The sequence below is a fragment of the Xiphophorus hellerii genome, chromosome 7 (assembly GCF_003331165.1).
Source record: "Xiphophorus hellerii strain 12219 chromosome 7, Xiphophorus_hellerii-4.1, whole genome shotgun sequence".
NCBI classification, from domain to species: domain Eukaryota; kingdom Metazoa; phylum Chordata; class Actinopteri; order Cyprinodontiformes; family Poeciliidae; genus Xiphophorus; species Xiphophorus hellerii.
Genome location: NC_045678.1, coordinates 3,815,951 through 3,960,129, shown reverse-complemented (window position 1 = coordinate 3,960,129; position 144,179 = coordinate 3,815,951). Strand labels below are relative to the sequence as shown.

At 40.2% G+C, this 144,179-nt stretch overlaps 4 protein-coding genes and 1 long non-coding RNA gene across 11 annotated transcripts; 3 read left to right on the top strand and 2 right to left on the bottom strand.

The window, feature by feature from the left end:
• Positions 1-49,023: 49,023 nt before the first annotated feature.
• On the top strand, positions 49,024-75,188 carry ccdc80 (coiled-coil domain containing 80). Of its 2 annotated transcripts, XM_032567757.1 has the most exons (11): positions 49,024-49,169; positions 49,257-50,398; positions 51,255-51,452; positions 52,628-53,073; positions 56,004-56,336; positions 60,009-60,165; positions 63,999-64,135; positions 65,087-65,238; positions 67,284-67,387; positions 71,015-71,098; positions 74,367-75,188. In XM_032567757.1, exons 2-11 carry the CDS (start codon positions 49,708-49,710, stop codon positions 74,687-74,689), a joined length of 2,625 nt encoding a protein of 874 aa, XP_032423648.1. In that variant the 5' UTR covers positions 49,024-49,169; positions 49,257-49,707; the 3' UTR covers positions 74,690-75,188. The 2 variants fall into 2 exon arrangements, with proteins under 2 accessions (XP_032423648.1, XP_032423647.1); XM_032567756.1 differs by having other exon boundaries at positions 49,024-50,398.
• A 662-nt stretch (positions 75,189-75,850) lies between these two features.
• slc35a5 (solute carrier family 35 member A5) lies at positions 75,851-88,546 on the bottom strand. 4 transcript variants are annotated; one of them, XM_032567758.1, is made up of 10 exons: positions 88,447-88,546; positions 85,716-85,894; positions 85,453-85,551; positions 83,494-83,627; positions 82,384-82,451; positions 80,816-81,004; positions 79,866-80,066; positions 79,649-79,776; positions 78,784-79,052; positions 75,851-77,503 (listed from the first exon to the last, which is right to left on the bottom strand). In XM_032567758.1, exons 2-10 carry the CDS (start codon positions 85,840-85,842, stop codon positions 77,435-77,437), a joined length of 1,284 nt encoding a protein of 427 aa, XP_032423649.1. In that variant the 5' UTR covers positions 85,843-85,894; positions 88,447-88,546; the 3' UTR covers positions 75,851-77,434. The 4 variants fall into 4 exon arrangements, with proteins under 4 accessions (XP_032423649.1, XP_032423650.1, XP_032423652.1 ...); XM_032567759.1 differs by lacking the exon at positions 88,447-88,546 and adding an exon at positions 86,755-86,897; XM_032567761.1 differs by lacking the exons at positions 75,851-77,503; positions 78,784-79,052; positions 79,649-79,776; positions 88,447-88,546 and adding an exon at positions 86,755-86,882 and having other exon boundaries at positions 80,017-80,233.
• f5 (coagulation factor V) lies at positions 88,352-108,100 on the top strand. The gene is made up of 25 exons (XM_032567755.1): positions 88,352-88,627; positions 90,267-90,349; positions 91,535-91,657; positions 93,496-93,708; positions 93,797-93,958; positions 95,137-95,358; positions 95,442-95,607; positions 96,523-96,703; positions 96,883-96,979; positions 97,072-97,277; positions 98,148-98,295; positions 98,498-98,710; positions 98,809-101,038; positions 101,145-101,313; positions 102,408-102,644; positions 103,067-103,283; positions 103,423-103,602; positions 103,685-103,801; positions 104,667-104,738; positions 104,818-104,903; positions 105,353-105,508; positions 105,595-105,739; positions 106,721-106,872; positions 107,149-107,331; positions 107,445-108,100. Exons 1-25 carry the CDS (start codon positions 88,467-88,469, stop codon positions 107,589-107,591), a joined length of 6,066 nt encoding a protein of 2,021 aa, XP_032423646.1. The 5' UTR covers positions 88,352-88,466; the 3' UTR covers positions 107,592-108,100.
• Positions 91,390-110,006, bottom strand: LOC116723129 (uncharacterized). The gene is made up of 2 exons (XR_004339917.1): positions 109,896-110,006; positions 91,390-91,913 (listed from the first exon to the last, which is right to left on the bottom strand). It is a non-coding gene; the product is annotated as an uncharacterized LOC116723129 (long non-coding RNA).
• A 117-nt stretch (positions 110,007-110,123) lies between these two features.
• Positions 110,124-118,308, top strand: rgcc (regulator of cell cycle). Of its 3 annotated transcripts, none has more exons than XM_032567765.1 (5): positions 110,124-110,455; positions 110,593-110,766; positions 114,602-114,709; positions 115,896-115,958; positions 117,733-118,308. In XM_032567765.1, the coding sequence occupies exons 1-5, from the start codon at positions 110,428-110,430 to the stop codon at positions 117,738-117,740; spliced, it is 381 nt and encodes a 126-aa protein (XP_032423656.1). In that variant the 5' UTR covers positions 110,124-110,427; the 3' UTR covers positions 117,741-118,308. The 3 variants fall into 3 exon arrangements, with proteins under 3 accessions (XP_032423656.1, XP_032423653.1, XP_032423654.1); XM_032567762.1 differs by having other exon boundaries at positions 115,893-115,958; XM_032567763.1 differs by lacking the exon at positions 117,733-118,308 and having other exon boundaries at positions 115,896-115,969.
• The last annotated feature ends 25,871 nt before the right edge of the window (positions 118,309-144,179 follow it).

Here is a 144,179-nt window from a genome sequence, read left to right as displayed (position 1 = left end):
TATATATATATATGTATATATATATATATATATTTATGTATATATATACTGTGTATATATATATATATATATATATATATATATACACTGCTCAAAAAAATAAAGGGAACACTTAAACAGGTGTTTAACACTTAAAGTGTTCCCTTTATTTTTTTGAGCAGTATATATATACAGTACAGACCAAAAGTTTGGACACAACTGTGTGTACAAACTTTTGGTCTGTACTGTATATATAAATGTGAGACAAATCAAGAAACAGAGTCTTGCGTTACCCTGTGCAGACAGATGAGAAGTCAATGATGTGTTGTGTAATAAGGGAAGCAGATTTCTGCCTCATTTATCCTGCCAGAACTCCCAGGATCTCCCGGCTTCTCTCAACGGCCACGGTTAATGGATCCGATCTGCACAGCACCTCACAAGCTCTGACATCATCTAACACCAGCACAACCATTTAACGCTGGATGTATTTTCTGCCAAGGCAGTCGACCCTTAACTGATGAAACACCAAATCCATTTAAAAGCTGAGCAATGATGTTTAAGGCTGTGACATGGCTGCCTGCTATTCTAACGCCATTATGTGTTTTTACATGGTCTCAGGTGCCAGCAGCTGAACAAATGTCACATTTTCTTCCGGAGGAAGAACCCCGACTTCCTTCTAATGTCAGGTTGTGTAGTTTATTAAGATCAAAACAGTTTTCTTCACATGTTAAAATCATTACTCTAATTATAACATTAAGTATAATCTTTTGTAATTACAAAAGAAGTCTTTAAATATATTAAAGGAGCAGTAATATGTATTTTCCAGGCACATGGTGGCATTTTATAGCACACTCAAATAATTATGTTACCTTCAGTTGTTATAAAGATGTTGTGAACATCAAAGAAATTTAATTTAGTAATTTAACGCCTTAAAATTGGGCTTCTGTCTCTTTAAGAAGCTCCTGCTCTTTCTGAAACTCCGTCTTTAGGAAGTCATCGCAACAGCGCTTCACTTCTGAGCTAGACCCCGTGTTCCACCGCCGCTTCATCTCAACTTCGGTTCAATCAATCAATCAATCAATCAATCAATCAATCAATCAATCAATCAATCAATCAATCAATCAATCAATCAATCAATCCAAGACTTAATTACGATCCCTTCAAAGATAGAGGAAGTTTTCAACATTTCATAAATAAGTCTGACAGATTCTGTCAAGCAAAAGAGCATTGACTCCCAGCAACACCTCACTTCTTAGAAATCTGTTAATCCACACAGAAGTGTGAAGATGTATTTCAAAATCTGGTAAAAACTATTTTATAACCACATTCTTGGGAAAGGTTTCTGTAGTGGAAACCTGCTTTAAATGTTTTTTTGGGGGCGTGGGGAGGGTTTGATGATGGGAAGTTTTATATTTACAATAATGCAAATTATCTTCTGGTGAAATTAGCGTCTTGTCCAAAGAAAACCTGAGAGAAAAGATGATAAATTGAATTATTGACTTACCAGAGGGTTTCAACTATTCCATGTCAAGAAATAGATATCAGTGTAAAATTACAGCTCAGACTCTTAGGAGTAGAAACAGATCAAACTTTCTGCTTGTGGCAGAGAAATCGGTGACGCAAGAATGTTTTTATACTTAGGACTGTGCAAAGGTCAGTCATTAATACTGTGGTTATTACACTGAAGTTCAGTAAAACTGACTCTTTTAAATGCATAGTTTCTCTTACAACCCTTCTGTAGGTGTGGCTTGAAGAAGTAATGACCAGAAGTGGGCTCATTGTAAAACCTTCCCTTTATCAATATTTTGCTAATGTCAAAAAAAACAAAATTTTGCAATTGTGGTGTTTCGATTAAATAAGAAACTCACTTAAAATCACACATGAATATGTTTGTTCACAAGCTCGGTCTTTAAAAAAACGTTATCCTCCTACCACTTCCCGTTGTCTTCTTCGTCGTTTCCACCAGTAGTAACATCTGATTGTTGATCGTGTGACTCGTGATGTGGTTTCGCAAAACACACGGCCGAAAAAACTGCTCATCCTAGAGCAAAAGAATTGCCATTTCCCCTTAACCAAATTTAATTTCGCAATTTCAATTATATGGTCAACAGAAATGCAGCTAGAGTGGGGAAAAAAATATGTAAAACAACATGAAGATCAGCACGCCTCCCGACCCCATTAGGGACAAGGGTGTACAGAAAATGGATGGATGGATGGATGGAACATGAAGGTCCAGATAAAAAATTTTTTTTAAAATCCAACGGCAGAAAACTGAAACCTCAGAGACGATGTGGACTCTGCCATGCCGAAGAAACAGAAAAACGTCTCGGGAAACTCAAGGTCGTCAGCACAGAGCAGCCTTGTGACTGCGTAGGTGTCGGGGCCAAACACCGTTCTGCTGCTTTGCAGGGAAAAGGTTTATTATCGGCAAAGATGATGCGCATCATCAGGACCTTTATCCTAACAGTGTTTTAACCTGAGAGTTAATTTTACCTGCCTTTTTGAAATGCCCACACATAATGATGCACACAGAGAGGGAGAAGGTCTGCTTTGGTGCTCCGAGCAGAACAGATTTCATTTAGTACACGGGAAAAAAATGTCTTGTTATAAATGAAATAATCTACCAATGGAACTTGCAGTTTTTTCATCAATATTTAGGAATGTTTGACTCTAAAGAAGCTCCTATGCCGTCATGTGAAGCGACTTGTAAGTTAGTTTTGTCTCATTTCAAGTGCACCAAGATAGTTTCACTAGAAATTAGACCAAAAATACTTTGTCAGAGTTTGAGTTTTTGCAGCATGGACTCAATTAAACCTGGCTTTCCCCACATAGACACTTGACCTTGCTGAAGTAACTTTTTACATTTTATTGCCTTACAAACATTTGTCTGTATTTTATTTGGATTTCCGATGAACACAAAGTCACACTTATTGGCAGGTGGATGCCAGTGTTTTCATTTTTCTTCCAATCTGCAAAATGTTAAGTGCATTTGAATTTTTGCGAAAATAAAAACTAGTAAATGTGAAAGTGCAGTACACTACTGTCTGATTCACAATTTTCAACTGGATTTCAAACCATGTTAGTTGCTCCATTAAATGAGCTAAAAAATAAAATAAAATCAAACTGAATGAACTGTATGGAAATGCAGTGAATTCAATTAAATGAATTTGAATTTTACTGGATTTTTTTTGTGTCACTGGATATTAATTAGAGTCAAATTTTACGGGCTTTTAAATTCATTTTTTAAATATTCTTCAAACCCTCTCCTTCAATTTTCTTTTTTTGTATTTAAAAAAAAAAATACAAGTGAAGTAGGACTGAATTTAATTTATGTAGCCAAAGCTGAATCAGAAGTGCAAAGAACAGTCTGATCAGAAAATCTAATCTTTATAGAGATTTCTCACATGAAGCTCACGCGTTGCAACCAGAAGACAACGCAAAATGTGAAATAATAATGTGACCATTTTTATTAACCAGTATTTCATATCTGGAAAAGTCCTGGAATAGGAACAAAGTGATCACACGATTTGAGCGAAGAAAGTAACTTCCAACTTGAGAAGCTGAAGAGTGGATTGATAGCGTGAAGCGAGCTGAACGCGGGCACGGCCTGGACTCCTCTGAGCGCCACTTTAATTACACAATTAACTAGGACATTTTTCATGAGAGCAACACAGTGCATCCTTCCAAGAAAAAGTGGTTTTTACCTCACTGCTTAATGCACACTTAATTACACCAACACAACAAGGTCTTGGAGCTGTTAATGACTTTTTATTTTTTTTGTGAGGCTTTAGTCTGTGATTTTGGACAGTTTAAACAGCAAAAACCTGAACAGTCAGGTTTTTTGGCAAATTAGCTTGACTGCAAAAAGTAAACAGTAACCTTCAGCAGGAGCACAGATAAGTACAGATAATGTAAAATATAGGATAGAATGATATAATTAATTACCAGAAGTAGCAGTCAAGCAGCGAGTAGTAGGGTTAAAGACTGCTCTGAATCTTAGTTCCTTATACAGCACAATTATATTGTGATATAATTACTGAAGCAGCTCAGCATTATAAAAATGAATTTGAAGTGAAAAAATTTAAACTGATGTCAAAATATTAGTAATAGTTTCTGTTACCTCAGACTTCTTCCTGTCAACAAAGTGTAGCAAACACCCGGTGAAAAGCATAACCTCGCTCCTGCTACAATAAAATACAGTGGAGAGGGTGAGAAGTGACCAAAAAGTAAACAAAACTTTGTCGCCATATTTATTTACCTTTCACACCCTCTAGCAACTTTTTATCAAAACACCAACAAGTTACAAATCTAGCGAGTCTCTTTCTGTGTTGCTGGGGTCTTTTATGGCGAGCCAGCAGTGAGGGCTGCCGCAAGCCCCTCGGATGACTGCGTCTGGCCATGCGTCAACCCCATACCTTCGCCGATAGTCAGAGCAGAGAAGATCCATTCTACTCCGTGTCCACATTGCATGTAAATCACACATTTACTAAGCTGAGTAATGTTCAGTATTTGCCGTGGACACGCTCTACTTGCTATTCCAACTCCGCGTGTCTCCGAGAAAACCTCTTATACGCGAACGCATTTATGTGGCGAAGTTGTACCAAGCACTGTTCGACCAAAGGTGCTTGATAAGTAAAATAACACAGAGTTAAACAAATTTACACAAAAATGTGAAAACGCACGCAGACATATAGAGATAGAACTCTAAATAACCTATTCAGACAGTTTTAAAAACGTTGATTTGAGGGTTAGTTGCACCTCTGGCCAATAGACGTTATTTCAGTTGGGTGAAAATAGACGGTTATATTTTAACTTTTTACCCTGCAAGCTTTTTATCCTGTGTGCGATCCGGCAGGGTTGCACTGACCCCACGTGAGGTTTTACAAGTTTTTTTCCTGTGTGACAGTCTGACGGGACACCTACACCTCCCCTTCCTCCCCGCTGTCCGACCATGACATCTGCTGTGGGAGGGTTCATTAAATGAAAGCAATTTATTCCAGTGGTCGGAGTAATTCGATACCCTTATTCCACTGTCGTGTATCTGCATTGGATTTCCGTGGCATAGAAAGATACACAGTCTTATGTAAATCGTGCTGCAGCATCTCCAGCTAAGCAGCACTGCATCACAGTGACAGAATCCCTTGGATATGAGTCGCCAAACCAAAGTTCAGAAGTCCCGGGTGTTCATTCTGCATGACCGGGTCAGTGGCTGAGTGGTGTCAAAGAAGCGGATGTTCCTATCAGTGGTGTCACTTAGTATATGTGTGGTTCATGAGTCAGCCAGACGAGGATGAGCCTGGACTTGAGGTTGAGCGATTGCACGACGGTGTGGGTCTTGTTCGGTTGTTTGGCACTTTAGGGGATGGTATGTGTGGTATTCGCGTGGGCGAGCAGTTAGTTCAGAGGGTATGTCCCATTCTTTTCCCATCTGTCAGGAGTGGTAAGTGTGAATGTGGGCCTGTGCAAGTATTTGCATAGTGTGGATTCCTGGTGTGCATGCTGCATGTGGGAGCAGAGAGAAAGCACCTGGCTGAGGGGTGAGTCAGAGACCCAGGTAATCGCTCTGACATTTAATTCTAATGGAGTACTTGGAAGATAATGGTACCAAACCAGCATAAGCAAGATATGCATGTACTCACACAAACACACACACATAGCCCTCCCCAACACTTACCACTGTAAAAAGCTGTGCTTAAGATCCTGACTCATACACATTAAGGCAAAAAAAAAAAAATTGCGGAGGTGGGAAAAGTGTATTGAAGCCCCAGACAAGATGACAGTCAAAAGGACGCGCGTAGCCAACCGGTGCAGGCGCTAACAGAAGGTAGACAGCGAACGCGAAGGAGAGAGGGATGGAGAGGGTAAAGAGGTGTCTAATGCACAGAGGAGCTGATTGGCTTCCTTGAAGACATGGTGAAAGTTAGAAAGAAATGGAAAGTGAGTCTGTAGTTCCTGCAGCGGAGAAGCACGCTCGAAAACTCTGAAAAGTGAAGTATTTCACTTCGGAGGAAGAGAGGTGAATATTCAATTGCGAGTAATATCGAGGTTCAAGAGTTGAGTGGGCAGTTTCGCGTTTCCAGTAGGTCTTTGATTGCTGCTTATTAGAAAAGCTGAAGGGTAAGATGCAGTAAATTAAACAGGGTTTTTTTTTTTGCTCTCTCTCTCTCTCTGTTGCCAATTTGTACATTTGAATGTACAAGAAAAATGACAGTCATGCAAACGTTGTGCTTGCGAGCTGATTAAGGTCACATCTGATGTCACTGTGTTTCCCCTCAGTGAAAGCATTGATGTCTGTTGTGGTTTTGTCGTTGAGTTGCTGTGGTTTCCCTTTATTTCTATCAAAGCTGAGCCGCGTAGAGTGTTTGTGTGAGAAAGGCTGATCGAGAGAGAGATAGCGAGAATGAATGTCGTTTTCTGACTAAATGCCGGCTTCCCCCCGCCGGTCACTAACGGTCTGACGCTGGCGTCGCCCTTCATAAGCAACGGAGAAACTCCATCTTGAATCGCGTTTTTTTGTTTCTCTTGCCCACACAAACCGAGTAGTGACAGAAGTACAAAAGCCCTCATTCATTTAACCTCTGTCAGAGTTTTTGATGGTTCTGACACAATGCAAGAAAAAAAAAACAACAACACAACAAAAAAAAACGTCAATGTGGTTTAGGGAAATTCTGCTTTTGAATTTCTGGCTTTTGTTCTGTCTCCCCACCGCCAACACCCCCAAACAACAGTCACTATCTGCTGATTGTCAGCTTATGCACAGACTACAATGACTTTATGAGTGACTGTGATTGAGTCTCGGCAGAGCCTGCGGCGGGGAAACGCGAAGAGGAAGAAAAAAAAAATGCATATTTGATAAAGAAATCAACAGCGGGCTGCCAGTGCGGCACAAGAGCCCTTGAAAATTTCGCTCGTTGCTCCGGTAACCGCAAGGACGGATTCAGGTGAGCGTGACACAAAAGCGAGAGCGCACACAAACTCTTCATGATTTTCTCCCCTTTTTTTTTCCTGCGTGTTTCGGCACAGCTGTAGAAATTTGTCCCTCCGAGAGGTTCTGATCCTCGGACCCGGCTGGTTCTACGTTTCTCACCCACATTTGTTTCGTTTGTCCATTCACTCCGTTTGTTTCTTTTTATTTGCTCAACAGGTCTTCACCTCATCTAATGTGGACTTTCCACTGCGAAAACTTTTATTAACAAGCATTCTATGGCGGCGCAGCATTAGTGGCCTCGTGTTTTCTTTATCCGACGCTCCTTCCCCACCTCTGAACACGTCCCCGTATCTCTGTTAACTGTAATGCTTTTCATCGGATTCAAAAGCTCCTTTTTTTATTATTATTATTATTATTATTATTATTATTTCACCACGCCCTCGCCTTTGTGCTGCTATTTGGTTATGAATCCCACGGCTGAAAAAAAAAGCATCTCAAAAACTGTCATCTTTCAAGCGTGGATTTTTTGTTTTATATATATATATATATAAACAATGCTTCAATTTTACTTTCAGAAGAATATTTTTTTATCCCCTCTTTTTTGCCACAGCTCTCGTTGGAGTGGTGGAGGTGAAACCCATTATAAGATGTGTCGGCAGAAAGAATGAGTGAGTGGGTGAGGGGGGGTAGAGCGGCTCCATGAGGCTGTCATGCATTCTTTTAGCCTTATTCACTGAGCGTAGGCAGCTAATTTATGTTTGCATTTACCAGGTTTACCTCAGGGGGAAATGTTTTATTATATGCTGTCTTTGAAATCGATGACTAATTGTGCTGTGCTTTTTTTTTTTTTTTTTCCCTAAGTGTCCATCTTTCTCCCAGAGCTCGGTTTCCTCTAAATCCCTGCCTTGCCTCTTCTTCTCCCCACCTCGTGTTTCCACGTAGACTTAGATCTGAGGATGACTTTGTTTTGAAAAAACAGGAAGAGGAGGAAGTCGTTTTCTGCAGATAAAATATAGAAAGATGCTAAAGTAGCACCATAAAGGCCCTCGGCTTCAACTCAGGTTAGAACAAAATTAGAAAGTTGAAGTGTCATACGTTAATTTCAGATGTTTTAACAACAACTTTTTTTCTGGCCATTCTAGGTCACTGAGTGCCAGAACTCGAGCACCGTCAACAAAACAAAACCAAAAAAAACTCGAAATCAGTTCAGTCAAGATTCTCGCTACTATATTATCAACACTTTAATATCAGATTCCCTCTTGAAATTTTATTTTATTTTTGTATTGTAGTTTCTCAAATCTACCTCGAAACATTTTCTTTTGATCTGAAATGAACATTTTTGCCTCTTCTTTAATGAAAAATATGTACACTCATCATGCTAATGTGGCATTAAAGAATTCTGTAGATACCTGTAAACTTTGATAAAAGATAATTCAAAGGAAAAACTACTAAAATAACTACAGGTCAGAAGTTGGATGGCATATGATACTTGAACAAAAAGTATCAGTATCAATATCGGATATTGGCGATATTTTTTTTTTTTTTTTTTGATGACGGAAATGACAGAAAATATTTCTTTAAAAAAATGGCTTTTATTTAAACCATCCCTCCTGCGAGTTGTGCAACAGGTCACAATCGGGCTATGAAAATATTTGTTCAACTAGGAGAATATAGTTATAATATTAGCAGAATAAAGATGCATTGACTGTTGTCATCTATTGTTGCTGCAATGCAGAACAGACGAGACACACGCCGAGCTTTTGTTAGCATTCAACATGAAGTTTCATTCTCCTTCTGGGTGCCCTTAAGCCTGTGCACCAATGCAACAGGCGCCCCCTAGTGGTTGGATGTGGAACAGAGCTAAACATCTGGAATAACTCCATGTGAAAGAAAACGATGCTATTTGAGAAGTACTGGATTAATGTACTGTTTTCTGACCTAACTGCTTTAACATGCCCCAACGTTCTCCCTGAGATGTTTCTAATGTTCTGTAATTAAGAAATTTTAAATGTCTTCAAAATTATTTACAAATGAAAACTTGAGTGTTGCATTCATTTGTATTCTCTGTCCTTTACTTTGTTACCCATAAAAGATATATACATATAAGCTGGATTTATACTGAAGTTAAACTGCGCACAATTAGCAACTATCTAGTTATAGGGGGACTTCCATAATGGAACTGGTTGCATTTACTTTATGGGTAACAAAGTAAAGGACAGAGAATACAAATGAATGCAACGCTCAAGTTTTTATTTGTAAATAATTTTGAAGACATTTGTCGTTTCTTTTTCGTTTCACAACTGTGCAGGTCTTTGTGTCGGTTAATCGCACAAAATCCCAATAAAACACGTCAAGGTTTGTTGTAACGTGAAAGAGGTTCAAAGTACTCCAGGTTGCAACTGGCCAAAAAAACAAACACGAGTGTAGGACAGCGATGCAGGCATGGGTTGACAAGAAAAGAACAGATTAAGATAAATGGAGTGCGAGTCTAACTGAAAGGAAATCAGACAGCTTAAAAAAAAAAAACCCTGAGAGAAAGAAAAAAAAAAGTACATTCTCGGGAAATGAGTCACTTCTAAGTGAAAGCTTTGTAATTTAAGCCACACATGGCGAAGGAGAAAGTGAGCTGGAAGGATAGATGGAAAGATAGAACGGTAAAAACAGACAGGCGTAGACATTATCCATCACACAAAAAATCACTGGTTTTAACCACAGCGCAGTAGGTGGATTCAATTAGGCTGGTGGGCCGACTGTACCAGAAGTGGCAACACCTATCAAGGTAGATTTCGACATACAGTAATTATACACCAACAGAAAGTGCAGGTGAAATCTTATGTTGGCCTTCTTATACCGTAACCATATATAAGCTATACTTGCTCACTTCGCCCCAGTCTTTAATTCTCTGTTTGGAGCTGATGCGTGTCAAGGCTTCCTATAGTCTGTCTGATTCATGACAACGATCTGAACAATCCTGGAATAAACAATGAGAGACGTAACCTAGAAAGAACTATCTGGCTTAGCTGCAGCGTGGTTTACTTTAAGGGGATTTTATCTGTTCACAGGTCATCAACGCCTGCCAACACTGGGAACTCACCATACAGGATTCATTTAATCACCAAGTCTTTATGTGGTAAGCTTGAAATGTGAATATGCACGTTTTCAAAAAGTGTTAAAGAAAATATTTTATTGTCTCAAACCAAACATCTCAGTTGTCCAGGTTTTTATACTCAGAACAGTTTTTTTTTTTAAACCATTTTGTTTTAAACATTAAATTTAGAAATGTCAACTATAAACTGCCTGTTCTTCAGTGGAAGGATAATTAATCGTTACACTAAGTACATGCTACATTGGTTTTCTCCATATTTCCACAGGGGTGTTTTATAAAGCTAAATTTGGCGCTAAGCCCAGCAGTTAGACAGTCCTATTAGCCCGTCTTTTCACTCGCGATTGCGACTAAAATGCCAACCACAGTAGAAGACCATCGACCCGACTCTTCTTCATCGTTCATTTCTGATGGAACTTGTGCGATGAGGCCATAGTCGCTCGTCATTGTCCGTCGTCCGACGAAATTCGTGCCTGTGAAATTTCAAGCTCAGCATAAGAAAGTTGAAAAAAGTTGACGTTATGTTGGTGTCTTATGGACAGCAGACTCTGATGAGGTCCATCGCTGTTGTTGGCGGCTCCCTGTGTGTCGCGCCCATAATGCACCGCAAGAGAGGCATTTAGGTCAAAATTGGTAATCCAATTCACCTGAATCGCTAAATATATAGATATATTAGTCCTGAAGGATATGGCTGAAAAACATACCACAATATAAAGGTTTCATGTCACCCGATATTGGTAATTGTTGATTAGTTTTTCGTTTTAAATGTCCGAAATACTGTCAAACTGGTGGTGTGACTTGTCTTGTTTCATCCAGTTTTCAGAATAGTTTTTAATTTTAAGCAGTTATGAGACAAAGTGGCGAAACTTTAAACTGCTGCTGCACAAGTCATTCAAGAAGTTGTTGCTAGGTAACCAAAGATTGAGTTATTTCTGAATATTCTAATCAGATGTATTATTTATTGATACTGATCAAGTGTCTATTTCTTTATTAATGTATTGTCCTGACCTCCAAATTATATATGCAATTTTGTTATTCTTTCTTATAAATTCTCTGTGTTTTGGTCTTTCTCAACAAGAACATGCTACGTGTAGCATGTTGAGTCAATTCAGAGGGGGAGCGGGCGACGGCTTCAGGGATGCAGGAGACAACAGCATCAGCTTTAGCCTGCATTGTGTTCACACTGCAGTTCCAGAAGCTCCACCTGGTTATGTGCAGGGGCTCTCCACAAGCAGAGTTATTTTTTTGTGCTTCAAAAAGTGTGAACTTACTGTGCAGCATGCTCATTTTGTCACTTAGGAACTCTGTGGCGGTGACATGGTTTGTCATTACGTGGCAACACAAAAAGTGCAACTAGTGTCCTTGTTGCATCTGCCTCTCCATAATGTACAGCCTATGCACCCTTACCCCCTGTTGCACTGTATTATAGGATATGGAGTTTGATTGGTATGAGCGCTATATAAGAGACTGATGTTTTGCCTATTGGCATTCTGGATCACTGGTCTTTGAGTTGCATTAAAGTTAGGACCAAGTTTGTATGTGCATGTATGATTGGACAGAAATGGAAAGAAATGTCTTAATATATTAAAGTGTTAAGTGCCTTGAGATTACAGCTGTTGTAATTTGGTGCTAAATAAATTCCAGTGAATTGAATGTAAGTTGTTGCTTAACTGTTTTTGTCAGGGAATGTAAACAGGAAGAAATTTGAAATCCGATGCAGCACAGCGGCGTTTCGTCTGGCAACACCGTCAGAATTAAAGGTCCTTTCATTTTCTATGCAGTATTTAACTATTTACTTACATTGTACATCTTATTCACACAGCGGCTGTGTTTCAAAAATAAACTTGCTTGATGGAAACACTGACTTTGAAAAAACTGTGTTTTTGATTAAAAAAGTTAGGCCAGAGGAGGATCTGCACCTCCAAGGCGGGGCTAAGTCCACCCAGGTGTTTTGCACAGCTGAATGGTTGCTACGGGAGATTAAGGTATTAAGGTACTCCATGTATGTTTTTGATGAGGGAATAAAATTATAACATGATGTAAAGCTAAAAAAAGAGGCCATTTTACATAATACTATCCCTTCAAATATCAGTGATTCTTATTTCATTTGAACTAAATCTCGCCTACTAGACAAGCAGCACTGATCCAGATCCATCAGAATGGGTTATTTTCCGATACTCCTTTACTGACCTTAAGACATTTAACTGGAAACATCTGCATATCTTGCGTCCTCGTATCACACTTGTATAAAAACAAAAAGTCCAGCAGCTTTCAGTAGCTGCGTCCTTTGAATCATCTCTCTTTCCTTTCTGTTATTTCCCTCAATAATAAAAGAAAATCAAATTCATCACTTGTTTGTGCTGAATCTTATTAACCACGAGGCACTGTCTGTTATTTTTTACTTTTTTTTTTTTCTCGTTGTTGCTTTGAACGCAGCAACACCAACACTTGAGCATGAAAGGTCTGATAAGTACCATTTGGCCGAACATGTCGAATCTGTTCAGTCCACATGGCCAACTGTACGTGAGTCATGTTGTGTTTATCGTGACCAACCGGGAGTCCTGCCTCTTCTCTGGCCACCAGCTACCGTTTCATTTACTGATCCTCTGCCCCCCGTTCCTCTCACGTTGCTTTTTGTTGCAGCTCTTCGGCTTCACAACTTGTGGTGGTAGGGGGGGGGTTTCAGAAAAAGACGCCCAGCAGAACTACACTGCAGTTCTTCTTTGTTCGCTTTAAAAGGGACAAAAACAGAGACACATGTTGTGAGTCAGCTCAGTGTGTCACGATGATCCATCGGGGAGAATGGCGTCCTGTGTCGAAGCGTGATGTTGTTCCCACGAGGACCGTGTTTTCTTTCCACCGAAACGGCCTTGGTGAACTGCTACAAGAAAGTACTTTTATCGTTACAATTTAATTCATTCTATCAATGTCTTTGGTCCTGTGTGTGACTCAACTAAAAATATGTGAGAGATGTTCAGGTGGGATTTTTTTGATCAAATGAAGAAAAGGAAAATATAGGTCAGTCAAGAGACAGGTGGATTCTTTCAAAGAACAGCTGGCGGTAAAAGTCATGTGATGTTCACGAACAACCCAATCCAATACAGTGATGTATTATAAAAACAAAGCAAACGTTTTGAGCGAAGGAACGTTAGTAAAGCTAGTCCTGGGTTGAATGATGTCTTGATTTTTTTTTTTTCCCCTCCAGGGGGTCTTTTGTCCCTTATATGAAAGTAAGCTGACAGGAAAGGGAGAAGGAGAGGGGGAAGACATGCGGCAAATGTCTTCCGCATGTCTTCGGAAGACATGCCTTGAGTCCTTGGCCGCGTCGAGGACTCAAGGCCTCCAAACGTGGGTCGCGGTAACCCCTACGCCACCACAGCACGCCCTCTTTTGGGGATTTTTGATGAATTAAAAAATTGTTGTAATTATTAGAGACGCTAAATGAGATAAAAAGGAGGATTCTCTTCCCAGGCCCCAAATGGAGTCAACGCTCTGACAGCGGAAGGATTCTAAACAGGTTTGGAGAACGAGAGGGAAACCCCGTCCCTGTGCCAGAGAGATTCAGGTATTCAGGCGGATAAAGTTTTCCCTGCCAAGGTATGCGAGTCTCCCGCTCCTGCTGGAATCCGTCCTGTCACAGTCATTGTTACTCAACTCTGCGGAAGTCATTCCAAGTCTGTGACAGAGCAGAAGTGAGAGCTGCTGGCTCGAGTCCAAAACAAGGGCATGCCCGGCTGGTGCTGTGGCTTCAACGTCGTCCCCCCAGCCAGCCGGCCGGCCGGCGGCTTTCATCTGCCTCCAGTCAAACTATATCAAAGGACAGGTAGGTGATAAGGCAGTGCATGGTTCTCCACCCACCCAGTCTTATCGGCGTGGCCTACATCGCGCAACATTCGGGTCATGTACTGAGCAGACCTGCCCTCGCGTGGCGTTTAAAGCCCTGCCTGCCACAGAGAGGAGTGGGCCGATTAAAGTCAGGGTGCGGCTCAAAACGGTTTCCCTTTATGGAATAAAGTCGACATGAAATGTCCAACAAAGGCAATTTGTTCAACTTAAATGTGAAATGTGATATCCTAAAAAAGAGAAGGCAAATGCACTAAGACGCCAAGTCCTTACCAAGTATTATTAATCTAATTTCTAGCGCCAGAGTGAAATAGCCAGCCAATGGATCACATGTATGTTTTCATCAGTATTAAGGAATTATTGACTCTAAACAAGCTCAAACCTTTTGTCTTATTTTACGTGAACTATGATATTTGCACTAGAAACTAGACCAAAAGTACTTGTTAAGAGTTTGTGTTAAGCTACTTACAAGTAACCTTTCAGTAAGATACAGAAGTTTGCTTTAAGTCTGCATTTTTCACACAAGTGAAAAAACCTTACCAACGTTACAGGTTTCATCAATATTGAGGGATTTTTTTTTTACTCTAAACAAGCTCCTATCTCTTGCTGAAAAGTTACTTGTAAGTTAGTTTTGTCTTACTTCAAGCCTACTAAGATATTTGCACTAGAATTTAGACCAAGCATATTAGGTAAGATTTTGTTTATGCCGTGGTAACAACAGAGAGCCATTCTTTGTAATGAATAATTCAACAATATCACGTCATAAACCCGCTGACATGACGTGAGGATGGCCCGTTTTCATTTGCTGTGCGGCACCGCGTCGCTGATAAGGATCTAGACATCAAATGTTTTCCCCCCGGGCGTCTCTTAGCAACACATGTGCCAGGAACAGCAGGCTGAAGGTTCGACTCACATCAAAGAGAACTTTCACAAGCCGTGTGGCGTCACTGGGTGGCCCACCGGTCACACGCAGGTGGTATTGACCTAAACTACATAACCTCCAGAGTGCTGGAAGTCAGAATAACAGAGCGAACCTGCAACGCTTGGTTCCATGGCAGGAGCTGAAGATGAGGCTGAATCCCATTTCTCCACTTGCTCCTTATTCTTGGACCTCAAGAAGAATGAGACGAGTCCTAGTTCTTGCCACAATGTGGGAGAATAAGAGCTAAGAGACACGACTCTCTCACCTTTAAACTGAGACATCACACTGCAAAAACACTAAACCTTACCAAGTATCTTTGGTATAGCCTTTAGTGCAAATATTTTAGTAGACTTAAAATATAGCAAAACTAACTTACAAGTAGCTTTTCAACAAGATACAGGATCATGTGTTAAGTCACTAATTTTTTATGCTGATAAAAGAAAATACTGGTTCCACTGGCGGATTTCTTCATTTATAACTAGTAAATTTTCATCAATATCAAGGAATTATTGACTTAAAATAAGCTGCATATACTGTATATATACAGTACAGACCAAAAGTTTGGACACACTTTCTCATTGAATTCAATGAGAAAGTGTGTCCAAACTTTTGGTCTGTACTGTATATATATATATATATATATATATACTGTATATATATACCAACTTGGCTTCGATATCATCAGTATTTTTGGATCGATACGCCTGTGTTCTGTTTAGCAGGTGTGATTAAAGGTGACCAGTGGCACAAATCTAAAAAAGAAACCTTCAGAAGACAAACATTACACCCGGACATACAGTATTAAGTCATGCTTGTTTACATATTTGAAATAAGTGAGAACTGATGACAGCTCTGCTTCTTGAAGGAGCGTCCCATTTGTCAGTGGGATATTTTAACCCCAACCTGAATTAAGCACCAAAGCAAAAGAGGGTAACCATGGGAACCGGGGACATAGCCAAACGTTTTACTGAACTCTACAGCTGCATAACAACATGTCATTTCCTTGGCTAGATTAATAATGACTGATAAACCACAGAGGGGCAGGGGAATGGACTGGACTGTCTGTAATATTTCAAAGTACTGCAGAAAGACAAAACCTTGTGATTTTTTTATTTTTACATCTATAAACCCACATCCTTTCACGGCAGGACCTTGACAACACAAGTGTCTTGAAAGGCCTTTTCAGAGGCGCAAGGTCTCTCTGCTGAGGTTTTGTGCGGCGGAGAAAAGCAGCGCTTCGGCTTCCTGCGCCAACAGAAGTCATATCTCTAAATGAAAGGGCCTTTTGCAACAAGGCTGCAATCATGTTTCTCTGAAAAGACAGTCTGCCCTTTGGCCTCACATATCTGCTACAGGCTAGCAAAGGAAGGAAAAGAAGGAAGGAGGGAGGGAACCTTTCATCTCCTTTTTTCTTCCCCTCACCTTCTCTTCCTAACATGGAACCTCTAAATCTCTGCTTTCCTTCTCCTTTCAGCATTGTGTCACCATCTGTCAGTTCATCCTTCTATCCATCTTTCGGTATTTGGGCAGGAATTAGCAGCTGACGCCAGAGCATTGTTTCCCACGCCGAACACTTAGGGGTTAACGGAGCGGCGTAGGAGTAGTTTCGATCCGTCAGGTAGGTCAGGTTTCTCCTAACTCCGCTGCATACCTGGGTGAAACTGCATGCATTTGCATGCCTGCCGATGAGACGGATGAAAGTGCGTATGTGTGTGTGTGTGGTGAAATAAAGTATTTGTTGATGTCCTCAGATGGCCAATCGGTTCTCTGAATTTTACATCTGCCAGTCAATTTGCTTGCATGTTCATGCAGGGGAAGATGGCTGCAGACTAAAGGAACAAAAAAGGAAACATCCAGACAAAGACGTTGGATACTTTTGTTTTAATGTATGGGATACAGGCTGGGTTGCGTCCTAGGTGCACGAAGGAGCATTATCGTAGAACCTCGATTCTGTCGGTGTTTGCATCCCAGATGGTGTTTGGGCGGTTTCGCTCATTCTGAACAGCATTTATAACCAATGAAAACTGGTGAGTAGGTTTTTATGGCCACTTCTTGTGAATTGTGTCGTCTCAGTTGCACACGGAAACGCCGCGATTATCGACAAAGTCTTTCACGTTTGCAATGGAAACACATCTTCATCCATGCAATAGACCTTCTTCAGTCTATCCAGGCTTCGTCAAAGCAGCTGTAACAGACTGCGACAGGAGAGCTTTCCTGACCATCTATTTACAACTATTTAAAGAAACAGAACGATTCAGACTCCCTTCTCACACCCTACGGAATATTCATTTTATTCTGATAAGAGTTTCATTTTTTTAATATATGTTAATTAAAAGTCAACCCAAACAAAATAAAATCATGATCTCTGCTAATTCACTGTGAAAGGAATGCTGCGCCTTGTATGGAAACGCACCTCGTCTCTCCTGTCGGCTTCCTAAAGAACTTTAAAAATGATCCAGAAGAAGCTGAACGTCTTTATAATTCACACTGCCTGTCTTTCTACAGATATACTCGATGAACTGACCGGGGGGAGGGAAAAAAAAACAGAATAAATGTGTCATATGAAAGGGTGAGAGAAAGAGAGAGAGAGAGAGAGAGAGAGAAACAGGATTGATATTTCAATTTCTAACACGCACTTATATGGCGAGCGTTCATCTGCCACTGAGTCATGTTATGTTTATGTTTTCAAATCCTGAGAGGAAATGTAAGAGACAGTACGCTCTAAACGGCAGCATGCATGATAAAGCGTCCTCCCGCTCTGCTGCCGTTTTTTTTTTTTTTAACACGAGTTTGAGTGCGAACAGTCAGCGAGAGGGCATCTTTGTCTTTGTCTCGCACAATCGCACAAACACTTAGAAACAGGCAGACCTGGAGGTGGTAGCACACATGGTTGTGAGAATCATTTTCTTAGAGGTAAGTTTTCTCCCTTTTTTTAATCTCTGGGGGGTTTTTTCTACTGAAATAAATGTACATTCAGTAGCCTGCGAGAGTACTTTTTAGCCCATGGAATTGCTTTGTGGCAATGCAGCCACACACTTCCGTGGATTTTATTTGGGTTTTATGAGAAAGTAGTGCAGAATAATGAAGGGCAGGAAAAAGGATGTGTGAAAAAGGTTTCGACAGTTTTTTTTTGTTTTTTTTTTTACAAATAAAAATCTGAACATTGCAGTCCATTCAGTTCCTTTTCATAAAAAAACTTCTCAGAATGAACACCATCAGGAAGCAAGCTTAGGCTAGAAACTAATATCCAATATCTGAACAGTTTAAGTATAAAATAGAGGTAGACTTATGTGTTTTCTAGGTAAATAATGCCATTTTATAGCATAATCAATAACAATGTTACCTTCAGTTGATATAAAAATACTATATACAGTACAGACCAAAAGTTTGGACACACCTTCTCATTGAATTCAATGAGAAAGTGTGTCCAAACTTTTGGTCTGTACTGTATATCAAATAGACTAAAAAGAAATTTGACTTTCTGACTTAATGCTTTGAAATTGGGCCTCTGTCTCTTTAAGAAGCTCCTGCTTTTTCTGAAACTCTGCCTTCAGGAAGTCATCCCAACATGGCTCCTCTATTATCCCTTTAACAACATTTTTACCAGCGTTTCACTGAAAAGTAGCTCCTGTAATGAGCTTGGCAGATCCGCAGTTCCAATCAGGTTTTTGCTAATTCCGGCTGGCTAGTCTGAAGGAACAGAGTAGGGGATTGCTGCTCTGTGAGGCTGAAGCTTGGAAACTGCAGCTTTCAGAGGAGGAGCTAAGTCTTTGAAGGTGGAGCTAGGTCCAACCAGGCATTTTGCACGGCGGGATGGTTGCCATGGGAGATTAAAAATATTTCTCGAACTTGAATGAAATAATCAAAGCAACACTCCAGGGATGTTTTTGATTAGGGAACAGCATCGTAACATGACTTGCATCCCATGATACTGTCCCTTTAAAGGTTCAGGAACCCTTTGCACGTGTTTGGAGTTAATTAGGCGATTACGCCGTGACACCATGATACGGGCGACGGCCCGTATCATAATATTCTACATTTCAGAGACACTGAATTTGAGTTTTCATTCATCTACAAGCCATAATCATCAAAACTGCAAGAAACAAAGGAATATTGGAATATGTCACGCTATATGTTTTATGATTCCATACAACATATGAGTTTCACTTTCTGACATGACTGGGAAGAAATCCAGAACGTTTACGCAATATTCTAAGACTTTATTTAAGACGTCGTAGTAAAGGAGTCTTGAGGCTCCTGCTTGAGGCGAGCTGAATCCAGCCAAACCTCGCTACTATAAGCTAAATGACATACTAACGCAGACGTTTTAAACATATGCACACAGTCACACACGCACCTTGTTTAATCCCTTTCATGGCGGGTGGCTGTGCAGGCGGATGCTGTTTAAACAGAGCGGGGCCCTTGATGTGGGGGCCTCTAGGGGCCAGGGTCTATGTGTGTGTGTGTGTGCCTCTCTGAGTTTTCTGGCCATGGGAACAATGGTCCTTTAGAATGCGAGGTTACTGGTGCGCTGACCCCTGGCAAATAAGAGCCATGTTCTGGCATTCCAGGCCTGATTGGCACTTTGAGCCTGCAGGGAGCTCAAAGGAGACACAGGAAATGTGACCAGTGTAATTGGTTATATATTAGCGGCACATTCCCCCCCTCCTCTACCCACCCCATGTTTAAATGATGGAAAATTCTTCAGTGACACTTAGGTAGATGGGGCCGGGATTCCACCAGTCAGAGAGGCTGAGGGGGGAGAAGGGGGTGAGGGAAGGGGAGCGAGGAGACGGAGGCATGGATGAACGAAGGCCGGCGAGGATTTGTTCCCGTCTGCTTCAGAGAAGTGGGAGACTTTCGAAAATGAAAGTGACGGATAAAAAAAAAGAAAAAAAAAAGACTTTAGCTTGGGTAAGGTGGGAGGCGGGGCAGGGGTTGGGGGTTTCAAGGAGTCATCTCCTGGAGCCTTGTGTATTTACCCCCGGTGGTGGCGGTGAGTGGGGCTGCTGGGGTCACGATACGCTCGGCACTCTCCCTCTGAAGCGTGCCGGCGGGGGCAAATCAGTAGCTTGACCTTTGACCTGGGGGGAGGGGGGCTCAGCTGTAGTTCATGAAGGCTTCATTTCACTCCGACGCTTGTGGGCTTGAGCGCGTTCAAATCCAGAGTAATCGAGTGATCTAATGATTATTCTGGCGATTGATCAAAAATTTGATAAAATATTGGTAAATCCTGCCATAACACCTTTACTAATATAGGAAATCAATGATAAACAAAATTTTTATATCTGTGTAGCTTCCATAACATTTACTTTTCTGTAGCTCAGAAGATTAACCCGTAACAATAATAGCTCATTTTTAAGTGAACCCAGACAAAAATTAAACAAATGTGAACTTATGATCAATTTAGTAAAAGCAGGCTCTCAAAGACACTTAGAAAAATGTGTGTAGTCCAGGTTTTAAATTTAAGGAAATTTATTTCTCAGTTTGTCCACAAAGCTACAAACCATTTCGCCGGCGTTCGCCATGAATCACCGAACCACAAAAGGCAGACACTCCATATTCCAGGCAGTGGATGTGAAGATCCCTATTGGTCCCTCAAGTAATGATGAAAACCCGTACATTTTCATCAATCTAAATGTCCCCGGATACAACGTGAAAAGTGTCAGGAAAATAGGACGTTTGGTGCCGAAACCAGTTATCAGTCGTCAACAACTCACTTGTCTAAGTGAGAGCACTCGAATCATTCGCTGAATCGTTACCACGACGGCGTATTAGGGCAATTATAGATTTAAAAAAAGGAGGAAATTTAAAAAAAAACCTCTAATTTTGAGATTAACCTCAGAAGTCTTCTAGAAAAATGTTGTTAATTTCTTGAGTAATTTTTTACTTTTGAAACTCTAAAATTTCCCTGGTTCCAAAGGTGAACATTTTCCCCTTTTGGAAATGTCCTAAGTTTGTTATTTGTTTTTCTAGACAATTTCAGAGATTAAACTCAACATTTTGGAGTGTTTTTCTAGCAAATTTTCCACCTCTCAAGCTCATCAGTTCCTAAGTTCTTTCCAGGACATTTCAGAATTTTTGGCAGAAATTAACTCCCCCACCCTTTTTTTGTCTATCTACAATGGCCCTAAAACGCCGCGGTACGTTACAGCCTCAGTTTGAGCACGATACATATCTGTCCAAATAACACATGTTGGTGTGTAGAAGTCATTTGACAGCCCATCAGTGATTCAGGCACAGAGCCGCGTCAGAGGAAGGAGCTTTTATCCCCGCCTTGCAGTTGCTTTCGGGGAATAAAGAGATGGGTGATAATTTATTCACTGCCCACCCACTCAAATAAATAAAAATGTTTTCCTGTAAATACCATTAGCCCAATAGAAACGGACCCTATAGCTCGCCGGGGGACTCTGGATGAGCGAACACAGGCACTGGAACACACACACCTCGGTGTGCGCCTTTTGGCGAAATGCAAAACACACAGATCTCGTTGTAAAATAACAAGAGGTTGTCAGTTTCTGTCTGTCAGGCCTTAAAGTCCTCTGGGAACCATGAGAATCTTGTCAAAATGGACCACCCACTCCCGTCGGTACACAGATGAAGTTCACACGAAGCTGACGACAGCGGCGAAACGCTTGAAAGAGGAGAGCGTGACCCCCGCTCTGCTTTATATTTACTCGTTTGTCGGGGTTCTAGAAGACGCCACAGCCTACACAGCACCCTGCACAGGTATTCACACACCTTACAGTTTCTCCCGTTTTGTCTCATTGCAGCCACAAACCTCAGTGTACACGTTTGAGATATTTGGGCATGATCAAATCTGGGTCTCAGCAGGTTTTGTACCCTCAAATATGAAAGGCGTTTTGGGGTTTGTGTTCACCCCCCCTTTACCCGGATCTTTCCAAATAATATCCAGCACAATCAATTGGCCTTTTTTGATTTTCAGTATAAATTTAGTTGTTCTGTGGATGTACAATTAGTTTGGTAATCAGTTATTCTGACAATTAATTGAAAAAGGAAACTGGTACATTCTGCTGAATGTTCATTTAGCCCGTCAAGCTTATTTTATATAATTTTAGAAATATATTTTAAAAAATTCAACAAAAATAAATATGTTGGACTGAAAAATTAATACTTGGACATCAGAAGGTGCTTTTTTTTCCCCTTCTTTTGTTTTTACAGGATTTGAACCAGGTGAAGCTAAAGCTGCCTCTCGAGTTCCAGACTGAACAGATTTACAGAAAAATTATTATGTTTTACCTTAAATGTAAAATGTTTATATTTTTTCTAGTGTTGACTTAATTACTCCTCAGTGTTGTTCTTTCAACAAATCTCTTTTTTTAGGCTGTGTGCTCCAGCTAATGACTAATCAATTACTAAATTAGTTGACGATTATTTCAACAATATATTCATTATGATTAATCGTTTCAGCCAAAAATAATTTGTCGTTTTTTGATTCAATGAGATTAATGTAAAAGTGAATATTAAAGCTTTCGTGCATATTTGGTTTACAACTAACAATGAACCCACCGTCCCCATGATAGAACACAGTGGTGGCGTATCATGCTGTGGGTTGCTTTTATTCTTGAGAGCAAATCAGCATCAAAGTTCCCCTCCAACTAGATTGCTGCTATTATTTCTGTAAACATTTTCCTGTATAATTCTATCTTTTTAGGATTATAACAGTTATAATCCTAACTCCTAAACTTTTTACTGTATAATCCAGCAAGTCCTTCAAGAGGTTCAGCCTGTCCCCACAACAGTGGGAGTAGTTAAAAACCTTGTTACCTTTAGTTAGGTCTTTAGCAATAGCAACAACAATAATTTAACCAAAATTGGAACACAAGACATCCAAGGTTTGAAGATAGAGAGAAGAAAAATATATATTGTCCCAGAATCTCTCCAACCTTAGTAGGAATTCTGGAGTCAAAAAACAAAACAAGAACCTGATCTGTAGATGAGGTCAGTAAAAAGTGCAATTAACAAATTGATTATGTACTAGTAATGTTTCAGAATTCCACTCAGACATTCTAGGACTAAATTAGCAATCAAGTTTTACATTAATCACAACTTAGCTTGCTTAATGATTCAGGCATCATATGTTCTGCAACAAACATCACATCAGTCGTTCATTAAAAATACATTCAATAGGATGATAAGTCCAGGCATTATGGGAACTTTGCCGACAATGTCACACACAAGCATTAGCATTTGAAAAGATGTCAAAAACACAAGAAAAATAAACTACAGGGTCAATGGGAGTTTATCCGAATTGTTATGGACGCTTAAGACATTAAACAAAGCTAATCAGCAGACGTATTTCAAGGTCCTATATAGTATTATACACAGACTTATCAAAAATAACCAGACTCCACTACATTAAGTTCTGCTCTGCTAACACTGAAGTGGTAAAACAGATAAAATGCGACTTGAAAACCGATGCTAGCAGTGAAATTAACACAAACCTCAACACACAAACGGATCCAAACAGCCTGGATGTCAAGCAGCTCACCGCTGAATCTGGTAACTCCACATCAAGTTTTCATCAGGTTTTGGGATGTAAAAATGCAGCAGACTGCTGCACACAGCCTGCACTTCTACGACAGCGCCCCCGGTGGCTGGAGAAATGAAAGGGAGTTGGCTAAATGTCTGCCTTTACTTTGTTTATTGTTTTTTTCCTCATGTCTAGTGCCCAACTTGAAAAGCTGTGGTGACCCCCAGTGGCAGAACTCCCCACACTTTGAGAAGTCCTGGTTGAGATCAGATATTCATGTGTTTTAATGGCGTAGGCACTAATTGAGAATTTTGTGGTGACCATTGAAAATGACCGGTCACAGGCCAACCATTCAGTTTGACTGAATGGGCAAAAGCAGATTTTTATTGGATAAAATGAAACATCCTTTGCCTTTTTATGTGCCATTTTGATTTGGTATATAAAATCACAGTAAAGAGCTGTGAAGTTTTGACCAAATTAGGAATACGTTTGCAAGGTGTCGTGTATTTTGCAGAACAGAAGCGGGCCGCATGAATTTAACGCGTCCAAATTCCCAGAAGCTCCTCAACAGTTGGCAGGATCTGTGCAAAATCGACAGGCTGCAACACCCCACCCCCCCCACACACACACACACACCCTCTCCTCTTTTACCCCAGCAGGATCCAACATCCTCATTTTTGGCCCCCCTGCTTCCAAAAGCTCAGAAAAAAAAAAATTGCTACATTTCCAAGAACCGTTTAGCGAGGCGTAAATTTGCCCGAGTGGGAGATCCTACGAGTCAGATCGCTGATAACGGGAGAAGATTTGTTGGCGCCGCTTGGGTCATCTCGAGTGAATATACTGTAGATTGGGAAATCATGTTAAAGAATAGTGTGCAACGAGTGAAATAGGAAGGCAGAGAGGAAACATGCAGAGGCAGAGCAAGGCGGCGACCTTGAGGTACTCCAAACGCACTGTGAAATAAAACGCCCACGCCATCTAACGGGCTCACAGATCCACCATCCGCATCTCCACTTCCGGTATCAACCCACAGAATCTCAGATTCAAACCCCCGTCATGTTTTACCGCACATCTGTTCGCACTGCCTGCACAAACAAGCTTATTTTAACTGTTCCACTGCATATTTTAGGTGTCCTCAGTCAAACCATGACTTCTCACCTAACAATTTCTATATCCTTCCACACTCACACACACACACAGACACACGCACACGTCTTATGTGGAAACGTAAAGAGGGGAGGCGAGTTGGTTCTCATCCTGGATTGTTCTCCATACCAGCTGCATTCCTTCGCATTCCACAGCAAGGTGAACACCGGGGCTGAGAAGAAGCATGTCTGTGGACGTCTCGCTGTCAGGCCGCTGACGATCATCCGTCTTCATTCAAAGAGACTGACCGCCACCATCCAGGCTTCCCGTTATCGCTCTTTTTTCTTTTGTTTGTTTCCCAAAAACCCTTTAGGGGTATTGCGTTACTACGTTGTACATAGAAGAAGAAAAAAAAGGCAAGGGTGGGGGGGTTAATTGCTGCCAATAAAAATGTCTGAAATTTGCAGATTGAAAAATACAGGGAACTTTCTGAGTTTGAAAAGTCCAAAATTTTCCAGAAAAAACGCAACGTTTTCGGAATAATCTCAGAATAACCTCAAATTTTGAGATTAATCTAAGCAGTTGGAAATTTCTGAGTTTTTTCTAGAAAATTAGAAGTTCTTAGATTAATCTAATTAGACTCTGAGGTTTTTCTAGCAAATTTTTGAGAAGAACCTCAAAATTCCTCTCAAAATGTCCTGAGTTTTCTGTCAAGAAACGTACTCGTTTTATCTGTCAGTCTCCATTGGCCCGAATACGCCATCATACTTTTCAGCTCAGGACTGAGGGGAGATGGAGAAAAAAAAAAAATCGCAGTCTGGTTCTGAGATCTGACGGGGACAGCCGTGATGCGGCTGCAGGAAGCTGCCCAGAGGCCACAGGAAAAGCTTGTTGGGAAGTGAGTTAACGGTTTACGCCGTTACATCAGTCACGCTGATCTGATGGGCCGAGACAAGACGTCTCCTGAGTGACCGACAACATGAAGAGACACGACCCCTGTAAAAGAACCAAAAAAAAAAAGAAACTGCATTGGAAATGGAATCGCAAAACACCAGACTCGGGGATTACACAGACATTTAACAAGCTCTTTGTGGGGGTCAAAGTTGACTGAAGGCCCCCGAGGAGAACAAGTAGAGCTAGTGGTGCTGGCGAGGCCATGGAGGAATGCAGCACAGGCAAATACTGTAAATCTTAACCAGGCACGATGGAAACGTCTCACTCATCCTTCCCCTAAAAGCGCGGTTTGAAAACTTCCTCTGTGTGTTAAACTCCTGTCTGTATATACAGTTTTTATTTCAGAGCTAGAACACTTTGTTGTTTTGTTTTTTTTATCTTCTTTTGTGAAACCAAAATTGGGTTTCCTGAAGCGGGGTACAGGTAAAAGTAACATGTTTAATCCCGCAGAAAGGAGCCTGAATCCGACCGTAGATAAGACGAAGACAGGAATCCGTTTAACGCCTCTGAACTGTGTGACAGAAAAGAAAGGGGGCAGCAGATCCCTGGGCCCACCCAGGAGCCGCACAGATAACTGGCGTTTTAACGTTGCTCGGCAGATTTATGCCGCAGACGCAGAAATGACAAGTTTGCTGTGATTTTTTTTTTCTCTTTTACCTCAATGTGGATTTTTGGCATTCTTTTGGTTTGCATTGTTTTGTTTTGCCATCAAATCAGACAACAGCTCTTTCGAGAAGAATCTAGCAGATTTTGGGGGGTTTTGAGAGCAACATGAAGGCTCACGACTTGTTCTGTGGCCCGTTCAATCAGGAGGGCTCCCTGCTTACACTGGAAAAACACAAAATCTTACCAAGTAACTCTGTTTTTCCAATACAGAAAAACAAGAGCTGAATTGACGTAAATGCACTGAATTCCACTTTATTTGGCAACTCTGCACCAGTACAGCACTCTGACCAAGATGGTGAAGATGTTGTTGTATTTCAAACATGTACAAACGACACAACTTTTATTTGTTCAGTCAGTCCGAACAGGAGTAGAACAGCCAATGTAAAAATAAATAATAAAGAAACTGACAAAAACAATAGGTTGAATTTTTGTAAAAAAAAAAATAAATAAATAAAATAAACTGCAAAAAAACCTTCTTTCAAATGGTTCAGAAATTCAATTAGGAATTCCAAATATAATGGAATATAAATAATAAAGAATGACGTTTTCAATCTAGAATTTTCTTTTTATATCGGGACCGATACAGATATTAATATGAAATCGCTGCATCTCTATTTCCAAGTGTAATAAGATATTTGCACTAGATAGAAGCCAGACCAAAAATATTTTGTAACATTTTGTGTTTTTGTAGTGCAAGTAGTTGAATTATCTCCTCAACATGCCTGTAAGTTGGGCAACTCAACCATTGGACACAAAAAACATCATTTAATTAAAAAAAAAAAAAAAAAGCAACATGACTGAATGAAAAACTAATATAAACCATTTTATTAAGCTGGAAAAATAATTGCCAATATTTCTTCCTTGACAAGATCTCCCTGCGTTGTGTTGCCTGCGGGGTCAGTCCGGTTCAAGCAGATATTCCTGGACCAACAGCTCCCTCTTGTGTTCATGTTTGCTCATTGTAACGTCTGTAGATTTCCAGGGAGAAACAGATTGCAGAGAAAGTGAAGAGCGTCGGAGTGAAAGCGGAACATGTTCGGTGTGGTTTATAAAACCGGCCTGTAGATGGCAGTGTTTCACATGTTACCGTGGTGCACATGTTTCAGTGGAACCAGGCACATTAGAACGGATGTGTTCCAGTATCTTAGTTCACGACATGTTACTGGAAGAGAATGAGCTGCATAGATGTATAATATAAGATTTAATCTGTTAAATTTCTTTCTGCAGTCAGATTGGAAGCTTGTTTCTTCCTCTCGGCTCCCTGGTCGTGTTTAGTTTTGCACGCATCCTGACCTTTGTGTTTGCGCGGCGCATTCCTGTGGTGACTGTGCCTGAGAAAAGAAAACAGTGTTCGAAAAAAAGAAAAGAAAAGCTGCCGCCTTGGCGAGCGGAGCTGCAACTCTTGACATTTCTGCGGAAGAGTTCAGGTGTGTGTGGGCGTCATGCCCGCCTCACTATTCCAGGACAAGAAATGGCCGGGCAGATATTCTGCTGCTCGGCAATCATGAAAGGCTTCCTTTCATGCGCTCCGTCTCACACATAGAAATACCAAAAAAACATGCATCACCACAGATGTTGACATGCACTAGCTAGAGGAGCCACTGACCTGAAGGTTGATCTTTTAGTGACTCATCTGGACTCTTTCTTTTCCAACTTGACTGATTTTTTTTAAAGACAAGAATTGGTGACAGGATTTAGATTTACAGGCAGAAGAACACTGAAAAAAAGCAACATAAAATCTTTTTTGGTCTGGTTTCTAGTGCAAATATCTTAGTAGAGTTTAAATAAGACAAAACTAACTCATATATCCTTAAGCAAGATATAGGAGCTTGTTTTGAATAAATAATTATTGAATTTTCATGAAAAAAGTACGACTTCTACTGGGAGATTATTTTACTTATGACATGAAAAATGTCTAGTTCTTAAGTGAAATAATTTGCCAATGGGACCAGTTCTTTTTTAAAAGTGAATACTAAGACATTATTCACTGAAAACAAGCTCTTATATGTTTCTGAAAATGATCTCTAAATTAGTTTTGTCTTATTTCGAGTAGGGATGCACCGATCCACTTTTGTCACTTCCGATACTGATACTGATACTGATATCGAATGAGGCCAAACTAATCCGATACAGAAAAACTGACATAAATCCACTGAACTACAAATTTATTTGCTAACTCTGCTCCAGTACAGCACACTTAAACACAGCAACCGCTTCACAGTCTCATTTCAAGCGTACTAAGGTATTTGCACTAGAAACTAGACCAAAACTTCTTGGTAAGATTTTGTGTTGTTGCAGTGACAGATCTGCAGAAAGTTCCAGGAAGTCCTGATTGTGTTCTGAATGTGGCAGCAGCCTCCTAGAGACTGCATGTGTCTGCACTAAAAAGAATGAAATATTTTTCCTGAGAGAAAAACAAACTGGCTTTAAATAATAATTAAAAAAAAAAACCCCAACAACAAATAATTAAGAGAAAGTGTTATGGTCTGATGAAATGATCTCCTGTCACCTGCAGAAATTCACTCACAGCTCGGAGACGACCTATCAGACCTAGGAGGCGGGTCTTTGAGCTGTCAATCAAGCTCATTTTTGAGTACCTCACACCCTCTTGCCACTGCTGCACTACGGCTAGCGGCTAGCCGTAACCTGTCGTGAATGCTAGTTAGCATGGCCGCTAAGGACAACAGATGAACAGTTTTCCTGTAACTGTAAGTTGTTTCTCTGCTATTAGCGCATTTATCAGCGAGTAAACGCTGAAAATCACCATGCGTCAGTGAACGGAGGGAGTTTTCTGTCAAAACGTGAAACCACTTTCTCTAAAAATAAAAATAAAGCTGTTAAGTAAGCCTTTTTTTATACCTGGCTCTTTGCTCTTTTTTTTTATATCTACATTTATAAAAAAAATGTAAGTTCAGTAGTTGATTTTACCTGGATGAGTGTGTAGCTTTCAGCTGAAAAAAATTACATTTTTTTTGTAATTCAACACACTAAGGAAGAAAACAATTAGTGAAAATCATAACTGTATTGAAAAATGCCATTGTGTTTTAATATATACATATATATACTTTAGTATCTAATGTATATTTTCCAGTGAATGATTTTATAAGATAATAGTCTTCTGTTGGGTGAAAATAGGAAACTACTCATCATCCAACCCACATAATAACACAAGACAGGAGAGCAAAAAAACAACAACAAAAAAAACCAGAACATCTCTCCAACTTTCCGTGGAAAAATGTCGAGACAATGAACACTGGTAGCTTATTAAACCATGGCCAAACACACATATGCCATAATTAGAGCCAAATGTGGTTCAGGAAAAAAATATTGGAGTGTTTGTCTGTTTCCTTTGTAATTCGTCTCTTGCTTTGGCCGAGTTACTGCAGGCAGATCGAATCATATTGCAGCCTGAGGCCAAACGAGGCAACGCGGCCGTGCAGCTCCGCTCTTTGTTTTTGTTTTTCACCGAGTGAAAAAAAAGGAAAGATGCAACTCTGGTCAGCGCTCAGTGATGTGAAACACCAGAGCTGCATTTTATTAGTTTGGTGTGATGTGCATTTTATTTTTCAATTGGAATGAAATAAAATAAAAAAGTCGTCTTGTGTTGACATTGGTTTGCATCTTTTAACTGCATTACCTAAATCCAAAAGATTGTACGTTTAAAAAAATAGCGTCAGAAAAAAAGAAGAATACATATATATATTCTTAAATCTACATTTTGACTTTTGAATAAAAATGGAATGCTCAACAAAACATCGTCCTTCAACTTATTTTTCTATTTATGAAACAAATCCTCCTTTGTTCATAAAATGACTTTTTGTTTCCAAGCAGCAGCGCTGAAAAACTTCTCTGAACCAACTTTTTAAAAAAAAGGTTCTAATTTGTTACAGCCAATTTGACTTGTTTTGTTCAAGCTTTAATTCTCATTTCAGAATTAAAATTGTATAAATTCAAACCTGCATAACAGCTTGTGCCAAAACTAGTATAATTAACTGTAACAAATTAGTCTCAGTTGTTCTTCTTTTTTTTTTTTTTTTAAGTTGGTTGGAAGAAACTTTTTTCCAGTGAGGACTCCGAGGCGGGAAGCGTCATCCGTTACCAGTCAGCCGCTGGCTCTGGCTGGGATCGGTGATGCCATTGGAAACATGGGGAAGGAAGTGGCAGTGAAGTGGTTCAGCTGTGTCTCAGTGGGGGGTGAGGGGTCGTGGGGGGTGGGGTGGGGTAGGGGGGAACAGATTCCTCAGGATCCAGGAAACAGACTCCGACTCAGGAAGCAGGAAACCTGTTAGTCACATTAGCCACAGGTTCATCCCAGGGAAGGGAAGGTCTCAGTGAAAGAAAACGCTTCGCTTTAAAACAGCTTTATTGTGATGGAACAGCTGCAGAACTACAATCTTAGAAAAAAATAAATAAATAAATAAAAAGTTTGACCTGTGCTCAGCAGGAGAAGAACCTGGAAGCTCCTGCAGCGATGCAGCGGTGCCTCAGGGAGGAACTAGGGGTTGAACGACTACATATTTTTTAAGGTCGACTACATCATGATAATAGTCGAGTCGATGTCGACTAGTCGCGGTGACGTCATAGTGACGTAAGCGCAAAAACCCTTCACAACTACTTGGAGGCTTTATTAGCTATTTTCACGGCAAATATTGACACCCCCCCCCACACACACACACACACACACACACACTCTCCCCTTCTCCTGCTTTTACTAAGTCTATTATGGAGATTCTTCGTGAGCAGCGGGGAAAAGTTTGTTGCACAAAGTCGGGTCTGACTTTTTTTTTCTAAACACCGGCTGATGCTGATGATCTCTGGATAGTTACTATAGGAGTCAAATTATCACACTGACTACATGGTGCTTTTGGAACATCACAAGCCAAACTTGTTATGAACGGATCCCGTTTGGTTACAGCTGAATTCAACGAAACCACCTGCTTCTCCTCCGCCCGATGCGCGGCAGGAAGCTCTGCTGACTCAGCAGATTGAACGATTTAAGATATTTTCTAGTCAACGTCAACATGATAAAAGTCGAGTCGATGTCGAGTTGACTAGTCGTTGTGACGTCATAGCAACGCAAGACGCAAAGCTTTGGAGTAACCTACAGGCTTTATTACCCGTTTTCACGGAAAAATACGGCATTTACACAGAACAGCAACAAGTGAAACAACAAAACATCGGGATAGTTTATGATAAATAATAAGTTGCTGGGAAACCAACATTCAAAAGGAAACGCACATCTTTTAGATGGCATGTAAAAACAATAAAAAGAGGTGGCACGGGGCCGGGGGGGGGGGGGGTAAATAAAGTTCACTCGCTGTCAATATTCTCTTCGCTAAGAGTTGTTGGGGTTTTTTCTTGGTTGACATGTAGGAAAACAAGGGCATCAACATGAGCCGGATGAAGGCTTGCCCGCTTTCTCGTAATGGTATTCCCAGCGAGAGAGAAAATCCTCTCGCTGGGAGTGCTGGTTGCCGGAACAGCTAAATATTTTCTGCTGAGGTTTGCCAGACGGGGAAATCTGCCCTGGTTGCTGGCCCACCACTGCAGCGGGTTCGCCATGGTGGGGATCTGCGGTAGCGAAAAAAAATCAAGGATTTCTTCGGCAGCAGTGGTGCTGTGTGCTGCTGATCCCCTGTAACTCTGGTAATGTGGCCCAAAAAGTTGCAAAAAATCTTCTTCACGTCTGACTTTTTTCCCGGTCACCGGCTCGCTCTGATCGGGCGAGTTTTAGACGGCTCGTGTTTTGTAGTGGACTGCAGCTGCAACTCCATCTCCTTTTAAAAACACTGTAAAACCACAAATATGCATCCATCTACATATCATTTAAACTAATGTATTAACTTATTTTTCTTGTGTCTTGTGACCTATACTGTGCTGTCAGATCAGCACAGGCTGTCACCACCGGCAATCACATGACTGCGACTAGTCGACATGAAATGTAAAAACTCGCGAGACGTCCTAGAGTCGACTAGTCGACTAGTCGACTAATTGGTTCAACCCCTAGGAGGAACTACTCTTCTCATTCTCCCTCCATGTCAGTTGTAGCACATGGTTCTGACTTGGGCAGATCCAGGTCAAAGGTTTCTTTCATGATACAAACAGAGCGGCTGCATTAAACCGCTTGGAGACGGGAACTGAGTTTTGGGAAAATGCCGAGTAGGTTTTAGGCCCAAGGTGTGTTTCGTTCGTATTTCTAATATAAATTTAGCTGTGAATTTGCTGTGAACACACACAGTGTGTGTGTGACCTGTGTCCAGGTTTGTTTCTGTAGGTTTTATCTGAACATTTTCCAGGTTTTGGACTTTGCTCATAACACAGGAAGACGTGTGTGTATAGCAGATTCTGAGCTCAAAGAGAGAAGCAAACTTTCCAAACTGTAACTTGGGAAGACTGAAAATGTTTTGTGTTTGTTTTTTTTTGTGGTGCTATACGGTTTTAAATCATAACGTTGCACTGGGATGTCCCTTTTACGTTACTGCTAAATAGTGAGACTTAATTAATCATTCACTATTAATCGCTGATATTCACATTCAACAGATTCTAGACATTTCAAAAGAAATTAACTAATAAAATCCATTTTATTAGTTAAAGTTTATTAGTTAAAACAAACTGGACAATGCCATGTCCAGTTCATAGACAAAGCATTTTATAAAAATGTGCACATTTTTAGTTTTCTGGCAAGTATTTTGACAGAATTTTCCCTATAAACACTTTCTAAACCCCCAAAACATTTATTTACTTTTTAATCTGTCAGATTTTGTTTCGATTTTTCTCGTCTTGTCTGGATTTAACCGTTGATTCTGTGTATTCTGTTAATATTTCATCCATCCATTTTCTAATGGATGGATCCTAGTGGGGTCAGGAGGGTGCTGGTCTATCTCCAGTGAGACATTGTGGGTGAGAGGTGGGGTCGCCCTGGACGGGTCGCCAGTCCATCGCAGGGCAACACAGAGACAGACAGGATAAACAACCATAAACACACACACTCACACACTTAAGGAGAATTTAGAGAAACCAATTAGCCAGAGTACCTGGAGAGAACCTACCATGCACAGAGAGAACATACAAACTCCATGCAGAAAGACTCTGGGGTATAGGTCCGTAAACACCTTTTCAATTTATGCTCCACTTATGAATTCATTTTATTTGACTTTGATTTGAATTTCATTGATTTGCCGTTAAGAATCTTATTAACTGTTATTATGTGTCTGAGCGATTTAGTAAAACTAAAAGCAGCACACATTTTAACAACCCACCCAGAGCTGGTGGGTTTTTTTTTTTTTACCAGACTAGTTTTCACCCAATCTGTACATATTCTACCGAGACACTCCTAGAACAGAGGAGAGAACAAAGTGACGTCATTCTGTTCACGCAGTTCTGGTTTATGAGCTTTTGAATGTTATTGTGACACATCATCTGGGCAGAACATGTTTTCTTCCTATTAGCAGCTAACAGAGCCTGGTTCTGCTGGCTGTTTCTTCCTCTTGCTCCCTGTTCCCACATGCTGGCCAAAGACCGCTGCAAAGTGAATAACTTGATGCAATCATTGGTTAGTCAATTTATAATCAATCAAATGTTGTTTTTTTTAATTTTGAACTGAATTTTGTTGAATCACAGCTGAGACTGAGTAGCCTCACAGTCAACAGATGAGACTCGTCATCATCTGCTCTCCCTCGGTCCTGTAACTCGCTCTGACTCTGGATCCGGTTTTACTTAGTGACTCGTATGGAGCCCCAGTGGGTTTACTCACTTTGGTTGGGCTGCAGCAAACCATAAATACTTCACATAAATTTACTAACAAGACTGTTTTTACCACTTTTGAAGAGCTAAAGATCACAGATTGACCGTCTGCACTTCTATTGGATTTTACATGTTTTCTTAATGCAAGTATATACTGCTGTAAAAGAAAGCAAGAAGAAGAAAGAGAAAAGCAACAGTAACTCACGGCCTTTTGATTTTGGGTCTGACATTACTCAGTTACACAGAGGGACAATACGTCTATGTCTTCATTATGTACTTTTAATAATTTTATTCTTGGAAACAAGGAAAGATCTTAATGCTCTTTTTGCATCATTGTGAAATGGTGAGATAACATTTTAACTTTTTCACAGGTGTCGTTATTGGAATGATAGGAATTCCTTATGTAAGATGTTGACCATCAATAAATTATGGCATTAGTCTTAAAGAGGCAGTATGATGTAAAATTGACTAGGCAATTGTGTTGCCTTGATTCTTTCATGCATGTTTGACAAACCCTTTAATCTTGCCTCACAGAGCGCCGCTCCATCACAATCCCTCCATTCAGCTCCTTCAGACTAGCCAGCAGCGATTAGCAAACATCTGGTACAACTGCACACCTGCTGAGCTCCTTATAGGAGCTACTTCTCAGTGAAACGCTGGTAAAAACGTTGTTGAAGGGTTGATAGAGGAGCCATGTTGTGATGACTTCTTGTAGGCGGAGTTTCAGAAAGAGCAGGAGTTATTTAAAGAGACAGAGGCCCAATTTCAAGTTGTTAAATTACAAAGTCAAATTTCTTTTACGTCATATTTTATATATGTAGCATTTTTTTATAACAACAAAAGTCAACATAGTGACTTGATCATACTATAAAATGCCACTGTGCATCACTGGATTCCAACTGGACTTTTGTCCCGTAAAGTGGTTTTTGATTGGCTCTATTTAATAAATTCTAATTTAAATTGCTTTAAATCTATGGGAGATTTTCTGTCTCTGGCGACTTTTTCGTGAGTTGCAAAAAAACAATCATCGGTTTCTACACTTAAATGTTGCGCAAAGCCTCTGCTGTTACCTTGGTGACATTTCAGATGTTCCACCACCTTACAAGCTAAATCCATTACTGAATTGAACGATTAAGTTTAAATGACACCATTCTTTCCTGGTAACGTTTTATGTATTTCATTTGTTTTTCCTGTGAATATATCAAGACGTTTTGCATTTGTTTCTTGGTTCATGGTCAGTGTGAAATTATCGCCACCTGAGCCACTTGCGGAGTAGAAAGCAACAAACTCAGCCAGGAACGTTTTCCGTCTGTCCTTCTTCAGAACTCGCTGCCCTGACTTGAGCAACAGCGTTTGGCTTTCAAACAGCCAAACCAGCCATGAAGTTGGAAAATGTCCGCCAAATCATTTGCACCAATCCCCCAACACGGAGTTGAAGCCAATTAACAGATCCCCCTAGTGAACACATTACAATTCTTGCAAATGCTTCAAAACCAACAATTTTAGATTCTCTTCTTTTGTGGTCTTTGCACATGTTGTGAAAAGCAATTCCCTCACTGATCAAAGCATAGTTTTTGCGAGTTCCTGTTGTCTGACAGAGGCTTTGCTAAAACAGCTTCTCATGGTCATGTGTGTAATGGTGTGAGAAAGTCTGTATTAAAGGGACTCTGCACCCTTTGGGTCTGACGCTGTGGTAGTCCTGCTGCTGTTGTCTCTGTGATAATGTCAACATCGGGACGGCACAGACTGTCCGCCTCGCTGCTCCTCAATGGGGAGCGCCGTATCCGTATCAAAGGCGGGACGCGGCGTTCAAAGCTCGGGGACACTTGAAAGCTTAGCACCGGCTCGGTTCTGGACTATGTGTTGGATTTTGAGAGCTTTGTTCCAAATAATGTCACATCTAATGCAGACAAGATCTCCTTCCCATTGTAATCACAGCCAAATCTGTTAGCTGAATGGCGCCGCCCGGTGAAACCAGACACTTCAGCCTCGAATTGCCTTTTTGCTGAAAATGTGGTATGTAAATACATAAAACAAATAAATTCAGCTCAAAATTGAAAGCGAATGTTTTGCAGACCCGCCGACTGAAAGTGACCAGGACAGAAGCTGCCAGTTATTATTCCGTCAAACGCTGCCCACTCGCCATATTCTCCATAAGGGTTTGATATGAACGTTTGGGTTCTGGAAGAGAAGCCAGAAGCCATTGAAAAGAGAAATGGCATCAAAATGTCGGCCATGTTTCCGATTAGGATTACATTTTCCTCACATCCATTCTTTATAAAACAATAGCTGGTCCTCTGGTTCTGCTGTTGGTTCGTGCTCTCTGCAGTTCTTTTTTCCCCCCACTCTTGATCCAATTAATAATCAAACGAAGGGTTCAAAGTTTTGCTGAAGGACACTTCAGCACATGGCATCGAACCGACAGTCTTCTGGTTGAAAAACAACCAGCCGACTTCGCTGTTCTATATTTGATTTCTACAATGAAAAACACATTCTTATACTTCTCAAATTTAAAGCAGATTTAGGACTTCTGCTTTGTGTGTGTAAAACATTCTACTGTTACATTTGAAATCACATCCAAAGAATAAGAAAAATTCCCCAAAATGCTAATGAGATAAAAGCGGAACTTTTTGGGAGGTGTCTTGTCCAAACAAAGCTTTTCATAAAAACATCAAGGTGTAAAGGTCTTAAATGTAAGATGTTTGATTCACTGATGCTGATCAAGCATCAACCATTGAGGCCTATGAAAGGCCTTGAACACGTGAGTGCGTTTGCTGTGGCTCATCTGTTTGCGTGCTCTCTATAGATCCACGTTTTCATCCTGTCTGCGGGTTTCGGGTTTGTTACACGGAGCGCCGTTTTCAGCTGTCTCAGATATTTTGGTCCTGAGTGTTTGTGAAAGCTTTTAGCCACAGAGGGGAACTGGCATCACGAGGTGTTGGACGGCGCACATGAAGATGCTCAGTGCGCCGGAGCCTGCTGTAAGACACAAGCAAATGTTTTGGGTGTTTTTTTTATCTGTAATCTGTCCTAAAATAACGGCAACCACCAAGTTTCCTGGGGCCTGAGGACAGAGTGCCCTCAGACAGGATGTCAACGCCTTCCACTTCCTCAGATGCCTCTGTGCTGGAATATCAAACCAGCGATCCTCTTCTGGATACATCGTAACAGAAAGCATACCCCAGAATCTTCTGCAAAGGCAGTTTGAGTAGAAGTATGGCTTCGTATGCAGTGGAGCGTGGAGCGAGCCATGTCTGCACTACACACTGCCAGATATTAGAATAGTTTAGCAGTTTCACATCACCGTGCTAGCATCTGAGGTAGCCACAACAAGCTGGAGACTTTTTTTAATCATCGAAATACTGTCGGGCACATTATCTTAAAAAGAACTCTGAACACCTCTAGTAATAATAATAATAGTGATAATAAACTTTTATATACATTTAACGATAAATGGAATGTTTTATACCCTTCTCAACAGCATCATGAGGTGTTCCATTTAAATTCATTAGAGTCATCAAAGCATTTGAGGTTAGAAGGCCTCCTTCCCATCACCATAATCTTTAGATCCCTCCACAGATTTGCTATCACACTGAAGTCATGACTTTGACTAGGCTACTCCAAAATGTTAAGGGGGCAATATTATGTATTTTCCAGGCACATACCACCATTTGATAGCACAATCAAGTAACTATATTACCTTCAGTTGCTCTAAAAAAACTGAAGGTATTTTTATAACAAGGATCTGAAACTAGCAAATTTCTTCACATCCATGTATAAAAATCTATGTATAAAGATGTTCATAAATGCAAATACTGTATATTTGATGTATGTGTATATATTAAAAATGTTTTAAAAGAAATTTGACTTTGTAATTTATCACATTGATATTGGGCTGCTGTCTCTTTAAGAAATTATTCCTCTTTCTGAAACATGGCTCCTCTATTAACCCTTTAACAATGTTTGCTGTTCCAACCTGACTGTGGTGTGGCAGGTCTACACAAAGCCTTGACTTCAACCTGAGAACACCTTTGTGATGAATTAGCGCACACACGGCAAGCCAGACTTTCCCGTCCAACATCAGTGTCTGACCTCACTGTTGTGCTTCTGGAAGAACGGTCAAACATTCCACCAAAGACAGAATAGCAGAGGCTGTCACAGGTGCAAAGGATGCAGTAAATGTCCCAGAGCCGGCAGGTCTGGGACATTAGTGATGGTTACACTGGGCGGTACTTGCACCAGCAGCTTTGCATGAGAACAGTGTTATTCTAAAGCCTGACAGTGGAATGCACAATTCAAACATTACAGACCTGCCAAAACTCTCAACAAAGTTCTTTTCACATGCTGAATAAAGAAATGTCAGAGAAACTCTTTCCAAAATAAACAAAAATAAACAAACAATGCTGTGCAAAAGTTGCAAACCACCCACAATTTCTCCTGTGAAAGACCTTTTATTTATTTTTTAATTTTTTAAAATAGTCCCCACATCATATTTTTCCTCAGACTTTCCAAAGGTCAGTCCAGGGTTTAGTTGGACTGCAGCTTCTTTTTTTCACTCATCATCTATTCATTCCACCTGACCACAACGGCATATTGCTCAGTGTGTGTCTACAACATGGAAGGAGTGGAGGACAAAAAAGAGGGAATTTCCAGCAAAATAAGTAATTCCATCTTCTCATGACTATCTGAAGGTCATATCCTGATAGATCCATGTTTCTTCATGGAAGTAGCTCATATAATGAGCTCAGCAGATGCTCATTTCCATCAGGTGTTTGCTAATTGCTGCTGGCTAGTCTGAAGGAGCCGAGTGGGGGAAGGGCTGCTCTGTGAGGAGGAATCTTGGAAACTGCACCTCAGAGGAGGAGCTGTGCTGTGAAGGCGGGGCTAGGTCCCTCCAGGCGTTTTGCACAGCTGAATGGTTGCTGCGGGGGATTCAATGATTTCTTAAACATGCATGAAAGAATCAAAGCAACAGCCCAGGTATGTTTTTGATGAAGTAATAAAATCATAACATGATGTAAATCTCAAAAAAGTCAATTTTACATAATATTGCCCCTTTAAGAAATATTGACTCTCTCTTTATTCCACTCACCCAGAGCAGCTCTTATAATCTTTTTAAATATAATTTTTAAATTATTTTTCATGCATGTTTGAGAAACCCTTTAATCTCCCATAGCAACCATTCAGCTGTGCAAAACGCCTGGTTGGACCTAGCCCCGCCTTTCAGGACGAAGCTCCTCCTCAGAGCTGCAGTTTCTTAGCTTCTGCTTCTGAGAGCACGACTCCCACTCAGCTCCTTTAGACTAGCCCGCAGAAGTTAGCAAACACCTGGTGGACATGGGCATTTTTTAAGCTCATTATAGGAGCTACTTCTCAATTCAGAGCTGATAACAACGGTTGTAAACTGCATTGATGAAGAAACATTGTTGTGCTGAAGGCGGGATCTTGAAGAGTTCCAGGGGTCAAAAGTGCTTTTTGGTATTCGTATTAAAATTTTCAACATTCCTTCTACTCCTCCATCTCGACAAAGCCAGGGGCCTAAAATAATACGTTCCTCAGCTGAATTTTTACTACGACAAAAGAAAGAAAACCACTTATGAGCAATAAATGACAAGAAGCGTTGAAAGAATGCCAGTTATTTGCCTTGAGAGAGCCCCTTGTCAGCGTGCCAAATCTTTTCCTCACACATTCCCAGGCTTTCAGTGTGCTGAACCCATTAGCATTCCAGTAACAGAACTTCATGTGGGATTGATTTACTGGACAAAGTCGCTGTGTCCTGCTTCGATAACCAGGATGAATTGCAATTGTTTCCCTCTGCATTATACAGAAATGATGCCGTGCAGGAATGCGCTTTATGCCAGAGGCTTCAGCCTGGACTATCAACACGCTGCCACTGCAACCTGAGATCTACTTTCCCTCTGTTTGCTCTTTGAACACAGAACATCCTAAAACAATTGCTACACTGCAGCTCTGCCGTTCTCCCTCCACTGGTTCCGGTTTCAGTCCCAGCTCAGTTTATCGGTATGTTGTTAAAGGGCCAGTATCATGTAAAATCAACCTTTTTTTAGCTTCACATCATGTTATAATGTTATTCCCTCATCAGAAACATGCCTGGAGTGTTGCCTTGATTCTTTCGGGTATGTTTGGGAAATGCTTTAATCTCCATGGCAACCATTCAGCTGTGCAAAACCCCTGGTTGGACATAGCCCCGCCTTGAAGGACAAAGCTCCTCCTCTCAGTTGCAGTTTTCAAGCTTCCAAGCTTCTGCCTCACAAAGCAGCCCTTCCCCACTCCTACAGACTAGCCAGCAGCAATTAGCAAACACACATTAATGGAGCTCATTCTAGGAGACACTTCTCAGAGCAATGCTGGTAAAAACGTTGTTAAAGGGTCAATAGAGAAGCCAAGTTGTAATGACTTCCTGAAAGTGGAGTTTCAGAAAGATTAGGAGTTTTTAAATTACGAAGTCAAATTTCCTTTAGATAATATTTGATACATAGCATCTGAAGCAACTGAAGGTAACGTGGTTACTTGTCTGCCTAGAAAACACGATACTGCCCCTTTTTGTTATGTATTGCAAATTTTTTGCTCAGGTCCCTCTTGAAAATGAGATCTAGATCTCAACGGGGTTTACCTGATTAAATAAAGGAATATATAAAAAAAAAATTAAGACAACTCAAGTAGTTAATTTGCCTTTAAGACATCACATGGATCAGCAGTGAATATTGAACGTTTCATTTATAAATGGTTTGTCTTACATGTTTTGCAGAGCAGCGTCCCCACAGCATGATGCAGTTCAGCGTACATTAACTATCCTGACCCTTTGTGCCTCTGTTTGGTCCATTCTGATGGGGAGATACCACAGCAGAGGTACAACTCCTAATAAGCTTTGTACTTGGCTCATGGAGCTCCTCATTTGCTGCCTCTCTAGCGCACCAACAAGATCAGATTTTGAAAGAAGTTGCCTTTTACAGTTTGATCGTCTCGGTCATCGTTCTCTGTGGCCCAGGAACAAATGGTCCGGTGGTTGGGGACCATTGGTTGCAAAATGTTTTTTGGGTTTAACATGTGCTGCCTGCAGAGAATCACACCTAGAACTCTGTAGCTCTTCCAATTACCATGGTTGCATATGTCATAATTGGTTACTGTGTGATGTTTTTAGAATGTAAAACACTTTGAACTGACTTGTTGCTATTCAAATAAACTTGACTTGCCTTGATTAAAAGTACAATTTGTTACTAACCAACTCTGTCAGAGTAAAGGTTACTTTTTTAAAATCACACTTTTCATGTATTATTTCCTAAAACGTAAAAACCCACCCCTCTCTTTCCACTTCAATTATCCACGACATGGGAATGTGATTTTTACCATGTCAGACAACACGTGTCCCTCAGTAGTATTCATTGGCCTTAAATGAGACATTTCTAGGATTTATTGGCTCCGCAGAGAAAATGGAAGCAGTCGGAGGTAGAAACACATGTAAGGCTCATTAGTTGGGGAAAGTCTGGCCAAGCCAGCGCCATGTGGGGTTCGAGTCATAGGTTCCTCGTCCGCCGGAGTACCGCTGATGTCTCGCTCCATGTGAAGGCCTTCTCGCTGACATGATGAATGGCCTCTGTCTCACGGTGAAACGCTCGGGGAAATGGAGTCACATCCAGGAGGTCAACAGAGTCCAGGCAGGGCGCACACATGGGCCTAATCACAGCACAGACACACAGGCAAAGGACCAGCAGCTGAACAAACTCAGAGGCTACCCAACGGAGCGCACCGGGAAAAAAAAGAAATTAAAAAAAAAACAGAATGAGGTGTCAAGGGACATATTGTCCATTAAGGTAACTTTAAACGTTTCCAAACTGGAGAAAATTGAATTTCCAATTCTACACTCTTTACGGTTCGTTAATGTCCAGCAGATGAGTTCCTTGAAGCAGAGCGATAAAAATGTTCAGTTTTGTTTAGCTAAATCAGCAGAGAGCGGGATGTAGAGGATTTAGTTTTATGACAAAGAACACCGGAAGTTATCTGCAATATTATATTTTCAGTTTTCTCTTTTTTTTATTTGCCTCAGAAGGTTTGTCCATTTGCAGGCTGCAGTCTGACTTCATGCCAGAACTGCTCGTCCAATCAGACTGTAGGGATGTAGTGATCCTGACTTTTTGTCCTCAATACCATTCTGAGTCACTGAGATAAAATGCATTTGCCTGGAGTGTTGCCTTGATACTTCCATGCATGTTTGAGAAATCCTGTAATCTCCATGGCAACCACTTAGCTGAGCAAAACTCCTCTGTGGCCCTAGCCCCTCCTTCAAGGACAAAGCTCCTCCTCAGAGCTGCAGTTTCTAAGCTTCCGACCAATCCCCTTGGCTCCACTCAGCTCCTTCAGACTAGCCAGAAGCAATTAGCAAACACCTGGTGAAACTCTGCATCAGCTGAGCTCATTACAGGAGCTACTTCTCAGAGCAACGCTGGTAAAAACATTGTTAAAGGATTAATAGAGGAGCCATGTTGTGATGACTTGCTGAAGGCAGAGCTTCAGAAAGAGTAGGAGTTTCTTAAAGAGACAGACACAATTTTAAGGCATTCAATTTTGACGTCAAATTTCTTTTATCCCATATTTGACAAAATTGGCCTCTCCAAATTCTTCATAGGTGTGTGTGCATAGTTGTCTGTCTGTCTCTGTGTTGCCCTGTGACAGACTGGCGACCTGTCCAGGGTGACCCTGCCTCTCTCCCGGAACGTTAGCTGGAGATAGACCAGAACCTCCCGACCCCACTAGGGACAAGGGTGTAAAGAAAAGGGATGGATGAATCATATTTGATATATACATTTCACTAATATCATGGGGAAAACTTATTGTTATAAGTGGAACAATAATCAAGGAATTTTTTAATCAAGGAATTATTGGCTTAACACTAACTCCTATATCTTGCTGAAAAGGTACTGTAAGTTAATTTTGTCTTTCTTATTTTTTGCACCAGAATCTAGACCAAAAATACCTGGTAAGATTTTGTGCTTTTGCAGGGTAAGGATTAGGGAGGAAGATTAGGTCCCTGTCTATAGCTAGACTTTTCAAATTGACACATTTTTTCTCAACTGGTTCAAGAAATTCAGTAAAACGGCCATCAGATCTCAGATCTCCTCTGGCTTCTTGTTCTGCTCTGTTTCCAAACAGTGTACCGAGGAGCGGTGGCTGGGGTCTCTGCTGTGGGCGGGGCTAAAGTCCACACCCACAACACACACTCAAAAACAGATTCCATACATCTGATATACACACATACAGCTGGTGAGAAGCTGCTTAAATGTTGTTTGTCTCCTGCCATGCCACATTAATCAGACCCATATGGGAATCATTAGGCTGATCAGCCTTTATCTCCTGATCAGGCCCTCTTACGCTCAAACAAACTTTTCAGCTGCCTCTGTATTCTGCTTCCTTTCTTTCTTTCCTCAGCAGACATATTTCCTCCCGTACCTTTTAATAGTTCGTAAGTATCCCGCTCTCTTTGCTGAGCCTCCATAATGTCTCGCTCGTAAAGAGCACTTCCAGTGGAATTGGGTTTTTATTGAGTCTGCATAGCCGTTTGTCCTGCGAATGGGAGGAACCTGTGAAATATTCCCCCCCTTTGACCTGCAGATGGGGCTAATAAAAACGACGGGTGAGCTCGAAGGCCGACGGGAAAGGTCAAAGGTCGTCACGTTGTGTTTCCAGCTGAAAATTTTGCACGTGATGGAGGGCAAAAAAACGTATTTTACTTGTCGTCCATAAACGCTTTGCCACAGTGGGACAGTTCCATTAACTGATGAAACCTGGAGATGTAAGTGTTATTAATTTAGTGCAGTAAGGGTAAAATAACGCAGAAAAACAGTTGAAGAACAATTCAAAACCACTTGTATTCTTCTTCTCCCTCTCTGTGTCGCCTACGGTACACGCAGACCAGTTGCCATAGCAACAGCTGACAACAGCTCCAGTAGCGTATCAGGATTAAACACCAAAAAACACGTAAGTATTTCCCACACAAAGAACAGAACATTCAGTCATCACAATTTTATATTTTCAGGCTTGATGTTTACGTTGTGATTATTAATAAGTGGTTATCTGAACGCAGCTGTGGTTGATTAGCTAATTTAAACTCCTGCTCTGCTGAGAGTCGGCATGTGGGTCGGCTTTTTTTTTTCACTGAACCAAAACACGCTGAATCCCACAGCATGTCTACATGTTAAAGTTGTCAAAGTCAAGCTAGCATAGCCTCCCTCACTTCTTTCTTAATCAAAACTTTCTTGTGACCTGTGAAATGTGTCAACTTTGGAGCTTGTTATCTAGTTGTCGTAGTGTTGACACTTAGTAGTAAAGCTCTGGATACCTTTTCCCTTTCATATATCCGGTGTACATTTCAGATTTAGCGTGCTGTGTTGCCAACTTGTCAGCTAAAATCAATGTCTTTTGCCCTCCATCACAAAGCCAGAGGATGGGAACTTGCATGCAAAAAACTCCTTGCAGATGATGACCACTGTTGGTTTTATCTGTCAATTTGTCAACGTAAAGTGCTAAATCTTAGATGTACGTGATATATAACAGAAAAACGGACACGGAGCTTTGTTACTCATTGTCAACACTACGACAACCAGAAAGCAAGGTCAAGGAAAAAAAATTTAATCAACAAAATAGCGAGGGTGGAAAAACGGACAGTTATGCCAGCTTGACTTTGACAACCTTAACATGTAGACATGCTGCAGAATTCGATGTGTTTCGGTTCAGTTAACCAAAAAAAATTAGGCCTAATAAATGAGGCGACGAACACACCGACTCTCTGACAGATCCTCAGCACAGCAGGAGTTTAAATTAGCTAATCAACCACAGCGTGTTCAGATAATCACTTATTAATAATTGCAAAATAAACATCAAGCCTGAAAAGATAAAACTGCAACAGACTGAATGTTCTGTTTCTTGTGTGGAAAGAGTTTGCGTGTTTTTCTGGTTTGGAATCCTGATACACTATTGGAGCTTTTGTCAGACAGTTGCTAAGTCAACCGGCAAGTGTGTAGCGTAGCCGACAAAAAGAAGAATACAAGTGGTTTTGAATTGTTCAACATTTTCTTTCTGCGTTATTTTCCTTCTGCGGTGGGCCACTGCACTACATTAATAATGCCTAGATCTCCATGTTTAATTCTCTTAATGGAATCGTTCTACTGTGGCTACGGATGGAAAGTAAAAGAATCGTCTTTCTGTCCTCCAGCGTTGTGCGCATGCCCAAAATTTCCGGATGTAAACAATAACATACAACGTGTCAATAGAGGATCATTCCAGCTGCAAAATGGAGTTCAGGTGTGGCCCCATCCAGTGAAGCCTGTCTCTCTTTAAGCTACAGTTGTAGCAGGCTGCCAGCAATCTGCACACTGCTCACTGTTTTTATGGCCCACATGAGAACGATCAGAAGCCGGACAGCTCTGACTCTCAGAGAGTCCTGCGCCACTCCCCCAAAATAAGACTTTGAACAAGAACATGTGAGACCCAGATGGGCGGGATCCTCTGGCCCGGAGTCGAGATTTCACAGGTGGAGGGTACAGCAGGAGCAAGAGGTCGCAGAGGCCTCATGGAAACTGTCACAGAAAGTTAAAGCAGGAGTTGTCATGGGCGACCATCTTGATGGGAATAGAACACGACTTAGCGGGTCTGGGAGTGATTTGACGGTTAGAGGAATGCAGCGGTCTCCTGTACAACAGCTGGGACTACAGAGTAAATCATGGAGACCTGTGAGGACGCTTTGGAAAGCTACTTTGGCGAACGCTGGCGTTCTGTGTAAACCTGTCAGTGAAAAGAAACACGTTTCTGACCCTGCCCTGGTGAATCGAAGCCGTCACATGGAGGAAGACAAGCTTTCTTCACGATGTACAGCCAACTGCTCCCTGCTAGGGTCGCACTTATCCACTTGTTTCACTTTCAATACCAATACCGATATCTGAGGTTTAGTATCGGCTGATTCAATACTGATAGTATCGGCTAATTCGATGGACGCTGAAGTGACTTAAAACGTTGCACTTGCTCGCTACGCCACAAACGATGGAGCATCCTTGTTTTCGTGGCGTGTCGCTGCAAACTTGTTCCTTCCTTGTAAGGCGTTGTAAATAAACAGCCGAATTCTTCGTTTTCCTGCTGGTGTTCGGGAGGAAAACGGAAGGAAAAGCGTCTGACGAAGAGGATAAAAGTAAACTGGACGTGGATGGAGAACAAATCCAGTGTTACACCAACCTTTAGCAATCATCTTCAACAATTATAATTGTATGAGTCAGAAATAAGTCCTAAAAACAAAATCTAAGATATCTCTTTTGATGAACTTTGCATAGAGCCCACTGCAGCAGCAGCTGTAAGCTGGTGCAGAAGCGCAACATTCCTTTGCTTTGAGACAACACAGACTAAGTGGTTGACTTTTCTTTACGTAGGCCTTAATTACAAACTAAACTGGGAGACATTTGCAGAGGAAATGGAAAAACATGCTCCAAACAAGCCATTAAAACAGCACAGAGACTCATTGTCTTGTTACGGCAGCAAACGTGACTTTCATCACTCACTTTCTCAGAAGTCGTGGACAATCAGGGAACAAAATTGTAATTCATGTCACTATTTTAGAGCTTTCTCACACCAAGAAGCAGCAGCAACTTTGCAGAAAAACACACAGTCCTTCACACACACACCCACCCACCCACGCACCCACCCCCACACACACACACCCCAACACTCCCTAGCTACATTTCCTACATATTATAACCACAAACAAATATGTTTTATGTGTTTTTTTGTAACAGAGCTACAAAAAAGCAGTGCATAGTTGTGAAGTGAACAGAAAAAATAGTTTTATTATTATGAATAAATATATAAACTGTGTAGTGTGCAATTGCATGCAGATTTTAATGGAAGATGGATGGAGCTACATGTTGGATAACTTTGTTAGCAGCTCCAACAAATCTGACATTAGGGTGAAGTCTGACCTTTCAGCAGCGACCCAGAGCAACATGGAAATGGTTCAGCTCAAAGCATATTCATATGTTAGAATGACCTAGTGAAAGTGCAGATCTAAATCTTATTATTAATAACAAAAGAATATTTTCTGGTGAGCCTCAGGGCTTTATTTTTGGGCCCAACTTTGTTCAGTATTTACATGAAAACATGGTAGGCATGTACCTGATGCTAAAGTCATCCTCTATGCTGACGATACAGTCATGTACTACTGAGGTCTACAGACTGCTTGTAATGTTGTGGAATGTCATCTTATAGATTTGAAACTAATTTTAAATGTTTCTAACAAATTCTTTTTTTTTCCCCAAGACTCCTCTAAGGCTGTTCTCATTATAAGGGAACACTATCGACATGCTGCCTTGTTACAAGTACCTTAGGGTTTTGATTGATGACCGGCTCTCCTGTAGGGATCATTATCGAAAAGTTAAAAGTGAAATTGTGCTTCAGAACATTCTTTACTTTTGCTGCCAAGACGATGTAGGAAACATGGCTGCTGCCATCTTTCCTGCCTTATCGGACTCCAGCGACCTTCTTTACAGATGTTCCTTATCCAGTCTGTGAGAACTCGAGCTGTTTGGCAAAGACTGGGTGAAAAATGTCAGTCTGTGTATGTAAAAACACTAGTTGAGTAATATAAATGCCTTTCTGTTCTGTCTTGATTGTTTGCATGGGGACATGCGTCAGGCATAAACAAAAACAGGACACTAACATTTATAGTCATAGCTAATTTGCAATGCTTGTCCCCATTGTGCTGTTTTCACAACATAAAACAGTTTAATAGACAATAAAACAGCATACCCAAGATAAAATGTTATACATAACATAAATGCTAAAATTAACTTAAAACCGACCACATTGAAACAATAGCCATCATAGGCTGACTGTTAAACATGACTATAAAGCTAAACCTGCTCTACTTTAAGAAACTCCTTCAGTCTTAATCTAAAAATGTGCCAGTCTGGAAAACAGTTCAAGTCCTCGGGTAAGGAACTTCACACAGTCATGGCTTGCACAGAAAAAAATATGTTGCGCAAAAAAGTTGTTGTTGCTGAATGCACCATGAGTCACTTAACTTCCACACTGAAGAGGAACCACAAGGTCACTGAGCACCTGAGGAGCCTCACCTTTCAAACATTTAGAAATGAATGAGGCATTGCAATATCTAACAACAGTTTTTGAGAACATGGCAACAATGAAATCTTAACTTTAATTGCTCGGTTACGTACCGTCTTTTGAGGCCTGATGGTTGTTGGTGTTGCTTGGAACCGAGACGTCGCACAACTTGATGGCAGAGAATCGATGGAAAGCATGAAACTGTTTGCACCTTGAAACAGAAGACAGTCCCTGTGTACATCCAGTGGAATTGAAAGGTGGCTCAACAAAATATTGGCACGTTTTAGAATTTCATTTGTAAACGGTCTTTGAAAATCGTTTAATCAATTGCACCAAATTCTAATAAAACACGTTGAAGTTAAGAATCTTAAGGTGACATGTAAAAATTGTCCAGGGGAGTGAATACTTTTGTAAGGTGCTGTAAGAGTAAAGGGTGTTTTATTATAGACATGTCTGGTGAGATTCTAGTCAATACTTTGACTTTCATGAATTTTTCATACATATATATATATATATATATATTGTAATATTTGACATCCATGTTTCCTCCTAATATTTTAAAAGGGCAGTATTATGTGTTTTCCAGACACATAGGGCCATTTTATAGGACAATCAAGTAACTATGTTACCTTCAATTGTTACAAAAATGCTATACATATCAAACAAGACTTAAAGGAAATTTGACTTTGTAATTTAATACCTTCAGACTGGGCCTCTGTCTCTTTAAGAAACTCCTGCTCTTTCTGAAACTCCGCCTTCAGGAGGTCATCACAACATGGCTCCTGTATTAACCCTTTAATGTTTTTACCAGCGTTGCTCTGAGAAGTAGCTCCTATAATAAGCTCAGCAGATGTGTTTGCTAATTGCTGCTAGCTAGTCTGAAGGAGCTGAGTGGGGAGGGCGGTGCTGTGAGACGGAAGCTCGAACACTGCAGCTCCGAGAAGGAGCTTTGTCCTTGAAGGCGGGGCTAAGTCCACCCAGACGTTTTTGGACTAGCTGACTGGTTGCCATGGAGATTAAAGGATTTCTCAAACATGCAAGAAAGAATCGAAGCAACACTGCAGGTAGATTTGTGATGAGTGTATAACATTATGATACCACGTAAACGATTTTTTAAAAGTTGATTTTACATAATACTGTCCCTTTAAACCGTACAGGAAGACGGCTCTGTTTTACATTTGGGGGAAGAAAGGAGTGTGTTTGTAGAGTGAAGTGGCAGCTGCGCGTCCTGGGCCAGCTCCTCCTGACTGCGCATTGCCAACAGTCCGGAGGCTGAGGTTTGTGTGGACAAGGCTCCACTGCTCCCAGCTGCCAGAGGAGGACCTTGAAAGAGGTAGAGCCGAGTTTTCCCTGTGCAGTCTCTCTCTCTCTTTTTCTGGAAAGCCTCAAACTGGAATTCTTTCTCTCCTTCATTCATCAGGAAGTTTTTCTCTCTCTCTCTCTGTGGAAACAGACAATGCCGGAGGATTAGGGAGAAGTTCGGCATTTAATCGACGTCTAAAACGTCTCTCTCGGAGGGTTGAGCAGCTTTCTTCTTTGGCTATGAGTTGTTTGGCGACATTTCCCCTGTTATCAGTGGGACCCCGCGTGTTTCTGGGATGAACTGGTGGATTTAAAGTTTACGCACAGCCCGTTCGGCCTGTTTTCGTGCGGTTCGGTTTCCTCCCGCAGCGGAGGGCACGCTCTGAAAGCGATCCCTCTGAACAACTGCGCGTCCTGTCCTCTGTCTGTCTTCATCTGGAGTTAATAAGACACCAAATGTTGTGAGGAAACTACTGAACATCACCGAAGCTCCGCTGCGGGATCTTTTTCTTCTTCTTCTCCCTTTTTCCCCCCTTTTGGGTGGGTTTGTTTTACTCGAAGGATCCACAATGAGGGCGTTTGTTTGTGTCAGTTTGGCTCTGATTTATTTGATCACCTGGACCGAAGGCGACAAACAAACTCATCTGAAGAGAGTGCCTCTCCGCCGACGCGTAAAGACGGGACGTGCCCAGCAGCGCGCAACCGACAAGGGGGGCTTCGTCGGGCGTCTGCGCCCGGAATTTGGATCCGCGATCACTTCACAGAGCTCAACGGGTGGCGCAAACGTACAGTCTGATGAGGGGGCCCGAGTTCCCGTCAGGACATGGGCGTCGAAGGACAGAAGAGCGGGAGGTGGGGGGTTGTCGCCACGGAGAGGGGGCTCCGGGCAGATCGGCTTGCCGCAGCGGTCGGACATGCTGCAGGATGAGGGCACTCCGGGAGCGAGGGCCAGGATCTCCAGGATGCCCAACAGGGCGGCGTCACCCAACCTGCTGGCGAGCTTCGCGGGGAAGAACCGGGTTCTGGTGATCTCAGCGCCCCACGAGTCCGACGGCTACTACCGGCTCATGATGTCTCTGCTGAAGGCGGACGTCTACTGCGAGCTGGCCGAGAGGCACGTCCACCAGATCGTGATGTTCCATCAGGAGGGCGAGGTGGGGGGCAAGGTGAGGAGGATCACCGCCGAGGGGAAGGTCCTGCAGGAGCCGCTGGACACGGCGCTCGTCCCCAGGCTCATGAGCTTCCTCAAACTGGAGAAGGGTAAGGTGTGAAAGGTCGATGCAGCACCTGGAAGTGTTGACTTTACAGATGTGCAATGCCCGGAGAAAGTAGCCTATTTGTGTCGCTGGAACTTTATAACATTATTTTCACGGTACAACCACGGAGTTCAAAAGCATATTTTATACAATACGATGGCCACTTGTAGGTAGAAAAAAGTGGGGAATAAACTTCCCCCAGAATTTCATGTACATTTTTTTATATGGCTCTTGTCTAACATTTTCTAGAAAAGGCAAGGAAAGTTCTCTGCTCCAAAAGTGGAAGATTTGCGAAAAAAAAAATCCTCAGAAATTTGAGATAAATCTGAGAAAGTTTCCTAGAAAAAACTTGGACACTTCGTAAAAGTTATTCAAAAGTCGAAGACTTTCGAATAATCTAAATATTTCGGCGAATTTTCCCCCCCTAGCAAATTCCGACTTTTGAAAGTCAGAAATTTCCACTTTTTTTCTAGCTAATTTAGGACTTTACTAGCTTAAAAGAGGGATCTTTTTTGGCGGAAATTTAGTTCTTTTTTTCTCCATCTAAAAAGTGTTTCCATTGCAGTTTTTGTGCACGACTGAAAAAAACCCACCTAATCAAAAGACGTGTGTTTTGTTGCTGTTGTTTTTAATTGGGGTGTTTCCATTATTTTTGCTATTTTATTTTCACATTTCCAATCCATGCAATTTTATGGTCAATGGGTCAATTAGATTAAAACACATGGTTACTGCTTAATAAGTGCTTTATGCAGACACTGTTTTGTAGTCAGTGATATTTAGGGTGGTGAGAGTAAACAGGAAATATCAATGAGGGCCACACATTTCCTCTTTACTTTATTCTACTTTTCTTTGACCTGCAGGTAAGTTTGGAATGGTGCTACTGAAGAAAACCCTGCAGGTGGAGGAGAAGTACCCCTACCCGGTGAGACTGGAGGCCGTGTATGAGGTCATTGACCAGTCGCCCATGAGGAAGGTGGAGAAGCTACGTCAGAAGGGCTTTGTCCAGAAGTGCAAAGCAGCAGGTGTGGAGGGTCAGGTGGAGGACGTCACACAGACAGGCAAGTCCACACTTTTTAGACTTCTTAGTCTTCAAGATTAAGCTTTCACAAGCCAATCCAAAAGATCCTGCATTAGGTGACCAGATCTGGGGGTTCTCGTCTAAACATGACCGTATCTGCAGTCTGACTCGTATTAGAAGGGTTACAACAACTGAATCGCTCTAAGGTCATTAAAAAAACAATTCCACAGCTGCAACAAATATTGGCATGTTTGGGTCACCAAAAATATGCCAACGCTCGTTTGGGAGGTATGCCAGAAGAGTTTCATGTCCCAGCATTACAAATGTGCAAAGTTTTGCTGATCAGATGAGACCAACATTTCTGGTTTTTAGTAAACGACCAGGCTGAATTGGTGTAAGACCAAGGAAGAATGTGTGGAAAAGCATTTACCTGCTGTGAAGTATGATGGAGGATCTGTGAGGATTTGTCTTTTGGCAAACACCAGGTAGAGCCATGAGCCGCTCTACCGTCCAGACCTGATTGGTGGACTGCTGCAGAGATGGTTGTCCTTCTGGAAGGTTCTCCTCTCTTCACAGAGGAATGACGGAGCTCCGACAAAGTGACCATTGGGCTCCTGGTCACCGCCCTCACTAAGACCTAGTTATTATTGTCACCGATGACGGTGAGCAGTGCATAAACGAGCCTGATTGGCAGTATTAAGACCCTTCTCCTGACTCTGATTGGTTGTTTTTGACCGAGAGCGGTGTATGTCTTCAGATGACTATATTAGCACTGGGAGGATATGGAGGAGCTCTTGCTCTTTTCACATTTCATACCACACAGTCATCGCATGGTAACAGTTTTAAGAAATGCGTAAAAAAATCTATTTTTGTAAAAGTTCCATACCTGCTCTAAGCTGTAGAAACGTCTCCGGGAAGATCAGTGGAAAGAGCTTCATTTTGAGCTTCACCGAGGTGTTAAGCAAAGGCTGTGAATGTTTATGTAAATTAAATATTTTTTTCTGTTTTTAATACATTTTTCAAAGAACTCAAAAACTTTCTTTTTACATGATCATCATTGGGTAAATATTTTAATACAATATTGTTTTTGGGTTTTTTTTAGAATATTTTTACAACTTTTTTTACATGTTTGAAAATGTTTACAATTTTTGCAACTTTTCACACATGAAATGTGTACAGTGAATACTAAAGCTGATCGGTTTATCTGTCGAATAGCTCCTGATCCTCCTGTAGAGAGAAAACCAATGAAGAAGTTCCCCAGAAAGCCCACAAGGGTCTCAACCACAGCTGCTACGACCACCACCACCACCACCACCACACGGCCCATGACAGCACCAACACCAACCACGACCAGACCCACAACTACCACCACCACCACCACGACCAAAGCTACAACCAGGAGAACCACCACCACCACGAGAAGACCCACCACCACCCAGAGACCGACCAGAGCCCAGACTACAGCCATGTGGCTCCCGCCTTCCAGAACAACAGCTGTTCCTTACGATGACAACCACAGCGAGAGGTACCCGGCTAAAACCACCCCGACCGGAGACAATCGCACCGACAAGGACAACAGAGACTCTCACGGCCACAAGCTGGTGCCTGTTTCACACAAACCCACCAAGACGAAGTCCGCCAAGAAGAACGAGGCAGAGAAGGTAACGCTGCCGTTGCTAACTGTTAGCAACAGTTTAATTGTCCCGTGTTCCTTACGCCTCTCTTCGGGTTCGTAATCTCATTTTGTACTAAGAGTTACAAGTTTGTCCTTTTACCCCTCTGTTCATCCAGGCACTTGAACCATTAACTGCAGTTTTCTTTCTATCTTTACACCGTATTAGAAATTATTATGCAAGTGATATTTTCTCAGATTTTCTTAAATGGTCAATGCAAATGATGGTCAGTATAATTTTCAAGTCATGAACTATTACAGTATAAATCAAATTTTACTGAACAAAGCTCCCCATGCGAACAGTAGTTTTTTCAAAAATAAAAAACTCAAAATTATTCCAAATTATTATGCACAGCAGATTTTCTAAACATTTTATGGATTATAAAGAACTGCAAACGGTCATTCTTTGAATGTGCAGCATTAAGTGGTCACATGTACTAAAATCAAAAGTTATTTCAATCAAAAACATCTTAACAGACCAAGTAACATGTTAACATAGAACCTTCTTTGATATCACAGCACAATTCTTGATCCATTGAACTTGTGAGTTTGTGGAAAGTTTCTGCTTGAATTTCTTTGCAGGATGTCAGAAAACCTTCCCAGAGCTTCTGTTTTGATATGAACTGCATTCCACCCTCTGATCTTCTGCTTGAGGAAACTCCAAAGGTTCTCAATAGGGTTGAGGTCAGAGGTCAGAGGAGGATGGTGACCACACCATGAGTTTCTGCCCTTTTATGCCCATAGCAGCCAATGACACAGTGGTATTCCTTGCAGCATGAGATGGTGCATTGTCATGATGAAGATGATTTTGCTACTGAAGGTTCAGCTCTTCTTTCTGAACCATGAAAGAAAGTGATCAGTCAGAAAGTCCATCTACTTTGCTGAGGTCATTTTCACACCTTCAGGGACTCTGAAGGGGCCGACCAATGATTCTCTCCTCATGATTTCAGCCCATAAAATGACTCCACCACCTCCTTGCTGACGTCACAGTCGTGTTAAAATCGGATGTGGTGGCCATCTACCACCAATCCACTACTGCGTCCATCAGGACCATCCAGGGTTGCACAGCGGTCATCAGTGAACAAGTCTGTTTGAAAATTAATCTTCATGTACGTCTGGGCCCACTGAGACCGTTTCTGCTTGTGAGCTCTGGTTAGGGGCCCAATAGTAGGTTCATGCACCTAAGCCTCTGGAGGATCCTCCACCTTGAGGTTCCAGAGGCTCCAGCAGCTTCAAATAACTGTTTGCTGCTTTGTAAGAGCATTTTAACAGCTGCTCTCTTAATCTGATGAATTTGTCTAACAGAAACCTTCCTCATTTTGCCTTTATCTGTACAAACCCATCTTTGTTCTGAATCAGCCACAAATCTCTTCACAGAACGATAACGCTTCAGTTTTGTTAAATATCTAATGTTTTCATACCTTGTTATTCGGCACTACACTATCTGATAATTTTCATCAGCAGAGAGATTCTTTCTCTTTCCCATATTGCTTGAAACCTGTGGCCTGCTTAATAATGTGGAACATCCTTCTTAAGTAGATTTCCTTTAATAGACCTCACCAGACAAACTAATCAACCAGCTCTCTGAAATTAATTAGAGTGATTTAAAGAGCCTTGACACACAATACCATCTATAAACTTAATAGCACAACAAAAAAATTTATCTTTATGACACTTTAATCCAATTTGCATAATAATTTGGAACACGGTGTATACATTATGGAGATAGTTATTAAACATGCGCAAAACTCGTGTTTGTATTTTCTAAAAACAATGGTGATACACATTGCTTTAATTTATTTTCTATCAATTCAAATAGACTTCTAACAGTGTAGTAGTCTCTGTTTGTCTACGGAAACGCATTGCTATCACGCAGAAATTGTTTTTTTTTCGAGCTCTATCACGTTTTAACAAGATACGTATCACGTTATAACGTGATAGCGCTTGAAATTTGTTTTTCCTGCATGATAGCAATTCGCTTCGGTAGTTTGTCAGGTTTGTGCTGTCATAAAAAAAACCTCTGATGTAGCACAAAAACGAGAAACTGTTGTTGGCCTTTTTGTCAAAACAAAATAAGCTTAAATTCACTTCCAAAACTAATTTAATAACCATGTGATTAAGTACCTGTGTTGAGTCAGTAAGTGATGGTAGTAGAAACAGACGTTAGCATCCAATTCCATTCCATCATGGAAAAATGATACAACACACATGTGCATAGATTTATTGCTATATGTGATTGTTTTAATTTGTTGTGGGTTTTTTCTATTACATACTGTAGATATACGGACATAAATATATGCTCAAATATAGACATACGTACAAAAAGACTCTCCCTTTCTTCATTCAAAGAAGCTATTTTGTATTTTATGGAAAGAATTTGAGCCCAAAGAGCCAAAATGAGCCTGTTTTCCATGGAACAAGGCAGTCTGCTGCAAATTTATATGCAGCTTTTCAGCAATCAATTGAGCATAACATTACAACCATCTGCTTAACAGTGAGTTGATGCAGCTTATACTAGCAAAACGACTCTGACCTGTTGCGGTATAACCTCCACTAAACCCCTGAAGGTGGTTTTGGAGCAAATCCTTCCTTGGATTCAACTTGTTTGACCAGAGAATCCCACAGATGCGTGATTGGATTGAGATTTGCCAATTGATAAACATCCCAGTTTCCTCAGCTGCTTCCACTGGGTCACCCACTGACCGTAGGCAGCCTTTTAAAGTTACCGAGGACATATTCAGACCATTAAGGTAATGTGAATAAATAGAACGTGATCAGATCTACTTGATCCGCTACGTTGGCTATCGTCACTATCCATGGTTTGCTCAAGTTCTGGCCTGACTTTTGATTTTTCAACCTCAACCTGGGTAAATTATCGTTATGGTTATCGTCATGGTAACAGCATGATTCCGTCTACAGGTGCCACCTAAAGACTACGAGGACAACTACGAACCCGGCCAGCCGATTCCGAGCGACCCAGAGGAGACGGAATCTGTCCCGGATGCCAGTCCGACCAAAAAAGTCAAAAGTAAACACGATAAGAAGAAGAGAAAGAATGGCATTAAAAACATCAAGAAACCTGACAGGAGAGGAGAGAAACCCCGGAAAGAGGAGAAGAGGAAAAATGTAAGGAAGCTGACAAAGTACCCAGAAAAGCAGGAATACCCGAAACCCACAAAGAAGCCAACGCCCCCTCTCAAGGGCGCCCTGGCCTCCTTCCTGGACTACTTTGAGAACAGGAGGCGGCTGCTGGTGAGAGCATGACGCAACATTTACAGTCCAGTAATAGTACATTACCTCCCCTTCAGGCCCTAATGACAGGGGAACATATTGCACATACTGTAGATATTACTCTATGTCCATCAACATATTGCTACCTTCCATGTATCTTTTTTCAACATCTTTGGGCCTTCTCTGTTTGGTTTATCGTATCGTTCATTACAGTTAACACCCACTGCTGTTGTCCTATTTGCCAAGAGAAAACAAAATAAGCTTAAATTGACTTCCAAAATTAATTTCATAACCATGAGTAGCCCTGTGATTAAGCACCTGTGCTGAGTCAGTAAGTGACGGCTGAAGAAGTCGCCGCTAGCAGAAACAGACGTTAGCATCCACTGACCATGGGCATGACGGCCATTTGGAGTTTGAGCTGTCAAGCTTTTATTTGAGCTGTTCTTTCACTCTGAGTGGAAAAATGATACAACACACAAGTTTATGGGTTTATTGCAATATGCAATTGTTTAAATTTGTTGCAGGTTTCCTTTTATTATACCTAGGCTAATGTATGGATATACTCAAATACAGACATACTCCAGCTAATAGTTACATGGGCGGTACTCTGTGAAATCGACTTTTTTGAGCTGTATCTCATGTCATAATGTTACTCCCTCATCAAAAACAGACCTGGAGTGTTGATTTGATCTTTTCAAGCATATTGGAGAAATCCTCTAATCTCCCATGGCAACCATTCATCTGTGGTAAACGTCTGGTTGGACCTAGCTCCGCCTTCAAGGACCAAGCCTCTCCTCAGAGCTGCAGTTTCCAAGCTTCCACCTCACATAGCAGCTCTCCCCCACTCAGCTCCTTCAGACTAGCCAGCAGCAATTAGCAAACACCTGGTGGAACCCAGCATCTGCTGAGCTCAGTACAGGAGCTACAGTACTTCTCAATGAAAAGATGGTAAAAACATTGTTAAAGGGTTAATAGAGGAGCCATGTTGTGATGACTTCCTCAGGGCGGACTTTCTTAAAGAGGCAGAGGCCCCATTTCAAGGAGTTCAATAACAGTACATTTTTAAAGTCAAATTTTTAAGTCAAGAACTGAAGACAACATAGTTATGAAATGGGACAACATGGCTGGAAAATACACAATACTTTCCTTTTAAATGTGCTGATCTGGTCAAATAAATCTTCCCTTCATGTTTTAACATTAGACAAAAATAACAACAGATATATAGTAAGATTGCAAAAAGCAACAAATCAGCCTCAGTTTAAAGAAATTCAACAAACAGTTGGGAAACATCCTCAGTAGCTCTTTTCTCAAAACACTTCAAGGTTGGATGTAGAAGCCTTTTTGTCATCTTTTAGTATTTTATGAAAGCACCAGAGTGATGAGCGTAGCGTAGCAGTATGAGAGCAAGTTAGGTTGAGAAAGTGACTTAGAGGTGATATATGATTTGTGTTTTAATAATTTAAGATTGACGTGTTTAGGCCTGTCACGATAGCAAATTTTGCTGAACGATTAATTGTCTCAAAAATTATTGCGATAAACGATAATATTGTTTGAAGACCTTTTTACACTGATTTAATGGAAATTACGTAATAATCCATGCGATTTCCTGCCAAAGATAGATACACTTTATTTTCAAAAGAATACTAAACACTGGAACTGATAAACAAAATAAACAAAAAAACCAAAAACAAAAATAAAATGGATTCTCAGTCTCCATTAATAAAAAATGTACTTGAATAAAAACTAAACAACATAAAGCCAAAGTGGAAATAAATACTGCATTCAACCAAAAGTGCAGATGATGAAGTCTGTATATTATGCTGCCCTTCAGTAATAATTAGATTTAAATAGAGAAGATGGGCACATCGACTACCTGATGCAATAATTCACACTACATGATTTTTTGCTCCTATTTTTCCTCTTAGGACAATCTTAGAACGTTGATCTTTCTAAGATTGTTGCTTGCGATTTCGTAACCGATCATCCTGTATTGTGTGGTGTGTTACGGTAGATCGTCGTTGCCGCTCCGATCTAAATCAGGGTTTTTCCCCGACTGGGAGCTTAACGCAGCCTGTTGAATGTAACAGGTAGCCAATCAGAAAGCGTGGATTCTCCTCCGGGCTTTCTGAGGGGAAATTACGGAGGGGAATCCCAAACAGCTGACACGGCGCAACCCGAAGTCCAGCGGACATTGGAGATGATATGTGGAAACAACATTAATGTTTATTCAACATGCAAAGAATATAGAAATGACAAGGGGAGGAGTTGGAGCGAAATTGCTACCGCAGTTGATAAACCCGGTAACTTTTCAGCTGTTCTTCGTTAACGTGACGTAAATAGGTTATAATGATTTTCATTCGTCAGAACTGACACTAGCCACATGCATTGCAGGTAGATTGATTAATGCCTGGTTTTAAAATTAGTTCACTGGACTTGTAGCCATTATTTTGTGCCCATTGTTGGACACCACACAGCAGGAACGAACCCGATGGAACCGTTATACCTAGGATTTCTGTCGGCTAATGTGTGGTCTGTCAGGTTTTAAAAATGGGCCGACAATCGGCCGACAGCTCTAAGATTGTGCAGTGTGCGCTGGGCTTTACACTGAGGAAATGAGGAAGGGGGAGTCTATGGAGAGCACCGGAGTTTAGCCTTTTTTCATTCAGTGTCATTAACAGAAAGAGAAAAAGGCTGGAAGAGACGATAATGCCGATAATTAAAATTAGGTTGATAGTTTTAATTTATCGTACGATTAATTGATTTATCATTTATCGCAAAATGAAAATACTTTAACTGCAGGAAAAAAACAATGCTTTTCCCAAAAATGAACAAATGTAAAATGGACTGCTTTCACCTGCAATTCCCATCAAATCAACAGTTTCAATCAATCAATCAATCAATCAAGGTTATTTGTTTAGCACATTTCAGCAGCAAGGTACTTTTAAAATGCTTTACATCACGAAAATATAGAAACATCATAAGCACAACATACTGCCAACAATTGTGAAAACCTTTAAGGAAGATTAATGTTTTCAGTCAGACCTGAGAAGATCAGTTCGACTAAAGATAAACAAGTGGATAAGTTTCTCTAGACCTTGCTAGGACATTAGTCCTTTAATCCTAGAAATGTTCTTCAGGTGATAGAAGGCCGACTTTGTGACTGCCTTTATGTTTCTCTGAAGGTTCAGTTCTGTGTCCATCACCACATCCAGATTTCAGGCCCGCTAACTATTTTCTGCCGACTTCAGTTTTGTTTTAAACCGTTTTGCAGTTCACAGATTTAACCTGCCACAATTTTACTGTTTTCCACTGTTGAATATGCAAATACTTGTTTTTACAGTGTAATTACATTTTACTGACCGCGGGGGAGCAGGAAACACCTCTGGGCGTCATGGGGATCAGATTATCCACTCTTTTGCACTTCTGAAGTTCTAAAGCTTCACAGTTGCTCCAGTTTGTCCATAAATCCTCCTGCTTCAGCCCGGGCTGCACAGCAGAGTGCTAGCAGACTACATGTCTCCGTTTGGTAGCCAGTACGGATTCCTTAAGGCAGCCCTGCTCTCAGCAGGGTGGGAAAACGTTCTCCCACTTCATACAGGTTAATGTAAGCATCTCCTCTGCAGCACAGGCTGCATGTGTGTTTTATGGCACGTATATGTTACCCTAACCTAATCTGTCCCTCCCTCCCTCCAGCTGATCACCTCCCCCAGTGAGGAGAACAGAATGTATGTCCAGCAGAGGGACGAGTACCTGGAGTCGGTGTGTGAGATGGCCATCAGGAAAGTTTCCATCATCACCATCTTTGGCTCCCTGACCAACTCCACCATGAAGATCGACCACTATCAGATAGGTGAGCTCTTCTAAATGGGATCCTGATTGTAATTAGAGTTAGCTACATTTTGGAGCATTAGCCCTTGTTAATGTGAAATGCAATTTTTTTTCTGTTTGGTAGAGGTTCAAACTGGAACACAGAGGAGTTTTTGACTGTTTTAAAAAAAATATTATTCAACTTGGAAGCAGTGTTGTTTTTAGGCGACCCTACAGATTGCCTGTTTTTCACACCAATCATGTAGGAAGCATCTTTTAGCCCTGATGCAGTCTGTCCAAACTTAAAGAGGCAATATTGGGTTTTCCAAGTATTCCATAACAAAATCAATGAACTACACTGTAAAAGTACAACATCTTACCAATTACTTTTGGTCTAGTTTCTAATACAAATATATTAGTGTACTTGAAATAAGACAAAACTAACTTAAAACTAAGTTTTCAGCAAAATATATGCGCTGATTTTGAGCCAATAATTACTTAATAATGGTGAAAAAGTTCTAGTTCCACTGGTAGATTATTTCACTTATAACCATTTTTGCCATAGTTTAAATGAAAAAATCTGCCAGCGGAACTAGAACTTGTTCATCTCATCAATATGAAGGAATTATTGACTTAAACTCAGTTATTTGTAAGTTAGTTTTATCTTTTTCTATATGTATTAAGATATTTGTGCTAAAAAATAGACCAAATACTTGTCAAGACTCTGTGTTTTTACAGTGTATGACTTAAGAGAAATTTGACTCCTCAATTTAATGCCTTAATATCAGGCCTCTGTCTCTTTAAGAAACTCATGCTCTTTTCAACACTTTGCCTTTAGGAAGTCACCACAGCATCGCTCGTTTATAATCCCTCCCCTGCGACTCCCCCATGCAGCTCCTTCAGACTAGCCAGCAGAAATTAGCAGACACCTGTTGAGCTCATTATAGGAGCTACTTCTCAGTGAAATGCTGGTAAAAATGTTCATGTTGTGAAGACTTCCTGAAGGCAGAGCGTGGGAAAGAGCAGGTGCTTCTTAAAGAGACAGAGCGCCCAATTTCTAGGCGTTAAATTATAAAGTCAAATTTTTATAAGTCATGTTTGATATATACAACATTTTTATAATAACTGAAGGTAACATAGTTACCTGAGCGATCTGTAAAATGGCGCTATGTGGCTGGAAAACACCTTATACTGCCCTTTTAATAATTAGTTGACCTCTGAAGGTAACTACTAGATTTTTCTTCAGGGTACAACTTCTATATTACTTCATGAACTTTAACTAACAGTGTGAGACTTCGGTGGATGGGTTTCTGAAGTTCCGGTATTGCCAGGATGTAACTGTGTCGAGTCCAGAAGTTAGAAGTGAGCCGAGCCAGGCATCAGTGATCCTATCACACCCAAACAGCAGGTATCTGGGTCCTGTGGAGCGAACCAACCAGCTTCCCCATGTCAGAAATCCTTACAGCGGCGTAACTCTAACCGTCATATAAACTATCCCACTTTGTTTTTGAGGTGGAAAACCAATAAAAGCTGGTTTGGAGGGACGTGCTGTGTCACTGGAGCTTGGGAAACCCCAGTCGTCCCAAACCCTCGGAGTCGGTCGCTCTGAGTTTGTTTCACGAGGAGCGAAGCCACTTTATGAGTCTGTCTCTCCTCGTGTCGACGAGGTTTTCATCCAGATGGAATGCGCTCACATCATCCTCCGCCCCCACCACTGATTCAGCTTAGCTGCACTTCCCTCCTTCCACTTCCAGCCCGGAGTGTCCCCGTGTTGTTTTGGAACGGCCGCGTTCTCAAGACTTACATCTGGTCATGCAGCTATTTTTGGAAAGAAAAAAAAAATCACCTTTCAATGTTGTTTTTAAAATGTCAGGATAAAAACCAGACGTAAGGCCTGGTGATCTAACATCTCCTGAGGCCCTATGCTCTAGTTTTTAGTACAAACATCGTAATACGCTTGAAATAAGATGAAACTAACTCACAAGTAATTTTTCAGCAAAATATAGCAGCTGGTTTTAAACCAATAATTTCTTAATATTGATTTTTTTAAAAGTACTTGTTCCACTGGCAGATTAATTCACTCACTCAGGTTATTAGTAAAATAATCTGCCAGTTGAACTGGAACTTTTTCATAAATATTAAATAATTGTTGACTTAAAACAAGCTCCAAGTTTCCCATTACCAATGCGCACAAATCTTTGTAAATATTCTACTAATGTAAAAAAAAGAGGCTAATTTTCTTGCTTCCATTAAATAAGAAACCCAATTAAAATCACGGATATACATCTGTTCATTCAATACGTCATGAAAAAACATGCTGTGCAGTCATCCTCCTTCCACTTCCTGTTGTCTTCTTCATGTTTTCCGCCAGTAGTAACTTCTGGTTGTTGATTAGGTGACTGGTGTGATGCGAAAAAAGTGTTTCTATTGCAGTTATACAAAATACACAAATGCGGCTGAAAAACCACTTCATTGAAACGCAAAAACGTTTTATTGAATAACTTGAGTTTTTTTTTAATTGCCATGTTTCCATTAACCTAATTAATTTTCGGAATTCCATTTCATTCAATCATATGGCCAATGGAACAAAGCTGGTTAGCTAACATTATCTGCATCCAACAGCATTCATTACTCAACTTATATTTTGTTTGTTTGGAAAAACTGCAGATTTTTCACGTGTTTAGTCATGAAGAGCATCCCAGACCATGATCCTCCAAACACTTCCTGTTGTTTTCCTGGATGTTGTGGATCACGTGACTCATTTGATGTGAAAAAAGTGTTTCCATTGCAGTTTTAAGTAAACCAATTTTGATGTGGCCAAAACAAACCACCTCAACCTAATGCTGAAACCTTTTTATCAAAAAAAATAAAAAAAGAGTTTTTTTTTAATGTTTCCATTAAGCGAGTCTATTTTTGAAACGTCACATTACGCCATTATAAAGTCATTTGAAATGCAGCTTATTTCTTGCTGAAAACTTGTCTTATTTCAAGTGTACTTAGATATTTGCTCTAGAAACTAGAGCAGAAATACTTGGTGAGATTTAGTGTTTTGGACACACACACAGCCTGGTCTTTAGGTGTGTGTCCTCTGGACTTCGGTCCAGAGAGTCTGGACTCCTGTTGGGGTTGCTCACTACCCAACAGAGAGAGGCTCAGCCAGTCATCAAAACACGCCGTTCTGTGGTCTGTGTTTCATGTGCACATCTGGGACGGGATGGCTGATTAGAGGCCTGTATTTTACTTCGCAGGCCCGCAGCATGCCAGATGCAGTCCTCTTCATCTAATCCAGACGGATCCCACAGAATGAAAGCCGCTCTCTGTGGAGTTAGCGTGTGATTTACGCCGCAGCCTCCCATCTGGCTGCCCCAGGCAGACACATCCTTTACTGCAACTTTGTTTTAAAGTCAGCAGTGGGAAATGTGCTTTTTTGGGATGTGTCGAAATGCCAAGTCATTTGACATCTTCTGACTGTAATCTGAAAAGTATTGACGCCGCTTTCGCATTTTCAGTTTGCCACAAACTTCGATATATTTAATTGGGATTTCATGTGATGGATGAACACAAAGTGGAACGATGAGTTTTCAAAACTCCCCCACTTTGAAAAATACTGGATACAAAGGAATGTCACACCTTTCAGACTTATCTTTGAAGGTCATTTTGAACTGTGTGCATCTTCTACCTTCAAATTCATAATTTTGCCCAATGTATGTTGCTCCGTCCCATTAAAGTCCAATAAAATTCAGTGAAGTGGCTGTAATGTGGCAAAATGTGAAGAGGAGCGCGTAGGTTTGGAACGTTCTTTGAACACACCGTTTCAGGGTTTCTAATGGCTAAGAAACCCCGGAAACCCACAGCATCTGTCATCTCGTTCTTCAGAGAATGACAAACCCATGAAGGGTCTTCGTCAGGAGGACCTGGTCAACCAGGAGCTGATCACAGAGCTGAGGAAGGAGTTCGGGATGACGTACGATGAGTTCTACATGGTCCTCACGGACACCGACATGAGAGTCAAGGTGAGAACCCGATCTGCTAGGAACCTGCTAGCAGCAGATGGACAGCAGGTTGTTTCCACAGTAACATCATGGAGGATGTTTTCTGTTTAATTCAGTGAATAACTACTCGATGACTTTTGGACCATAATAAATGCAACATTGACCAACACAATGGTCAATGTTGCATTGATGACTGATGATTTTAACGATGGCACTTGAGAAAATTTTACGTCTTATTGGTTTTCACAACTGTTGACTATTTGATGTTTTTTAAATTGTTTTTATGATGTGCAGCACTTTGAACTGCTGCATTGATAAAACGTGCTAAGCAAATAAACTTCACTGATTGATCGATACGTTTAAGTTTGAAGTTGTAACTTGGAAAAGTGAGGACAGTTGTAGATGTGTGAACGTTCTCAGTTCTTCATGTTCGCCACTCGTCTGCCGTCAGCCTCCATTTCCCCGCTTTTCTCTTTGAAGGTGACCTGGCCTCACACTGCCGGCACAGTAGCTCCACTCACACACTGTTTTAATTCACACGGCATGACATTTGCTCAGCAGCTGTGTGTGTGTGTGTGTGTGTGTGTGGGGGGGGGGGGGGGGGGGGGGGGGGGCAGAGTAAACCAGCTGGCTGTTTTTGGACAGACCCATCAAAGAGGCCAGTGTTCGCATCCTCTGCTGACAGAGGCAGAGACAGGGCTGCCTGTGGGCGTGCGAGGGAGACAGAAAGGTGCGAAGGAGAACGGGCCGCGGCGCGAGTTCAGCGAGAGTCGCTCGCATTTTTCTACACGTGTTGTGATTCACCAAATCTTCTGTGTTTTCGTTGCTTCCCAGGAGTTACTGCGAAGAATGTTTGGAAGGTGGCAAAGCTCACTGCAAAGTCACAAACACGCTTCCCAATCAAGCCATGTTTTATTTCATAGATTTGACTTCTGACTTTCTCATGTTTGTCTTCTGTTTTTTTTTAAGCAGCAGTCCTACGAGGTCCCCATCGCCATGAAGGCGGTGTTTGACTACATTGACACCTTCTCCTCCCGAATCCGGGAGATGGAGCAGCAGAAGAGAGACGGAGTCGTCTGTAAGAAAGAGGACAAGCCCCGGTCGCTGGAAAACTTCCTGTCCAGGTGGGATTCGACAACGCAGAGCGCACCGTACAACCATTTTACAGATTCCATCTGTTTTTGAGTCATCTCAGATAAGCTGAGGGGATTCAAAAATAACTTCTCATCAACCATTCATTGGGTGAAAAAGTCTGTCCTAACCAACATGCCACAGTATGAACAAGTAATTACCTCCTAAACTTAAAAGGGCAGTATTTTGTAAAATCTACCTTTTTGCGCTTTACATCATGCTAATTGTTGCTAGGTAGCAGCAATTAGCAAACACCTGGTGGAACATCAGCGGAGCTCTTTATAGGAGCTACTTCTCAGTGAAACTCTAGTAAAAACAAAGTTAAAGGGTTAATAGAGGAGCCATGTTGTGATGTTCCTGAAGGTGGAGTTTCAGAAAGAACAGGAGCTTCTTAAAGAGACAGAGACCCAATTTTATGCCGTTAAATTACAAAGTTATATTTGAGATATTTAGTCTTTTTACAACAACTGAAGGTAGCAATTACTTGATTGATGTCACTCTATATGCTTTGAAAACAAATAAAGATGGCATTTATAGATTATTGCCTGACTTGTTGCTTGCTCACATCATTTAGCCTACTTCATGTTGCCTGAAAGTAGAAGGACCAGTCTGATTGAGATAAAAAAATTTGTATTAACTCAGGTTATCTGTTTGATATAAAACTAGTTTGATGACCTGATATAAGTTTGGCAAATTTATTTATGGCTCTGTTTGTTGTTCTCTAATGCATGGCTAAGAATCAGAAGAGAACTTGTAAAGTTTTTCATTTTGTGAATTTACCAACTAGAAAGAACGTGTATTATGATGATTATTTTTAAAAGATTCGATGGAGGAAATGTTTAATTAAACAGCCGAAGTCCAAGAAGTTCAACTGCCTGGGTGTAAAATCTGGGCAGGAAATCAAAACAAGGGTAGAACAATCATATGTTTTGCCTCTGGTTAGAAGGTGATGCCTGAAAATTGTAGACAACTTTCAAATGACCATGAAAAGATTGATACTAGCTGATCCACAGATATCTCTAAGGCTGAAGAGTCATCTATCGAAGTCTGTGGGGGTAATTCAGTTGTTTGGTTCAGGTGTGTTGCAGCAGCATCTAAAACCAGAAGAATGGTTGGAGGCCCCTGTTTTAGACACTTCTGTGGTAAACTAAGCTTAACAGAACTATTAGCGTGAACTGATCTGCTTGCCCGATATCTGATCTGGTTCCCCGATATCACGAAAGATCAAATTTTTCTTGATATTGCTCCAAGTATTAGAAAAGAAAATGAAGAGACATGATCTCTAAAGCAGAACCCTGAGGCACGCCACAGCCAAGAGGGACACTGCAAGGTAATACTGACCTAGATGGATGCAGAAGCTCTTGTTTGAAACAGAAAACATTCAGACTCTGTGCCTATGACACACACACACACACGCACACAAATCTAGAACTAGATAAAGAATAAAAAATGTTTTGCCACACTGGGAGAATGGAAGAAGAAATTTCAACCATAATAATAAAAACTTTTTTTATGACTGTTCTTGCATCAACTTTAACCTTGTTGATCAATTAATCATCCTGATCCACAGATAAACAAATATAACAAAGAACATTGGTCTAAGAGGTTGAATGTAAGATCCTGAGTGGTCAGATCACGTTGCTCCTGTTTTTTCTCTGAGCAACAAGCGGAACCAGATTTCATAGGTGCTTTGGTCAGAACATGGCAGACAGCAGCCGCCTGTCTGTACGCGTCCTGCACATGTTAAAAGTAGCACAAACCCCTGCAGTTTTTCAAGGCTAAATCTGTCACATGTTTTCGCGAGACGTCTGAAGCAGAAAGGCCGTCTTTTGTTCCCATGGCGACCGTGGAGAACGTTGGTTTCCCGACTGCTGTGATGTGGCAGGTTTTCAGCCATAATTTGGGGTTGTCACCCTTCTGGAAGTAATTGTATGGGAATATGCAGAGTACATGCAGAAACTGCTTGTCTTGGCACCGAGCTTTCACTGCTGCACCAAAGTGCCACTTAGATTCAGGCGGAAATTTCCTTTGATTGCAGGTTCAGATGGAGACGTCGGCTGTTCATCATCTCCGCCCCCAGCGATGAGGAGTGGTCCTATCAGCAGCAGCTGTACGCCCTGAGCAGCCAGGCGTGCAATCTGGGTGAGCCGTCCGAAAGCAACCTGTCGCGTCAGCAAGCTGTGTCTGACCAGTTCGCTCAGCGCTCTGAGGTCAGATGCCGAGTTTATGGTCAAAACAGTCCAAGGAGGAGGAAGAAACAAACAGAATCTCAGAATATAGTTTATATGGAGCTAAATAGGGGCCATAAAGTTTGTTCAAAGGGAAAAATAAATTGAAGCTGAAAAAAAACCAAACTTGAATCTGAAAAGTAGTTTTGAAAAAAAAATTTTCAGTTTCAGGATTTTTTTTTTTAAACATTGAAATCTTTATTTTCAGTTTCATTTTTTCTGTTTCAGAACACTTTTATTCTGTTTCAAAACTTTATAAACTTTATTTTTCAATTTCAAGATTATCTATCGATTTCAAATCTTTTTTTTTTTCCAGTTTTAATTTCTTCTTTCTTTCGAACAAACTTTACGGCCCTAATTTAGCTCCATCCATTTAGCTCCACCTACACAACTGTTCCAGAAGTCAGAAAAAATGCGCACGACGTTACGAGTGTTTGTCAGGCAGTGCACTTCTTTCCTAACTTGAATATGTGGGTAACTATGGCTACATCCACACAGCAGGTCTCGATGCTCAATTCCAATTTTGTGCTGAAATCAGACGGTTTACGTCCCCAGAGCGACTGGCATGTGCAGAAGAGTGTTGACCTTGATTGGCTCTCCATTCTTTGAACTACTGGGCATGCACAACTCATTTATCAGAGCAACGTTGGCTAAAAAAAGGTCAGCTTTTACCAACAGATTGTTGAGAGCCAACGCCTATTTTCATCCGCTTTGGGAACAAAGCATCATCAACAGCTACACAACGGGGAAGAACGTAGTAGCAAGATGGAGCGGCTGCTGTGTGCCTCTCTGTTTTCTGCCATGTTTGTTGTTTCTTTGTCTTCAGTATGACCGGCCCGCAGCGTGACATCACAGTTTACGCTAAAGTACCAGGTATTCCACAGAAACAACTGGAAACAGACTCGGTGTTCTGGAACCTCGTTCTTCCGGTGGAAACCTGCGACAGTGGTTTAAAAAGCCCCAAAGTGTGGAAGCTAACTCCTCACGCATTCTGTGTTCTCTGAGAATAACCACAAAAAATTCAAAACGGAGGCTAGTTTCCAACAAAAAGAAACAAAAAGGAGATTTTTTTTCTTCCTCATAGATACACTCAGGAATAAATGGACCGCAATTCAAGCACAGTGAAAAAAATCTGCTACTGAGCCTCCATATTCTTTTTCTTTTGCAGTTCAGCGCTAACGACTTAGCTAAGTATGTTAGCTAACGTCTTTTTTTCCCCGCCTCCCTGAGATTTACCTGAAGATTCTGAGCCATTTTGAAATGAGATATAAAAAAGATAATTTTGTCTCCTAGTCATAAACCAATGGACTGCAGTGAATCAACACCAACAAAGAGTTTTTTATTTAGTTTTCCGCCACGTTTGCTAGCTGTCAGCGTTTCCAGCTCCTGTGTACGATCTGCGCATTCAGAGGAAGAGAAAATTCAAAGCCGAGATTAAATTCAAACTGGAAACAAAGATTTATCTTTTATTTTCTTCCATGGATACACTCACATTTACAGCAATATAGTCACAACACTTGGCATTGCTTCAATCTGTCTTTTCTTTACTGCATTCCTTCGTAGCACGCAACAATAAGTTGTTAAAAATGCTAAAATTTATGGGCATGTCTAAAGTTTTGCAAGCTCATCTATCTACTTCAATAAAAACAATGAGGTTATTTATTAAATCCAAATGGTGAAACTTAATCAAAAACACTTTTTTGCTTCCTGGTATGATTTACCTCATGCAGCGATGTGTGTGGTCACACTCTACCAAAGCGTTATGGATTTTTATAAATACACAAATAAATTCCTCATGTGTGAGAAATGAATGACAAACTTTTTCTGTTTGCTGTAAATCTCAGTTATGAAGCCCATATTTCTGGTGGATGGGTGGAGCGTGTGTGCGTGGGGGCGTGTGTGTGTGTGTTAACGTATTCGCTCGCAAAAAGATCCCAGATGATGAAATTGACACCAAGCTGTTCTCTTCTTTTCTCTCTCTAATGCTTACAAGTCTTTTTTTCTTTCTCCCTTCCTCTGGCAGGAGTCCTGTCCAGAACGCCCGTTGCTCAACCTTTCCACTGCTGTTTAAAAGTTATTACTGCCGTTTATGTCAAACCTTTGTGAACGTGAACAATCTTGACGGGTCTGACAGGAATATGGCTGATAAATGTAAACCGGACAGACCCTTGGATAGCTCCACTGGTCTGTAAAAACAGATTTTCAGGGTTTCACATCCTGGTCGCTTCAACTCTTAGGAAAATTTAAGAGTGGTGTCATTAACCCACAACTTTCTCTTTTTTTATTATTACTGATACATAAGTGGAGTCAGAACATCGATTATTATATCACTTTTATTACTTTTACTACTGTTAATTTTTAGGACCATCCAAACAGCACTCCTACACAACTTGAAGAATTTAACCTTATAACCAGCGATCAGACCCAACGTGACGCTTATTGCTGGTAGATTTTATTTCTTATGTTACCATGGCAATAACTTCTTTCGGTAGAGTATCAGCAGATGACAGCTAATGGGTGAGTATCACTAATATGGTGGGTATAAAACATCCTGCCGCTCATTTTCGCACCTGTAAAAATAGACTAAAACTTCATAATGAAGAATTTAGGACTGCAGCTAACAATTACTCTAGTTATTGATTAATCTATCAAATATTTGGACAAATAATTGATTAATCAAAGATGGAGAAAAATCAGCACATTCTCAGTGTAGGTCATTTAAGTTTTTCATACAATATTTGAAATATATTAAAAGATCATTCCAATTGGTGCATTTTTATGGTGAACAGAAACTAAAGAAAAGGGTATTAATGGCTGGACGGTAAACGTTGCAGACTCTTGGTCAAGGCTGTCTGCTAAGATTTAAAGAACAATTCCATGTTTCTAACAAACGAAGACGTGAAGAAAGTTCCCTACAGTAGATACTGACTTCTGTAATGCAATAATGTCTGAATGAAACTGTCTTAAAAAAAACAGAATTGTCTGTTTCAAGGTTGTCCTAAGAGTTCAGAGCATTTTCTTCTAGGCTTTGTTGGTCACCCAAAAGAATTAAACAGTGATAGCGTATTGTTGCTTCATGACAATATCACAGAAAAACATGATGTGTGATTAAAGAAAAGTTATCAGCATCTTCCTGCTCAGCTACATCAGGACTTTTTCCTTCCTCGTGTGTTGATCTTTGCCATGTTGGAACCCGGAGCGGTTCTCTTCCCCAGCGCCCCCCCATCCCCCACCCCACCTCCAAACTACCTCCACCTCTCCTGGGAGATTTCATCCTGCTGTTTAGCGATGGCGCTCACCAAGCGAAGCCAGCATTCTCTCGCGGCTCTCCCACTTTAGAGGAAACAATTTGTTGGCAGGATTTTCCAGACCACCTCCGAGTTCTCCTCCCTTCACATAAAGAAGGGAGGTTCGTTCCAGGAACAAACAGCCGGAGAGCCGTCGGTTCGCATCAGCAGAAAGGCGGATGAACGTGACACAGATGGATGCAGCTTCTCCCTCACCTTATGTTGCATTTATTGTGTTTACCGTGATGTTTCAGGTCTGAGGCACATCGCCATCCTGAAGCTGGTCGGTACGGAGCTGCCAGACATGGGCGGAGTCCTGGAACTTTATCCCATCAATGGTAAGAGCTTTATTGTTTAAAATGACATTTTCATAACAGCATGGTCCTCACATGCTTTTGTTATTGCAGGATATGGCAAAGTACAATCATCATCCACAGAAACTAATAAAGATACGAGAAAATTCATACCATTTGACAGAAACTCACTCAGTTGCTAACACAAATCATTTTTGCAGAAATAATACATTTCTGTAATAATTTAATAAATGTTTCAGTGGGCTGTTGAAACACCAAATTGAGTGTGGCAAACGGCCGAATATTGCATATTGGAATAAGCAGGGATTATACTGAACAACAATCACAGAAAAATATTTAGGAATAACTTTCCTAAATATCGGGCTTTTGAGGTTTTATACCAAAAGCCAGTCAGATTTCATCATTGTAATATTTCTGCTAAATTTGTTACTCTAGGCTTTTCCGATTGTATAGATTTAATTGTTCTTAAATTGATCTTCAAATGCTTAAATGGACTTGAACTCAAACCATTAAGCAGCTGTATACAGAAGCTGCAGGGCTACGGCGGATCTCCCAGAGTGGCTTTAAGCAGAAACTTGCTTAAAGCCACTCTGAGCAAAAGCTTTTTTTTTTTTTTGCTCAAAGTTTTCTCTCTGTGAGAGGATCCACAATTTGGAGCTCAATTTGGATGGAGCTTCATCTCTTTGATAGCTGGTCTCACATTCATCTCTACAATACTTCAGTTCTAAAAGAGTTTATGAGAATAGTTGACGACCCCCTGCTGGGAGGCCGACAGTCTAATAATTGAAGCTCGCACCACATTAGGGATGACTCTGGATCTGACTTTCATTCCCAGAGTTTTGTTGTCTTTTTTTTGAGAGAGAGAGAGAGAGAGAGAGAGAGAGAGAGAATGGGTGAAATGTAGCTCAAAAGCACATTGAGAGAGCAGTAATTCTGGAAAAGTGCAGTATGTTTTATATACAGGAGCTCTCAGTTGATTCATTAGAAACTTCAGATTTAAGGCAACACAACTGGAAAAGGTTTTCAAGTTAAATGTGAGATTCTCTGTAGGATAATGATAATGATACCAAACACAGAACCAGATCTGCCACAGAACGTTTTGACTTAAATCGATAATTAGTGAACGTGTACCTTGGCGTGGGGCCAGTAGTGTCTGATAAACTGATTCCAGATGGTCTGGAGGAGAAACCGGCCCTGAACGGGCCACACTTGATCCACACCATTACTCTCAGTTAGCGCACACTGGATGAGCCACACTGATGGGCTCCAAGACAGAACAGATCAGTGGAACAAAACTGAGAGGGTACAAAGTGCTACTACTGCTTTTAAACCGTTTGAGAACATGAGTCAAACTCATGGCGTGGGGCCCAAAGATGGCCATTCAAAGCTTTTTATGTGACCCTCTGGAGTCCAGAGGGTCACATAAATAGCAAAGAATTCAAGATAGCAGATGTCTGCTTAAATATTACTGTATCAATCAAACCAAAGCACTTTTCCTGTTTTTTGCGATTACACGATCACGCAAATTGACGCAAAATCAACAAACCGACTCACTTTTTCGCACTAACCATACTTGTGAGTTTATTACAACTTTTCCACGATGGTGAAAAACACTTGGTTTAAGTGATGCTAACTCCCACCTGTGGGTGGCAGTATATCTTGCTTCTACTAAACTGCTTCCTCAGCTTTAATTGATTCCAAGTTATAGTAAACGATTGATGATGATGAAAAAGTCACATGTACTGCCATGCATAAGGACTAATATCACAAAATTTCTTGCAAATATTTCTAAATTAGCTTCACAAAATCAGTTATTTTAATTCAAAAAAATCTGAAACAATAATGAAATCCTGGAGGGGCTCACTGTGAAAAGATGTTCAATATAATTTAATTTTAAGAAGTACTAATAGAAAGCAGACACAGCTGTTTATTAATATTTTAGCAGTTTGTTAATGGGTTTTATCAATGTCGTTTTGTTTTAGAAAGTGGCTCTAATGTGATTTAGCTAAGATAAATAGACGTTTGGGTCTTTTGGCTCTAAGCTAAACATAACTGGCTAATTCCACTTGGTGCAGCAGTGGCTGAGGAAGTAGGAGATCGTCCTGTATGAAGTGGGCTGCTGGTCCAAACTGTCCGCCTCAGTTGACATGTACATGGGCGAGACACCTTACCCGCCTTTCCGGTGGCGCTAATTGAGTAGCTACCTTGCTTCTAGAAAAATCAAAGAATGTTGACGTCATGGTGAAAGTAAATTGCGTTGTCTTACTACAATAGTACACTAAACTTTACACTCTTCATCCCAAAGCACATGCAACAAATGTAGCACGATGTGTCATAAGCGGTACATACATAGCATGTACATGATAGGATTTGTTGCTTTTAGTTTCTCCGCTTCTGACCTCACATAAAGTAGATAACTAGACCAAAATATGTGGCAAGATAGGAAACAGTGTGGCAGCAACTTAAGTTCAAACCAGTCATGCTTCTTCCTAGGCACAATACCAAACAGAGACCCTTGCAAAGGCTGGCATTTCATTTCTATATCTCATTTGTAACCATTATCAGTAGTCAAAATAGCTTGGTTTTAGCTAGCTGTTTCTACAAACGTGAGTCAAGCCTCATGTGAGACATTACAGAGATGGCGGTGGTAGGAGTTTGTCTTGTAAGGAGTTTAGGGGTTCGAGCCCCCAAACTTTTTACAAGACACTACACCCGACTTGCTGGCGGTGCCAATTGAGTAGTAACCTTGCTTTTCCATTTTCAGAGGCCCCGGTGGCATGGCAAACTCATTTCAGTCAGACTGCTCCAGGGAGGCTGTGGCTACTATCCAATGGATTGCCACCATCAGTGTGTGAATGTAGTGTGAAACTCTTTGTAAATGGTCTCTAAAATGCAATTGTAGAGACCATTTACTTTAGGTACTAAAGTCAAAATTTTGCTTGCTGGAGTCCGGGATAAGTTGAAGGTCCAGGGAATGTCAAAGGAATCTGTAAAATCACAAAGGGAAACGCCTGATGCCCACAGTTATAGCCACCCTCAAGAATGAGCTGTGCGATGGTGATATGTTATGTTTCATTTCATACTGTATATTATTGTTTACATAGTTGTTGGTTGTTATTGTCTACTTAGCGATGGGAGTGCAGAGGTTTATGGAAAAGAATTTCCCCTTGGGGATAATAAAGTCTAGAAAATTGTAAGTCTAAAGATAATTATGTCTTTGGACTCTGCTCTGTTGAAAGAAATCCTCCTCTAGATACCGTCTAACTCTCCATTGGATGTTTCCTCTGCTCAGGCAGTGCTACAGTGGAGCGTGAAGGGCTCTCCGCCACCCTGGTGAAGGACATGAGGAACTACTTCCAAATCAGCCCGGAATACTTCTCCATGCTGCTTGTGGGGAAAGACGGCAACGTGAAGTCCTGGTACCCCTCGCCCATGTGGTCCATGGCTATAATCTACGACCTGGTGGACTCCATGCAGCTTCGCAGACAGGAGATGGCCATCCAGCAGTCGCTTGGCATGCGCTGCCCCGAAGACGAGTACGGCGGATACGGCTACCATCAACACGGCTATGAACATGGTTACCAGGAAGGCTATCACCAGGGTTACGGATACTAAGCCGATTAACGTCAATCGAATTACTGGTCCTCTTATATCCTTTCATGAAGTTTTATAGCCATCTTACACACGGTAGTCAGGGACGTAGTCTTTTGAAATATTTTGTAGCACTTAAAAGAAACTCCTGAGCTCCATTCACGTACTCACTTCAATCACGTACAGCACATCGTGCCACCAGGTGCAGGCCGTGAGCTTTTATTCAGTCAGAGGTTGGAGGTTTTTTTGTATTTGTCACTTTCCAGCATCAAGCGTGTATAATCACCTACCACCTTTACTTACTTTGTCGAAGTTACATTTTCATATTTTCAGGACAAATCTTTTTTTTTGTAGATAATGAGCTTGAATATGTATTTATTGGAAATCTGTGGCATCTAAAGTGCAATTACCGACCTTTGTTCAAATCTGTTACATTATTTCCCTTCTGTAAAGTCTACGTTGCTCTACAATGTTCCTATTTATGTTATGCTATCAAATATGATGAATAAAAATGTTTTTACTACTGGTGCAGTAAACTGAATGACTTTTAGAAAACATGTTTTCACTCGCACACAAGATTATGATATTCACCATCACCAACTGTGTGTCCATTGACCATATAATTGCTCAAATTGGAATTATGAAAATAAATTTGTTTAATGTAAACATGTCGAGATGTGCGAATCAACCTCAAGATGAAACCAGATGACCTTGTGAGGACGCTGCCTGAAGCTGGAAAGAGCTTCATTATCCACCGGCAGTGAAATGAATTTTGTCCCTAACCCTAACCATCAAAGAGGAAGCCATTTAACCAAAAGAAAACATAAAAAAACAGATTTAAGAAAAGCCTCAATCTTGTGTCCTGTGATCTGACAAAACTAAAATGAAAACAAATTGCTTGGCCATAATGACCAGAGATAGCAATCCCAACGGTAAAGTACAGGGCAGGGAAAGGGTTTGTGGATGTTTTGGAAGCAGGCAGCGACCATGTTTAGCTGAGTCATTTCAAATTTTTACTGCCTGGTTCAGAGAAACTTGGTTTAAAAGTTGGTTTTATAATGTAAAAGTAGCATCCTAACTGATTTATATCCCTTCAGTAATATGAATATTGAGGAAAGAAAGAGGGTTATATTTACATGCCAGAAAAACAAATGAACTCTTTATACACCAAAAGACCAATTGAAGGACATGAAACTTAATCATTTATTGACTGTAATTTTAGCTCACAATTTATAAAGTGATGAATCATGATCATGAATTACTGAAGCTTTTCTGGGTGAGCTGTGCACACAGCAACGTCTTAAGGAGTACCACCCCCTACTGGCTTGATTTGGTAAGGCGCCAATGGGAAAATCTGAAAGACGACATGTTCTAAAGCTGTGAGCAAAGTAAAATGCTTAAAATAATTTATCTAATTATGAACCCATGTTGAAAAGATTGTTTTGTTTGTTCTTCAAACATAAAACTGATTTTTTTTTCTTTAAAACAAAGAATTAACACAAAAATTCCACTGCGCTTCAGCAAGTTTCTTTTAACAAAAAAAATCATTTCACAATAAATGACATACATATTTCAAAGGCATCAACGATATTAAGAGAAAGATCAATTTTATAGAATTTCGCAGTTTAATCCACCAAATGAACATTAATGGTCAAGCTGCAGCAGATTTGAAGCCGATTCATTGAACGCTCTCAGATCAGATATACATAAAATGTAAACGCAGAGTTCTGCTCCACATGTGAGCACACAGAAATTTGATGAACTGAAACGCTTTTGCTTCATTTTTCACGTCAAGGAATTTTGGGGAACAGGAACGTTTTTGTGCTTTTATTGGTAAATGAGGTTTTTGTGTCCAACTCATTGTACTCTCTAATGTCTGCACTGTTAAAGATTCACTCGCTTTCAGCATAACAAATACTGGGAAAAAATGAAATTGGCAGCTTGTCCTTAATTTCTAATTAAACTGCCAAAGAATTTGAACATTTGGGCTCATAGCACAATAAAATAGAATTTCCAAGTAGTTGATTCTTAATCATGTGGTGACATCGCGGGAACAGTAAGGGGCCCCATCCTGATGCAGCAGAAATCCAAATTCCACACCTTTGATCCCAATATACACGCTGATTATTCAGAAAATTCAAGACAGAAAATGTAAAAAGTGGGACAAACTTGATGTTCCACCAAGTCCCCTTCACTTCTTCACATTTAGACCCACGTAACGCGTGGTTTCATTAGGCCGGCAAACAAAGCAAGATGGCCATCTGATGAAAAATGTAGAACTTTGTTCCATTGCTTCCTGTTTTTCACTTCCCTTTTTTTTCCTTTTTATGAATCCCTACAGAGCCACCAATGACTCGACTCAGCATGAACTGATTAAAACCTACAATGTACATCACAGGATTAAACCATAGATCATTAAATAACTTTTCCAAATGTCAAAAGTCCAAAGTCTTATAGGATCTCAATCCCAGCTCATGATTGGCTCAACAGCTGGAGGCATTACAGGAATATTTACAAAGAAAACCTGTTAATGATCCTTAAGTGCTGTTCAATTTGTTTTTTAAGTCTCACTCCTGTGTCACAACATTAAACAGCAGCATTCATGTACAAACAGGCACGTTTCAGAATGTGAATTAGAACCTCACGCTCAGCGCCGTTTTTCACCGTTATTCAGTTCAAATGTAACAGACAGAGATCCTGCCGGGTGACGAGGTTCAGACTTCTGAGTAGAGCAGCTTTAGCAGCGGTTTATCCTCCGAACTCGAGAATTTACAGAGACTCTTCATCAGACTCGCTGTCGGTGTTGGTTTTGGTGAGGAGCTCCAGCTCCTCGCCGTCCTACAGCAGCAGGAACACACAGAGGACAGGATGTGTTTAGACACTCATCCCACTGGATCCACACGGCGTAAACTATGCAGTGGTTTCCTGATGAATCATTTCAAAAACTTTTACCCTTTTAATCTGACATATTCTGTACAGTTCAGTGCATAAACTATTGAGGAAATAGGAAAAAATAACTAAATTGGGGCTCTGTCTCTGTAAGAAGCTCCTGCTCTTCCTGAAGCTCCGCCTTCAGGAAGTCATCACAACATGGCTCCTCTATTAACCCTTTAACAATGTTTTTACCAGCATTGCACTGAGAAGTGGCTCCTATAATGAGCTCAGCTGATGCTCAGTTAAACCAGGTGTTTGCTAATTACTGTTGGCTAGTCTGAAGGAGCTGATTGGGGGAGAGCTGTCCTGTGATATGGAAGCTTGGAAACTGCAGCTCAGAGGAGGAGCTTTGTCTCTAAAGCTGAGCTAGCCCACCCAGGTGTTTTGCACAGCTGAATGGTTGCCATGGAGACTAAAGGATTTCTCAACATGCCTGAAAGAATCAAAGCAACACTCCATGAATGTTTTTAATGAAGGAATAACAATATAACATGATATAAAGCTCAAAAAAGTCAATTTTTACATAAAGTTGCTTTCTTAAAAGCTTTTTTCTTCTTTATCACCGTTCCACTATTGGTCATGGGTTGTTGTTTTTTTTTTCACTAACATTTGTCAAAATCTTTTAAACCACAAACTAAATCCTGCCACTACCATATTTCACATCATGCATGGTGTTGCTTTGGTGATTATTTATTTATGATTTTACGCTAAATATATCTTTTGGAATTCAGATATTTCAGATTTAGTTTAATCAAACCATAACTCTTAAACTCAGAATGTTTTTAGGCTGCTTTCTCATTGTGACTTTAACTAGTTTCCGTTTTGTCTTTGTCCATTTCTCAGTGATTTCCCCCCTGTTGAACGTTTTCTCGTCTTTTAACAAAGGTAATAATAATAGATTTTACTTTTAATGCCTTTTAAGTCTTGAGATCTCAAAGGGCTACGAAGGCCTAATAAATTAAATAAACAATTACAATGGATAAAAATAATTTCAAAAACATGTAGTAAATGAAAGAGATTAAAACAAATGTCTAAGAAATGTTGGTAAAGGTGTAAAACCTTCTTCTCTGTATGTTTTAGACCTTTCTCGTGTCTAATTGCTCAGACTTCACTCAGTTGTGAAAAGCTTTGGCTCAAAGTGTTTGAGCGTGTAGCTGCCTGCTGACCTGAGGCGAGCTGCTTACCCCTCTGGACCTCTCGAACACCTCTCCGTTGATGACCCGCAGCTTCTCCTGCTGCAGGCTGTACTCGGGGTCTCTGGGCCGGCTGGCGTTGTAGATGAAGATGGACAGCAGGACCATGGGCGCCTGCAGGAAGAAGTCCAGCGACGGCCGGAAGTCGAACAGGAAGAGGGAGAAGCCGGTGACCAGAACGGTGGTGATCTGGCCTGTCAGCACGTGGAACATGTTGTCTCTGAACTTCAGGATGAAGGCGACAGACAAGCCCAGAGCGGCTGAGGAGAGAAGAGGGAGGAGCAGGAGAAGGAGGAGAGGAAGAGGAGAACCAGAGGCTCATTGGTAAAGGTGAAGAAAACAAATTGATACTATTGAGAAATGCAATTCCTAGTCCTGGAAATTGTCATTGATGCTCATATTTGGGAGTATATTGCATATCGCATTATGCGTCCACTTTGATAATGTATGTATTTTGAATCATTCTTCTATATTTTTCATGTAAGAAAAAGCCATGAAGCTAAACTAAACTAATAATGGTAAATTACAGTAATTTACAGAATTTTATTAACAAATCTATTTTTGGTTAAATATAAACTGATGAAATTTCATACAATTGACATAATAACTGTTTTAAATAAATCTTCTATTTGTTCACACTCTTGTCAGTGACATAATTTAAACAGAATTTTGACAATGGAAAAGTTGGTTTCTGAAATAAAAAAATAGCTTCTGAATCGAAAATTGTTTTTGAATCAAAACTTGTTTAAGTTGAATTGTGACCCTAAAAATCAGAATTGAATCTCTAGACACTGGCAGATCAGCATCTCTGCTCGTTAGCGCTGCAGCAGTAGCAGCATCACCCATCAGTCCTCACCAGTGACCAGCACCAGGGCCAGTGAGTAGACGTTGTGTCCGTGGAGGAGGCCACAGTGGATGGTGAGTCCTCTCGCCTCGCTGCTGAGCCCCAGAGTCAGAGCGTTGAACACCACACCAAACACATACCTGCAGACAGCAGGCGGCCAGGTGAGAACAACCACAACACACACACCACAACACACACACTGCGTTCCTGCGGTTCAGCGTTTCCTCACAGTTTGCTGTTCTGAATGAAGATGCTCTCTGTGAGCTGGTCTCCCTCTTTCAGGATCTTCTCGTTGTAGATGTTGGCCATGGCGGAAATGAAGCACTGCAGCAGCAGCAGGACGTGACCCACGCCCAAAGTCTGCAGCTTCTCCACCATCCGGTCCCTCCAGGCCTGACCGGGCAGAGACGACGTCCACGACTTGGAGGCGCTGCCGAGCAACCAACGACACTCTCACCACAGGAGTACAAGCCCTGGAGACGGTGGCCCCATGCTCTCTCGGGTCTTTTCTCAGTCAAGAAACGATCCATTTACTGGTCCATCTATGATGGCTACCAGAGCCTCCCTCAGAACCCCTGCTAAGGCCGGTGGTGGGGGCTATTGGGGTTTTTGTGTTAAAAAATGTTAAAAGTTACAAAATTTTGAGTCACATAAGCAGGAATTGTAATTTTGAAATAGTGTGTGAAGCCAACAGGCAGATGCAGGGACGGTGCAATTGGTGTATCAGCTATAAATCCAACTTAATCTGTCTTTACTGTCAATGTTACTGGTGTATAAAAACTCCCATTTAAAATAAACAAATGACTCTTAACCTGGTGGGGAGGCAAGCAAAGCCTGGTGGCCCTCCAGGCTTATAATACACTGAGGGAAAACCTGGGCTGCCATTTCTGAATGAAACAGATCAACCAGTAATTGTTTTTAGTTTTGCTGCTACTTTAGTGTATTTCCCCTGCATATTGAATAGAACTATTGTTTCCTCTATTGGGTTACTTCATGTGACTCAGTCACCTGCTTCCAACGTCATGTGGGAATACCTCCTTCTGTATTTAACCTCCCTGTGGGATCAGTAAAGTATATTTTTTTAGCTCAGATTATTATTTTTTGCTTCCAATCGATCAAATCCTTTCTCATTTGTCCCTCTTCAGTGAAACGTTCTGTATTAAATCAGAGTGACGTTACCTGCTGTTTTTCATCTGCTCCAGGAGCTGGGTGTAGAGGATGCAGGAGTTGGACGGGGTGGAGAGCGGGTTTGAGTGAAGGGCTGGCACTGCTATGGAGCTCTGGCTGCCCCCTGATCCCGTTGTCAAGGAGACGATGGCCAGGAAGAGGATAACTAAAGAAGCCCACTGAACCCAGGACAGGCGTCTCCTGACGGAAAAACCAAACATGTCCGTCTGAAGCTGAAGCTTTCCATCATAATGGTTTTATTCCACTGGGACGACAGCTGGTCAGTCTGAAGATGCTCAACACAAGATTAAGAGAAATCTATAGCACCCTTTATGCTGTAGATTGGTAAGATCAGGCTTCACTAGCTCTAATTTAAGACTTTTTAAGACCTTTTAAAGGCTGTTATGAATGTAGTTTAATACCTGCATCATGACAGAAATGTGCAAAAAAAAAAAAATCAGATTATATAAAATTATTTTCTAGGGAGCTTTAGCCACACCAGGGCACCAAAACTGTGTCGTTTCTGGATAAAGTTGCCCTTAGATATAATAGACACAAAGAGTCTAGCTAGCTAGCAACAGGGTATCTGCAGGTTTCAGTCTGTCAAATTTGAGACTTTTTAAAACTTTTTTAATGCCAGCTTGAAATTTAAGACAGAAAAAACTATAAATATAAGGGCTGATGAGGAAATTCTGCTGTATTATAATCATACTAATAAAAACAGACATTTCTGAGGTTTGTGGCTCTTGGCAGCGGATTTGTGTTTTTCATGCTGCATATGGCTCTATAGCCATATCCCCCATAGTGCCTGGCTGAAAAGTTTTTTTTCTTTTGGGCAGAATGTGTCTAACCACATATGGGGATGTGAACAGAACTGAACCAGTGGGGGGCGTGCTGTGGTGGCGCAGGGGGTTAACACGCCCCACGTTTCGAGGCCTTAGTCCTCGACGCGGACGTCGCGGGTTCGACTCCCGGTCCCGACGACCTTTACCACATGTCTTCCCCCCTCTCCTTCCCTGTTTCCTGTCAGCCTACTGTAGAAAAAATACGAGCCACTAGAACCGTAAAAACTCTTCGGAGAAAAAAATGGAAAAAAAAAAAGAACTGAACCAGTGGCAAAAATGAATGTCGTCCATTTAAATGGTGATAAAGCTGCAAATACACATGACAGGTGCAAAACAGCTAGCTGGCTATCAAAGGTATGTTGGCAACTACTTTTGGACAAATGTAAGTTGTCCTAATCTACGGAAGAGGATTAGGGCCACCGAAAAAAAAAAAAAAAGAATTCTGAGATTAAAGTCAGAATTCTGACTTTCTGACTTTAAAGTCAGAATTTTTTTTTTTTTTTTTCGGTGGCCCTAAATCTCTTCCGTACTAATCTGACAACTTACATTTTGTAATGAATTTAGGAGGTTTTAAGGCCTTAAATTTAGACAGTAATTTAAGGTTTTTTAAGGCTAAGCAGACACCTTTCACAGGTCACCAATAGAGCATGAATGCAAGAATGCCTTTTGTCTCTGAATTAATATTCACATCTTAGAGTAGGAATGAACAGGGAAATGCTGAGTTGAGCCACTTACTTTAAAACAAGTCTAAAGAGAACAGCTGTGGTCAGGATGACAAAGTTGGAGAACAGCACTGCCATGGCCTGGAACAACAAGAGAAACAGCAGAGTCACTGCAGGTCACGGAGCAGAATGACAAACCAAGACCTTCAGAAAGAAAAGAATGAAGGATCGAGGTCTGACATACAGGAGGAACTCTGGCTTTACTCCACAAATAATCACACTGAATACCTGAGAAACGGTTCCTTGGCCTGTATGATGCCGTTTGTTCACTAATGTTTTCTAAAGAACCTCTGAGTTCAGAAACAAGCTGGATTTACAGAGGCTAAAATATGCACAGCTGGGTTTACATATCGCTGAGGCCAATTGGATGAAATTCATTTTATTTAGGGGTGTTGGAGTGAAAGGGGGCTGGCTAAAAAGACACTTCTTTAAAGATTTTTATTGTAGAAAAGCAATAATTTGTTTTCCTTCCACTGTAGTAAAGCTCAACTTGGTCTACCACATAAAGCCTGGATAAAATAAAACAAAACAAATAAAATACACAAATTAAAATAAAATAAAGCTAAATAAAATACACAAAATTGAATTAAAAGATAAAATACACAAAATAAAACAAAATACACACAATAAAAAAAATAATAAATTGGGAAGGCACAGTGTGCTGGGCCAGACATTAGAAAGGCGTTACATGGGCAGTAGCCCAGGGCGCTGTGTTTATGGGGGCACCAAAGACTTTTTAAATTTGTGCTTAAATGAATATATGTGTTGTATTGTACTTTATATAAAAGTTGTAGAACCATATCAAATGATTCTACAACCATTTGAATTTTACTAAAAGCCTGGGAATTTTCCGAATATAAATAATCCTCAAGTATTTGAAAATGAAGAAGTTATAGTAATTTTTTTTGGAATATATGGAGCTGCTGTTCAGGGAACGTATTAAACCCACCATGCATCAGTTCATGCATAAGACTACGTATTGTTGTGCTGTAATTTTTAATAGTAGACGAATTTGCCTATATAAGATGGGGCACCAAAAGTGGCTCCAGCCCAGGGCCCCACATTTCTGTAAGTCCGGCCCTGAGAGTGTGTGATGAGGATCCTGATCTGACCGTTTACCCACCGGCTGCAGGTAGGTCATCACATAGAAGATGATGAGGTTGTCCAGAAAGTAGAGGAACGCCGGAACGGCCCACTTCAGGGAGATCAGGAAGGAGGAGCTGGAGGCGCAGCCCAGATCTCTGCATGATCGTCCCTCTGAGGACACACACACACACACGCACACACGCACACACGCACACACACACAACATTCTGGTATGAATTTTTAATGCAACATTTTTACTTTTAACTTGAGCTGCACCTATATTTTTAAAATATCAGGACATATATATTAAAAAACTCAAATTGTTAGTAACAATGCTTCCAATCCATAAGAGCAGATCTATTCAGTATAATTCTATGCTTTGTGGTCTGAGTGATATAATTTATAGATATTTAGTTCACATTATATGTATCTATCTTATACTCTTCCTTGCACTGACTGAACAAATTAAAGTTGTGATGTTTTTTCATGTTTGACCAAACTTGTGAAGCGTTTGGTGTATTTAGGTGTGCTGTACAGGTGCAACGTTATCAAATAAATTTGTAATTCAATACATTTATGTGTGCTTACAAAAAATTTGATCAATACAGCAATGTTTTTCTGTATGGGATCGGTATCAGCTGATTCTAAACCTCTGATATCGATATCGGGAGTGAAAAAAGTGGATTGGTGCATCCCTACTTTTAACTCAAACAACAATAATCTTCATATTTGCCCATCTGATTCTACTTCTTTAAAGAACAAACAAGCAAATGTAATAAGAACTAGCCTGGTGGCTAATAATTAGCTGACTGAAAACATGGTGAGTTTTAGGCTGTTATCTGTCCTCAGACACAGACATCTGCTGAAAGCCTCTCCCTAAGCAGAATCAAGCCAGACAGCCTGGAATACACAAGCATGATAAAAACATGCCACATCCACACTATGAGTCTATGAGATATGGGACAGAGATGATGAGTGAAACAAATGTCAGAGTGTCAAAATGTTCAGGACTTGAAATGGAGCACAAAAGTAGAAACAACTTCTCTAAAACTTATATGATTACAGTCAAAGTGACACACTCATCAGATGTGTCAGGTGACAAGAGGAGTGAACAGTGAGACTGGTGATAAAAATGGCAGGGAAACCCACATACACAGCAGAAAAGCAGCACAAAATGTCTTAATTTATGAATCTCTGGCAGATTCTTTCTCTCATTATTGTGGCTTTTTGTACACAGAAGCAATTTTGATGATTCTGTCCTGTAGCAAGAGGAGTTTGGTTTGATTTGATTTGAAGAAAGCAGTGTGTGTCTTTTTATTCAGTGAATGTAAACTTCTGTTCTCCATTGTAAATACTGAAGATGCACCAATCCAATTTTTACACTATTAATACTGATACCAATATCTGAGGTTTAGTATCGGCTGATACCGATCTGATACAGATCGGTATTGCTGAATTGATTACTCAAATTGCTGTGTTTCAAAATATTTCTATTTTTAAACAAAATGGTTTTTTTTTTTAAAACAAAACATAGATGTACGGAATTGACCAGTTATTTGATAACTCTGCATCAGAACAGCACACTTAAATACACCAGTAGCTTCACAAGCTTGGTCAAACATACAAAAACAACACAACTTCAATTTGTTCAGTCAGAGCAAACAGGGATAGAACAGTGAATATAGAATAAATAAAGAAACAAAAACAACAGGTTGACTACGTTGGTCAAATATGTATAAAATAAACTGCAACAAACATTCTTTCAATTTTTTCAGAAAGAGAAATTAAGAATTCTAAATATAATGTAAAATAAATAATAAAGCATAATGTCGCTCAGAGCACACAGTGCAGAATTAGATAGAATAGATCTGCCCTTATGGATCGAGAACATTGTCACCGATACCCCATTTGGAATTTTTTTCTATATCGGGACCGATACAGATATCGATATTGGAACGTGCATCTCTAGTAAATACCATGACAGCGATGTTTTTACCTCTGACTATCACTCTGACTGACATAACCAGACAGAAGAGCAGCTTCAGAGCTTCAGCAAGCAGGTTCACAGATGCAGGGAGGAAGTCATACTTGTTTTCTGAAAATAAAGTAGAAATAAAAATAAGCAGCGAGATGTATTACTAATGAAAGAGATCAAATCTTTTTTGTGGATGCCCCTGCTGGAGACAACCGTCTCTTACATAGACACAGAGTTTATTGTCATTCAGTGTTACGTTTAAAAATGTACATCCTGTCGCTCACCGGCGTTTGCTGAGAACTTGAGCAGCACAATGCGACTCGTCCCCAAGGTAACGAAGCCCAGGCCGAGAGCGAGCGTGTAGGCCGAGGAGCGGGAGCAGAGCCTGGGGCGGGGGCAGCAGCTCACCATGGCTCTGGCTGGCTCGGGCGCAGGAAGCTGCTCTGGGTTCACCTCTTCAGACCTGTCACACAAACAATCAGGCTGCTGGATTATGACTGCAACACTGACGATAAAATTCAACTGGTCACAACTCGTCAGTGCAGCTGGAACAAATGAGAGCGGGATTATGTGGTCATAGGGCTAGATGGTATGGCTGAAGAACTTATCAAGACATGAGGGTTTCATATCAGTCGATATCGATAATTGTTGATTGAGTTTTTTTGGTTTTAAATAACTGAAACACTGGCAAACTGGTGGTTCTTCACCAGACATAGTTCGTGTGAGCGTGGCAAGTCTTTGGAGTCCAGTCTTTGAAGATTTGGATGAGTTACAACATATAATTTCCCTCCGAGTTTAATAAAGCATCTTTTTTAATTGAATTCGATTGAATTGAACTGATGTCACACAATGTCATGAAATTTGCTTAAGACAAACTTTTAGGCCTGCTATTTATCAACACGACATTATTCCAAAGGCCTCAAATGGCCCACGCCCCGCACTGTGGACACCCCTGGTTGAAGACCCAGGACTACACAGTCGAGTTTAGCTTTGGGCTTTTTGACAGAGACAGCTAGCCATTCTCAATCTACATTTAAAACCAATAAATCTATGAAAGAATAATCACATTTATTAGAATTTTATAAAAACAGCTTAAACATAATTAAGGGAATAACGCCCGTCTAATCATGTAAAACAGAAATGATAGTGGGTGTTTTCCTGTTCTTTCCTTTCTCTTTGTACCAGCTGCTCGCCGTTTAGTTAGCATTAACTTAGCATGACAACAGCTGTAGTTCTATATTAGGAGTTAGAATAAAGTCAGATTTTCTGTAGCAGTTCAACCAGTACGAACTGAAAGATGTCTCCATTTTTACAGGGACCTACCACTTGTTGCTGCCTTTATCCGAAGCATAGCTGAAGCATCTTATTCCGTCAAAACAAACCGACGACTTCCTTGTTAGGGAGAGTACGCGTTCACGACGCAGCTGGCGCGGTGACGTCACGCAGCGAGGACTCGCGCGCGCTGCTAACTCTTCTCAGCTACCCTTTGCTGCATTTGATGGAACTGAGTTGGGAATGACATTGAATATATTCATTATAAAGACATTTTTCTGTTGGAAAGCCCAGTGGATCTGCTTTTACTCTAAAACATAACTTGCTAATTTGAACGTTCACAAATATTGAGTTTAATTATTTATTTAACTGCATTTCATTTCTGTTGCGGCTCTTTAGGTTCTTATTTTAATGGCCAAAATGACTTAGAATTCTGTAGTGTTTTTAAATACAAAGAGGATTAAATAAAAGCTGTTTTTAAAAAAAATACATCATCTTTATGTAATTTTACAGTTTAAGTCACACAATATTTGAAACATGTACTTATTTACGTGTTTTATAAACATACCTATTGTCTCTATCAAGGGGGGGTGATAAGATACAGTTTATAATCTCTATCTCCGTTACATCTTCTGGTTTACCGTTAAGCTAACTTTGCTCTAAGAGTTAAACCGGAAATTGTCCCTTCAAAATAAAAAGCATCACGAGTCAAACAGGAAGTTACCCAAATTTAAAACTAATTAAGCGGTGATGTAGGAAAGGACCTTCTAAGTTATTAGGGCATTTCATTTGTACATCGTTTTCAGGCTTTTATCCACATACTTCCCAGGTACTGCAAAATGTTCTTATATTTAATCTTGACTTGTTGTCATGTTGAATCCAGTCAGATTCACACATTACAATATTCAGTTCCACTATTCATTTAAATGTTTAAATTTATTCATTTGAACAAATGACAGCCATGATTATGATGTTTTTTTGGGGGGGGCGGGGGGGGGTTTATTAAGAACGGTTTGGAAAAGTCTATTTTAGACTTTCAGCAGTTTTACTAGTTCCACTGGCAGATTATTTCACTTATAACAAGGAAATACAATCTGCCAGTGGGACTAGTACTTTTGCATCAATATTAAAGATTTTAAAGAAGCCCATATGACTTGTTGAAAAGTTACTTATAAGTTTGGCTTGTCTTATTTCAAGAGTGTTAAGATATGTGCACCAGAAACTACAGAAATACTTTGTAATATTTTGTGATTTTGCAGTGAACTACCTTAGTCATTGAGGAAAACACACTTTGAGAGATGTTTCATATTTATTTGTATGAATAGGCATAGTCAGAGCTGAAATTGTTGTTTGTTTCCCAGAAGACCAATCCACGTGAGTGTTTTATGGCTCCATGTTTCCACTAAATGTCCCAGTCGAGATTTACAGCACGTGTATTTTTGTGCGGCTGACTTTCCAGGGACATTCTGAGGTTAGATAAATACTTCAGCACTTATTCCTGCGAGACTTTTTCGGTAAAGATGGGACTGGGTACAACCTCAGGGATGACTCAAGATAAAGGACATATGACTTCAATTACAAGACCGAGAAAGCAAGAAAAAAAAACTGCTCTGAGGCACAGTTCATTGCCCCGGTACATACTGTTTGGAAACAGAAGTGTGTGTGCATGTGTCAGTGACAGATAACACACACAGCGCAGCTCTCTGTTAGACCACAGACTTGTGGAACCGAACAGCATTTCACCTGGAGGATTGATCCCAGACATGAAGCTCTGTCCTGGGATAGGAGTTCACCGTCTCCTGCCCGTCCTGGTTCTCCTGGCAGCCCTGGTCGTTAAAGCGGACCTGCAGAGATCCAGGGAGAGACGCTACTACATCGCTGCTGTGGAGATCAACTGGAATTATTCTGCCAATGATGCAAACAGGTTGGCTAGAAATGTAACTGAAACTGCAAGAATGGTGTTTCTCTGCTTGTTTGTCTGGATAATAGTTGTGTGTTAAGTGTGTAATCTTAACAAAACCGTTAATATAGTTTATATTGACTATAAACTGTTTATTTCGTTTTTTACTGAAACAGCTCAATTTGTCGTCTTTTCTTTCAGCAGTCTTAATCATTTTTGTCTTTGTTCTTTTGGAACAAACTTTACATTGTGACAGCGTTTTATGGCTACTGTAGGTAGAAAAAAAAGAGAGGAGTAAATTTTCTCTGAAAAATATCCACAATTTTCAAGAAAAAAAAAAATTTCTGAGTTTGAAAAGTGACAAATTTTTCTAGACAAAAATGAAAAATTTTCTAGAAGAAATTTGGAAATTTCAAGTCAAAATTTTTTTTTTACTGCTTTGAAACTCTTTTTTTTCTTTTGGAAGACAGAAATGTCCAAAATGTTTACCATCAAAATTTCTGAGTTTTTTTATATAAAAAATTGTCAACATTTCACAATTAAAAATGTTGTTCTTTTCCTGAGGATTTTTGAGACTGCTGCCAAAATTTCAGAATTTTTTGGCTGAATTTTACTCCTATTTGTTTTCCCTATTTTTGGCCCTAATACACCATTGTATTACACAAACCTATCAGTTACCATCTAAGTTTTGATAAAAAAAATAAAATTATTTTGTATCAAACAGATCCAGGAGCAAAGAGAAAAATAAAGTAGTGTGTTTACATTTCTGCAGTTTTGCAAATCATTTGGTAATTTCAAGGCATTAAAGCACAAATGGGAGAGGAAGATAATACATTATACATATTGAAAATCAGATGTACTGTACAATATAATGATGTATGCAAAAAGTTAGTTTCAGAAAGTACTTCAAACTTCAGCTGTGTAATAAGATGGTATTGCCATGAAATTACCAATATAAGTGTAAATTCCTGTTAGCACAATGTGTAGTGATACATGAGGAACTGACCTCTAATTAAATTGTGGTAATTTGGTAATGACCAAATTTATTACCAGGTAATAATTTGGTACATAAGTGCTAAATGCACTTATTGTGCTAAATAAGTGCTAGGTACATAAGTGTTGTAGACCCAATGATACCTACTTGCTGGATTTTTACTGTCAAACTATAACACCACTGTCATAGAATATACATGTCAAACGTACCATGGGTGATGTTGATGTTCAGGATAGTATATTAGACAAGTATTGAATATTTCAAATGATTGGGAGAGGAAAGTTGTTATTTAAATAAAAAAAAAAGGAACGCACAGAAACACAACCTACATCTGCAAAGTTGAATTTGCCCAAGTGGTGTGACTTCCTGAACAACATTGCTTCAGAAAAAGTGGAGATGTTTGATCAAAATCCACATACAATCTGTAACATGTCAGCTAAAAGTGATTCTGCAGGCCGCTGACTGTTTCATCAAATCACACACATGCTTTATTTGTGAGAACAGTAATTTTGCATATGGTCACAGGCTGTGTTGACCACACATCTAAATAATAACTCATTTCCTTTACCTTTGACGAGGAGTTGTTTGTTTTTCACCATGACTAGACGTGGAGATTCCCTTCCTGCTGGCCTGCTGATTGATGTTTTGTATTTTCCCACCATTACTCAGGCAGGATCCCACCTACAAGAAAGTGGTTTTTCGGGAGTATGACGAAAACTTCAGCCAGGCAAAGACTCATCCGCCCTGGTTAGGTGAGTGCGGTTGGAGGTAAACAAGCGAATGGCCTGGCTTTGATCATGTAGAAACTCTGTCTCAAAAGTCGATTCCCACAGCAGAAATATATATATACATTTTTTAAAACAATTTTCCTTAGAGGGAGGGCCTCGAATCTTCCTAGTACTCCTATGAGCGTCTGGTACAAGGCTGGGAATAAATATCTATTTAAAAATAGATATATATATATATTTTTTGGTCAAACTTAAATGTTTTAGATCATCCAATCTTTTTTAGATCAGACAGGGAACATTTTCAAAAACAAGCATAAAGATAATTTTTTCAATTATTAAAGCTGCAGTGTGTGACTTTTATATTATATATATGTACAGTATATATATATATATAAAATATTTGTTGAAAGTGTCACTATGATGTGACAGTATGACATGGTGCAGATAATCTGTAAAAAAGATAAAGAAAAAAGGACAGCTTCTCTGCCTTCGCCCAGTTCTAACTAGCAACAACTAATCAGAGTAAGGAGGTGGGTCTTAGTGTTGACAATCATGGCCGTGTGAGTGCCGCTCTCAAATGTTAGACCTAGCTGGAATAGCCACTGATGATGGCGGATAAACAGTTTTCCTGTAACGGTGAGTTGTTTCTCCACCATCAGCACATTTAGCAGCACATTCATGAGATTGACTGACAGCATTAAGGCCCGCCTCCTGGCTCTGATTGGTTGATTTGGACTGGGAACGGTGTATTACCTCAGACAGCAATAGTAACTCAGGGAGGAGGTGAAGAAGATCGATCTTTTCACAGATTATTTCGCAGATTAAACTGTCACAACATGGTGACATTTTCAAAAATGTGTATAAATTTTTTTCTTTTTAATAAAATGACATTCTGCAGGCTTACCTTTTAAAAAATATTTTGTTATTATAGAAAATGTGTCTAATCTGTTTTTTGTTGATGAACTGAGGACAAAAAAAAAGCTCTCTGGATTGTAAAGCTTGCAGAGTCCTGGTCTATGATAATGAAAAAATAAAATACAGAACTCACTTTTACGCTGTTCCACCACAGTCAAATATTTAATAATTACCCAGAAAACGCGAGAGGGGTACCAAACTTGCCCCCAATGTGTTTTCACATTGCGCAAAATCCCAGAACTGCTCGCACACAAATCCAAATAAAGAAACTCGATCCTGTGCCTCTCTCTGCAGGTCTGCTGGGACCCACGCTGAGGGCCAAGGAGGGGGAGACGATTGTCGTCACGTTCAGAAACATGGCTTACGGCGCGTACAGCATCCACCCACACGGAGTGGCTTACGGGAAGCAGTCGGAGGGTGAGTTGGGCATTAACCAAGACACACAGAGGTGGTCTCCCAACTGGCGGGGCCAACCCTGAACGCCACACACCGGATTGGGGTCGCTCCTGGCGTCCCTGATGTTAGACCCTTCATCACTCACGCAGCGTTGGCCAATACAGCAAACAAAACTGTTTGTCTTCTTCTAACATATTAACCAGGACAGGCAGGTTATCAAGGCAGACGGTTCTGAAGTCCAACAGGAAGACGACCTGAAGCCTTTGGAAATCACTGTCTGCAATGCAGAAACACAAAATATTACCAAGTGTTTGTGGTTATAGTGCAAATATCTTAGTCCACTGGAAATAAGACAAAACTAACTTACAAGAAACTTTTCAGCAAGATATAGGAGATTGTTATAAGTCAATAATTCCTTAATATTGATGGAAAAAGGACTTGTTTAAGAGGCAGATTATTTTACTTACACAGTAAAAATACAGTATGTTGCTTTGCTTGGACAATAAAAGTGAAATAACATGACATGTTATTAATTTCACTTGATTATTATTTCACTTCACACAATTATTTCATAATTGGTAGGTTATTAAGTGACATCATGTGCAAATAGAACTAATATTTTTCATCAATATTAAGGAATTGTTGACTTAAGCAAAAATTACTTGTAAGTTATTTTTGTTTTATTTCAAGTCTACTAAGATGTTTACAGTAGAAATGAGATTTTGTGTTTTTGCAGTGTGTGTTCTTATGCATGGAAAACAGCTGAGACAAATAGTGTATTTTAGAAGATTAAAAAATACAGATGCTGCTTAATTTCAAATTAATTCCTCTGTGATTAAGCTGAATCCAAAGAGGAAATGTTAATTAAAGAAATGTTTACAGGAAGGAGTTTATTTCCTCTACATTCGTTTTAAGGAATTTAAGAGTTGGTCAATAATCTACTGACGCGTTTGCACACCACAGGGATGTTATTCATCTAACTGCTAACCATTTAGGTTAAGGATAAAGACTTTTCATCCTCTCATCATTGACATAAACATCCTGCTCATAACCGTTCTTTTTTCCGAGCAGGATATGACACACAGTTGCAAGGATTTTAGAAAACAGGCTCTGCTGGGTTGACAAGTTTGAATTTACTGTAGATTTTCTCTGATCTACACTTGGTCAATGTTGTACAGGAGCAAATATTTATACCATGGTAGTCAAAATTCTAACATTCCAGGTTTTTGTCATGTTAAAAAAAATATGGCAAAAAACACAAAATCTGACCAAGTATTTTTGATTTGTTTCTGGTGCAAATGTCTTTGTACACTTGGAATAAAACTAAACTAACGTCTATGTAAAACATAGAAGCTTCTTTCAAGCAAATCCTTTCTTAGTATTGGTAAAAAATAAAATAAATAGTAGTTTCACTGGCAGATATTAATATGGTATTTAAATCCAGTTCATGGTCTTAATCTACAAAATGTCGGGCAGGATTTATGTCAACAAAAAACTATTCTGTAGCTACTTCAGCAGAACAGTGTGTTTTGAGATAAGGGGTAATTCAGAAGTTTGACGTTAGCTTGTTTTATCCAAACCCAGCCGTGGAAAGTTTCTAACTGTTCAGGTTGAGGTGAAGTTTAATGATTTGAAATTAGTCCTCCAAACATGGCCCTCTCTTGTTTGGGCCAAGAGAGGGCCCAACAAGAGCCCTCTCTTGTTGGGCCCTCTCTTGCCCCAACAAGAGAGGGCTCTTGTTTGAAATTTGGTTTGAAATCCTCACCTTTACTCTAAACTAGCTAAGCCAGCTCTAAAGCTAGCTTCAACGTAGAAATTAGCATGTAAGTGAAAGAAAAGGTTCTTATTTTTTTCCACAGGAGCCAACTACTTTGACAACACGTCACAGAAGGAAAAAGAGGACGACATCGTGCAGCCCAATGGTGAACATGTTTACACCTGGGAGGTGACGCCAGAGGTTTCCCCGCTGCCCGATGATCCCGACTGTCTCACCTACACCTACATCTCCCACCAAAACGTGGTGCAGGACTACAACTCTGGCCTCATCGGCGCTTTGCTCATCTGCAAGGCTGGTCAGTGTTGTGTGTTGATAACTTTGTTCGCTTTTATGAGAATTAAAGACTGGATTTCGTGCCTCTTTGGTCTTCCTTCTGATTAAAGGCACCTTGGACGAATCGGGACAGCAGACCGGCCTCCACAAGGAGTTTGTGTTTCTCTTTGGGGTCTTTGACGAGAAAGAAAGTTTGTACACTCCAAGTGGACACTCTTCAGATGACCACGTCAAATACACCATCAACGGATACACTCGGGGATCCTTGCCTGGTCAGTGTATTGGGTCATTATTGCAGCTTTTGAGTTGAGGGTGTACTTATATTTGCTATATATTAAGAACTGATCCAAAATGTTGAAGTCGGTATCAATATCTGATTGATACTAACAAAGCAACTAAGACTGATACATTAGTTTCAAATTCCCTCTTGAAATTGTATTTGATTTTTGTGCAGCTCTACCTCAAAACAGATTTTTTTTAAATTATTTTTTGCACTTTGTTTTACTATTGTTTCTTTTTATCATGTCAATATGTTCTTAAAGAATTTTGATAGGCACTTATAAATGTTGTCCAAATTCTATCCTATGTTTTAACAGAATAATTCAAAGGAAAAATCACAGAAACATATGTCAATATATCAAACTGAAATAATAAAAAGTGTCGGTATTGGCGATGCTGGTCCTGTATTTACCTGTACAGCTCTAGTATAGAGCACCTGTATAGAGTTTTTAATCATCCCTGACTTGAGACACTAATGCCCTTCTGTGGCAGCCTGACTTAGCTGGTAGACAAAGTATGCTAAAGTGTTAGCTTAAAAAGGCAGTAGCTGAGCGTTATTTACTATAAAGCACCAAACTTAAAAAAAAAAAAAAAAAAAAAAAAGCTTAAGCATGTCCCGACAGTATATTATGAGACAGATCATTTGTGAAAAAAATTGATCACCTCCCTGTGCTACTACTATCGTTTGAAGAAACACTCCGCTCCCGATCAAAAACAACCCATCAGAGCAAGGAGGAGGATCTTAGTGCTGTCAATCAGTTGATATACTTGCTGCTGTATGTGTTAATGGTGGAGAAACAACTCACATTACAGGAAAACCATTTATCTGCAGTTATTGGTGGCTATATTAGCTAGCAGGCTATTAGGAACAAAGCTGTAGTAGAGTGAAGTAGAGGGCGGGATGAGCGAGGGTGATTGACAGCACTAAGATCTGCCTTCTAGCTCTGATTGGTTGTTTCTGATTAGCACTGGGTGAACGCAGAGGTGCTCGATTTTTTTCACGACATAATGCAAAGACGAATATACCGTAGTGTAATGTTGATTAAATATGAAATAAAAATGTCATATTTATGAAATTTAGAATAACTGCCACAATCTGTTGTTCAATGAGTGAAAAATGCCTTTTATTGCCTCAATTCTAATAAAAAAATATATATATTTCTGCTCCAAGCTGTAAGTATATGTGCCCACGCCCCTGTGAGCCTTCACCTGGTGGGCATGAGCTCAGAACCCGAGGTCTTCTCAGTTCACATGAACGGCCAGGTCCTGACGCACAGCGGCCACAAAGTGTCGTCAGTGGGGCTGATCAGCGGCTCCTCCGCCAGCGCCAGCCTGGTTTCTGCCTACGCAGGCCGCTGGCTGCTCTCCTCCTTCACCACCAAGCACATGGAAGGTGGGTGGACCTGAACATTTAAACCAACAGTCGCCATTTTCTTTCCCGCCGGAACAACTTGAATGTGTCTGATCGGTCTGCAGCTGGCATGCACGGCTTCGTGGACGTGAGGACGTGTGAAGAGTTTAAGGAACCCGTGAGAAGGATGACAATCTCACAGCAACGACAAAGCAAGGAATGGAAATATTATATTGCTGCGGAAGAAATAGTCTGGGACTATTCAAAGGACAGCAACAAACACATTGATCAGTGAGCAACTTTATTTTGACGTATAGATTGCCAACAGCTGCTTTTGACTATTATGGCCGACAATGGGACTTTAACATCAGTGCATCGGGATTTAAATAAAACTTCACTAATTTCACAACATTGGAAGACTTTTGAGCATCACTGGTGTATTTAAAGGGGCAGTATTATGCAAAATCAACTTTTTTGAGCTTTGCATATGTTCTAATGTTATCAAAAACATACCTGTGGTGCTGCCTTCATTCTTTCATGCATGTTTGAGAATCCTTCAATGTGGCAACCATTCAGCTGTGCAAAACACATGGGCAGACCGAGCGCCGCCATCGAGACGCAGCTGCAGTTTCCAAGCTTCTGAGCTTCTGCCTCACAGAGCAGCCTTCCCCCGCAACTCCCCCTCTCAGCTCCTTCAGACTAGCCAGCAGCAATTAGCAAACACCTGATGGAACTGCGCATCTGCTGAGCTCATTATAGGAGCTACTTCTCAGTATAACGCTGGTAAAACATTCTTAAAGGGTTAATAGAGGAGTCATGTTGTGAAGACTTGCTGAAGGCAGTCTTTCAGAAAGAGCAGCAGTTTTTTTAAAGAGACAGAAGCCCAATTTCAAGGCATTAAATTATGAAGATTTATTTAAGTCATATTTGATATATATTATTTTTTATCACAACTGAAGTTAACATAGTTACTTGATTTTGTTCTAAAATGATATTATGTGGCTGGAAAACACCTAATACTGCCCCCTTAAAGTCATGTCCCAGGATTTCAATCTGGTTTAAATCTAGCCTATGATTTAAATTCAAGTTGACTTGGTGTTATTCTAGGAGGATAAATGGGGTCAGTTATCATTCCCCACAAAGACATGAAAAATGAAAACACGCTATCTCAGAGCTGCACTAAACATGAGTTTTCTCTCTGTTTAGAGACTTCAAGCTCCAGTACCTGACACAGTCGGCACGCCGTATTGGAGCAAAGTACAAGAAGGCTGTGTACACTCTGTACAAAAATGAATCATTCACTGAAAAGGTGGAAAATGAGCACAGGAAGAATGAGCTGGGCATCTTGGGTCCAGTGATCCGAGCGCAAATCCGAGACATCATCACAGTAAGACTATAATAAAACGGAAAACCTTAAACTTAGGAAACAGGCATATAAAGATAAACGCCAAATACTTATATTCCTAAATTTGGTGCTGGTACAATATTAAACAGAATTGCAGGAACTGTGTGATCATTTTTTGCAGATTAGATTATGGCTTCATGCACTTTCTTCGTCTTTCCCAGATTGTTTTTAAGAATTTGGCCTCGAGGCCTTACAGTATCTACCCGCACGGCCTGACTGTAGAAAAGTCAGAGGAGGGAGTCAACTATCCAGAAGGAGGTATGAATTATTCCCCAGATAAGACATCAAACAAAACATAACAAATTTTAAATACGTGAAATGACGAAGTTGCTTGCGACATAATCAACCAGGAAACCAGACCCATGGCATTCGGCCAGGTGAAACGCACACCTACGTGTGGAAGGTTCTGGAGGAGAACGAGCCTCTGGATGGAGATTCCCGATGTCTGACGCGGATGTATCACAGCGCCGTGGACACGCAGCGGGACATTGCGTCGGGCCTGATAGGACCCATGCTCATCTGCAAGAGTCAATCCCTAGATGTCAGGAATGTACAGGTCAGGACCAGGGTTATGATCGTTGTGGGTTTTTCATTATAGTTTAGATTTATGTGGATGTGACTTTTTGTTTGTCTAACTTAGCTTTAATTAATTTTTTGGAGTGTGTTGGCTACTTTTTATTAGTCATTATTAGTTAAATATTGTTTAATTTTTAGTTTAGTTTTTATTAGGTTATAGCAGTAGGTTTAGTGTTTTGTATTTTTGTTAATTTTTAGGTGCACAATTCAAAAAGGTCAAAGTGTTATATGTATGCATCCATTGGGTAATGAATACCCAACAGAAGATACCATTTTCAAAAAATGTATTCAATTATTGCTGTTAGCTTTAGTTAACTATAATAACTTTGGTCAGGTTATGCAATTTCCTGTTTGGTTTATTTATCTAGCTCCAAATTACAACAGAAGCTTTAAGGAACTAATTGTTACAATCCGAGTCCAGGTGCAGCTGGATCATCATCAAAATTTTGCTTCAACTGGATTTTTCAACTGAAGAATCCTTCTCCACAGAGTTATGTCATCTAAAGGAAGATGTGCAGAAGAAAAGACCTTTAACATATTCAACTTAAGACGCAACAGAAAAAAAAAAACAATCCGCATCTATCTATCTATCTATCTATCTATCTATCTATCTATCTATCTATCTATCTATCTATCTATCTATCTATCTATCTATCTATCTATCTATCTATCTATCTATCTATCTATCTATCTATCTATCTATCTATCTATCTATCTATCTATCTATCAATCTATCTATCTATCTATCTATCTATCTATCTATCTATCTATCTATCTATCTTATCTCATCTTTGTTCATCAAAGATGAGCTAAGAAGTAATTGAAAAAAAAATGTCCTTTGTTTTTGCAGCTGAGAGCGGACAAGGAACAGCATGCTGTGTTTTCAGTGTTTGATGAGAACAAGAGCTGGTATCTGGACGAAAACATTCGCCGTTGTTATGATCAATCCAAAGTCAACAAAGCCGACCCAGACTTTTATAAGTCCAATGTCATGCACAGTGAGTCTTACTGCTACCACAATACAGTTAACAGCACCGGTCTCAATAACAGTAATGATGAAAAGGAAATAAAGTCATCATCCTTTTAGCCCAATGTAATATTTATCTGTACTAACATGTACTCTTTAATTGTAGGGACTTCTTGTGTATTTCTTCCAGCTGTTTCTCAGACAACTAATGCCCATCTTCTTTCAACTTACAGCAATAAATGGATATGTGTTTGAAAGTGGCCCTGATTTGGGCTTCTGCTATGGTGAGGTTCCAACTTGGCATGTGTCCAGCATTGGAGCACAGGACTACATTCAGACAGCTACTTTCTATGGCCATTCGTTTGAGCTGAATCACAGAACTGAAGACATTCTCAGCCTCTATCCAATGACTGGAGAGACCATCAAGATAACCATGGACAACATAGGTGACAACAGCCAACTACAAAGTCACTTTTTTTATCCCTTTGTTTTACCTGGAAAACTTGTTTGCCGAACATTTGTATGTGTATTTGCCTCACAACAGGTTTCTGGCTTTTGGCATCATTGAATACTCATCAAACAACAAAGGGAATGCGTGTGAAGTTTCAAGATGTTGAGTGCTACCGCGACCTCCAATATGAGTATGAGGAGAATGACATGAATCGAGTTGATGAATTTACTCAGTGGAAGCCCCCAACTTTTGAAGATGTCAAAAAAGAAAAGGAGAAATCAAAGTCTGTACCCATAGAACCAGTGGAGGTCGATATGTACACGGACATGTTTGCGGACGAGTTAGGTCTACGGTCGCTGAGGAACCAGTCCACTAACTCAGATGTGGAGATACTGGACTTGAGTTTATTTGACTATGATGATATTGATGTTGCTCCTATGGTCGGCGATGCTAGTCCTAATGTAAAGGACACAAAGAATAAAACTGAGTTCTTTTCAAATCAGACTGCAATGAATGATACTCAGTTGAAATATGTAGACAACCAAAATATTACAGAACATAATTTGCACAACAGCAGCATTAGTAAACATGCAACCGCTGTACAGAAGAATAGGACTCAGTCATTCCTTGACAATGACACAACTGTTCTCAACAACGACAGTGATTCACTGAGCAATCAAAGCACAGCAACCACCAACAGGACTGTTGCTGTAGTTGCAGTCAGTCCAAATAATGCTAGTGTTACAGTTGCTGGGACAATGAACTCAACAGTTCTCAATGGTACAGGTTCAACGCTTTTCAATGCTACAAGTTCAACAGTTCATGGAAATGCCTCTTCAGACAGTGTGAACCTTTCCACTTCATCCAAACTACCCACCTCTATCACTATGGGAGCACTACAGACGGCCAGTCAACTCACAGGGAAACAAGAGTCCACCAATCAGACCATGCCAGTACAATCACAAGACACTACTGAAATTACTGCAACATTAACAACAAATACCAAAGATAAAAGAACAGAATCAAATCCATCTGGCAGTAGTAACACCTCTATGGACATACTCTTTCCCAATGAGAATGAAGTGCAAATCACTCGGGGCGATGTGTTCCTTTACAGCGGGCACGCAACTGACACCGACATCGACCCAATCAGCAGTCTCTGGTTTCAACAGACTTCAACAGTTGAGGATGACCATAACACGTCAACTGATGTGCCAGCCATTGGATTAAACCAATCACTGTCCCTTTTAGGACTTGATGTCAAGAAAGTTGACAACAGCAGCCTGGTCAAAGATAACCTCACCAGCCTTGAGTTGGTGGAGACCGCAGGAAACAATGAGGGAAACTCTTCAAACATGACTTTGCAGCAAGAGCTTGGACTACAAATGAATGCTACTGAAGGTGTGAGTGTTTCTGCCAATTCCAGCCTTGGGAATGCAACACATCTTTTAAATGTAGATAAGCTATCACAAAACGGTACAGTGAACATCTCCAAATCAAGTTCAGTGGGGAGGAGCTCCGAGAAAGGACTTCTTCCTGGGGAGTTGTCCAATACTTCTTCAATGGAAAGTTTCTCTAACGAGACTAGAGGTTCATCCAACCATTCTCTCTCTGGTGGTTCTGTGAAGCTGCTCAGTTCTGAGGAGTTTGGTTCTTCAGAAAGTAGTGAGGAAATTTTTATCTATGTTAAAGAAAACAAATCAGAGGCAATCAAAACTGTCTCCTTGAGCCCAGAAGGCCACAACTGGACTTATGATGGAACTCACTCCATGGTACCTGGGGAGATTCCTGATCACATGAAAAAATACTTTGAGAACGAAGCACTACGAACAACTCCACCTCCCAAAAAGTACAAAAAAGTGAACCTCAGACAAATACCCAAGAAAGGTGAAGCCATGAAAACAAGGAGAAGGAAGGTCTACAAGCCTCAGGCCAGGAGTGGCTCACCCTTTTCCCCACGAGGATTTAGCCCAGAGTTCACCCCCCGTGGGGCAAGGCCCAATGCAAAACAGCTTGTCACCAAGGAGGAGGAGTTGATTAACTTCCCCATAGTTATTGCTTTGCCCCGACCTGATTTCAGTGACTATCAGCTGTATGCCCCTGGAGATGAACCAGAGAAAACTGATATGAATGAACAAGATGTGACACAAAATGAGTATGAATATGTGTCGTACAAAGACCCCTACAGCAGCCATGAGGACATTAAGAATCTCAACCTGGATGAAACTACTAAATATTACTTAAAGTTATCAGGTCCTGATGTCAAGACATACTTTATTGCTGCAGAAGAAGTTGAATGGGACTATGCTGGTTACGGACAGAGGTAAGCTCACAAATAAGAACATGGAGGAGACATATTTTGGGAAGGGGAAGATTTAAATACACAAAAAAAGTACTTAGTTCATGTGATGTTTGTTTTATTACCACAGGAGACACGATAAGTCGCAGCAAAACATGCTAGAGACCAAATTCACCAAAGTTGTTTTCCGAGGTTACCTGGATGCGAGCTTCAGCACTCCTGATCTCCGCGGGGAGATGGATGAGCATCTAGGCATCCTTGGGCCTGTTATCAAAGCCGAGGTTGGACAAAGCATCATGGTAAGTTAGCTGCTCTAAGAGGGATTTTGAATTTTATTCTTCATTTGACTGTTTTTTCACTTATATACATGCATGATTCAAATTTGGAGATAATAAACTGACCGCACAAGGCATTAAGACTAAAAGTAAGCGACGTGTAGAGTGTCACCCTTCAAGTTTTCAGATCAAAACAATTTTATTATCAAACAGGACAATGCTTTGCAAAAGTCCTTTGTTGGAAATTAGTTGTTTAATATTAAGAGTTACAGTATATTCTACTACAGATTTTGTTTTCACAGTGTTTATGAAACAGTGTTTAGTAGCAGTTCAAAAGTTGACATAGTGTGAGGATATCCACTGTCCTGTTCCTGCTCCTTTGGAAAAGGTAGGAAGCAGAAGTAGAGTTACATAGTTCAAAGTCCTAAGCTAATTAATATTACCTTAAGACTAAACTAAGAACATCCATTGGTTAAGCCTTCAGAACAACCAATTCACAATGCAAACCAGAAGTGAAGATAAAATATTATTTTGACAAATAAATGTTTTATTACTTTGCAGAGAAAAGATATGTTTTGGGATGCTGGAGCACAGGGTTACCATTGGCATCCAAAATTTACCTTCAGGACTTTATACTTCCTCTAAAAATGCTTATAATAGCTTATTTTAATAGTTCAAGCACACACAAAAAAGATATTTATTAATGAGCACAGTGCAGAAGGTAACGTCTGCAATCATCCTTATCGCTACTCTTGGCGTTGCAGTCAATCCCCATTAACGAAAGTGAAAGGGGGGGGGGTGTTTACACCTGGATTACCTGCTTTGCAAACATCAGCGAATGGCGTGACATTTAGCATTGCACCTCAGTATTTCAACTTCCCAAGCAGCATTTTCTGTCAAATATTTTAGCTATGCTCTAAGAGAAAACTGAATAGGTGAATTTTATACGCATAATTTGAAATTACGTTCCACCGAAAAAAAGAAGTGGGGGTCCATTGTACTAATAGCTAAGCAAAGAAAACTGTCTTTTTGCTGTAACTGAGTAAACAAACATACAATAACTGTGTTGGATTGTGACCTTTCTGCCATAGAATCAATCATTGTCTCTTGTTTTATAGATTGTGTTCAAAAACAACGCCAACCGTCCATACTCCCTACACCCCAATGGGGTTTTCTATACAAAGCAGTTTGAGGGTCTGTCCTACGAGGACGGCTCCAAGCACTGGTTTAAATATGACAACGAAGTTCAACCCAACACCACCTACACATACATATGGAAAATCAGTCCTATGGTTGGGCCAGCTCCGGAAGAGTCTGAGTGTCGGACTTGGGCGTACTACTCTGGTGTTAATCCCGTAAGTAGTTACAGTTTACCAGAGGAACCTTCTTCCTCAGTTTTGTCATGTCTCCTACATACCCAGTGATAAACAAGCAGAGCTTCTTGCCTGATTTAAACCCCTTCATAGCTTTTCCCGACCTGTCTGCTGTGTTTCTTGCTTCTCTAATGTTTGCTGACAAAACTCTTAGGCCTAAAACAGATCAATTGTGGCGATGTGTCGACGTGTGTGCCATGGAGCACTCATCAAATTTTCATTTGGAAAACAATGTTATGATATTATTCGAGTCAATAATATTTCTAACTCGCAAAATTCCGATAGAAAACATTGTGGTTTGTGGCTGGATAGTTGCACCGTCAAAAGATAAGGAAAAGTTGAAGAGGTACGCAGACTTCGCAACACACTGTATAAATAATGTATTTCTAATACATTTCTTGCAGGAGAAGGACATTCACTCCGGTTTAATTGGCCCTTTGCTGGTGTGCCGAGAGGGAACTCTGAAGAACAAGCCACTCAACACGAGGGAGTTTGTGCTGCTTTTCATGACCTTCGATGAGTCACAGAGCTGGTACTACAATAAAAACCAGGAAGTTATGCAAAGAAAGTACCGAAAACGAGTTTGGGATGACTACGACATGGAGAACCTCAAGTTCCACTGTAACAATCCATGACCTTTTTGTCGCGTTCAAACCATATCAATTCATTTCAGAAGCGGATAATATGACAAGATGGTTAAAAGATATTTTAGAGCCTGGAGGAAACAATTGTCTGCTTTGTCTGTTTTTTTTTTATGTAGCCATCAATGGAATAATATATAGTCTTAAGGGCCTGAGGATGTACACCAACCAGCTTGTGCGGTGGCACCTGATCAACATGGGTTCTCCCAAAGACGTTCACAGCGTTTACTTCCATGGGCAGACGTTCCAAGACGTTAAGACCAAGCGCTACAGGCAGGCTGTGTTTCCCCTGCTGCCTGGTGAGAAACAGATTAGCTCCTCTACCTGTTCATGTAAAGAACATCCATGTGGTGTTTGTAACACATTGCTGGATTTTTGCAGGGGGCTTTGCAACTCTGGAGATGTATCCATCCAAGCCTGGGCTGTGGCAGCTGGAGACCGAAGTTGGTCTAAACCAAAAGAAGGGGATGCAGACACTCTTCCTGATTCTAGATAATGGTGAATACAGCTTTGCATAGTCTTATTTTGTAAATTTATTTTTTGAGCCTAAAAAACTGGCAATTACAAGTAGTTTACATTTTGGGTAGAGTGACCCACACAATTATTACTCTTGCTGGTAAAGATACGCACAACATTTTTGACTCACAGATCAAAATAGTTGAAATTCAAAGTATATTTTTTAAATTTTTAAATATAGAATTTAAAACATTCCATATTTTTAAATAGAAAAATGCAAAAGGGTTATATTTAGAATTTTTTTATTTGTACCTGCTCATACACAAGGGTGATAGACAGCACTAATACCCTCCTCCTGGCAGCGATTGGTTGTTTCTGACAGAGCTGTGTGTTTGTGTAGATGACAGCAGGTCCATAGGGAGAAGGCATAGGAACTATTTTTCACAGATTATCTGTGTTATGTTACACTGTCATGACAGTGACAGTTTTATCAAATATGTAAAAACCATCCTTTTTTTAAAGTTACAGACCGCAGCTTTAAATGCACTTTTGATAAATTGTTGAATTTTGATCGATTCCTTTTGTTAAACTCAATTATTCCTTATATGAGTTTTGCTTAAATTTAAAAGCTACATTTCTTTAAAAAAAATAAAAATAAAATAAAATAAAGAAGCGTTATTATGCTTTTGAATTTAATGACGAATTTATTGTGAACTGTTTTTTTTCACAAATTTTTGACAAGGGTGCTTGTTAGTTGTAAATTTAGCAAAGAAATTGTTCATCTTTTAATTACAGTCAATCCAGCAACACATTTTGGAGTTGACTAACTTTTTTTTCCCTTAACCAATTGTCTTACACTTTACACTGATGTGTTGCATTTTAGCCATGATATTTTTTTATATTTAAGATTGCTACCATCCTATGGGTCTTGAGTCGGGCAGCGTGAAAAATGACCAGATCACAGCCAGCAACTCAAGAGGTAGTCATACTCCTCCTGATATTCTACTCCAGCCAGCCACTTTAAAAATATGAATAAAAATATCTGTCCACATATTAAGGAAACTGGGCGCCCCATCTTGCCAGGCTAAATAACCAGGGTAAATACAATGCATGGAGCACAGACAAGAAAGGCGACTGGATTCAGGTAAGAGTTTTATATTTTTCAGTCTATACATTTTCGTTCTGTTTGTGCTGTATTCAGTCTGTTTTGGTAGTCAGAACTTGGAACTAGACAGGGAAGACTTTCTGAATGGTGGGATTTACCTTGGCGCTAACTACTATTAGCAATACGAGCCAATAACAATATTGTTCAGGCTATTTTTTGTATTTAAACACAAAAGGAACACATCCAAAGATATGTATTTTACTTTGGCTTTCGCTAGTTTAGTGAGATAAAAACTGTCAGAAAAACATTCTTATGGAAGCTGCCATATTGGATACAAAAATCTGGATTTCTCAGTAGGTCAGCTTTTCCAGTGTTCAGGGGGCATTCCTGTTGCTTTTCCAAACAGGAACTAGGAATATCTGACTTTTAAGTACAAAAAGAAAGTACTCAATATACTTAATCTATCACCTGTGGACCCCCGCTGTAAGGTGGACTTCAAGCGGCCAGTTGTGATCAGCCAGGTGGCCACACAAGGAGCCTGGCAGTTCTTCCGGTCCCAGTATGCCACAAATTTCTCCATCTCGTACAGCAACGACCGCCGCAAATGGATCTTTTACAAAGGCGACAGCAGGGAATTCTGGAAGGTAGGGAAGTTTGAATCATTCACTTTCGGAATGAACACACGCATGATCACTTGCTTATGCCCCTGTGTTTGTCCTGGTGTACTCAGACGTTTCAAGGAAACGAGGAAGCCTCTCAGACAAAGAAAAACACCTTCTTTCCTCCTTTGATTGGACGGTTCATTAGGCTCCACCCTATCACCTGGAATAACGCAGCAACAATCCGCATGGAGTTCTACGGCTGTGAGCTTGACGGTAAGACTTTTGCTTAGCAAGTTAATGTGCACGGAAGTCAAAGAGATACTAGTTTGGTTTGCTGTGTGTTTGGTGTAATCTCCAACAGCTGGACTCAGGAACCCAAATGTTTTTCTTATTTTGGTGGCTTACCACTTCCAACATCTACAATGTCAAAACAGGCCCTGTCGCCCGATTGACCACTGTTCTTTTCTTGGACCACTTTTGATAAGACATCCACAACTGTAGACCAGGAACAGGAACACCCAACAAAGAGGGTCACGTTGAAGATGCTGTGATCAGGGATTCAACCCATCACAATCAGATCTTTGTTAAACCTACACTTGCTCATTTTTCCTGCGTCTAGTTTTTTGTGGACGAAAAAAAAAAAGCAATGACTTGCTCCCTGTTTTATGCCACTCAGAGCAGGTCCCATGATGAAAAGATAAGTGTTACTTGTTTTACTTTTCAGTAGTCATAATGTAATGCCTGATTGTTTTATATCACAACTAGATGATGTAGATACATCATATCTGAGATACGCATGTTAGGGTTCAGGTACATATGAAGAAAAGTTGGTTCTGCTTTTAATTACAAAATGGTGCTCATCATCACACAGCATTAGCTTCACTGGTCTGCAGTTACAGTTTAGTTACACTGATTCCAGATTGTTGGACACAAGCTCCAATCAAATCACTATGACCGTAGGTGAAGCTCTCCTTGGTTTTACTGTAGCTCCAGGGCTTTTACAAAGTAAGGAGCACATTACTTTGCTCCTTAAAGTTGTGTATTTCATAAAGATTGTTGAGGATCAACACACCAATACATTTTTTTGAAATATATATGCACAGCACTTTTCATAAAAGCATGATTCACTGCAAGCTACTTTGAGCAATTCAAAAGGAAAGATAATCAATAGTTGACCTCCCCTTGAACTCCACGACCAGCTACATGCTAACCTAATGGCTAAAGCATTGAAAGATTATGCCTGTCTATGTTCAGGCTGCTCCGTGCCTTTGGGGATGGAGAGCGGGCTGATAGAGGACAGACGCATCACAGCCAGCTCTGAGGAAACCAGCTGGTTCAGTGGACACTGGAAAGCCTCTCTCAGTCGCCTCAACAAGCATGGTTCCATCAACGCATGGAGAGCTAAGGTAGTAATCACTGGAGACATTTCAGTCCTGGAGGAATTGTATCTGATTTTATCTAATCACTAGTAATGGATTTTGACACTTCACACTTATGCACTTCTGCATGTTGGTCTTTTATATAGAATCCCAATAAAATGCATTGAAATCACTTGTTGTCATGTGACAAAATGAAAAAACTTCCAATAAAAATTGTTTTAATTCTGAGTAGACATAAATTGGGTAATGCCATGGAAAATATGTCAAATATTTCACAATGTCCTTGTGCTATGTTTTACTCAGCACAGTGACATGAACCAGTGGCTCCAGGTGGAACTGCCTCGCATTAAGAAGATCACAGGCATCATAACACAGGGAGCCAAGTCTATGATGAAGGAGATGTATGTCATCAAGTACGCCCTGCAGTACAGTGACAATGGGATACACTGGACGTACTACATGGACGATGATGATGTAACTGTAAAGGTGAGTCGATGAAAATAGCGCAGGTATGTTTTCTCGGACTGAAGCTTTCCTTGATGTTGAAAGACTTTCTCTCTCTCTCTCTCTCTCTCTCTCTCTCTCATACACACATCTAGATGTTTGACGGAAACTCAAACAACAACAGCCACGCGAGGAACTACATCTATCCTCCCATCTTCACTCGCTTTATCCGAGTCGTCCCCAAACGATGGTGGAACTCCATCACCATGAGACTAGAGCTTCTCGGCTGCGACTTTGAGTGACATGCTCGTGAAAACACGGGGAAACACTAAATAAATGTTTAGAATGTAGAGGCAGACATGCAGAATTATTACCAACCCTGGAACATGTTACAGTTTTGTCCCTTTACAGCCACAAACATTAACGTAATTTATTGAGATCTCATACCAACACCGAGTCGTTCATCATCTTCAGATCACAAGATTTAAAATAAGAAATGTTTTTTATATTTATTTGCATCTGGATCCAGCATTTAATATGAAATGTATTTGTTGCAGTGAAATAAGAAAAGAGTTTGTTAAAAAAAGAAAAGTTAATCTTCCCAGATGTAACAGGGTAAATGTAATATACATGTGTGCAGCACATCTTTCAGCACTATGTTAAAGTATTTCCTGTAAAATAAGTAACCAGAAGAAAAGTATACTGTTTGGTAAAGTAGTTCAGCATTTATAGATCTGATCAACTGGATGACCACAATGCAAAAACAAATAATCCACAAACTAACTTCTTCAAATAAAAACAAAAAGAAAAAGAGAAGCAAAAATCTGATACAAACATATGACAACAGACACAACTTTTTCAAGATATTTTTAGAATTTACATTTTATTTAACCAATTTCTATATCATTTCTCGTTAGAAAACTTGACTGGAAGTTATTAGCAAACTCTCTCCTGACCACTAGATGTCAGTATAACTGTTACGTCATCTTCCCTCATGAGATATAACACAAATTAGACATCACTTTTTTGTATGTTTGCAATATATATATATATATATATATATATATATATATATATATATATATATATATATATATATATATATATATATATATAGGCTTACAAATACAATAGGAAATGGAATGGAAGTAATGTATATATGTAAGTAGATGTGTAATTTATTATGTTTTAATAAATATGATTCCTGGCTTTGTGTATTTAGTGTCAACCTCACTGATTAATCAAAGTGAGACTCGAATAAGCCCTGAACATGGAGCGCATCACGTGTGGCATCTTAAGAAACAACCAAGTAATCTCCTCTGAGTAGTAGCAGTAGTATTTCTACTGACTGATTAAAAAAATTAGGGATGAAAACAAACTCGGAAGACATTGTGACTAGCTTGTAAAATGTGTAGTGGCCTCAGAAAAGTTTTTACGCCTGTCCATTGGATTTAAGTGCGTCCAGCATTTCACCTCAGTCTTCGACTAGCTTCGATTTAAACTATTCGACTTCGAAGTGTCTAAACCTTTCAGGTTTGGTTCGGAAGTTGGTCTTTAGTTGCTGGTCTTGTCAGCTTTGATGTTCTGCCGGCAGATGGCAGCATAAGCTTGGTTTTGCTCACAGATTTGGCCAAAACTCCCCGCCAGGTACATGAACCTGTCTCACAATTATTAAGCTCAGAGATAATGAAGGCACGAACTCTGCAAAAACAGCAAGACTTAGGAGATGTTTGTCTGAGGAAACAGTTTTATGCTTTCTATATCCTGTAAATTACTTCTATTTTCTGAATTCAAGTCCTGTCAGGTCATAATCATTCTCTTATCTTTATTTGGCAGATGTCAAATTGCTGTGAATTTGAAATAAATAGAAGAACGTGGTGGAAGGCTAACAACTAGTTTGAGGAAACCACCCACTTTATCTAATCTTAGCAATTAAGACCGTCAAATAGATTCTCATTTTTGTATTTATATTTCAAAACAGTCGAAGTCAGCTTAGCTGATAGCATTCAGTCTTTTACTTGTTCAGTTTTCTACAAACTGTCTGCACTATGACATGTCTCTGCTACAATAAGAGACAAAAGAAGTGAATTAAGGGGTTTTTGTTGATGTTAGTTGACATAAAATTGACCTTTTATTAAGCTACTATTATGCTCAATAATAACTGTGACCAGAAAATTGGTCGTAAAGTTAATATACAACGGCTACGCATGACATATAAACAAGGTTGTAAAACTTCAGTTTTCTGTAGAAATGTTATTAGAAAATATGTTGTCTATTTATTTTGCATTTTCATATTTTTTATATAGAATATAAAAAAAACGTTAATTTTAACCCAAGTCCCATACAAATTTAAGTCTCATTCAACATACTCATTTACTATCTTAACATTAGTCAAAGTAGTTAATTTAACAAACTGTATTGTGAAACCATCCATCAAACTCATAACCTAACCTGGTTGTATTAAAAGAACCCAGAATTATTTTTGGTCTACATTTCATAGAACAAGTAAAAAACAAAACAAAACAAAAAACACAACAACAAAAAACAAATTAGGATGTTTTTACATGGCTGCTATTTTTTCCCTTAGATGGAATCAGTGTACTTACTTCGTTTTCCCAAGGCTGTATTACCTTTATTTCCCGCCTGGCATAGCGCCTTAGGATAATAATAGCACGTTATAATATTTGATATTAGCGCCTGATCCCTTAATAACCCCCAGATATGACTGAAGATGATGCTGGTTCTTGTATGTCCGTGTGGTCACTGGGTATTATGGTCTGCCTGGTGACACAGCAACTGGATCCTCATCAGAAGAACATGAGCATTACTGCTCCTCTTGGCGGCTAACACCACGGTTGTTTACAAACATCTTTTTTGAGGGGGGGGGGGGCACAGGGAGGCGGTGCAGTTTAACCGGGAAAAGTTTTATTAGTCACGCGCGCCAACATGAACACTCAGACGCACACGCGCCGCCCCCTTCGAGTCGGGCTCGTTTAAAAGCGCCAGTCCTCGGCCTGAGGGGTTATACTCGCAGAGCATCAGAGCGTCACCGTTCCTCGCTGGGACAGACTGAGATATTTTATTATACGGACAGTTTTAGGAAGTTTCCGGATATTCTAAAACCCGACTGGTGGCATCATGAAGTCCCCGAAACTGAAGACTCCAGGTAGGTCCATTTTTATTATTTACTGCCACTCTTATTACCTCTAGCTTCGTGCCCCTCTGCCACCTGGTCGGAGGGTTTCATGTATAATAATGACCTGAACTGTAGAAGTGACAGCTGCTGCCTCCTCCGTTTTGCAGGGAAGTTCGCCAAGGAGGAGGACCTGAGCGACGTCCTGTGCGAGTTCGACGCGGTAATAGAAGACTTCACGTCGCCCGTGGAGAAGCGACACTTCAGGTACGACGAGCACCTGAAGACGGTGAAGAGGAGGAGCAGCGCGAGCGTCAGCGACAGCGGCATCAGCGACACCGACAGTGAGTGTTACCTCTTCCTCCCTGAGCGGCTTTTCTTTCCATATGGCCTTTTCTATCTTCATGTCACCTAAATAGAAGCTTGCAAGCCAGAATTTGTGGGTTTAAATTCACAATAACTTTCTGAACAGAACCAGCCTCAGGTTTTATGGGTTCAAAGGCTGAATCTTTTTTTCTTATGGGTTTTCTTTGTAAGTGAAAAATCACTTCCATGTTTGTTTGTTTTTTTTAAATTGACCGTCCTTGGCTGCATATGTTGCAATTTAAGATGTGTGTAATTAATAAGCCAATAATAAGTTGTTTAAACTCACTGTATGACAGAATGTTACCAGGAACGTCACATTATCTAATAAATAACACTGCAGATCAATCAGAATGCAATACATAAATCATGCAAACGTGTGGCCATAAAATAAAACAAAACAGACATAGATCAGTGAAATATAAGTGCATTAGAATTATTCACAGTTCATAAAATATAAGCCATTTATCATTTGCATTATTATATATATATATATATATATATATATATATATATATATATATATATATATATATATATATATATATATATATTAGATGCTGTAATTTAATAATGCAAATATATATATATATACTGTATATATATATATATATATATATATATATATATATATATATATATATATATAAAAGTTTGTGTAATATGTGTTAAGATAATGACATTTCGACAGTTATGTTATAGCTCATTTGCTCCAGTGCACCATGAAGTAACAGTTACTTCATGGTGTTACTTAGTAACGGAAACTGTAGCCCCGCCCACTGAGCTCTGATTGGTGGGGCTGACAGATTAAATAAATCATAAATTACTAAATCATTATATATGGTTTTTCAAAAATAAAATATTATTTATATACATATTTCATAAATTAATACTACACTACTCCATTCCTCTGATTATTGATTCCCGTTGGACTGTGACACTTTTGGACGTCCTTTCACCACAAACATATTGCTTTGTGACTGTTAACATACATAAGGAAGCTATTAGTTAGTTACTTTAAATTCTAAACACAATTCTAATTGAAAAATTACTAAATAAGATGTTCTAAATTTGGAATAAAAGTAAAAGGTTAAACTTTAACAGATATGAAGTTAAAAAATCAAATCTCTCTGGTGCCCCCTGCTGGACTGGTTAGCTTTCATCTTGGCCCACTCTGCCGTTCAACAAACAGCAGTGGAAGTTTCTTTTCCTCCCTCAAATCTGAGTAAAGATTAGATCCACTGTAGTATAATTTGGGTTACAGCTGTCACATATTCATATATTACTCGACCATAGAGTGGTTTTAAAAAAAACTGTCTCCCCCAGCTGTGGAGCTGGCTCCAGATACTCAGCTGGGTCAGAGTCAAATGCTGACACACAGAGAAAAGTATCCTCCAGCCCCGCATATGTGGAAATGCTTTCCCCCCACACACATGTACAAGTAGGTTAGACTTCCAATGAAAGGTGTGGAAAAAATACTTTTATGGTTTCGGGATATTCAAGATCAGGGACTTTTTCAAACGGTGGTGGTGAGAATTTAATCTAGTCTCAACGGATAACCTACTTGACATTAAGCTATGTGCTGCTGTTCAAAACGGGTCTGAAACATCACGCATGATTAACTACATTACTGTCGTTCAATTGCAACACACGTTTACATTAGGGTCGTTTTCATAGGCTTGAACTAAAAATGTGTTCAGACTATCGCCTCCGGTTTTACTTCACTCCTGAAAGCAGCGCAGCTCACAGACAGGAGCCGGCAGTGTTGGTTTTTTAGTCTATACTAGTCTTTAGTATATGTTTATCTATCACATATAGTTTACATTGTTTTAATATATTAAAGAAAAACACCTTCATCTTTAAGATGTGGTAGTTTTTATGCGGTACAGGCTCAGGAGGAAGGTGTCTGAACTCGTTTTTGGGTTTTTTTGGAGCTAAAGAGCCTCAGGATTTACTCAAGGGTTCAGATTCCTGTCCTCTCCAAGGCAGTCTAATGAAGAGAGAGCTGTCCAGTGTAAGGAGGACCTATTGTCTCACTGCCTGATGGATGGATCTGCAGATGAAGGGGCAGATGAATGAAGAGAACCCACCCATTGCTTCCCTCCGACGTGTTGATGTGTCAGTGAAAAAGAACGACTGAAGACGGAAGCGATGCAGAGATGAATAAGAGAGGTGCCTGGAGAGTTCAAGTCAAACACTGATGCTAACTCCCAGTTTACGAGGGTGTGTGTAGGTGTGTGTGTGTGGTGACCCCTGTCTCCTGCTGGGAGCGGGTCAGAGTGGGGAGTAAGTAGGTGCTTGACATCTAACTCGCTGTTAAGCTGCAGGCTGGAGCGCAGAGTTCTGCCTCGCCTTCTCTTCTTACTTACAGCTGGGGAGGAATGGCAACGAGGCAAGTTCAGTTTGACTTATTGATAGGTCTGTCGCAAAAAGCAATAAATCAGTTAATCACATGGTAATTAAAACATGCTCAATCATTTCCATTTGCATGATTCATCAGTTTCTCTCTTCTCTCTTTCTACCAAAAACTGGATGACAAAAGTCGTCAGTTTGGTTCCTTGGTCTCAACCAGCTCCTTTTTTGAAGGGCAGTTTTGTTTTTTGGAAGCTTTATAATTCATTTTATTTGTTATTTCTGTTGTTTTGTTTATTTAGTTTGAATATTTAAAATGTCCTCCATTGCCAGTGTTAAATGTTCAATAGAATTTAAAGTTTATTGATCTTTGAGAAAGTGTTCTTGCATTATTGTGCCATTACCAACATATTGCTTAAAAATGATCTCAAAACAATATGATCTTTTATCGCAATAACTTCTGGGTCAATTTATCATCCAGCAAAATCTGTTTTCAAATTGAACGCAGTAAATAAACTCAACAACCAACAGCTGTCAGACTGAAGCAGCTTATGCAGACGTCTGATTTTATCCATAAATGTTTGGTTTAAAACTACTCCAACCAGAAACAAAGACGCTGGAGCACATTGAGTCCTTTTAATCCTTTTCAATCGTTAAAAAACCAAAGTTGGCATGTTGGGGGGGGGGGGATAATTGTAAAAGGATATCGGTTACGTAACTCCTGATTAGTTCATCTCTGATTGCAAGGTTTCAACTCTGCAAACAATTACTGTCTTTCTGCTCTTTGAAGTGTTTTTAATGAGAAGAGAAGAGGTTCTTATCTTTGAACAGCATCATCTCTCCTCAACTTGTTGCTGTGCACTGTCTGTCAGCTGGCAGAATGCAAGCTCCTACAGTTTTCACTTATTTCACTTTAACTTACAAGAGAAACAAATTCAACTGTTTGGATCTAAAGTTACTCTAATGAGGGGAATGCTACTTCAAGCTGGCAAGCATAAAAAATTCTCAAAAATAACACAGTTATTAATGACTACTACTAAATTTAGTTTGTATTTTTCTTTAGGTGCGTGCATTAAAGTTAAATATTTCTGTTTTCATTTTTGTGTGTCCACTGTAAGATTGTGGAACTATGGGGATTTTATTGAATACAGGTATCTCATAGCTACCCAGGTCTACTTGTATATTAGCGAATGAATGTAAACGGGGCAGACAGCAGAGCAAACAACAGTTAAACAGATCTTCTTTTGCAGATTTTCTGTCATGGAAAAAAAAAGTATTTTTTTTCCTGTACTTTTGTGGAAAAAGTCCGGCCACGTGCGCACGCTACATGTAGATGACAGGGCCATAGATAAAGGCTGTCATTAACGGAGAATGCAGACGGAAGCGAAGCTGCTCTTCTGACACAGATCAGAATCGGCCGTGTTGGTGTCAGATTAATCTGTGTGTCTTTTGTCTTCCTGACAGGTGCCGATTCGCTCAACAGAAATAGCTTCAGCTTCAGTGACGAGAGGCTGAATTCCCCCACCGCCCACTCCCCCGCAACAACCTCCCCGCCTCTGATGTCACCCAAACGTGAGCTCAGCACCTCTAATACATTCACTGTTCCCTTCTCTGGTTTTATGGAAGGAGAAACATGTCAAAGATTTAAAGAGGAATAAAAGGAAGAATCAGCAAGTTCAAAATGCAAAATTCACAGAAGGATTAGTGCTTTTAGTCTTGTTTTTTTAAAGTTTTTTTCTTATATCTATGTATCTATATGTCGAGTAAAACTTTTTTTCATTGTATGTCTGTTTATATAAAGCTAAATCCCCAGACAACTTCAAGTAATTTAATTCACAACAAGCATATTCACAATCATTACAACAACATGCACTCCATTTTGATTCAATTTATCATCTGATTGATATCAGACAATTGGTCTGATATCAGCCAAAAGAAATGGATTTTAGAATATATCGCCCTGCATCTGAAGTCTCAGATATAAGCTAAAAGATTTCTATCCAGCAGCAGTTGTATCCCACAGTCAGACCCATAGATTAATAATAAATAGGTCCGTTGTTCTCATACTGGTTGTTGACTGTTGTCTGTCTGAATATCACTTGGCCAAACATTTTCTAACATTCCACACTATAAAATAAGTCATTTATGATACATGCTGATGTTGCATTGGGTCAATATTGGTATCGTCCAGTACTCACAGCTGCGATATTGCATCAGAAGTGAAAAATAATGTATCAGGACACCCCTAGTTAAAATGCAACAGAACAGGGCGACAGTGTGGAGGAGCAACTGTCTTTTAATAGAAAGAAACTTCCAGCTTGTAAATCCACCGTTTTCTGTGTTTAGAAGAGAAGACAAGATATTACTATTCTCATATTTTTCTTAGCCTGTGCACACACAGATAAACAAGTCAAAAAACAAACAAAAAAAACAATTAAAGGCTGAATGGGGTCGTTCCATTAATGTTAACATTTGACATTAATTGAAATACCATTTTGAAAAAATTTTAAATTTAGTGAAAAAAGCAAAAGTAATGGAGATATAATATTAAAATAATTTAATACATTTTTACTTCTGAACCAAAAGTTATTTTACGCCATGGTCTCATTCTTCCATATATTCCTTCATTAAACCCAGAGAAATCCAAATCTGGGGCACTTTGGAGCATTTCAGAAGCTCTATAATCAGATAAACATCACACAGAAAATAAACGGAGCATCATTTAACGCCACACATCTTTCTGTCCCGCCCCCCGCAGCCAAACTGGGTGACACCAAAGAACTGGAGGACTTCATCGCCGACCTGGACCGGACATTAGAGAGTGAGTGTTGAAGTCTGTCAGAACCAGTGTGGTTAAGCTGCCCTGCGCCACGGCGCCCGCCGCTCTTTGGGATTAGCGTGGGCGTTCAGTTGCGTGTCAGCTATGCTAACGACCGCTCACGGAGCGCCATGGGAGGCGCTACCCTCTGCTTTCCAAGACACAATGATGTGTCAGGATTATGAAGGGCCTTGGGCATGCTGTGCAGACGCCTTGGGTTACATCAGACACAGACATGGGGTCGCCTGTCACCTTGTCACCCGACTGTGAAGAACTCTTCTGCTAGCGTTGTGAAATTAGCAGGAAGCAGCGACAACTCCAGCTTCCTGGATCTTTTTCTACTTTTGTTTGCACATGTAACTCCATCTTGTATCCCTAAGCTTATAAAGCTCTGACCTAGCAATATTAGATTTAAAAATTTTGTTTTCTCTTTAATTAACTATAAATAACAGCATTAAACTTTTTATAACATTCTAAGTAGGTTAAATATTAAACTACTTTACCAATAAAATGTTAATGGTAAAATAAAACAACAGTTACAGAGCTGTTTCTCTGCAGCACTGAAACACAATAACTGCAGTAAAATCAGTTTATGAGACACAGTGAAACTACAAATTAATTACAACATATGTTTTTAACATTTTACTAAACAAATTACAGAAAAATAGCCTTTTAAATTTTTTGGCAGATGTAAAAATATGTTTAGTTCTTTCAACAATGTCCTTTTAAAACAACAGTGGATATGAACTTAATATATGGAACTATAAAAAAATTCAAAAAGACTTTTCCTCATAATCCATTCAGAATTATTAATACTAGGAGTACACAGTCTGTATTTCAGCAGGTTCTCACTATTAGGTCCAAACATTGGTCTTGATCACAGAGCTAACATGTGAAATTAGCATGATTACCACAATTCTCATTTGTAGCAGTGTCTGTGTGGATTTGCTGTAAGTAGATCCTTACCTTAACTGTTAGTTTTCCAAAAAAACTGTCAACATTTTCCAGTAAAACAGTAAAATAGATCAATTTTGCATTTCTACCATCACCATTTCTGTTGGCTGTTGAAAGCAACTCGAAGTTGATGTTATTTTGATAGTTTTAGTTAACTTTAATAACCTTGGTCAGGTTATCTGATTTTATGTTCAGTTTTTTTTATTTTTTATCTAGCATCAAATTACAACAGAAGGAATTAAAGTACACAAATCCAAATTCGGGTTCAGTTTCCTTTTTTCAGGAAGGAAAGGAACTATGAGGAAAACATCTAATCTCATACTTTTTAAATTTCTAAAAATGAGTCATTTGAATCACAAATGTATTCATATTCATTCTAATAAGGAAAATGCTGTTCCAAACAATCAGATTTAGGTCAAACAGTAAAACTTTGTTTTCCTTTCACTGCTCAGCTCTTACTCTCAGTGGCTCCGCCCTGCTCATGGCAGAACTTTGTTGTGATTGGTAGCATGGCAGCCTTGTGGCCAATCAATTGTGAGGATATGGAATCATACCATTGTGTTAAAACAGAGAGGGGGACAGACAGGGCATTCAGGAAAATCTGTCCGTCCTTCCAGTCAGTAGACATTAGAGGTATGCGATACTGCATATTTCGATATTGATCCTGTAATTATTTTTTCACGAATGTATGAATTTTTATTTACTTCAGAGAACGACGGCTTTACGACGTCCAGCCTATTAAATCAAGCGTCTGCCGCTCTGAGAATAGATTCGGCGACTCAGATCCCTGATCGTGTCTCTCTGTCCGTCTGTCTGTTGTCAGGCATGTGACCCAAGAGCTCTCTGTCACCTTGGAGCGTAGCCATGACGGAGGGAGGGAGTGGATTTCTGGACCCTCGCTGAGCAGTTAAAACGCGCCTGGTCAGCTGCCCAGCAGGATGCAGCTGGAGAGAACAGCAGCAGAACCCTGAAGGCTGCTGCAGCCGGTCCACACACACTTTCTGGACTATGTGCTGCAGGGACGTTCTCAATCTGCTTTCTGTAGAACTGGAACTAAAACGAGTTTGGATCGCTAACATCATCCTGACGGACACTCCAAGCTCCACTCTCTCATCCTAAACCTGAGCTGGAAGAGTTATTTAAACAAAAAAGGCTTTTTGTAACAGAAACATATTTGTAATTTTATAAAGCTTCCTGCTGTCGATTTATGATCCTTTTCGTGAAATCTATTTTTGTATCGTATGTATATAATGTTTCAGATTCTATTTGTGCTAACCCGGACGGATCAAGATGAGACTCACACTGACTGGAGGGAAAACTGGAGAGCAGTGTCTGTATCTAATACAGCTAACACCTGCCAGAGAAAATATTCAACTATAAAATATTCTTAACATAGCAACACGAGACTCTTGTATTTATTTTTGCATTCATGTCATCGGTCTGTTCCGTCAAAAAGTCTGATGAAATAAGTTTCTTTTTTCAGGAAGGAAATGAACTATGAGGAAAACATCTAATCTCATCCTTTTGACATTTCTAGAAATGAGTCACTTTAAAGTGCTTTTAATACCAGTTCTTTTTATACACTGTTGCCATGGCAGCTTTTATATGACAAACAATCATGCTGAGTTTAATATTGTGGCCTTAATTATCTCTGAGTTTTTTTCATAATGAAAATTCCAGATGATGTCACTCATCTTAAAGGGACGCTTTGGTTTTAAAGGTTCTGTGGCGCTGTGACGTTGTTAGCAGTAATATCTCTCTGATCCATAAACATATAAAATATAATATTGCAGTGAGCTTGTATAAAAGTGGACGACTTCCTGTAAGCACTGATACACTAAACACTAATTTTGTTATGGCCACAAAAACTCACCGCATTGTACCACAAAAAACTTATGAAAATGAGCTGGGATTTTTTTTTTGTCAAAACTGACCTGTTTCCATTAACCGAATTGATTTTTGTAATTCCAATTAGCACAATTTTATGTCACTGATGATTCTTGTGTTTTTTCAGGTTTCATAGTTTTTGGGATTTTATTTTAAACCCATCAGCTGATTGGGAGGCAAAACATCATTTTGAGAAACTGGCATTAAAATTAACAATGCTTCCTTGTGAAAATATAAAAAAATAAATAGAATTCACTAATGTGGCATTTTAGTGAACTCATAAAATCTCTATCTACCCATCTTTTGTCATATTCCAGATTACACAACCTGTTGCAGCCAAACCTTCATGTCTTCCATGCAGGCAAATCAAACAACATTGTGTTTATTTCTCTACATTTTGGTTTCCTTAACTACAGATTCGTGCTGCCGTCCGCCTAGGAGAGACAGACGGAAAAATAAGCACTAGCATTAGCGAAGCGTTGGAACATCCACTTCCTTCCTAGAATGCGTCTCATACAAGCAGGAACAGACACACTGAAATAGATTAAACAAATCTCGGGGCTTCTGAGCCCATTAATCATCCACTCAACAAAGCAGCACTTATGTAACGTCTTTAGCAACAGGGTCTATTTCCAGAGGTAGAGGGAGACAGGAGGGTGTGACCCCGCTCAGCAGCAGCTGAGGCTGAAGTCTTCTGATGTCACAGGCACCCCTCTGTCTGTTGACTACTAGAGGTCAAATGTCACTATTGGGGGGTGGGGGGTAAGGCATGCTTCGATACTGGTTTCATAGAGACAGTGCAGCAGGTGCAGACAGGCTGCTGGTAAATGTAGTCAAATACAAAATACGCTTTTCTTTAGGGTTTTAACCCTGGATTTTATGCTCTCATTTTAAAAAAAAAAAAAAAAACTACAAACTTCAACGTATTTTATCTGGATTTGATGTGATTGTCCAACAAAGAAACTGTTCAGAATTGTGAAGTGAAAGGAAAACAATAAACAGATTCAGTGGATGATGGCGTGGCAATTTTTTTTAATGGCTTATCGAATGAACAGACTTATTCACGTGTGATTTTGACTGCATTTGTTATGTAATGGAAACGCCGCAATTGTGGTTTTTTCAACATTAGCCCAATATCGACAAATTTTTGCGCACATTTGTAAATGGAAAGGCAATTAGTGTTGCTTGAAAAGTGAAAAGAACTCACGTCGCTCACCTGCATTCACAAGTAACTGGCTCCCCAAAGTTATGGCTACCAATCACGGTCTGCAGATTTTGCCCATCCACTTCCCCTCCATGCCAGCGTGGTTTCATCTGACAACAGGAAGCTGGCACAGAGACACCAGCTGATTCCTCAGCACAGTTGGCAGAGTGAAGCTGGGTACTTGGACTCCAGCTCTCTGCGCTGCTCTGCGCTCTGAGTCTGGTGTTCAGAGGATAGATGAAGTGACAGTGTGTTGACACAACAGATGATCCCCCCTGTCCCACCGCTGAAGGCCAGGGATGAAGCCCTCCCTGTTGAAACAACCTTCCTCCTGTCTGGCAGCAGTAGGCATCTTTTCTTGCTTCATGGGTTCTGTGCAAGCACTGGACCTTCCAGAGTACAACCAGCACACATACTGGACTCAAATGTTGTTGTAACTCATATTAATTCAATTTCTTTAAAGGAGTTACTGTAGACGGTGATTGCTCTGGGCAGGAAGGATCTAGTGTAGTGGTCCATGTTAAGCCTTTTGGCTGAAGACATGGTCAGGGTTGTCCATAATTTTCTTGATTTTATGTGAAATCCTTCTTTGCGTCGTCGTCTCCAGAGGTCCCACAGTCGTCTGAGCAGAACCGGCCTTCTTTATCAGGCCGTTGAGCCTTTTTAGGTCACTGGTTCAGATTCTGTTGCCCCAACAGATGATGATGGAAGAGTCCTTCCTTGGAGTCTCAACAACAGACTCCAAGGAAGAGGTAGAGAGAACACAAGTGATGCAAGAATGATAAGAAGGAATTTCTTGGCACTGCAGGGACATAAAGTGAAAACTGGGAACTCTGAAAAGACAAAAGTCTTTGACTTGGCCATACAGAAAACCTTTTTACCAAATGAAGCCTTTCCATTGAGATGCACTCTGATGTGAGGCCCCCTGATGACTGCTGTGGTTTCTATATGAATAGGCTGGGCAGGGACGCACAGATGTTCATCCACATCACAAAAACACAGAAGCACCCCTATCCAGATGTCAGGTTCTCTTCATCGCTGGTGTCCAGATGCGGACCGAGGGCGGGGAACATTAATGGCTGGGTTCAGACATCTTTAGACTGATCATGCCCTGTGGGGTACTGCTACCTTGAACTTCTATTTTAATCTGCTTTGGTCATGTTTTAATTTACATTTATAAAGACAGAACCTTTAAGTCAACATAGAAAGATGACTGTGAAAAACATATACATATTCTCAACATTTCTGCTATATAATGTCAGTTAATGGGACGGGGCAGAAGGCAATCACTGGCTCTATAGTAAATACACCAGAGGTATAGTGGTCAATGAGATCTTATGGAAAGAGAATGCCACAATATTTCAAGTGCAAGTCTTTCACAGTGAGTTCCTTAAGCTTGACACCTGTTGTTGTTTGAGGCTCTTATTTTGAAGTACGAGGAAGTAGTTCCAAGTGATAACAGGGTAGGCTAATGAAGGCAAGGCAACTTTATTTATATAGCACCTTTCAGCCAGAGGCAATTCAAAGTGCTTGTACAAAAAGGTTTAAAACGGGCGTGCCGTGGTGGCGTAGGGGTTAGCGCGACCCCTACGCCATCACGGCACGCCCGGCACGCCCCGGACCCGACGATATTTGCCGCATGTCTTCCCCCCTCTCCTTCCCCGTTTCCTGTCAGCCTACTGTCATATAAGGGACACTAGAGCCCACAAAAGACCCCCTGGAGGGGGGAAAAAAAAAAAAAAAAAGGTTTAAAACAATATACAACAAGAAAATAAAATATTTTTTTTAAAAAAAACAAGCATAAAGACTCTTCAGGCTGACATTACTTAGTTGTAAAACAATAAACGTTATAGGTGGTCAGCGAAACATTGACTGCGTTTCCATTGATAATAAATTTGCGCAAATTGGAATTACGAAAATAAATTTGTTTAATGGAAACACGGCAATTTCGAATGAACTCCCATTTTTTTGGCTAAACAAATGTTTGCGCCAAGATGATGTGTTTTTTCAGCCGTGTCAAAGCTTTGTATATTTCGCAAAACTGCAACAGAGACTTTTATTCCCGCATCTCACGAGTCACGTGATCAACAAGGACGTTCGTGCTGGCGGAAAAGACGAAGAAGACGACAGGAAGCGGTAGGAGGACGATGACGCGAAATGTTTCATGTGGTGGAGTTTGACAGAACGTCTGAGCATGTGTAACTAAGACTTAAACACAGAAGGAATCGTTAGATAAATGTTTGGTAGACTTTTAAGAACTGCTAAAAAAAATTCCGCCTGTGATGCCAATCTTTATTAGGAATGCGCTTTATCTTTAGACTATCAGTCGTTAGAGACAATGTGTACTCCAATGCCTCATTTCCACTGAGCACTGAGGTGAACTTTTATTAAGTTTCCCTTCATAAATTAAATCATGATTTCAAAACTGCATCTTGTATTTCTGCAGTTTATCACTGACTAACCATTACTTTGGTGATCATACACATTTACGGGTGTCAAACAGCGAAAGCGGAAGAAATCTATCAGGGGGGCAAATACTTTTTCATAGCACTAGATTTTCTTCACTACATCATTTTGGCTTATTTGGTAACTTAGAAACTAAAAATGGAAGTGAAAAAATATCAACATTTCCAATGTGGAAAAAACACAAAACGCATGGTGTTGTGACAACAGAATTAAGTCTGAATGTCACATCAGAACTGATCTATTCATATCTCTGACTCAGTGAATGAAACTTCACCAATTCGCTTTTAGCTGTTACAACTTCCTTTATATTCTAACACAAGAAGCCCTGAAGGAAAGCCCGACATGGTCTCGTATTCAGGATGTCTTATTCGTCGACACTCATAACTTGTAAGGAAGCGTGTCAGTGAAGTTACATTCTTTGGTTCTGACATGTTGAATGTAGATAAGTCCGAACTTGTCAGCTGAGTTACTCCATTCCCACATGGCTTTCCACACCGTCTGCAACAGTTCGACTGGATCTCACAGTGTTGATGCCTCATCACAGAGCTGAAGTAAAAAGTGTTTGTTTGGACAGTGTGTGTCTCATCACACACACAGTACGGACCGCGTTGGTGGACTCTTCCCCACAGTGGCAGAACGTAGAAAATGCTTAAAAAGAACTGTTTTCAGCTTGTATTGTAAATTGATTTTAGTTTGACAGCTGACAGAATAACCCACAGCTGTGAGGTTTTTTGCAATTTGTGACTAAAAATTGTTAGAAATGTAATTATCTTTGGATCTTAAAGTGCTCTCAAATAATACTGGATATTTCAAAGTTCTCACAACAAACTGTGCATGCTTTTTCATGCGCTGCCTCGCTGTTTGCACGAGGAGAGCAGCAGTAATGATGGTTCATAAAATGGGATAAAGCTGGCGGAGGAGACGCAGTGATATCACTGGGGACGCTTGAGGTCATCGGATTCCCAGCCAGAGTTCCCAGCTGTCTGCCGCAGCTTCTCCTGATCCAGCCAGCACTTCCCTTCACGCTTGGCTGGTTTGAGTCAAACCAGCAGGGTTTTGTGCAGAGGAAATTTCAGCAGCAGTGTACAACAATGTAGATATGAAAAAAAAAAAAAAAATGTTAATTTTCACCAAAAACTTTGAAATCTTTTGGCGGAATGTCAGAAATTTTCTAGACGCGGAAAGTCGAAAATTAACTACAAAAACTGAAATTTTGAGATTAATCTCAGAAAGTTTGTAGAAAAGGACATTTTTGAATTTGAAAAGTCACATTTCTGCTAGAAAGTCTCAGAAATTTCTAGTGACCTCAGAGATTCTGCACATGAAGTTCTGAGTTTGAAAGGTAAAGAATGGGCTAGAAAAAAAACATTTATTTTGAGAGGAATCCCAGAAATGTTGTAGAAAATGAAATATCTGAGTGAGAAGTTGAAAATTGTCTGGGGAAAAAACTTGCAAATTTTGAATTAATCTCAAAAATTTTCAAATTGAATAAAAAAAAAATAAAAAATTCACTTTCAAGAGGCGAAAATGTTCCACTTTTGAAACTAAAAAATGTCTTTGTTTTTTTGGCAGAAATGTATTCCTCCTTTTTTTCCCTTCTACCTACAATGGCCCTAATACACTGTCATAGCACTGTGCCACTATTCCATGCCTGTTGGTAATAAGTTTTTCGTTTCTGCTTTGTAAAAAAAACTAAACAAAATAGAAGATAAAATGGTGCATAAATAATAAGATAAGAAGTATACAGTGCGTTTTAAACTTATGACCCTTAAACTTTTTTTAAACTGTACATGCTTATGACAACCATATGTAATTTTTCTTCCACTTTACAACCATGAACTACTTAATTTGTTAACCCAAGCTCCCAATAAGATATGCTGAAAGTTTCAACATGACAGAATGGGGAAAATATTCAATGGGTGTGAATAGTTTGCAATTAAGAGCTACTGTAATTCTGATGGAGTGATGATGATGATGATGATGATGATGAATCCCAGTGGACGCCTCCAGTGGACGCCTGAGTGGACGGTGAACCAGTTTGCAGACAGACTGAGCCAATCCGTTGTTTGTTAGCATAAAGTGATGTGAGCCGATATTTCCAACTGATGAGTCAGTGGACTGCTGCACACATGAAGGATGTGACAACGCCTGCAGAAACCGCTGCACTCATCAGCAGGAATTTTTTATACATTAATGCAGAAGTCATCATTTTTATCAGAGTGGGAAAAGTAAGTATTTTCAATTGGGGTTGGTCATTTATCGTGATAAATTTCTCGTCATAAGAATTTTGATTTATCATTGGCACGATAAATTACAATGAATAATGTTCAAAATCCCCCCAAATTTTGTATTATTTTCCTCAACTGTTTGTTCAATGAGAGTATCACTAAATATAAATCAATTCAAAAACACAAAATGCAGTTACTGTATTCAGCTTAGTGATACAAATCAATCTTTTTGATATGATTGGTGTTGGAAAGCAGTTTATCATCCAAATAGGAATGTGTTTATTGCTGTATGTGTGTTTGTGGGGCAACGCTGCAAAATCAAAATCTTAGCAAAATACTTGGGAAGTCCAAACCCCTACTGTCACTCTAAAAAGGCCAGATCAGAACCGCCAGGCAGATCCCAGATGGTGCTAAGCTAAGCTTGCTAACGCTCTTTCCAGTGGTCCCTTAAGACTGTCTGGCTCCCATCTGGTCCTCCGTCCATTTCCTTCCATTTGTCCATCTGTCTTTCTGCATCTGAACTTACAGTAAAGGTTGCTACCAAAACCCTCATTTCCGTCTCCTTCCATCCCATCATCAAACGAGTAAAATCTACTGCAGCACACAGAAAGTGCTCTCAGTCTGATTTTACATGTTCTCTAATACATAAAGGACTTTTCCAGGTGTGTTGAGGGTAATCACTAAACAAGCTGGTCATTTTTAAATGTTTAGCCTCCAAATGCGGAAGAGGGAAAAAAAAAAGGATTTGGCAATGAATAGAATAGTGACAATTTTTTAAAAATATAATGCGTTTGTCTATTAATTTGGTTGTTTTTAATTATACACTCTTATTTTTGCTTTGGATTATAAGTGTAATTGTGATGGATTGAAATTTGGTTATTTCAGAGACTGACTAGTCTGATTTGGCTGAAGCAGTGGTCAGATTCAACCAGCAGGGGGCTATAGTGAAGCGCACCGGAACTTCCTCCTTAGACAATAATAATCACTGGAGCAGAAGCACCGTGTCCGGCGCTTTTATTAAAATACTCTTCTTCAGGTATGAGTATATATATATATATATATATATATATATATATATATATATATATATATATATATATATATATATATATATACACACCTGTAGATTGTAAATGAGTTTATTAACTTTCAGAAAGTTGTGAGTTTTTTTTGACGCTCCGAATGTTAACATATTTCGCTGTTAGCTCTGTTGTTAGCTCCATTGTTAGCGCCGTTGCTAACATACAGCTGTTTCAACATTGATATTATTGTTTATGTTTGTAAGCTAAACTTAGATAATAATAATAACTGGAGCAGAAGCACCGTGTCCTGCTCTTTTATTAAAATACTCCTCTTCTTCAAGGCATTTACATAATAAAGTTTTTTTTATAACTATTATGTGTAATAATATTACACCATACTTTTCATATGACGCTTATGACACCATGTAGAGAGAAACTGACCGTAGTGGGAGGCTTGGTCAGAGTTTCTCTCTTTGCCATTTGACTCACGACCAAATATTTAAATATTTAAATTTCATTTTTACTTTTTTTTTGTGGTCTGAAAACGCTATGTGCCAACCAATGGACCTTACCAAGCTCCACCCACAACCGACCTAGAAAATCCCACGTGGCCGCAAGTCTCACAAACAAAGCCTCACAGCGCATTGTATATATGTAAACATGGCGTCTTCCACTTCGACTGATTCTCTGCAGTGTATTTCTGACTCGATTAGTGCATCATTTCTACCGGATTTTCACAATATATCAGCTACTACAGTACAATGGACAGAGGAACCAACAAGTTCATGTCATCTTTTTTGGATGAGATCAAGGTGTTTGAGTCACGCGATGCCTCCAACATTGTTCACGTCACAGCAAGATGCTTTCGCTCGATGAGGAAAACGGCAGATCCACACACCCTCTACATCAATATAGCTGTGGACAAGATCACTGATACCTATTGTTCTTGCAAGGCTGGGTAAGTCGGGCATTCATCGTTTTGTAGGTTACTTTTGAAATCAGTGGGTGATTCCTGTGGTTTGTTGGCAAATGTTTGAGTGTGCCTCGGCCTGATACACTGTAGAGTGGCTAACACGAGTAACAGTTTAGTCCAAAGCCTTTTCTGCTAAAATAAAATCTTTAGTGTATGTCAGATACAGACACATTGCATATTGATCTGTTTAGCCAACGTAAGACTGTGTAGCAGACAGGCTTCAAGGTGTAGAAGTTGTATCAGTTCTGCCATTATGCTGTACTTAGCTAACGGGAAGCGTGTGTTTGTGAGACGGCCACTGGTAGCTGCGCTAAAAACAGAATGGGCATCAGCCAATGAAACGCGGCCCCTCTTGTAAGCTCCATAGTGGCGGCGATGCCCAACACACAGGGGATAAAGCTGGCAGTCAGATTATGAGCAAAAACAGCAACAATCAAGATGTCAGTGAAAACACAGATAAGGAAGTGTGAAACAAATGACTCATCTCTGTCCAGCTGCAGTCACTAATGCTTTCCAGTCTGAACAGTGTCAGCATGTGTCAGGAGAAAGTATCCATTTCCACAGTTTGCAGTATGAAGAAGAAGAAAACTTAAAAAGTCTGCAAGGGCAAAATTACATTGTTGCTGTTTTCCATTCCCTGTGGGACGGAGGTTGTTAACTAATGTCTTCACCATAAATAACCCGAAATCGCTCCAGGCTGTGCTCTGGTGAGGTTGTCTTCTCTTTATTTTTTTTTTCATAAATCCATTTATTTATTTCAAACAGATAATAAAAATTAAAAACGGGGGTGGGGGGGAACTAGTCATGTCAATAGATATGCAATTTTGTGCAATTTCTTCAGGAAAGAGCAGATGATAAAAGATCTTATGATTTCCTGCACTTCACATATCAACATACAGTCATTTAAGACTCTCCACAGCAGATAATCCCTTAAAGAACTCCCACATAAATGACTCTAAAACCTCACATTCTGATCATTAGCTGCATTTCTAATGCAACTGCGCAATCTCTAAAAGCAAATTAGTTTAATGGAAACACGACAATAAAAAAAAAAAATTGTTTTCCATACACGGTTTTGGTGCTAGGGTGAGGGGTTTTTTTTCTTCCTTTTTTTGGACGTATTGAAATTAGTTTATTTCGTAAAACTGTAACAGAAACACTTTCCACATAGTCAACAACCAGGTGTTGCCTCTGGCAAAAACCACGAAGACGACGACAGGAAGTGGCACAGGATGATGGGACTGCATGGTTTTTAATGACTTGCGGCGTGAACAAACATTCTTCAACATTAGCGGAATATTGACAACGTTTTTACACACATTTGAAATAGAAACGCAGCTTCTGACTGTACAAATAGTCACAAATGATTAACATGAACGGTAGCATTTTTGGCCTTTGAGACACATATTTTCCAATAAACCCAAGTGATGAAATTGTAAAGCTACAGCACAACGTATGCATTTTTGTCATTAAAGACGACATTAAAAGGTTGTCTTTTGAACCGTGCACTGAAATAAATGACTGAACTCTTGAAGCTCACTCCAGACAGAATGTAACATTAATAATTAAGTTGCAGCAGATGCTTTCCCGCCCGGCCCTCCTCCTCTTCCCCGGCCCTATCTGTCCCCCCACCCGGCTCATGCGGGACCCTCCTCGGTTCCACCCTCCTCCTTTATCTCCGTCCTCTTCACTGCTACTGTAAACATGCCCCTGTTTGTTGTCTTTCTGCTATCTTCGGTCCGTCAGTGCTCCTTGCCTTTCACTGCTTGCCTCACTTGACATTTCTTAAAAGAGTGGCTTGACCTCACCTCCCTATATCTCAATTCGAATCAACTCTTCAGGTCTTTCTGCTCTCCTCCCTCCCCGCCCCGCGGCTGGGTTAGCTTCAGGCTAACAAACAAATGCACTCCCCGCCCCGCAATTAAGAGTTTACATGTCACCAGACTTTCACAGAGAAACTTGTGTCCTGAGGGCATAAAAAGAGCGATTTATTCACCTGCAGCTGAAGCTTGTAGAGCCTCTTTAGCTCCGAAAGCAGCCAACTACATTCTGCTGCATCGTCAAGCTGACAGGTCTGAGCTCGTTTAATTAGGACTGACAGGATGATTTGGGGAAGATTAGTGGAGGAGTTGATATATGGCAGGAGTGGATGATGAAACGGAGAGCAGGTGTTCCAACAGCGGGTCATGCAGAAGCAGAGAGTAGGGAACACTGAGAGTCGTCTCACTTCAATTTCAAAGAGTATTTGACGGCTCTTACAATTACAAAGAGCCGTCATTTTAACTATTCAGAAAAACGAACTATTCAGATTTAGGAACAGTTTGTTCCTAAATCTTGTACACACAGTTTGTACCTCTTCAATCACCTTAACACAAAAACATTCTACTTTTAAAAATGACAAAACAAAGAAAGCAATTAAAGAACAGGCCTATTGTCATTTACAATAAAAATAAAATTGTACTTTTGCTAAATTGTAGAATAATGCTGCTAGTTTAAAGGAGCAGTATTATGTTGATCATGTCTGGAGTGTTGCTTTGATTATTTTATGCGTGTTTGAGAAATCCTTTAATCTCCATGACAACCATTGTGCAAAACCTAGCCCCGCCTTCAAGGACATGGCTCCTCCTCGAAGCTGCAGTTTCCAAACTTCCGCCTCAAAGACAATTCCCTCCCTTGCGACTTCCCCACTCAGCTCCTTCAGACTAGCCAGCAGCAATTAGCAAACACCTGGTGGAACTATCATTGGAGCTCATTGTAGGAGCTACTTCTCAGAGCAACGCTGGTAAAAACATTGTTAAAGGGTTAATAGAGGAGCCATGTTGTGATGACTTCCTGAAGGCGGAGCTTCAGAAAAAGCAGGAGGTTCTTAAAGAGACGGAGGCCCAATTTCAAGACATTAAATTACAAAGTAAAATTCCTTTTAAGTCATATTTGAAATATACAACAACTGAAGGTAACACTGTAACTTGATTGTGCTATAAAATGGCGCTGTGTGGCTGGAAAATATGTAATACTGTCCCTTTAAAGAAAATAAAAACATTCAACTTGCAGTCTTACTTTAACACAAGGGGAGATTTAAAAGTAAATTATTCAGCATTAAGCACGCCACGTGGTCAGCCCGGGGCGATAAAGTCAAAAATCCGAGGCTTTGCAAGAAGCAGCGAGCAAGAAAGGAAACGTGGCTCACTTGGAGCGGCATTTCCTGAACGTCGGTGTAATTAGGCCTATCGAGGCTCAGGCGCACAAGAACAAGTAAATCTAACAGTGGCTTTACTCTAATTACGCCTATTAGTCGTCTCAAGCTTTGAAGACTCGCAAGTCGCCCATATTTACTCAGTGAAAGCGGAAACACCTTCCGCTGCTTTTACTCTGTCGGCCCATTAGGCAGCAAAAATAACCCTCCTGTTGAGGATTAAAAGAGATCCACAGCAGGCTGAGTGACGATATTGAGGGAGGGAGTCTGGGAGGCGACAGAGCAGGAGAGAAAATCACGTTCCTTATTATTCACAAGCAACTCTGGCTTTTCCTCCTGTGGCGGATGCTCCTACCACCACAAAGTGCTAGGAGGATTGATTGTTTTCACAATTTTCATTACTATTAGTTACAAAGGTCAGATTTATTTGTTAATTTGACCTTAATGTTTTATTTAGTTGCTTTAATATTCACTTATTATTTGCGCAAAGTCAAAGATAGTTTTGCTTTATTGGTTTTATTAGCTAATTTTGTGGTCTTTTTGGGGTCCTTTTTTAGGTCCAAAAAATTGTTTTGGTTACCCCGCCCCTATTTAAAGCTGCAGTATGTCATTTTTATGAAGAAATTTTTTTTGTTGCATATTTGTTAAAATTGTCACCGTGTTGTGACAGTATAACATGAGACACATAATCTGTGAAAAGACTGATCTTGAAAATGCCCTGCGCCCGACCAAAAACAACCAATCAAATCCAGGGGGAGAGTCTAAGCGCTGTCAATCACCCTCAGGTACTCGCTGCTAAATGTGCTAATGGCAGAGAAACAAGTTACCGTTACAGGAAAACTGTTATCCAACGTCATCGGTGGCAATGCTAAGTAGCCTAGCATTCACAACAGGCTCGGGAAGAAGACGTAGCATAGAAGAGGGTCCCACCTCCCAGCTCTGATTGGTTGTTTCTAGATAGCACTGGGAGAAGATAGAGGAGATAAAAAAAATGTTCACAGATTATACCAAACTGTCATAACATAGTTTCAACAAAAATGTAGAATTTTTTTTTTTTTTTCATATAAAAGTTATACTGCAGCTTTATGTAGCCTCTGTTTTTTGTCTGAAGGTCAATTTTATTTGAGTTCAGATCCTGCTCAATAAATCCATGTTGTCATTTGATTTATTTTGCATTGGATTGTTTTATTATTTTAAAGGTTTTTCCCATTTTTGAACACTGTTTGTCCATGGCCGTGTTCGATTCCTTACAATTCCACTTCAGTGGAGGGAAGGTCAGGAACAGAACCAAGACGTGTGAAATCACACACCGTCTTCCAGAAGCAGAGTCCAGTGAGGAATGCGTGACTGGGCGAGGGGAGCGGCAACGGGGTGATGCACACAGTTTTTTGTGAGATGATTTAGCGTTTCGTGGCTTCGCACACATCTCTGCCGTCACCGTTTGGCCCCGCTCATCATCATTATATCATTACGGCCTCTCTCCTCAGGCTGTTGTTGGAGGATAACAGCAGACTGCACTCTCTGTCTGCAGGATGCTCCCGTTCTGAGGTCAACAGCTCCACCCTTGTTTGTGCTCGCTATGGTGAAGGGGGAGCACCGGGCCTGCAGGACCAGTGACTGTGTGGCTGGCAGCAGGATGAGCTGCTCTGGTAATGTAGACTAGGACACAAGATGGGGAATTGTAGAGTACATTTTCTAGAAAAAAGAACTTAGAAATGTTCAGGTTAATCTCAGATATTTTCTTTGAAAACAAAAGACTTGAAAGTCTCTGAGTTTGAAAAGTCTAAAATTTTCAGGACAACTCCAAAATTTTCTGATTAATCTTATGGGGGGGGGGGAAAAAGTTTCTGTGTTTCAAAAGTCAAAATTAGTCAACTTTTGAAACTCAGAAATCTCAGTGTTTTTTCCATAATATTTCTGAGATTAGTCTTGAAATTTTGGAGTTTTTTTCCAAACACCTTTTTAGCTTTTTAAGATGAGAAATTGTTTTTCTCGAAAATTCTTGAAATGAATTTCAAAATTAGTATTTTTCTAGAAAAGTTTTGACTTTTGGAGCTCAGAAACGTTGTTTTTTTCTAGAACATTTTCAAGTATTTCGGCAGACATTTGCTCCTTTTCTTCTCCATCTTCTTTGGCTCTAAAACATGGTAAACTCATGAAAATATAGATCTAAACCAGCAGAATCAGCCGATCTTTCTGTGAAACGTGCAGGAATGTGGCAGAATGAGAGGAAGACGTTTGAGCTGACGTTTTGCCAGACCAGAGAGAGGAAGAGAGACACGACAGGGAAAACTGCATTTCTGCTTCTGCAGATTCCAAAACACCTTCAAATCAAAGATAACCAAAAGTTATCTCTGTACCAGTCGGTGGCCTTGGGAACAAACTACATGTTTGTCGGTCAGCAGGCTCAGGAACATCTTCTCATGTGACTCCTAGCTGGCCGGGGGACAACACCTCAGGTTTCACCTGGTGTCCATGTGAGAAGTGAAGTGTCCACAGTGTGTGACCCAGGGCCAAACCAGCAGTGGGCTGAGTTTGCCAAAAAGAATCCAAAATACCACAGAGGAATGTCCGACAGCTATAATTCCACCTTTTAGCTGAGGCTGATTATAGAAGCGTACACCAACAACATTCTTGAGTTATGTATTGTGTTTTCAGTTATTCTGACTTTTATCCAGGTTGAACCCGAGAGACGGCAACATATTGTTAATGCAGTGCAGCAAGCGGAGGTGGTGGAGTTCATATCTTTACACAAAATAAAGATTTGAGTGTGGACGTGGAATCTAAAGGGTTATGCTAAGCAAACACAGGCAGATAACGAAAAAACCAATGGTGGCTAGCGTTGCGCTTTGTTGTGCTACTTAACCTGTTCAGTTTAACACAATTTCTGGTAAAGAATATTTATATATATTACATCAGCGCTTGATTCATGGGAGACGGGATACTGTTTATTGTGAAGTCAAAGCTAAGGGAACGTGCATTCGCGTTCAATGACATGCTAAAATCACAGTGCCATCCAGTGGCCTGGCTTGACAACTACAGCTGACTGAAGACGTCTTTGTGGAACTGTTTCCCAATCAACGTCCAAATTGCAGTTTCAGAGCAGTAGTCTTACTTACTGCAAAGCCTATTATCTATACGGCAGCATGGCTAAGCTGGTAATCAAGTTGTGTATTCTATAGTGTTAAATGTGCTATAAGGAAGAGATATTTTTCTGACATCATGTCTTCCTGTGAATGTGTAAAAGAAGGCAGATAGTCTTTAGTGCGGTTGGGCTAATACTGCTACTGTTAAAGAAAAGCAGCGCAGAAAAACTACACACCACCACAAGATACACGTCTGGTCCATGCCCTGCTGCGTAGAAGAAGAGAATCAATGTTCAGATAAGATTTGGTTTCACTGAGCTAAAGAAGGCCGAGGCAGAGATAGCCTGAGCTGAGTCTTCCACACGTTTGGCACGTCCCGTCGGTTTGGATCCCAACAAACATCGTAAGGAAGGGACGTCCTTCACGCCTCATAAATCTACTAGTGTGAAAACTTGCATGTGCATGTCTGCAGATCATGCAAGTCCCTGGAAGTAGATATTAGAAAGTGTAGAACAAATCCATTTCTAGTGTTTCATGTTCAGAATGAGGAACGTGACAGTGAGATGGAGTAAACCTGGGAGGACCAGACTGCTGCTGTGCTGCCGGTAGACGGCTGCTACAGGCTCGTTTGCATTTCCAGGTTGGGTTTCACAAAGATTTTTTTTTTTGGTTTATCACACATCTGAAGCTCAGAGGATAAACTGTTTATCAGACGTCAGGGACAACAGGATTATGTCTGCTCCAAGAGCTGACAGCAGCAGCAGCACCATGTGTTAAAACCACATCCTGCATGATGTAAGACCGGTCACAGGACTGGACTGTTCCATCTGAACAGGAAGCTTTAGTAATGCAGCTTTCACTGATTTGCTCATGTGTGGCAGATGGAAGAAAAAGGACCATTTTCAGACATTTGGAAATGGAACTGATAAAAACATGAGGTTAACATTTTATTAAAATGAATATGATATCAGGGAAACGTGATGTTTTACTTTGACTTGAAAAGATGATTGTGTCTGCAGAGGCATCACTGCAAAAACACAAAATCTTACCAAGTAATTTTGGTCTAGTTTCTAGTGCAAATATATTAGTACACTTGAAATAACACAAAACTAACTTACAAGTAAATTTTCAGCAAGATATAGCAGCTTGTTTTAAATTAATAATTTTTTAATGTTGATTAAAAAAAAGTAATATTTCCATTGGAAGATTATTTTACTTATGGGAAAAAAGTCTTAAGTAAAATAATCTGCCAGTGGTGCAAGTGTTTTTTTAAATCAATATTAAGGAATTATTGACTTAAAACAAGCTCCCATACCTTGTTGGAAAGTTACTTACTAAAAGTTAGTACAGCTGAAATAAAATAAAACTAAGATATTTGTAATATGAACTAAAACTAGACCACTTGGTAAGAGTTAGTGTTTTTGCAGTGTAGACAGTTGTGAACACTTTTTATCCTACAGCCACAGTCATTGTGGGAAAACGAACACACCTTGTTCACCTAGAGCCACGGTGGATGTAGCGTCATACCATGAAGAGTCTGTTATAGTCATGCAAAGACAAATGGAGCAAAACATTCGTCTTTCCAGGATAATCCTGGAAGAAAGCCTGTTGAGTCTTCAAATGTTCAGAATCCAGTTATGAAAATGGACAAGATGAAAATAGCTTCTCACATCCCCTTTGACTGAGATTCAGTTACTGCAAACAGAAAATATTTCAGTTTAAAAAAAAGGTACTACTTCCAGTAGCAGATTGTTTTACTTAGAACATATCAAAATGTTCTATTACAAGTAAAATAATCTGTTTTTTAAAATCTATATTAAGCAATCATTGACTTTAAACAAGCTCTTGCTGAAAAGTTCCTTGTAAGTCAGTTTTGTCTTCTTTCAAGTGAACTAAGATCACAAGAAACTAGACCAAAAATACTTAGTAAGACTTTGTGTTTTTGTAGTGATAGATTAAAATAAGGAAAAATAAATCATGGGTTCTACAGCAGTGTCTCCTACAGTGTCAAATGACCCAGAGGTTCTGGAGCTTTTCTCTTCTCAGAGACCCGGCAGTGTTTGGGACTTTGTGGCCTGCAGGCGGAACATCTGATTGGGCCAGAGGTGGATCAGAGCTGGCGCTGCAGGACGTCCTCATGTCATGTGACACCGAAAGCCTCTGTGGATCAGGGCAGCTCAAGCAAGGACAGATTTATCTGCTGCAGTTGCTGCTAACTGATCCAAGGTTAACCCATCACCAGGGATTCGGTTCTGTTTTCTTCACATTAGTGAGACTGTCACTGACCTGACCTCTGGACTGACCTCTCTTCCTCACAACTTTCTATTTGTGTCTCAAGCAACTCACCGTAAACAGGGTTTATACAGGAATCCTAGGTTTGAATGTACTACCTTTTACTGCCTATTTTTACTACCTCTAGAATACTTTTACTACCAACACAAAATCGAGCAGAAGTCTTTTTGGGGGAGAGGTGAATTCTAGGGGTGCATCGATTTATTGACCAGTTCATTTACCGGCAACGATTTCTTTTTTTTGTGTGTGTGAGATTAGTGATGGGCCAATACTTGCATGTGAGGCCAAACTTATCCCTCAATCTTATCTACCTTAGCAAAGGTCTAAAAATCAGCCACTGTCCTCTTCTGCTCTGCAGTGGGAGGTTTGACTGATAGACTGGCCCACCAGGTCATGTCTGCACGGTTGCAGTTAACAATAGTCACCCCACTGTTGCCTAAAGCAATTTTTAGTGACATTTCAGACAAAAAATGTTGACTATTCGGAACGGTACATTAAGCTGTCTGCATTTACATTCTGACTAGTAAGAATAATAATTCAAGATATCTTCAATTACATTTTGACGAGTCAAAATTCCTTTCAAGATATCTATATGTCATTTGACGGGACACATGTCCATGATTAAAATTTTATATCTTGAACGTAATTATGACTACTCAAAATTACGTTTTTGGATATCTGAATGAAGAATTGCGTGAAAGCCCCTTTGTGCTGTCCAAACAGTTGCCTGCAGAATTTCATTTTTCCTGCACAAAATTGTCAGTAAATGCCACAACGTAGAAAGAGTCTGGCAATGTTGGATATGCCAACAATGTTGGAAAAGTTTAGAATGCAAAACGTCATGGACTTTAAAACTTCTTCAGAAATCTGCAAATAATTTATTGTTTACTAATTTCTGACAAATCGAATGCACTGAAAAACCGCTTTGAAAAGCTAAAGGTGCCACTATCAAACCATTTTCAACACGAAGGTGGCGCATTTTCAAACATCTTTTTTTGTTTTTTCTATTTTTCATTGTTTTAGAGAGAAAGAGTTGGAATAAACTCACCAAAGAGTTGAAGCAAAGTCCAAGCATGAGGTATTTTAAGAAAAGCCTCAAAATGGTTATTATTAAAGGGTTCAGGGATGAACAGGGGTGATGAATTTGGCTGGGATTAACTGCTGAGGGGATGACTTGGGCAATTGGGTGTAGGCGCGTGTATGTAGGGGTGTGTGTTTGTGTGTATAGTTAGACATTATACATGTATGTATGCAGGTAGATGTGTATGTGTGTATATGTATATTTGTGTGTATGTATTATTTTAATCTAGTTGGAAACTTTTTATTTAGAAGGGATATGAGAAATGGGAAGACTATTTATGTTATGAATTACTGAATGGAAAAGGGGTCTGATTATATAAGTTAAATTTCATCATGATCCTTTTCAGACTCACAGTCACTGAAGAAGTGGCGTGTTTTACATCTATTTGAGTAAGTATATTTGGTAATAAGGTACTGTATTTACACTTAGAAATATGAAATCTTACTTTATTATTATGTTTTTTTGGTGAAGTGTCAGTCTGAAATATTCCTCTGACTGTAAAAATGAGCCGCTATGTAGATTTTACTGATAACTACTTGATATATGTCAGAATTTGTATCTGCAACGTTTAAATAGAAATTAAATGTCGGAATTTCCACCAAGTATCTTCAAAAAGTTGGTGGATGTTGTTGCTGTGGGCAGGAAGGATCATCTCCAGTATCAAGCACTCTTCTAAAGACAGTGTTGCTGTCATAACATGTTAACACCTAAATATTCCAATATTCCACAATCACAAGTCTTGAATGACACCAAAAGTTGTTGTAATGTACTGGTAAATCAATCTCCACTGCCTCTACTGCTGCTCCCTTGTAAATGTCTCTCTGGCTGTTTGGTTTGAAAGCTGGGCAGAAAGATGTCGGATTTAGGGATACGATTCTTGCCCATTACAAACTACGGAAGAAATTTTCTCTGCTCTGCATGCACAAAGCCTTCTTTTCAAGTCTAAAGAGATTTGCGGTTGTAGTACAGGTAGCAGTAATTAGTTCACTTTTGAGATGATGATTAGCTTCTCCCAGTAGTAAAATTAATACCTCTTTGCCATGGATACGCATCATACCAACTACCTGAAACTAATAAAGTAAGAGCAAAAACAGATGGGACAATTGTCCTAAGACGCAACGCCTCAACAAAAAACAACCATGAACAAAAATCTACAGAAAGAATAAATCAGAGCCATCCTAACTCTGTATAACCTTCCAACCATTAACCCTCATCCTGCCCAATGTCAATATGGAGGACCTTCTTGTCCCCCATATTGACAGAAGAAGAACCAGCTGTGTAGACATGTCTTCTACCTTCTTGTAATTGCTTGCTGCACTATTGACATACGCAAAGCGCTTTCAGAGTCGAACGGTGAGATTGTTTTTCAAGATTGATTTGAACAAATACTGTTTTGTCCAAACATATCCTATCAAAGGCCACAGTACTTCAACGGTGGGATGAGACCCCAGCCGTGGGATTGGAGAGCTGGACAACATCAGCCTCCCATTGAGTTCCAGAGAGAGCTCCAGAGGCTTGGCTCTCTTTTGGAGATGGAGAGAGTCAGATGGTTTGAGGAGAACCAAAAGGTCGCCTACGTCCAAAAAGAACTGGACAATGCAAAAGCCGAGTTGAAAAGGCAGAAAACACTAAAGGAGATGAGACAGCAGAAGAGTTTTCCAATTCAGAGTCTCTCAGCCCTGCTGTTATCGCTTCCCAGTGACATAAAACACAAGCAGAAAATGCAGCTGCAGCAGGACTTGGAGCAATTGAAGGCAGCTCACATTGCCAGCAAAGAAGCAATCCGGGCAGAAAAAGAAAAAAGTGACGCCCTTCAACAAGAGTTGGACCAAATGAAGACTCGCTATGAGGAGCTACAATGAAAATATGAAGCTGCAGGTCAGGGGAACCTGCAGGCTGACATGCAACTATTTTATGAAGAGAGAGGAGGAGCAAAATCTCTCCGAAAACCTGAGAGCCGAGAAGGACAATCTCCAAGAGAAACTGTCCAAGGAGATCGCCTGCCTGCAGGAAACGAAGCTGCAGTGTCAGCTGGAGCGGTCTGAGATTTCATATAAGGAACTAAACAGCAAGCATGAAGCAGATGTTTCTGCACTGGGACAGAAAGCAAAATGTTATCAGTATGAGGTGAACAGTGAAAAAGAAGTTAATCTGGAAAGAGCAAAGCACGACCATCATCTCGTCAACACACTCAGATCAGAAAAGAACTGTCTGCATCAGAGAGTAACACAAGAGTTCACTTTCCTGCAGCATCAATCCGCAGAGACAATAAAACATCTACAAAGTGAACTGGAGCAGGCTAGAGTTTCTTACTAGGAACTTAGAACTGCATATGAAAGAGACGTTTCTGCTCTAAGACAGAAAGCAGAAATATTTGAGCAGGCGCTAGATAAAGAGGAGAAAGCTAACTCGCAGAACATGATGAGCAGCAGTGGATTCCCACAGCTTTTCGCTTCCGGTCGATGTTTATTCGCGGTCTGTGAAGGACCCATCCTACGTAGACGTGTCCTTCGAAGGATGCAGACACTGAATTCGGACACAGCTTTTATCTCCGTTGTTTTTTTCTTTGCCACTCTCTTATTCACGGACCAAGGACCTGGTCTACGTAGTAGTAGTAGAAGGATCCGGAGTAGACCTGGTCCTTCGGAGTTGTAGACCGGAGTAGACCCGGTCTACGAAGTCTTCGAAGGGTGCATACCCTGAAATCGGACACAGCTAACGTCAGCTCAGGTCCTGGGAGTAGTTATAATTTTTAATACAGATTTATAGTTAAATGAACTTAAAACAAAAAGTCACCATCAATGTAAAATTCTAAATATATTGAGGGGAGTCAAATTCTATTTGTTACCATTTACTACCTTTTACTGGCCTTAATTTGAGCTAATTTAATTTACTGCCTTTTACTACCGCGGAAACCCTTGTAAAGCATTTGAACGTGGTTTAACTTGAAAACAAAGGCTCACCTGCTGCCTTGAAAATCAAGCAAAGTCAACAAGAATTTTTTATTTTTTTTTTTGCTTTGACTCAGCAGTTACAGTATAAGTAGATTTAACAAGATACAAGTTGTCCAACATTGTTCTTAAGTTCTGATAGCTCATTAATCTTCAATTGTGAGTTATGACTTACTACTGTAATATAAACGAAGTTATTTCACATTACGCAAGAAAACCTCCATCTACTAGCCAAACAAGCACCCATTTCTGCTTTATTTTCACTCACATTATCATATCAAAATAACTACTAAAGCTAGAAGAATTTGAAATTCTTCATTCAACTTGTGTGAAGAATATGAAATAATGCATTTTAATGCTTGTGTGAGTGTGTTATGTCTACTTTCACTCTCATTGTCCTGGGAAAACTTCTCTCCTGGGTAATTTTATCCTGCTGCCTGGCGCGCTCCGCGGGGTAATTCTGGAAACGTGGAGCCTTCCCTGTTGAGTTGCGTATCCAGTTGCTGCCTTTCGGCTGCGGCGCTCAACAGCGATCAGACACTGTTAACAAAAACCGGCCACACCAAATCTTTTATTTTAAAAAAAGGTACTAGTTCCAGTGGCAGATTGTTTTACTGCCACTGGAACTAGCAGCAGTAAAATGGTCTGCCTCTAGATTAGTGTTAGATTAAATAGCCACTAATTTTTCGCTAGCTTACAGAGAGATTGACACTCGGAAAGGTTCTCCACTGTGGCTCCAGTGAACTAGTTCTGTTCACCAGCTAGAACAGAACAAGCTAGCTGTAGTAACTAGCTGAAGCTAGTTACAACTAGCTAGTACAGTCATGTAGCTAGTACAGCTAGCTAGTTCTGTTCTAGCTAGCTAGTAAAGCTAGTTAGCTAGCTAACTAGTACAGAAGTACAAGAACATCTCTAAAAGCTATAGTTTCATTGACACTAGCTAGTTGTACAGCAAGCTAGTACAGAATCTGCTGTGGCTCCAGTGGAGAATCTCTCCGAGTGTCAATCTCTCTGTAAGTGTAGTTTCTCTAAAAACTACACTTTAAATTTTTATTTAACAAGATTATTTTAGTCTGACACAGCAAGCTACATTTCTTGTCAAAACTACTGTTTCTTTGACACTTAGCATTTAAGTTTCACCTGCTTTATTTCCCTGACTTGCTGAAACATGGCAGTGTAATCCTGCCCTCCCCCCTGACATTAGAGCTATTTGTTTTTCATCAGTACACGAGGAGTCCGCCAGGCTGCCCGCTCAACTGCCTGTCAACATTTCTGCTTGTCAGGTGCTCCGGCGATCTGTCTTTGGATCTGTCGGCAGCTTGGCCCAGAAGGCTCCTTCTACAACTCAATTAGCGGCTGAAAGTGGCAGCTGGCTGCTCCTTTTCTCTCTCTAGATGTAATGTATCTTGAGAACAAATAGCTCAACCTTTTCTCTTTTTGCTTTGTTTGTTCTGTTTTCATTTCTTTCAAGTCTACAAAGTGAAACTGATATTGTTGCTCAGACACTTCTACACACTCACACGTTCTCCCTAGGATAATTAGTGAGCACCACCGTTATTACAGTCTAATGAATTAGCCACAAAGCTCTGGGAACACCTCCCACTGTGTCTCTCTCTCTCAACCACAAACCTTTTGGCTGATGATAGTGGATAATTACCTCAATAGACACAACAGGAAATGTTGAAACGTGCATGGCATTTAAATACTTTTTTGCACTTGAAAGGCCTATCGTCACTTAAAGATTTTGAATAAATATAATAAATGAGTTAGAACTGAACAGGGAATACACCTTGTCTGCATTAAAAACAGAATGTGCTCCAGACTCAGAGCATCTGAAACTGTGTGATTGTCTCTGACTGTGAACAAAACACAACAAAGGGGCCAGATTTCTCTTCTCAAAAAAAAAAAAAACGTCTCATCATTTGATAGCTGTTTAGCCCCGAGTGTAAGAAACAAATGGAAATTTGTCTTTAATCCTTTGAGTCCCAAGTTTCAAATCTTGGCCTGGATATTTTTGCTAAATTTAATTGTATGAAGTTCTTCAAATGTCCTGTGAGTAAATATATTTGCCCATTTATCCATAACAACTGGAACTTTCGATATCTAACAGTTATTTTTGCAATTTACCATCTATTAAAATATTGTCCCTCAGAATAATTTCACTCCCTGTTATGGCAGGAGTGAAATTACCGTAATAACCTGATATTGGAAAGCGCAATGTCTCCCCTTTCAGAAACTGTTGGAATTTTTCAGATAGCACAAAGTGTCATGGAATTACAGTACTGCAAACTTGGCTGTGTCGTTGCCCACATGTTCGTCCTAGAAGGGTTAAAGGACCCAACCCTAGTAGATGAGGAAACGGCGCTGATCATGCCATAGTTGCAACAGGCAAAACTAGCAGTCAGGAGCCATTCTGTGGAGGTGTTGTTTGTGAGCATTAATTTCTGCCACACAAACAAGTATTAAATATGTAATGTATAAGATCCCCCGTAACGCTATAGGAATAAATCAAGATACAAAACAATCTTTCACACAAGTCAAACTGAATCATACTTGAAATTCATAGAACAGAGTTTGATTCACTCTTGGTGTCTGATTGATCCCCAGGTTAATTCCTGGACGAGCCCCCAATTGTCATAACTTGGTTCAAAGGCTACAACAGAAATAGAAACACACCGTGTAAGAGTTTCTCAGTAACATTTACTTCACACAGACTAAAACCAAAGGTAACCATACAAAGTGAATTCAGTAAAATTAGTGGTATAGTCTGCATGAGTGGAGGGTGTTTCAATAAGTGTTTTAATGTGCATTCAAAATAATCGATTAAAAGTTGTTGTATGTAACATTTTCTTTAACATATCTTATGTATGGTTTTTTTTGTTTTTTTTTACATATTTGTTAAAACTGTCACTATTGTTGTGACAGTATGAGACAGATAATTTCTGAAAAGACTGAGTTCCTCTGCTTCCTCCCTGAGGCACACAGCTATCTGCAGAAACACAGCAGAGGGTGTGGGCAGCGCATACCTGAGGACCATCAACAGCGCTAAGACCCTCCTTCTGGTGGTAAAAGGACCACAGGGAGGAGGCAGAAGTGCTGGATTTTTCATAACATAGGGACAGTTTCAACAAATTTGTAAAACATATATATTTAATAAAAATTGCAAAAACAAAAAAAAAAGGTTAGCAAGGGAGCAGCTGAATCCATCCTCAGTGATTCAGGACATCGCTGAGGATGGATCATCTGTACCAGACAAACATCTGGTGCAGATGTTTGTCCTCTTTATTGTGTCACAGTGCCAGACTCAAATGGGTTGACGCGCAGCCAAAATCCCTACAAATATTTGAGTCACCAGCTGGATTCCACTGATTGTTGCACAGCTGCACAAAGCGACAAGCTGACTCACCACCAAGCATTTGAACTTTTAAGTCGGGGGAACCCAGAAAAAACTCCCACCGAGCTCTGACTAATGCTCCGCTAGTCTAGACGGCTTAACCCTCCGTTGCAATCACACCGGGAGTTTTATAGGTGGCAGCGCAGATGTGCAACACGTGACTGCAGGTCTGAAGTTGAGCTTTTCGGTTGTAAACACAGGTTTAATAAACAATGTGTCAACAAAGGAGGAAAGCAGGACTGGCAGCAGCACAGAGCTCAGCTGAGCTCGAAGCTGAAGTGGATGGATACGGTCCCTGAAACAAATCACAGCTTTCCATTACAAATGTGAGCAAAACTTTGTTAATATCCCACAAATGTCGGAAAAACTGAGTTTTGCAATTGCGCCGTTTCCATTAAATCACACGTGAATAAGTTTGCTCACGCGATAAACCATTAAAAATCATGACACACCATGATTCTCCAAATACATCCTGTCTTCATTGTTTGTGCTTCATCATGTGACTTGTGATGTGGAAAAAAGTGTTTGTAAAAATACCTCCTCCTACCACTTCCTGCTGTCATCATCATTTCCTCCAGTAGTAACATCCGGTTGTTGATCATGTGACTCGTGTGATGAGAAAAAAGTGTTTTGTGAGCTACACTAATTTTGATACAGCTGAAAAACCTCCTCATCCTAAAAACTTTGCGAAAAAGGTGAGGGTTTTTTTATTTGTCTAACTTGACTTTTTTCCATGAAGTAAATTTCTTTTATTTCCAATTTTCTGCTCAGTGGAAACGCAGCTAGTGAGGATTTATTCCTCCAAAAGGAGAAAACCATGTGTGTTCAACACCCCACAAAAATGTGTAAGGAACAAAATGATCAAAGACGTTGATTTGAAAATCTTTTTTGAATACCAGCATGTAGAAATTAAAGAAGCTCAACACAGAGAGCTGCGGCGTGGATTAGTTCTGAATCAGTAGAAAGGCTTAAGAATGCTGTTGACAGGACGTTTCTGGGATTATGTAACAGTGAGGGTGGGCTGGGAGAGCAAGTGAATGGATCATTAAAACACATGGAAAATATGACCAGAAGAATATGAGAAAGAGGCCGAGTATCTGGGATTCTGAGAACTCCTCCGGTTTTCCAGGAGGGAAGCACTTCTGGTCGGATTGAACGGAACAAACTCTGCTGTACAACGTCTACCGGCTGAGAGTTCACCACGAGCAAAATATCACCTATAGCCTGCAGCCGGGGGATGTTCTACCGCAGCAGGAACTGTAACTGTTACGATTAATATTTTTAAACATAAGAAGGTACAGGTTAGGTAGGTAGAGGACTGGAAAGGGACTTTAACAATTTTGCGTGGATAAAAATACAAATCAGATTAGTTTCTGAAGAAGTCTGTAACATGGAGCCCGTGGTGATAAAGGGGCAGTATAACGTAACGTTTCTGAGCTTTACATCATGTTATTTTATTGCTTCATTATAAACATACCTGGAGTGTTGCCTTG

Coding starts and splice junctions, on each gene's coding strand:
- ccdc80 (XM_032567757.1), top strand. CDS start 49,708: ATGAGGGCGTTTGTTTGTGTCAGTTTGGCTCTGATTTATTTGATCACC. Junction 64,136..65,086: donor ACACCGACATGAGAGTCAAG/GTGAGAACCCGA, acceptor TTTTTTAAGCAG/CAGTCCTACGAGGTCCCCAT. Junction 65,239..67,283: donor CTGGAAAACTTCCTGTCCAG/GTGGGATTCGAC, acceptor CTTTGATTGCAG/GTTCAGATGGAGACGTCGGC.
- slc35a5 (XM_032567758.1), bottom strand. CDS start 85,842: ATGGTGAGCTGCTGCCCCCGCCCCAGGCTCTGCTCCCGCTCCTCGGCC. Junction 82,452..83,493: donor TGATGACCTACCTGCAGCCG/GTGGGTAAACGG, acceptor TTGTTGTTCCAG/GCCATGGCAGTGCTGTTCTC. Junction 77,504..78,783: donor TGTTCGAGAGGTCCAGAGGG/GTAAGCAGCTCG, acceptor CTGCTGCTGTAG/GACGGCGAGGAGCTGGAGCT.
- f5 (XM_032567755.1), top strand. CDS start 88,467: ATGAAGCTCTGTCCTGGGATAGGAGTTCACCGTCTCCTGCCCGTCCTG. Junction 96,704..96,882: donor AAATCCGAGACATCATCACA/GTAAGACTATAA, acceptor CGTCTTTCCCAG/ATTGTTTTTAAGAATTTGGC. Junction 105,740..106,720: donor CTACGGCTGTGAGCTTGACG/GTAAGACTTTTG, acceptor GTCTATGTTCAG/GCTGCTCCGTGCCTTTGGGG.
- rgcc (XM_032567762.1), top strand. CDS start 110,428: ATGAAGTCCCCGAAACTGAAGACTCCAG. Junction 110,456..110,592: donor CCCGAAACTGAAGACTCCAG/GTAGGTCCATTT, acceptor TCCGTTTTGCAG/GGAAGTTCGCCAAGGAGGAG. Junction 110,767..114,601: donor CGGCATCAGCGACACCGACA/GTGAGTGTTACC, acceptor TCTTCCTGACAG/GTGCCGATTCGCTCAACAGA.